Source organism: Astyanax mexicanus, chromosome 20 (assembly GCF_023375975.1).
Source record: "Astyanax mexicanus isolate ESR-SI-001 chromosome 20, AstMex3_surface, whole genome shotgun sequence".
Taxonomy (NCBI): Eukaryota; Metazoa; Chordata; class Actinopteri; order Characiformes; family Acestrorhamphidae; genus Astyanax; species Astyanax mexicanus.
This window is the reverse complement of record NC_064427.1, coordinates 9,470,951-9,615,129: the sequence shown is the minus strand read 5'-3', so window position 1 is coordinate 9,615,129 and position 144,179 is coordinate 9,470,951. Positions and strand designations below refer to the sequence as shown.

At 37.7% G+C, this 144,179-nt stretch overlaps 3 protein-coding genes across 5 annotated transcripts; 1 reads left to right on the top strand and 2 right to left on the bottom strand.

The window, feature by feature from the left end:
- Nucleotides 1-41,923: 41,923 nt before the first annotated feature.
- Nucleotides 41,924-51,041, top strand: tlx3b (T cell leukemia homeobox 3b). The gene is made up of 3 exons (XM_007231168.4): nucleotides 41,924-42,594; nucleotides 45,689-45,926; nucleotides 48,442-51,041. Exons 1-3 carry the CDS (start codon nucleotides 42,153-42,155, stop codon nucleotides 48,650-48,652), a joined length of 891 nt encoding a protein of 296 aa, XP_007231230.3. The 5' UTR covers nucleotides 41,924-42,152; the 3' UTR covers nucleotides 48,653-51,041.
- Nucleotides 51,042-55,438: 4,397 nt separating this feature from the next.
- npm1a (nucleophosmin 1a) lies at nucleotides 55,439-64,618 on the bottom strand. Of its 2 annotated transcripts, none has more exons than XM_022681054.2 (11): nucleotides 64,469-64,618; nucleotides 61,555-61,634; nucleotides 60,991-61,110; nucleotides 60,803-60,896; nucleotides 59,298-59,398; nucleotides 58,612-58,673; nucleotides 58,443-58,506; nucleotides 58,227-58,307; nucleotides 57,451-57,579; nucleotides 56,938-57,012; nucleotides 55,439-56,131 (listed from the first exon to the last, which is right to left on the bottom strand). In XM_022681054.2, the coding sequence occupies exons 1-11, from the start codon at nucleotides 64,506-64,508 to the stop codon at nucleotides 56,081-56,083; spliced, it is 897 nt and encodes a 298-aa protein (XP_022536775.2). In that variant the 5' UTR covers nucleotides 64,509-64,618; the 3' UTR covers nucleotides 55,439-56,080. The 2 variants fall into 2 exon arrangements, with proteins under 2 accessions (XP_022536775.2, XP_022536776.2); XM_022681055.2 differs by lacking the exon at nucleotides 64,469-64,618 and adding an exon at nucleotides 64,179-64,215.
- Nucleotides 64,619-66,162: 1,544 nt separating this feature from the next.
- On the bottom strand, nucleotides 66,163-133,025 carry kcnip1b (Kv channel interacting protein 1 b). 2 transcript variants are annotated; one of them, XM_007231166.4, is made up of 8 exons: nucleotides 132,099-133,025; nucleotides 73,949-74,073; nucleotides 72,232-72,301; nucleotides 72,080-72,150; nucleotides 70,016-70,123; nucleotides 69,121-69,225; nucleotides 68,698-68,760; nucleotides 66,163-67,417 (listed from the first exon to the last, which is right to left on the bottom strand). In XM_007231166.4, exons 1-8 carry the CDS (start codon nucleotides 132,184-132,186, stop codon nucleotides 67,370-67,372), a joined length of 678 nt encoding a protein of 225 aa, XP_007231228.1. In that variant the 5' UTR covers nucleotides 132,187-133,025; the 3' UTR covers nucleotides 66,163-67,369. The 2 variants fall into 2 exon arrangements, with proteins under 2 accessions (XP_007231228.1, XP_007231229.1); XM_007231167.4 differs by lacking the exon at nucleotides 132,099-133,025 and adding an exon at nucleotides 91,085-91,442.
- Nucleotides 133,026-144,179: the final 11,154 nt, after the last annotated feature.

The following is a 144,179-nucleotide window of genomic DNA, read 5'->3' as shown; positions in this document are numbered from 1 at the left end:
TCCCAATCGACTAGCAATGATGGGAATAGCAATTAGGACGCTGGGCTGCCAAATGGCTATTTTAATTAGCTTTCCTTAAGAGAGACAAGGAGGTGGGAGGGCACAGACAGACTGAAAAAAAAGGGGGGCGGGGGATGGAGGAGGTGGGTTAGAGAGAAAGAAAGAAAGAGAGAGAGAGAGGAGGAGGAGGAGAGAGGGAGAGACTGATGTTCTTAATAAGTGTATGAGATTAGGAGGTCGTTAGACCTATGCTCCGATTGACGATTAGGAATTCCTGCAGGTCATAGAAACTTATTAACGCGGCCCACTCACCGTTAATAGAACTACCCTATTTGTGTTAAACACAAAGAAATTAAAACTAAGAAGCAATTACAGAACAGCGCCATCGTCCACCACCCTCTCCTGGTCAGCCATTACCGCCAGTAAAAAGCTCGATGGATGACAGGCCACCCAGTTATTCTAAAACCGGTGCTCATCCTTCTAAATTTAGACCAATATCAGCTTTAAAGTGTGCTTTTATCTCATTAACTATAAAGTATCATAATTAGATAAAAAAAAAAACATAGGTGTCACTGTACTAAGTAAAACACTGTAAAAGCATTACAATGCCAAAACAGCTCAAAAAACTACTACTACTGTGATAATACTGTGAATAATAACAGTAATATAACAAAAACTAGAACAATTATCATTACAAGAATTTCAATTACTAGAAAAACAGTGATCTACAAATTCTTTGTTTGCACTGTACATACAGAGAACACTGGTAAGAGTTTGTGTAACAGTTTGCAGTGTATTACAGGTCAGTGGTGTGTGGAATGTGTTTTGGGTCAGTGGTGTAATGGTGTGCAACTAAAATATTTTATGGATCAGCAATGTAACAGTTTGCAGTGTATTGTATGTAAGTGGTGTAACAATGTAGAATGTGCTATTTGTCAGTGGTGTAACTCAAATGTCAGCAGTATTTTACATGTCAGTGGTGTGTGGAATATGTTTTGGGTTAGTGGTATAATGGTGTAGATTGTGGTGTGTTTTACAGGTCAGTGGTGTGTGGAATGCGTTTTGGGTCAGTGGTGTAATGGTGAAGATTGTGGTGTGTTTTACAGGTCAGTGGTGTTGAATGTGTTTTGGGTCAGTGGTGTAATGGTGAAGATTGTGGAGTTTTTACCGGTCAGTGGTGTAATGGTGTAGATTGTGGTGTGTTTTATAGGTCAATGGTCTAATGATGTAGATTGTGGAGTTTTTTACAGGGCAGTGGTGTATGGAATGTGTTTTGGGTCAGTGTTGTAATGGTATAGCGTGTGGAGTATTTTACAGGTCGGTGTGTAATGGTGTAGATTGTGGTGTGTTTTACAGGTCAGTGGTGTATGGAATGTGTTTTGGGTCAGTGGTGTAATGGTGTAGATTGTGGTGTGTTTTACAGGTCAGTGGTGTATGGAATGTGTTTTGGGTCAGTGGTGTAATGATGTAGATTGTGGTGTGTTTTACAGGTCAGTGGTGTGTGAAATGTGTTTTGGGTCAGTGGTGTAATGTTGTAGATTGTGGTGTGTTTTACAGGTTGGTGGTGTAATGGTGTGGATTGTGGAGGTTTTTTACAGGTCAGTGGTGTATGGAATGTGTTTTAAGTCAGTGGTGTAATGTTGTAGATTGTGGTGTGTTTTACAGGTTGGTGGTGTAATGATGTAGATTGTGGAGTTTTTTACAGGTCAGTGGTGTAATGATGTAGATGTTGAGTAGTTTTACAGGTCAGTGGTGTAACAATGTAGAGTGTGTTATGGGTCATTGGTGTAAAAGTGTTGAATAATTCACATGGGTCATTACTACAGCTTTGAATATCAGACATTTTGTAGTTTGGCATTATAGCACCACATTGCCGTGTATACTTAAATAACCACATCCCTGTTTCTCATACTGTTCTACTCTCCCACCCCCTTTATCTCTCTCTCTCTCTCTCTCTCTCTCTCTCTCTCTCTCTCTCTCTCTCTCTCTCTCTCTATCTTTCTCCTTCCTCTTTGTCATGAAGTGTCCCGGGGTTATGATTGTTATGATTTATATGAGTCTGCTCTGAGATTTCTCTCTCTCCCTCTCTCTCTCTCTCTTCCTCCCTCCCTCTTCTGTCTTCATCTCACTTCATCTCTCTCATTCTTTCTCTCTCCTCTCTGTCTTATTCTCTAATCATTTATACTTGCATCCCCTTAGGCCGATTCCGAGAGTAATAATGAAAGAGATTTAACCCTTTAATGGTCCATCACTCTGACCCCAAACACTCTTTCACTCTCTCTCTCTCTCTCTCTCTCTCTCTCTCTCTTTCTCTCTCTTTCTTCAAACACATACACACACGTACACACAACTGAGTACTGAGTAACCCAAATATCACTTGCTTTAGACGGAGTCCACCATCACACACCACTGACACACAGCCAAGTCTGAAATCTCCATATCTCCATAGTTACCGTATAAAGCTTCTGTGTGTAAATACATAGTTACACACTTTTTGTTATTAAGGTAATTAGCAAAAATACCTCAACATATAAATTTGACTTCTTATTTTATTGATTATGCGATGTTGTGGTGAGTACAAGATAAACAAATCAGACAAATAAGACAAAACTATTAAATCTGGTCATATATTTATTAAGGAAAATGAGTGCCAATATTATGTTAGTCTTTAGCACATTCTGTAACACATTGTTATAGTGCTGATATGAAAGAAATTTCTGCACCACTAACCTACACTAGCCCCCACACTATCACACTGCTGACCTATCACACCACTGACCTTGCAACACCATACAAAATTACACCTCAGACCTGTAAAAAATTCCACTCTGTCACAATACTGACCAGTAACACAAACCACTGACCTACACTGCTGTCACACCGCTGACCTGTAACACTATTCACACTGATACACCACTGAACTATCACATTAATGTTCTGTAACATACTCCACATTGTTACACCACTGACCTGTAACAAATCCCACATTGTCACACTGCTGACCTGTAACACAATTCCCACTGATATACAAATGACTCCTGGTAGTATTCTCCATATGTCAGCTAAGGTTACACACATACACACACGCACACACACACGCACAGCATCAATTTGTTGTGAAATATTTGGTTGGGTGTAACTGCGTTAAGTATCTGCAGCACTGGCCCTAAGGGCCCCGTCTGGCCTCTTTTTGTTTCTGATTAATAAAAACATCGCTGACCCATAACATAATTCACGCTAATACACCACTAATCTTTCACACCACTGACCCACAACTCACTCAACTGTTACACCAGTGACCCGTAACTCACTTCACACTGTTACACTGCTAACCTGTAACACAATCTATACAGTTACACCGCTAACCTGTAAAAAAATTCACACTGATACACCACTGACCTTTCATACTACTGATCCACAACTCACTCCACACTGTTACACCACTGACCTGTAACAAACTCCACACTGACATACTGCTAACCTGTAACACAATCTTTACAGTTACATCGCTGACCTGTAACAAAATTCAAACTGATCCACCATTGACCTATCACACCAGTGACCCGTGACTTACCACACACTGTTACACCAGTGACCTGTGACACAATCTACATGGTTACACCTCGACCTGTAACAAAATTCACACTGATTCACCATCGACCTATCACACCAGTGACCCGTGACTTACCCCACACTGTTACACCAGTGACCAGTGACAAATTCTACAATGTCACTCCACTGACCTGTAACATACTATAACTCTGACCATAAAAAATATATATATTCTTTCTTTTGAGGGCCTCAGAACTGTCCAGAACAAAGTAGTACAATAACAAAGTACAACAAAGTAAGGAGACAACACCACTCACACACACACACACACACTTTGCATTAACAGCGGCAATCTGTGGTGAATTTTGGGTTGGGTGTAAGTGTGTAAAGTGTCTGCAGCACTGGCCATAATTGTAACAAGCCCTGAAAGGCTGAGGGCCCGGTTCGGCCTCATCGGGTTTCTGATTGAATAAACCTCTCCAAGCTCTTCCAACACAGTTTGAAGGCACGATAGCTATACCACAAGTCCCTCACACCCACCCACCCACCCATCCACCCACCACACTCCACCGTACCCACAGTTCCACTGTCTGCAGGCCCGTTCCTTCCATCCGTCCTAACTCAGGCTCGGGCTGCGGAACTGCGGCTAATTAGGCTCTGTTAATTACAAATTTAGACTAATGCGCCTAATTAGGCGAACATGGCTCACGTGCGGATACGGGACGCCTTTCCCCTGATTTGGAAAATGATCTCTTTAACAAACAATATGACTTAATTGCAGACATTTGCATAAACAAATGAGCTAATTAATTACAATCAAGCGCTTGCTGATGAGTCGGACGACAATGAGGCTGCGGATGGGCTCCCTGGAGAGGGAGCGAGAAAGCGAGTGAACGAAAGTGTGTGTGTGTGTGTGTGTGTACATATTAGCATGTTCCTAAGCTCATAAAGTTTCATATAAACACATACACACATTACACACACACACAAACGCACACACAGCAGGCATGCAAACATGCGTACAGGCCAGAGTCTGGATGTCTGGGTGTGCCTGTAGGTGTATGTGTGTGTATGGATATGTGTGTGTGTGTGTGTGTGTGTGTGTGTGTTAAATTAAACTTTATGAGCTCATGAACATGCTAATATGTTGCTCTCAGCGTGAGAAATTATTGAACACACGTGTGTGTGTGTGTGTGTGTGTGTGTGAGAATGTGTCCACACGAATAACCTTCTGCCATTTGCTTATTGGCCACAATGACTCCACATACACATACATACATAGATTACACACACACACACACACACACACACACACACATACAAACAGATTTCTGCATAACATCAGCATCACACACACTTTTAAAGGCTGCTTACTGCCTATTCCCTCCTCACATCCATCTCTCTTCACTCTCTCTCTCTCTCTTTCTCTCTCTCTTTTCTCTCTTTCTGGAGGCTTTTGCAGATGGAAGGACCTCTCCCCTCCTCTTCTGTGTTGGAATTTAATATGCAACTTTTTATTGGAAAACAATCGTGCGTGCCTGCGTGAATCCTGACCGCAATATATCTGTTAGCGCGTCTAATCCGATCAGGCCAGGGAGGGCTATTTATCACCGCAAATCCAGGGCATTTCAGCCTTCTTTTTATTATTTTAATATATTTCTCCACTATTAAATCACCAAAATGATGAATTAGAACTGTCTGGCTTGCTTTCAGAGGCGTGACAGAAAATGATGCACTGCCCAATTTGAGTGGTCATTTGGACTTTTTAAAGACAAAAAATGATGCGAGGGAAAAAGTCCAATATTTTTCCCGTTCGCCGTTTTTTTCCGCAGCCCCTCCGAGAGCATGTTTTTAATAAACACTGTAAGTGGGCTTTATTGCTGTGTTAGAGAGGGCAGCATCACAACTATCTTTAATATACGGCCAATTACCAAACACACACACAGACATACTCACATATACACAGTGGAACATGCACATACATGATTATCCCATACACCGACGACACACTCTCACACACACAAATGCACATGAATACACATGAATATATACACAAATACTCACAGATACATGAGGCATCTACAGTATTTGTCCTTCTCTTATTGTTTGTATTTTTTTTTTTATTTATCACTCTCACCTTTTTTTCAGCTTGAAAAAAATGTAAAATGCAAAAAAAAAAAAAACATCAACCTACAGCATTTAAATGATTAATTTATATATTAAGAAATGAACAGTAAATGCCCAGTAACCATTTACCAATTAGGATGAATTAAGACACACAAGAAATGTAAAATACAAAAAAAAAAAACCTTCAAACTACAGCATTTAAATGGTTAATTCATATATTAATGAATGAACAATAACTGCCCAGTAACTGTTTACCAATTAGAATGAATTAAGACACATAGACATGCTCAGGCATAATATTAGACTGTATTCTATTTAAATAAAAAATTGTCAGGTTATATTGAACAGGTGTCAGAGGTTAAAGTTGGGTATGACACAACACACTAGTCCTAGACCTCTTTCTAGTTGAACATTTAAATTATTGTTCAAATATTGCTAAGACATCTCCAACGAACATTTAGCCAATGACTGCTGGTCTAACAATCATCTACTGATGTTTTTCCCCCATACGGAAATGCAACATATATACGAATCTTACCTAGAAGGTGATATATTATTGTCACATACATACTGTATATCATCTGGATAAATGTAAGTATGAGTGTATATATAACATATATGAAATACACATAAAAAATGTAGTGTATACAGTCATATGAAAAAGTTTGGGCACCCCTATTAATCTTAATCATTTTTAGTTCTAAATATGTGGGTGTTTGCAACAGCCATTTCAGTTTAATATATCTAATAACTGATGAACACAGTAATATTTCAGGATTGAAATGAGGTTTATTGTACTAACAGAAAATGTGCAATATGCATTAAACCAAAATTTGACCGGTGCAAAAGTATGGGCAACCTCATCATTGTATTGATTTGAATACTCCTAACTACTTTTTACTGACTTACTGAAGCACAAAATTGGTTTGGTAACCTCATTGAGCTTTGAACTTCATAGCCAGGTGTATCCAATCATGAGAAAAGGTATTTAAGGTGGCCAATTGCAAGTTGTTCTCCTATTTGAATCTCCTCTGGAGAGTGGCATCATGGGCTCATCAAAACAACTCTCAAATGATCTAAAGACAAAGATTTTTCAACATAGTTGTTCAGGGGAAGGATACAAAAAGTTGTCTCAGAGATTTAACCTGTCAGTTTCCACTGTGAGGAACATAGTAAGGAAGTGGAAGACCACAGGGACAGTTCTTGTTAAGCCCAGAAGTGGCAGGCCAAGAAAAATATCAGAAAGGCAGAGAAGAAGAATGATGAGAACAGTCAATGACAATCCACAGACCACCTCCAAAGAGCTGCAGCATCATCTTGCTGCAGATGGTGTCACCTGAGGTGTGCTTTTGTTTTTGCATACCTCAGGGGACTCTGTTTGTGGCGTGCTTGCAGAAATGGCTTCTTTCGCATCACTCTCCCATACAGCTTCTCCTTTTGCAAAGTGTGCTGTATTGTTGACCGATGCACAGTGAGAAATTCTGTGTTTTTGATTGTATTGTTTAGTTTATTTTGTACATTTACGAAATACTATCATTCCACAGGTAAAAAATAAAAACTCTGTTGGTTACATAAAAAAACATCTTTCTAATAGACGTGTAAATGTGAAGAATATTTTAAAGGTCAACTTTTTTTTTTTATTTTTATTTATTTTTTTTTTTACCAAATTAAAGGTTCTTCTGACTCTACACATACCTCTATTGATCTTTTTAAGGAGCCAAACACGGTTCTTGTCTGGCATTCTGGACAAACTATTTGAAGCACCTGTATTTTTAGTATGCACAAAACACACAAACAGTATATATGATTAATGATTATCAAGCACACAAATACACACAGAAAATACACATACACATCCTAGACTGCCACACACACACACAGTCAAACACACACCACATGCTCCTGATCCTAACACACATTAGAAGTAGTTCAGGCTGTGTGCACCCACGCGTTGGATGATAAATGATGCTACGCCGTGCTGTGACCTCATCCAAACACCTGTTTACTCCCAGAGCTGCGCAGCTACATTCTTGATGTTTTCATATTTCATACAGTATCACTCTTTACCTTCATTTCCACAGCATCTGCAATTCATCCTCTCCCTATTCGCTGCTGGTTTTAAATGCTGTGCATGTATTTACAAATTCCACCTGCATCAAAATTCCTCTTCATCACCCGTACACTCATTTATCCTCATCACTGGATTTTGGATTGGACTAAGAACGCCTAGATGTGCTCACATCAGCTCTTAAATCTAAACACTTTCATCTTGTTCTGTAATAATTTGCCGTTTATTAAATGCTGTTCGTGTTGAAATGTATGATGCATTTCAGCAGAATTTAAATGGAATGAAATCTTAGGTAGCAGCCAAATGTTTGGCCTTCCTTTGTTATTTTATTGTAATGTGTAAACGATCATCTGCAAATTAGCTTAGACACAATTTTGGGCAGTAGTTTTGACAAAGATCTTCCCAAAATCATATTAGCAACAATAAACCTAACCATTATGGTAACAAACATAGTTTGGACCATCAACTATCTGCATGATTCACAAAAAAAAACATAATTTTTCATTTTAATCACTTTTATCAAGTTGTGTAGGTTGAACTACAAATGTAGGATTCAAAGATTCAAGGATTTAAAGAGACTTTCTTTATCAATCGCATTACATATGGTACATGAGTTGGAACAAAAATGTGATCTCACGGTCCAATTCCACCTGAGCAAATGGTATGTAAGATAATAAAATACAATAAAAAAAAATAAAATATATGAACGAATATATAAAATAAAGAATAAAATAGATAACAAAGATAATTATACATAATATACATGATATTAACAGGAGAGTAGAGAAATAGCAGCAGCATAAAAACCAGAGTAAAAAGTGCATAAGTCCCTTTTTCTTTAGCAATATGAATAAGTGTGAATCAAGAGCAGTAATATGATAAACAGTCTCAGCATGGGTAAAGTGTCAGTGTTGTTTTAAATATGCAACTGTCCTTTTATTTATATCAATCGTGCTATATGAACCAGTATTTTGTCAAGTGCTTTTAAAATGTGCCTACTAACGTACAACCCCAAATAAAAAAATGTTGGGACATCTTACATTTACTTACATGTATTGTGTGAAACTTGTGGTTATATATTCACTCAAAAAATTATGTGCAAGTTTTACTTAATAATATAGTGCACGATTTTTTGCAAGCTTGATTATAGGTATGACCCACAAAGCTTTTTTCGTCATTTTTGCTAAAATGCTTTTGCTAATTACTTATTAAGCTGCAAAAAATGTTGCACTATATTTTATACGTGCATTTGTTTATTTTGACCAAATAAACTTGAATACGACTTATTTTACTAATTAATAACATGCTGAATTTGGCACAACACCGGCTTTTCACATCACATAATTGTGTTAATCTTCAGAAGTGAAGTGAGCACGACAGATAACAGAGTGTGTGGATGATCCTTTCCAGTGTGACTTTTTAAAGTTTACAGATTTTGTTCACTTTTTGGATATTTTGGGACCTTTAGGCTATTTGTGCAAATTTCAGTTCATCTGGTTCAACTTCTTGGGTTGTTTTCCACCATCTACGTCATGACATGCATGACGTGTGTAAAGTGTGACTCCAAAGACAAATAAAAGTCTTTTAACTGTATTCCTCGAATTTGTGGGAGGAAATGTTTTCTAACCATCAATTTAGGCTCAGTTTAGGCTGTATTTATATGTTTGACAATTCATATTAGCTGGTGCTTAGCCTTTAAGTATAATGCTTCCTTCAAGCCCTCCTTGGAAATTCCTACTTACGAGGTTGGAGGTCATAATTACGACATGCGACATGAGTGTTTTTGGTTTGGGTGAAAATGGACGCCATTAGGAAACTCCTTTTGTTTATACTTTTGGTCTATTAAAACAATATGTTTTATACTAATACGAATTTGACATACTACAGTAACTGCTCCATCAAATGAATAGAATAAGCATAAAGTGCAGAACATTGGAATTTAAACTGTGTGAAGATGACACCAATAAATTCAAGAATTCCAGCTATTTACTTACTTAGAAGTATTTTTTTTCTCAGTAGCATAGTCCCTGTGAAGTGTGGAGAAAAGTTTTACGATATATTAATTATCGCTGAAGCGCAGTTTTGAGATCAGTTATCATTAATTTTACCACGTCTTAAAGGTGCTGGAAAAAACTTAAAAAATGGGCCTTGAAAATGCTTTAAAAAGTGCTTGAATTTTACCTTGTATGAAGGTGTATGAACCCTGCAGAAGGTTTATTTTGCTCTACTCCAAGAGAATGAAGCGAATAAGACATGCATTAGTTGCGTGGTGTTTTTATCTTATTACAACCATTAATCATACTAGACTTTTGGGTAAATAAAAAAACCTGTACAGTTTAAAACTAATGCTAATAAACTCAAAGTTTTAACCATTTACTGTTGGAGCAGGATCCATACTGGCAGCTCCCTGGACCTTTTGTTACTGACACGCCCCCGACTGGGAAACTCAGGGCTTATCTAAAAATCCGAGTTTCCCATCCTGGTAAATACAAGTTTGTGGTGGTGTTCATGTGCTCTCATCTCATAAACATGATATTTCCGACACAACTTGAAGGCAAATTAAGCTGTTTTTATTGTCAGATGAATAAGAGTTAGAATTTACATTACTACTGCAACTGACATAACTATGTTGTATTAGCGTCACAAGCGACCTAGCTTGTAGCATAGCACTAGCGTCATTAGCGACCCCCGGCAACCAGGCTTAGGCAGAACAATCAGCTTCCAAGTTCCTGCTAGCTAACGGCCAGCTGCTGACTTTATCAGGTAACTAGCCAGTGAGCTATCACAGACAAATGAACCATTTGACCTTGTGAAAGCCTGCAGTTTTAGCTAGTTAGCTAGTTGTCTGATTAATTCAGCAACATGTGTTGTGTATTACCTAGCTAGTTAGCTATAGAATGTGGGCAATGACGTAATGGTACATTGCATGCTGGGTAACGCCCGCCATGTTTTAGGACACACAATAAAAACAAATGGACCGTGCCATAAACTAAACAAAAAGGCAGAGGAGCTTTACATTAAGAAAATTGCAGGAATTAATGGGCTTGAGCTTGGTCTTTTGCTTAGTGTGGCGTATTATAAGTTATAACTAGCCAACCTAGCTTTAATTTATAAGTTATAAATAACTAGCAAACCTAGCTTTAATTTATAAGTTATAAATAACTAGCAAACCTAGCTTTAATTTATAAGTTATAACTAGCTAAACTAGCTTTAATTCATAAGTTAGAATTAGCTAAACTAGCTTTAATGTATACGTTATAAATAACTAGCTAACCTAGCTTTAATATCTAAGTTATAACTAGCTAACCTAGCTTTAATTCATAAGTTATAAATAACTAGCAAACCTAGCTTTAATTTATAAGTTAGAATTAGATAAACTAGCTTTAATTCATAAGTTAGAATTAGCTAAACTAGCTTTAATGTATACGTTATAAATAACTAGCTAACCTAGCTTTAATATCTAAGTTATAACTAGCTAACCTAGCTTTAATTCATAAGTTATAAATAACTAGCAAACCTAGCTTTAATTTATAAGTTATAACTAGCTAACCTGGCTTTAATTTATAAGTTATAAATAACTAGCAAACCTAGCTTTAATTTATAAGTTAGAATTAGATAAACTTAGCTTTAATTTATAAGTTAGAATTAGCTAAACTAGCTTTAATGTATATGTTATAAATAACTAGCAAACCTAGCCTTAATTAAACATAATTAACTGCAGCTCTGTGTCTATAAAACCAACTTTAACTACACAAATGCCTCACACACTTATAATACACACTTAAACACACTTAAAATAAACAGTCATAGTACTCCTACAATGTAATCCTTCTTGCATCATGGCTTTCAGAATTTTCAGTGAATTCTAAGACTTGAGATGTGCTCAATTCTGTCATGTTGACTTTATTAAAATTTTATATGCAATGTTACTACATTTTTTTAATTAAAGGAACACAGAATATTGAGCTGGACTTTCTGTTTTAATTAAGCAAAGTTTAAAAGGTATTTTTTAGGGAAAATCTTATTTTAATGAGAAGATTTTACTGGGAAAAATTGTGGGGAAATACACAGGTACCTAAAAAGGCAGCTTGTGTTCATAAATGTCTGTAGTTTGGTGTATTAATGCTGCATCACAGAAGTGTACTGACATACCCTCATACCATGACAGTTTTTTTGTATTTGTCACTGATAACAGTCTGTATCGTCTTTTTCATCTTTTGGATGGAATACACAATGTGTCAGTTTCTATCCTAAAAACAAATAAAAATATGGGAATACTGATTCCTCTTGAAAAACCTTTTGAATAATTTAATAATGCACTGTAAACAGTGAAATATGTAAATTCCTTTCAAAACATTTTTTTTAATATTTCAATATGTTTTTCACACATTTATTAGAGATTATCTGCTTATATTTGCTCCTTTGCTTCTTTCATGGATTCTGCAGCAGATTACAGACATGTGTAACATCGCCTTAAACTCAAATCAAATTTGTAGCAGGCCTGCATTTTAAAAATGGATTAACAATTTCATTATTCTGTAGGTACCTTGCAGGTAGAAATATATGTACAATTTATACTTAGAATAGTAACTAAATGACTCTCTTCTTTCTTACATAACTTCAACTTTTCTGTGATTCTATTTTGTTGTGCTTACTTTATTAATATTTCTAAAGTCAATTACATAGAATATCTGTTTTAGTAGAATATATAACTTAAAATAGAATGAGCACCACATGTTGGCTGGATTTTCTCAGTCAGCTTTATGAGGTAGACTCACCTGAGAACTACTCAACTAAGAAAAAAAAAAAAAACTTTGAAAGTATCCTCAAGTGCAGTCACAAAGAACATCAAACGTTATGATGAAACTGGCTCTCATCAGGACATGCCTAGGAAAGGAACACATCAGAGTTACCAGCCTTAGAAACTGCAAGTTAACAGCTCCCCAGATAAGAGCACCTAAATTCTTCACAGAGTATTTTGGTTTGTTTAACACTTTTAATGTACTACATGATTCCTTATGTGTTCCTTCATAGTCGGAATGACCTTGATATTAATTTACAATTTAGACAAAAAACAGAAAAAACAAAACATTAAATTACTATTTTTTTTTTTTCAAACTGTTCATTAGTATTGTAGTTTTATATATTCCAATGTTCTGGTCAACTCTGTTAATGTTGATATAAAACTTCATACAATCCGAACACAGGTATAATAAAAACAGTATAATTCCTCTGGGGGGGCATATGGAATGCAGTGACACTTCTAATCTCATTATTGTGTATATTGTTTATGAATGTTTAGGGACATGCTAACAGTATACTAATTATTGGTCAAATCTTTTTTTGTAATATTGAGTGAATCCACTATTTAATTTTTTATAAAAAATAAAAAATCAATAAAATTCTGTGAGAAATCTAGATTTAGTTTATCATAAATTGGTGGAAAAAAAGTCACTTCTGTTACTGTCACTTGTTAAATCCATACAAATTTTATTATATTTGAACATGTCATTTAATAACATATTCAAAGTATAAAACCATTCCATTATGAGCATTTAAAAGGTTAAAACTGCACTATGGGGCAGTACACTGCTGTCCAGTAGGGGGCGTTAAAAGCTCCCTACCCTGCTGCAGGTGGGTGGTGGGGGCCACGCTGCTCCGGGACAGCTGGTTTGACCCCTTGTTCCCCACGAGTCCTCACACCAATCAGCTCAGCACAGCCAGAATCAATTAGCACCAGGAGGGGGGGTGGAGAGAGGGAGCGAGGGAGAGAGGGAGTGGGGGCTGGACGACTGGGGGCCACACCTGGCCTCAACCTCTCCATCCTCCAGCTTTTCTTCTAGCGTTCCTCATATCCGCTCTGCCTGCGTGTCTAGCCGTCCATCCGTCTTCTATTGTCTTCTCTCGGCACTGTGACTAAAACGCCCCTCAGCGGAATTTATTATCTGCTTTATATGCTTATGTGTGTCTCTCTCTCTCTCTCTCTCTCTCTCTCTCTCTCTTTCTCTCTCACTCTTTCAATCTATCTATCTATCTATCTATCTATCTATCTATCTATCTATCTATCTATCTATCGGTCTGACATTTGGTCTGTTTGTCTATATCTATCTATCTGTCCATACAGAAGTGGCGTTTAACGCATGTATAACACAACATGTTATGACAACTTGGCATGTAGAGGTTGTAGAGGTTCCTAATGGTGTCCTGTGATGTTCCATCCTATGCAGCTCCTGCAGATTTTGCGCTAGAGGTTCAGTGTTGATAGCGCGTCCAAAATCACCCCACACATTTTCAATCATGGATAACTTTGGCAATACGACTGGCCATGGTATGGCATCTGAGTCTTCAGGGCAAGCTCTTGCAATAGCAACATTATGTGCATGGTTGCAGGACCTATGAACGTATTGTTGGGCTGTTAAAGTGCCTGCAATGAAGGCTAATAGTGATCTCTATAGCTCTCTATCTATCTATCTATCTATCTATCTATCTATCTATCTATCTATCTATCTATCTATCTATCTATCTATCTATCTATCTATCTATCTATCTATCTCATTCTCAGTATCTGTTATTCTCATACTCTCTCTTGCACACTCTATCTCTTGCTCTCTGTCTCTCTCTCTCTGTTTTAAAGATGTGTGTTAATAACTTTTAAATAGTCTGGCAGTATAGGGCCAGAGGGGCAGTCGCATCTCTTATTGCTCTCTCTCTCTCTCTCTCTCTCTCTCTCTCTCTCTCTCTCTCTCTCTCTCTCTCTCTCTCTTCACTCTCTCTCTTACACACACACACACATACACACACAGTCGCTCGTCCTCTTTCCCTAGCTACACTTTTTCTCACTCCCTCTTCATGTACTCTGTCCATCTCTCTCTCTTTCTCTCTCTCTCTCTCTGTGCGACAGCAATACTGAGAGGATGAATAATTTACTCTCCAAAAGCAGTGAGAATACAGGACCCACTCTTTCCTTTCCTTCATTTGATCTCTTTTCTGTCCTCACTCTATTTCTCCTTTCACCCTTCTCATCCTTCCTCGCCTTTCCTTTCTCATGCTTTTGTCTTTATGTGCTCCTGAACGATATCTGAGCATATTCATATTCATAAAGAAGTGTGAGAAACAGCTCGTCTTTATGGCGCCTCGCTGAGCGCGTGTTTAACTCAAAGAGAAACGTCGCATTAAAACAAATCGCCCTTCTTGTAAAACACACACACGGCGATGAATATTTATTGAGCTCTGAGCCACGACGCCATATATTGCTTTGCTGGTGCGAGGGACGGTGTGTGTGATTAAGAAGCTGCTGTGAGAGCGTAACCTCGCTGAGCCCGCTACACACACACACACATACACGCAGTGTTTTGGTTAAATGTGGTTTTCTTTCAGTTGCTTTAAATGAAGCAGAATTCAAATTTTCCAAAACACGCACAATTTATCTCCTCGTGCAGAGCAACCCATCTCGGGTATTACACTTTTCAGCAAACCTAAAAGTGTTCATTTTGTTCTGGTTCCAAAGCCCCAATCAGATTCACTCCTGCTTGCAGGACAATTTGTGCCACAGAAACAACTTTCATATAATACATTTCAGTTGAGAACTGTGACTATATTACAGCTGGGCCAGCATTTTAGAGACTAGGCTATAAATGTGAAAACTTTCACATTTCAACAGAAAGCGCAAAAGCACCTCTATGGAGTTTCTTATACTAACTTAATGCCAATACAAATTATAACACATGTATGTAGATCCTGTAAGCTCATATAAACTCATATAGGTTGCCAAAGCCATTGCCCCAGCTGGTCTTACAAACATACATACAAATATACAGTATTGGTACAGGCAACTGGACAGGCTGAGGTTGCGAGTGTTGCAGTATAGCAGAGACATATCTGGGAAACTCTTGCTTTGAGTGGGCAAGCATTTTCCTACTGAAATATGGAAGTTGAATTGGAAGGCTTCCATGACATAAAACCCATGTGGCAGCAGGATGTGCAACACATATTGCTGATAGTGTTCCTCAAATCATTACTAGCAGTGAATAACTGTTGCTGTTGAACCATGTGATGGTTCCCTAGATCATGGCACCAGCAGTTGGAGCAGTGTGTTGTTTCACAGCAAAGGCAGGATTGAAGCTCTCACCATTACAGCTCCACACTCAAACCCAACTGTCGTCGGATCCCAAACAGAAGCAACCATCCAGCTTCTTTTAAATGATGCGATTCTTCTCAAAGTCTGTCAGCTGTGCAGAATGTCTTCTAGTGCATTGGACAGGCATGTGTAGCAGTCAACAATCTCAAAGTGATTCTCAAAGTGATCTCAAAGTGGTACGCTACCCTAACCTCAAAGTAGCCTCTAAAAACCCTTTTATAGAGCAGCTTTTATGCCCTCTTCTCTGAAGAACCAGTGTCTATTTGCCTGAGACATAACTGCATGTTGGTTTTGCAGTTGTGTTTTTTTTTCTCTGATGAGTTTAGGAATATTTGAGGCTTGTATCAAACCTTAGCACCCAGAACTACATGTGAGCTTGTCTGTACTAGTTTTACAGTAAAAACTACTTTAGTGTAGTGTTTCGACACAGAGCTGCTCCCACTCACAGCCAGTAACCAATATAGAACTTCCAGAAGGTCTAGGGTAGTGTTCATATTTGTGAAATGTGCTCTACCTATTGAAAACCAGAACACAAATAATTGATTCTTCCCTTTCTGATTGTGCTGGAGGTTGATTTTATATGTGGGATCTTCAGTCCAGCTCCTGATGACTTGACCAATAGTTGAATCTTGTTTTAATGAATCTTTCTAGATGCCACAGAGATGATGAATGGACAATTTGCAGAAGTGTGTAATGCATGTATAACACAACATGTCAGATGAGTAGTAGAGGTTCCTAATGGTGTCCTGCGATAATCCCCCTTTTAGATTGTTTGGATAGTATACTTATAGCCTCCTATAGATTTTTTTTAATATATATATAGCCCTCTATAAATCATTTAGATACAGCACTCCGGTTACTCTTTGGCCCATTTTCTGCGCTACAACTGAGCACTCTCTCCGCTTTTAGACTCTTTGGCCTGTTTTTCTGCGCTACAACTTCACTCTCGCCACTTTTAGACTCTTTGGCCGGTTTCTGACACCTAGCGTTCAAACTTTAAATCTCACATTATAAAAACTTGCTTAACAGCGGGACAACTTTTATTCTATTTCTAAAATACCTCACGGGCCGCTCCAAAAAAGGAGGGGCAGTAGTTTGGACAGCCCTGCTATAGCCCCCACAGATGATTTGGATCATGTTTTTCTGACCCTATAGCTCACAGGGTAGTACAACGTAGCCCATATAGCAGGGGTCGACAATAGGCGACCTGCTTTGGGATCAACTGTTCTGCAATTGGGTTCAACATACCTCTGGGTTGGAGAGCTACCAGTCTGTAGCACTCCATCCCATTACACTTAATTTTACAAAACAGAATTTTTTGTTTGTGGCCTGCTACATAATGGCTTGAAAAATATCTGGCCCGCGGCCAAATTTAATTGCTGGCCCCTTCCATCTAGATTACAGGATAGTAGATGTTTAAATGTTTAAACTATCTGGTGATTTCCAACAGAATATGGGTTAGGACCAGGATTTAGGTTTTGGACCCGGGTAAGGATTTGGTTTACGTTGTGTATTGTATGTATAGTGTAGTAGAAGAATAGAATAAAGAATAAAGATAAATGAATAGATATTAAGATTGGACAATTGAATGGACATTCAAGTAAAGATAAAACAATTATCAATCAAGCACATCAACCCACAATTAAGTGTTACTAAAAAACATTAATCCTTTTATTTCCAACCAAAACTTAAGAGTAAAAAAGATTAATACCCTACCACTTGCAGAGTTTAAATGCGAGCATCATTATATGGAATAAAAATGAACAAAAAAATGCAGACTTGTTTCTCATTCCCAGAAATCATTAAGCCTTCTCTGAAAGCCCATTAGCCCTGAGGATTCCCCACTGATAAACTCAATATGTGCGTTTACCACACGCTCTAATTTTGTGGTGCTGGTGTAACAGTTTCAGGGCTTTAAAGCAGAATATCTCAGTTTAGCTGGACAAAAAGGCAAGAGTAAAAAATAGCCAATAGAAATGCCACTTAAATTATAGTGCAATTACATTACAAGGTGCATGATTTTGGATTTAAAGTCAAGATTATTGCAAAATTAAATTTACACATTTCCCCCTGTACCCCAAATGTACCCTAGTGAAAAAAAGTAGATAAAAGTATACTAAGCATTATTATGTTATAGTGCACTTAAGTGTTCTTGTAGCCACATTATTAATCAGTATATATATATATATATATATATATATATATATATATATATATATATATATATATATAACATATCAGTATACAGTGGTAAAATTGAACAACGTTTTTGTACTGATTATACTTTAATTACCATATAAAAATAGTACAAAAGTCTTACATAAATTATGTATTTAAAAAGTGTATTTTACTGTTCTAAAATGGAACTGTTTTAAATATACTTAAGTAACATTTTAATTAACTACTTCATGTATGTAACCCCATATTTTAAATATGTTTACAGTAAAATGTTAGTACATTTAATGAGTATTACAACTGTATCACTATTATACATTAGAAATTGTATATTAAAAATGTACTAAGAGTTGATGTTAAATATATTTACATTGGAGTACAAATATTCTTTTTGTTCCTGTCTTTTTGTAAGTAGCACACTTTTAGTATAAGTTGTTGGTGTCAGGTCTTAGCCCTGTTTCATGTCTCTGTGTGTGTCCCACGTGACCTGTGCTCCCCTGTGTCTCCCGTCTCAGTACTTTTCCATGTGTGTCTCATTTGTAGCTCCGCCCCTTCCCCAGGTGTTTCCAATTCTAGTGTGTTTTATGTACTATAAATAGCCCTCGTCTACCACTTTGTCTCCATCGGTCTTTGCACTAACCTCTGTTGTTTTGTCTCTCTGTGTTTCTCCGCGTTTCCTAGCACTAGTCCTTGCTCTGTGTTTTTCTCTGTTTATTTCTTGTTTGTTTTTTTTTTCTAGTTTCTTGTTTAGCTCCGTGTTCCCTAGCTCCCTGTATATACCCTGCTTTGTTTTTGTTTCTAGTATATTCCTTGTATATATATATATCCCTGCCCTGTTTAGTTTTGGTTATTTCTTGGTTATTTTTGGTAGTTTCTAGTTTCTTGTTTATTCCTTGTTTATGTTCTTAGCTTTGTTTGTTTCTTTGTTTATTTACTCCCTGTTTATATATATATATTTAGTACTTCTTGTTTGTTGAGTTTATGTTCACTAGTTCCTCTCGTTTGTTTTGGTTTACTTTATTATTACGTGTTCTTTGTGATTTGATTATCTTTGTTACGTGTTTACTTGTTTCTTTGTGTTTCTTTGTTATTTATTTAATAAATTATTTATTTATATCGCTCCTACCTGCACCTGTGTCCGCCTCCTCGTCTCCCTGCCTGAGTCATCCGTGACAGTTGGGTATAAAAATATATTTTAATATACTGTTCTACAATTGTTACAAATGTAATTTTTTAATGTAGTAATTTAATTTACTTTAAAAAAACATGATACATGATACATTGTAGTTGTGGTTGTTTTTAACACTGTTTTTTTTAAAGCATATTTGGAAATAAGTATTTTGGAAGTATACTGAATTACATTAAACTAAAAGTGTTCTTCATAGTACTCTTCTTAAAAAGTATGATCAAAGTTTAATTTCAAACATTTGATAAAAGCATAATATTAATGTACTTTTGATATATTTTAAGTGAGTACATAAATCTGTTAGTATATTTACAGCATACTTAGACATTTCTCAGTGTGTTTTAAGTACAATTAAGTGTATTATTTTTTCACATTAAGTATTTATATATTTTTTAATTTATGCAATGAATTAAAAAGTGGCAAAATTAATGAAAACCAGCTAAAACCCCATATTCTTTAATCATATTTGGAATGCTGCCTTCAGTCCTTGGACATTTTTTTATTTTTATTTTGTTCCATTTCAGTGCTTTCCTGATTAAATCAGTAATTTAATATGAAACAAGACAAATTTCCTCTTTACACCAAATGTAGACAATGAGCCAAGAAACATTTGGTGTCTGAAGTGAGTTTCTTTCATTTTCCCAGCTTTAAACTGGGTTTAATACTGTCTGAAATACAGAAACTGGGTTAAAACAGTGTGAGATTATCTAACCATGCTAGTTGTTGGGCCATGTTAATCAATTACAACATAGGCTTTTTTGACGTGTCTGCAAAATTAGCATTGTAGCATCACTGTAAATCTACGGAAGCACGGAACATGTCTTGACTAATCAGCTACAATTGTGGAAAGAGAAAAAACTGCCAAGAATAAAAAATAGCCAATAGAAATGCCTCTTAAATTATAGTGCAAATATATTACAAGGTGCATAACTTTCGGATTTAAAGTCAAGATTATTGCATAATTAAATTTACACATTTCCCCCTGTACCCCAAATGTACCCTAGTGAAAAAAAGTAGATTAAAGTATACTAAACATTATTATGCTATAGTGAACTAAGTGAGTTTCTTTCATTTTCCCAGCTTTAAACTGGGTTAAAACTGTCTGAAATACAGAACGTGGGTTAACACAGTGTGATATTACATAGCCATGCTAATTGTTGGGCTATGTTCATTCATTTCAATTACAACCTAGGCTTTTTTGACTTGTCTGCAAAATTAGCATTTTAGCATCACTGTAAATCTATGGAAGCACGGAACATGTCTTGAATAATCAGCAACAATTTTTGGAAAGGGAAAAAACTGGCTATATATACTGTATATACTGTAACTACTATATGGCATTCCTAGAAAGACTGCTCAAAGTTAAGACTGCTTAAAGTTAATGCTAAGAGCAGTGCTCTTTATTGCAGACGGCCAGCAGATGTCAGTATGTGTTTCAACCAGCTGCTCCAGTCTGGAAAGATGTTTCTTCTTAAGGTTCCGAGGACTAGTGCTTTCTGTCCACATGAAAAAAAAAGGGGAAAGGAGATGGAGGAAACCAGAAGTTCAAAAACCAGTAGCAGCGAGAGTGTAAGGAGGAGTGGAGGGATGAAGGAAGAGAGAGAGAGGGAGATAGAGAGAGGGAGAAAGAGATAAAGAGAGGGAGGGAGAGGAGCGGAGAAGAGGGAGTTGGAGATAGCCCTCTCCCACTCTCCGACACTAATTGCGTTTTCCCTGAGCAGAATTGAGTTCCGGAGAAAGAGAGAAAGGCCAGAGGCTTTTCATAATTGTATCGACAGGAAAATGAATATGATGAATGGCGTTCATTCAGCACGTCCTGGATTTATTGTCTTTTCCTCAGGGCGTTAATCGCCGTGAAAAGAAGGAAAAGGGAGGGGAAGAGAGAGAGATACAGATAGCGAGAGAGAGAGAATCATATTCTTCAAGCCAGTCCTGTCAGTGCCCTCCTAACTTACAGTGCGACAACGCCACGGCTTTGTGTCCATTACAAACTTTTCCAGCAGCGTTTTTAAAGTGATACATCCCTCAACCGAGTGTGTGATTGCCTCTCTGATGAGTTTTAGGCCCCAGAGCGAGACAATGATTGGCATTTTACTGACACAGAGTTAAACCCTGTAAATACAGTTAGCGTGACAGCGGGGTGGGGGGATATTAACTTTAAACGTAAGCTTATTGTACTTTAGATTTTATTTTTTGCGGCAGAAAAATAGACCTTTGCTGCGGTTCGGCCTGCAACCTTTATATATCAGACTGTACAGCGGGGCTCCTTTCACACCCTCAAATCTTTTCCCCTCTCTCTCTTCCACACACACACATAGTTTTCTCTGTTAAATGTGGTTGTGGATGCTGGGGATCCAGATGAATGCGATGCTCATAAAGTGTGTGTTTGAAAGCCATCCATCATGGAGATGTCTGAGGGAGAGGAGCACAAAGCACAAACTCTCTCACTATGTGTGTGTGTGTGTAAAGGGGGTGGGGGGGGCTTTGAATGTATGTGCATGTGTTTGTGTGGGAAAGAGTCATTGGTGTGGGTGAAACTGTACCATATATACCACTATATATAGTAAAGAATAAGATATAGCTTTTATTCTGACAGCAGTGATGGGTAAGGATGGGTATGATTTGGTATGTATGGGAATGGGAATAGATGGGTATGGATGGTCTGGGAATGGGTTGGTATAAATGTTATTGGTATGGATGGGTATAGATGAGTATGGGTATAGATTAATAGGGTGTGGTATGGTGTATATGGATATGAGCATAGATGAGTATGGGCGGTTTGGATGGGTATGGTATATCATATGGATGGGTATTCATACAGCCTCATACAGTCTTTTTAGGTTTAAAGCTACAAGATTCGCACATCTGCATTTGGGTATTTTATTGCCATTCATCTCTATAGATCCTTTTATCTCATGTCAGGATAAATGTGGACCTTCAGTGGATAGCTTGTTTTTTGTAGGGCTCTGGCTGGGCCACTCAAAGACATTTACAGAGTTGTCACTCCGGTATTGTTTTGAACGTATTGCTATGAACGTAGGGTCATTGTCTTGTTGGAAGGTGAACCTTTGGCTCAGTCTGAGGTTCAGGTTTACATTAAGAATATCTGCAAAACGTCTACTGACTAATGCTGAGATCCCACACGAAAGCTGCACATAGGTAAATGGATTCAAACCTTACTGGACATTATATCTATGGAACTATCAACGGCTCAGAAGATGGCGTGATGCCTTTGAGCTGCTTCTTTTGCTTAAGTGAACTCTCAGGATGGTTGTGAGTGTTTGTAGAAATGATCTTTCAGATATGACTGTATTTTGCTACATCTGGGTGGTGTTTGTTCACAAAAAAAGAATGTCTCTGTGCTGTGCTTTACTTCAGTTGTGTCCTAGGTGCTGAAAAACACACCTACAGCTTGATACTGCAAGGTGACAAGCAGTGTCTGTCTGGTTTTGGTTTTCTCCTGACATTAAATAGAGGCCAAAAAGTTAAATCTTGGGTTTATCAGACTAGAGAATCTTGTTTCTTACAGGCTGAGAATTCCTTTATCCCTTATCTGTTTTTTTTTTTTTTGCAAACCTTTACAAACTTAAATGTGTCTTTTACTTTTACTCGTATCTGCCTGGCTATAAAGCAGAGTGACACTTTCTGAATGCATTGTAGATTAACATGGTTGTGTATAGTTTGGAAGGTTATGGGTAAATGGTTTAAATGAGTATGGTGGGTATGACTAAGTATTGGTATGGACTGGTATGCAAACCACCAATACAGAAAAATGCACATGTGCCATGGTACGGATGACTATGAATATGGATTGGTATGGTATCTATTTGAATGGATTGGTATCAGTGGGTATTGGTCTGGGTTGTTATGGTATGGTTATGTATAGATTGGTATAGATAGGCAGGAATGGATATAACTTATATAGCAGGGGTTGGCAATTAAGTTTGGCTGTGGGGCAGATTTTTTTTAAGCCATTACGTGGTGGACCACAAAAAAAAAATCTGTTTTGGACTAGTCGCTCTCCAGCCCAGAGGGTTGTTGAACCTAATTGCAGAACAGTTAAATTCAAAGCAGGTAAACCCAAGATAAAAGAAAAATAAACTAAAAAAAATTAAAATAAACATTGTGTGGGATCGAACCCGTGTCGTCAGGGTCGCGGTCCTATACACTACTGCTGCCCCGACTAGTGAATTGGGACAGAAATAGGGAGCCCAAGAACGGGTGGAAAAACGAGAAGGGGTAAAAAAAACTAAAGTCACGCCAAGTGCGACACAGAGACAGGGGAGGGGTGTAAACAAAGGCTCACCAGAGAAGCATTTTATTTATTTATTTTTTTAATTATCATTCATTACAATTCAAATAACCTCACAGACCAGATGTTTCATGCTTGGCCGGCCTATTGCCACCCCTGTCATATGGGTAAGGTTGCTGAAGGGTGTACATGGATATGAAACCAAATTGGTATAGATAGCTATGGTTAACATAGGATTGGGATTGGTGTAGATAAATATAGGTATAGATTGGCATTATCTGGATAGTATGGTTGGATAAGTATAGTTGGTATGGGTTTGAGTTGGTTTGGTTTGAATAGTCATGAATTCATATGGATAAATATGGATATTAATTTGGAAACTCAAGTCTGAAACTCAAGATTTTAACACTGGTTGCAGTATCAAAGAAGAATACATGGTACTCGGTTGTCTCTACTTTAAATATATATCTAATTTCACAAAGACAACTAAAACACTAAAATAAAGTTTTCAGGAAAATCATATTATCCTTGTATATTGCTAATTCTCTAAACTGTGCTTATTTATCAACTGTGTGAAAAAACACAAATCAAAAATAACAGTAGAAATTACACTTATTCAGGCATCCATGGTTAAGTGACTTTTTGTTGCATATGTAAGTGAAAAAAAAACATACTTTACATTACATTTTATTAAAGTGGCAGTCTGTTTTATTTTGTTTTCTAAACTGAAAGCAGAAGCATCATTTCTGTGGAGAAGAGATAAAATATTGTGTTTAAATGGTACAAGTTTGCTGGAACGACCATCCCTGCTAAGCCTAATATATTCATTCTAAAAACTGGGGTGTCGGGTCGCTTTTTGCTGGAGTCCTTCCAGCCACTTCATGCTCCTTTACATACTTACATCACATGTACAGCCTCTAAAATACGAGCGGCTGGTGGAGCATTGGAGACTTCAGAAGGGGGAACTTATAGTAACTTATTCACAAAATGTGTAGTTGAACTGAGGTTTCTGACTGAGCGTTCTCTCTCTCTCTCTCTCTCTCTCTCTCTCTCTGTCTCTCTTTGACTGAACATAACCTGGAATCGGATTCATCCGCTCTGAAAGGAGACTGCATCACACCCTAATTTGCTCAGTGCAATTACCCATTCTCACCAGAGAGGGCCCTAAATCTCAAAACTTACAGAAAACAACTGTAAGAAAATCAACAGAAAATCTTTTGACTATTACTGTGACTTTATAATAGCAAACATAATTTTAATCCCAAAGTTAATTGTATAATTAAATTAATCTTATTTAAATAATCCATCATTTGCAGCAGAGTAATAATGTTGTACTTTTTACATATAAAGTGCGTAACACGCTTCACTGCTGCTGGTATTAACAGAAACACCCACTCATGCTTTGTGTGAAATGTGTGTTTAATTGATTAGGACTGAATTGGGCGTCCATGATGTAATCTAACCCGATTGCCTCTGACTCTTTTAAAGCCCTCTGGCTGTGGTGCCCTCTGACCGCCAGTCAAAAAGTGAGCTCCACCAATGTTCTGTAACTAGTAACTCTATTAAAAGGGGCAGGCGCTTATCTCCATTACAAAAGAGCCTTTAGAAATGATCTGGCTTCTGAAGGGGAGCACAGCAAGCGGCGCACACAAAAGAAATGAAAAAGTGTGCTTTAGCGGGTGGATGCATGTAGAGGGACAAGAGAGGGAAGAGATAGATGGTGGAGAGAGAGAGATGCCCCAGGCTATACTGAGAGACAGAGATCAGGGGGAGCGTAAACAGGGGGTAAAAGCAGGTGGGACAGTGTGAGGGAGGCTGCTGGTACTTAGACTGAAAGGGTACATAAATAAGGTCAATATCATTAATCAGTCAGTGGGTTCCATATGCAGGTTTTGAATGAATATAGACACTATATAATAATATAACCCTATAGTAATAACACAGTTAAACAGTATGTGTGTTTTTTCTACAGTACATAACATCAACAACAAATTCTGAGAATATGGAGAAATCCCTGTGTGCAAGTTAGATGCTGGTGATCTTCTGGCCCTCAGGTAGCACTGCACTGTAACAGGCTGAACTGATTCTGTACTGAAAATAACTGCATGGGCTCAGGAACACTTCCACAATTTCAGAAGTCTGTTTTTGTGCAATCTATGATCGAAAGTTAAAGATGTATCATGCAAAGCCATTTATTATGCAAAAGCCATTTATCAGCACCATACAGAAATGGCATTAACTAATTTGAACTAAGACTCATTTTAAATGGACTAAGGCAAAATGGAAAAATGCTCTGTGGTCAGATGAATCAAAAATGTCACTTCTTTTTGGAAACCATGGATGCCTGTGTCCTGCACAGAAGGTCCATCCAGCTTGTAATCAACACATAGTATAAGAGCCTGCATCTGCATAGTATAAAGATTGCGTTAATGCCTACACACTAAGAAAAGTAAGTACAGATTTGTACTTAAAAGAGTACAAAGCTTGTCGCTGGGGCTGTACCTTATATTGAGGTACAAAAAAGTACCTTTCAGTGAAAAACCTTTTTTTGTACCCATGGTTTTTGTGCTAGTAAAGATTATAAAAATTATAAACATTATCATCAACTAAATATGGTTCAAAAACTTGATGATCCAAAATTGTCTGGCTTTCAAATAAAAAATGCGCAATTTAAATATATATTGTTTATTAGTACAGTGATGCAGAATACTGAATGTACCTTTTGGCTGGTGAAATGGTACAAATTTGTACTTATTACTGTTAGAAATGACTTTGTATTTCAGAGGGAACAAATCTGACCCTGTAAAGACCAATATTGTACCACTGAGTGTACAATTATGAAGAGCGTACCTTTGAGTACAAAAAAGTACTCATATCGTACCTCTGTTTTTTAGAGTGTATGGTGTGGAAGTTTACACGTGTGAAAATGCATTATCAGTACTGAGTTGTATATATAGGTTTTAGAACACAATATTCTCCCATACAGACAATGTCACTTTCAGGGAATGCCTTCATCACAACAGCATGGCTTTCCAGAAGAAGAATCTGGGTACTGAAGTGGCCTGCCTGCAGTACAGATCTTTGACCATAGAAAAAAATTTGATGCACCACAGAATAACGGGTGGGTGGACAACCCCACCCATCCCTCAGACAGACTTTTTGCTCTGATGCCTCTTGCAAAAGATACCGGAGCATCGGAGCCTCCACTACCAGACTCTGCAACAGCTTTTTCCACCAGGCAGTCAGACTCCTCTAAAGATGGTTATTAGTGTAAATATGTCTTTATTTTAAAACATTTCTAACTGTTGTCTGTCTAACTGCCTCGCAGTGCTGTTAGCCAATCAAAGGTGATATGTTTGCATGTATGAATATTCATGAGCAAAAGCCAAAATCTTATTGTAAAAAAAAATAACTTTGAAATTAAGGTGTGTCCTTTTATATACTCTATATATAGCTCTGAAAAAAATTAAGGGACCACTTTAGTTTCTGAATAAGTTTCTCTGATTTCTTTATTTATAGGTAGATGTTTGAGTAAAATTAATATTATTGTTTTATTCTATAAACTACAGACAAAATTTCTCCCAAATTCTGAAAAAAAATTGCAATTTAAAGAATTTATTTGCAGAAAATGAGAAATGGCTGAAATAACAAAAAAGACGCAGAGCTTTCAGTCCTCAAGTAATGCAAAGAAAACAAGTTCATATTCATAAAGTTTTAAGAGTTCAGAAATCAATATTTGGTGGAATAACCCTGGTTTTTAATTACAGTTTTCATGCATCTTGGCATGTTCTCCTCCACCAGTCTTACACACTGCTTTTGGATTACTTTATGCCTTTACTCCTTGTGCAAAAATTCAAGCAGTTCAGTTTGGTTTGATGGCTTGTGATCATCCATCTTCCTCTTGATTATATTCCAGAGGTTTTCAATTTGGTAAAATCAAAGAAACTCATCATTTTAAGTGGTCTCTTATATTTTTTCCAGAGCTGTAAATATAGGTAGGAGTCTGTGTCTGCTTGTCTGTGTGAGTGTGATTGTGTGTGTGTGGTGTGTGTGTAAGGGCAGGTGGGACAGCGGTGGGGGGGGGGCTGGTGGATCAACAGCTTGCTCCACCCTGAGGGCCCGCAGAAGCCTCTGCCAAGGAGCGAAGGGCAGGACGGCTGGTGGCAGCTGGTGCAAACGCCCTGAACCCCCATCTCTCTCTCTCTTTCTCTCCCTCTCACACTCACTCTTGCACACTCGCAGCAGGCAGGGTGAGAAGGTCAAAAGCCCGTCGTTAGGAAGACAAAGAGCGGCATGGCCACACGCCGGATAATCGGCTTTTATTGAGTGCCTCCGACAAGACCAGCAGAGAGACTGACACTGATACTGAGAGAGTGTGTGAACACACACACTGACACACACACACACAGACACACATGCATGCATAAAAAGAAGAGGGTAGCTGAAACACATTATTAAAACAGATCATTCAGAAAAGCATGAATAACATGATAAATTACACACCGGCTCTGTTCTACAATAGACGCTTAAACAAGTACAAAGCAGAAATTCACAAACAAACAAATACAAACTGTGTGATTTATTCTATTAAATAAATGTCATTTTTATATATGACATAATATATGAATAATAGGTTATATCAAGGGTTCTTTAATAAAGAGAAAGGTTGTCAGAATTGCTTAATAAGTGCAGGTTTGGTGAATGTAACATTGTAAAGCTGCTTATCCGGGATGTACATTGCCATGCCTGCCACTAATTCCATTGGTCATTTACAGTTTGGGACTTCAAAGAGTTTTTTGATGATTTTGATGAGTAAAACATTTCCCATTGGCTCCTGGCATCGTCCATTGGCATATTAGTCATTTTATCCGCCTTAACCACCACCAGTGTGTAGTCATTACCTAAGACTACCTCGGTTCAGCACAATCAGGGACATTTCAAGGCATTTTGAGGTTGGACAAAATATTGACAGTTTATTAACCCTTGTGTGGTGTTCATATTTTTGTTACTCGTTTACTTTGTTACTTGTATTTAATTCAGCAAAATTAAGCAATTTTACATTAAAATGCTTTACACATGCTTGCTTCACCTAAATTGCAAGCAATATAAACAGCTTACATGGTTAATATTTGCCCTTTACCTTTCTTATGTTACATTTCTTTCAAAAAGTGCTACTCTTTTTTTTATTAGTTTTTTAATAAAATGTAAAAGAAAATGAATTAAACTCAAGATATGAGTAGAAAATTTGTTTAGTCTCAAATTTACAAATGAAGCAATGTTTATTATCCCTTGGCCAAACATACTGTATGTAATATAAATGTGTAGGGGGGGGGGGGGTGGTTTACAGTGTGTGTTTATCGAAAATGTGTTTTGATATATGTTTTTCACAAAAAATGAGCCAATGCCAATGAGTTTGAGTTAGAAAAAATATTTTTTTAGTATCATTTGATGAAAAATGAAAACGGGTCCCACAGACCCGAACACCACACAAGGGTTAACTGTAACAGTAAAGCATTACTAAGCAGCAGTAGAGGTCAGATCGAGCCCAAAAAATCCAGCCCAAGCCTGTGCACGTTCTTCCAGACCCAAACCGCTCCGTAAACTATTTTTTTGTGAGTCTGAGTACAATTTAAACAAAAAAAAAATTCTTAATAAGTATATTACAAATACATTTGTCTACTCTAATATAATTAAGACTACTTTTTTATCAAATACAGTACCAGTCATGTATCATGTTTGATAAAATCTGACAAAATTTAAGAAAGCATTTCAAGAGCAGTCACAAAGACCATTGAAAATGTTATGATGAAACTGGTTCTCATCAGCAACCACCGCAGGACAGGAAGACCAAGGAATACCTTTGTTGCACATTATAAGTTTGTCATCATTATCAGCCTAAAAAAATTACAACCAAAGTTAACAGCACCCCAGATAAAAGCACTTAAATGCTCTGCAAAGTAGTAGTAGTTGTTTAACAATATTAAGTAATTACGTTGTTATGTTCATTCATAATCTGGATTACTTTAGTATTCATTTATAATTTAGGAAACAAATAAAAACACTGAATGAGATGAATGAGAGGTTGTGTCCAAACTTTTGACTGGTACTGTATATAGCCTTTCTTACCAGTTAATTTGCAGTTCATTTTCACTAAGTCACTAAGCTGGAACTATGAAGCTTTGTGGGTTTTTGTTTGGTTTTACTCAGAGGTCCAAGCTCCGTGGAACCAGCAGAACCAAGTCGACTAAGGACACAAGTTTTTTGGATGTGGCCATGTGATAGTTTGGTATTATTATGTTATTAAATCCACTAGTTATGATGATATAATTACATTTATAAACAGGTAATTATTATCTTTAATACATATTTAAAGTAACCTTCCCAACTGTCTTATGAATTAACGTGTGTATTGTGAACAGTCTGTACTGTGAAAATTTTCCTTGATTTACAGACATTGATTTCCAAATTATACTGTATATATGTGTGTATATATGTGTGTGTGTGTGTGTGTGTGTGCGCACCCCTGCAGTGTGTGCAGCTCTTGCGGCGGCCCACCGGCTGCTCTTTCATTATAGAAAAGAGCAGTCACGCATTCAACCATCAGACGGCCAGCCCTGCACTAAACACACACACACACACACACACACACAGAAGGGCTGTGTATATACTGTGTATGTATACGTGTCATATACACTCAACATACAATATATGGTAAAAAAATATTGGGACACCTGTTGAATTAATAATGGATTAATTTGGAATCAGTAATGCGTTATTATTTTTTTTTAGCGCAAGTAAATTACGCAACAAAGTTTGATCCCAACTTGCCGTGATATCTGCCCCTCCCAACGCATTGATTTTTTTTTCTGGAGCAGTTCGCTTGTGGTCAGAACTTGATCTGGTCTCAATCCAACCCAGCTATCAAATATACGTCTTTTTTAATTGAGCCAAACTGCTGATAAGGTGCAGTTTAATCTGATATATTAGCCAGATAATATAATACTGCTATGAACGAACTCTGTCTCTGCTGCTACTTCATTCTGTTTACACACTAAGAGCGCGGCATGTGCAGTGTTCACTGCTCACATCTGAACTGCATGCCCATTGAAAACACTGTGTTTGAAAGTGCAATGGCAATTTTGTTTAGCATTCTGTGTTAAAGCAGCTTCATACTGCACAGATATATGCGCTGGAACACAGAATCTTCTTGCTAAAATTACTTTCTTGCTCCTGCACCAGACAGCTCTGACCAATCAGAGGAGACAGTGTGCTTGCGGGGTTTATTGGTGCGCATATTTGTGCATTTAGGTTTGTGCCTGTGTGAAACCAAACCAAACAGAACAGAAATAAACAAACATCAACTAATCAGTCTCTGACCAGAGAAACAAACTACAGGTGTGAAAACGCTCTTTTATACAGCTCTTTTTATACAACAAATTAACTTCTAATTCAGAAATCCAATAAAGTTTTTATAGTAAAGTAAAAAACAAGAATGATAACATTACAAAGTGGGAAATGCTTTAACATGCCAACGTTTTTAAAATGTGTAGCAGGGCTGAAATAAAGGAATGGGTGTATAGTACCAAATGTCAAATGTTTAGACACACCTTAAATTCAGTTATTTTTCTTTCATTATTTGAAAAAAAATTTCTACATTGTACATTAATATTTAAGTCATCCAAACTATGAAGAAAAACATATGAAATTAGTTAGTAGACAAACGTTTTTTTTTCTTGGCTGGATTTTCTCAGTCAGCTTTATGAGGTTGAGTCACCTGGAATGTTCAGCTTTCAGTTAACAGCTGTGCTGAACTCGTCAAGAGTTAAATATTTGAATTTCTCTTAATGTGTTTGAGAGCATCAGTTGTAAAGTTGTGAAGAGATAGAGTTGGTGGTAAACAGTGAATAGCTCTATTTGAGTAATGTTCTAATCCATATTATGGCAAGAACTACTCAACCAAAATAAAGAAAATACAAATACTTTAAGAAATTAAAGTCAGTCAATCTGAACCATTTCAAGAACCATTTAAAGACCATCAAAAATGCTATGATGAAACTGGCTCTCATCAGAACCACTCTTGGAATGGAAGAGCAAGAGTTACCTCTGTTGTACAGGAACAGGATAAGTTTATCAGAGTTACCAGCCTCAGATTCATTATATGTTCTATCATAATCTGGGCGACTTCTGTATTAATCTACAGTGTAGGAAAAAATAAAATAATTAAATTATTGAATAAAATTAAATAAAAGTCAAAGAAAATGTAAGAATCACTGTGTTTTCCATTGTGTTTATTTGTCTAATACTTTTACAGCTGATGTTGTCACAAAAATACTATATATACTGTATATATATGTATAACAAAAATGAGTACACCCGTGATATATGACTTAATTAAATGAATGTATACAGATGTATACACATATTCACACTCCCTCTTTTATCCGGAACAGAGATGTCCAAATTGGTCAGATCTGATTTCAGCTCTAACGTGGAATTAACGTTTAAACGCTCTGTCCGATCACATGCACTTCCTGACCACTCTCATTATTAAACAGGACAGAACGCAGAGAGAACCCACCCGTCTGCAAAACCACACACTCAACATCAAACACCAGCACAATCACTCATCTCCCAACTCCAACCACTCACACACACACACTTCCGAGTGCAGCGGCGTGGAGAGTTAAACTGTCTCTCTGTCTCTCTGGTCAATGGAGCATGGGCCAGTGCTGGACTCGTAATGAGAGGCAGAGACCGGGGGACTCTGTGATTTTTGGGGCCCTGGGCAAAATACAGGAACGAGGCCTCCTGGAGACACTTAACCACGTGTACACAGAATTCACTGAGACCATCTCTTATAGCTTCTGACATTACCCTGATTCTTAAATACTTCCTTTTACATTTACAGAGCAACAGGCCCAGTGTGGACGTCAGCATTAACTACGAGCTGACCCTGAAACCCTCAGCGTTAACGAGTCTTATCAAGCAGCTCTTGGGTCATTATCAGAATACTGCTCTTTTAAATGGCTCATAGCTTTTTAAAAAGGTCGTTTATCACGATTACAAGACTTCATACTACAGAGAAGTCATATTGTTTCAGTTTAATTACTTTATATTTTCATTTTCATATTTTTTAATTCCTGTCAAGCTGCATGACAGGCTGGACAATTCAACCAAAATTTGCATTTGATAAAAAAAAAAGGAGGACCTTGTCCTGTTTCAAAGATACAATTTTATAGATTTTCTAAAACTACTGTGCTATTTTACTATGGCAGGGTGGACAGAGTAAGCTCTACCTCAGTTTAGTATGAAGACAATATGAGACATATTAATTTAAGTGAAATTAATATTAGTGTCTTCAGCAGAGGTGTCAAGTAAAAAAGTACAAGTACTCTGTTACCTTACTTAGGTAGAAATGTTGCTTATCTATAGAGTAGATTATTTTATTTTAGCTTAATTGTTACTTCTACTTCTTACATCTTCACGCAATTAAAAATAGCCTTGTTACAACTATTTTTGTCCTTTATTTCATTCTGGCTTCTCATTATAAAAAAAAAAATAAAAAAAAAACTCAAGAGAACTTGAGTGAAATGTCCCATATAGGCTTCCTTAGTATATTTGCATTGTACTAAAATGCATTCATTTTCAATGGGCATATATGCAGCTGAAACAGTAGGCCTAGTGCATCACAAATGTATCAACATTTTTTTAATATAACATTATAATATATAGTCATTGTGGCTTATAGAAAATGTTTTTTTGGGGGGGGGGGTGTAGGCTCCTGTGGTGCCACTTTTGATCTAATGGCATTTTTTCCCCTTACGTAGTTTTGAAACATATAACTTTACGCTTTTACTTGAGTAAAAATCTTGAGTTGATACTTTAACTTCTACTTCTACCTAATGATAAATAGTTTAATAATTTAATAAATGAAAATACTTTTTACACTTTTCTTCTTCAGTCCCTTGGAAATAAAACAGTGTGAACTTGTGATGTCACTTATGTCAAAGGAGTGTTTATCCATAGATGACAGTGTCTACATGTAATTCTCAGGCATGAATAAATAGCTTAATAATTTAATGAAAATAGCTAAATTAATAATTAAAATGTTTAAACATATGAAATTTAAATTTTTACCACCTAGGATTATTCAGCGTAACCAGGCAGCAATGACAGAAAAATGCCCCCCATCAAAGAAAACTAGATACATTGTACAGTTGTATATATTAAATCTTCAAAATCTATTGTCATATATGTTTCTATTCAATTTAAACAAATATCCAAAATAGAAAGCATTTTATATTTATATTGACCTCTGTCTGTTTCATTGGTTTCATTAAAATCATATTTAATATTATCAGGAGAGTCAGGTCATAGACTTGGGCCATAATTAAGAACATCAGGATCATCTGTGTTGTAGGAAGTTATAAGGAGGTGTTTGACTCTCTGAGCTGTCTACACTAATATTAATTATCAGCATTACTGACCCTTACAAGAAACCACTTAAGACAGCATTACTCAAAATAAACACTTTCACACACCCTAAAATAGAACCTTCATATGGGAAAAGAAGTACATTTGTTATTGTAGCTTCCTACTATTGTTATAATTGGAAAAAACTATTGCAAAAACGCATTCCATATGAAACTAGAAATGTAATTATACATAAGTAAACTAGTTTCAAATATAAAATGTATGAGAAGTTTTAATGCCCCATGTTTCATTTGGACTGGCTATAGAAACTTTTGCCTGGGATTCCTGCAATCTTGTTTTCAATCAATTGAGTGTAATGTTGTCATGTGACCACTAGAATGTTATGGGATGTGTCTCTATATGAGGCCAAAAGGTCAACACTTAAAAACATTAAAATGATAAAAAGATCTATTTCAGTGGTCCATCGGTCTAAAGCGCTGCCACTATGATCCGAAGATTTCGCTGGTTCGAATCCTAGTCATGCAGCTTACCATCAGCTGCCGGAGCCCTGAGAGAGAACAATTAGCCTCGCTCTCTCTGAGTAGATGGCGCTCTCTCCCATCATCAGCACAAGGCGTCTGTATACTGATGTATCAGAACCGAGTTGCTGCACTTTCCTCTGAATGCACTTTGATGCTACTCGGCAATGCTGCATCATCAGCAGCAGTTTAAATAGAGGCGGAGTCTGAATTTACATGTGTCGGAGGAGCTAGTCTACACCCTCCTTGTGTTGTGGCATCACTAGTGATGGGGGATATACAGCTAACTGGCAGCTGAATGAATGCGACAATTGGCCTTTATATAAAATTAAATGGGCATTAAAAGTGCCTATAGTTATGACTAAAGTTGATCTGGCATTGAACAAAATTGCAATCCACATATTAACACCAGGCCTTTTGGAGATGTGATGCTTGAAAACAAACCATTATAAAATATAAATAAATACAGAAAAATCGGTACTTGCTACTGATAATGACCTACTGTCATGCTGCTTTTGCTTGCGTTAAAGACACGGATGCGATGCCTTGGCCAGCCGCATCGCCAGGTCTGTCCCCAGTCATATTGTATTTAAAATATATGGAATGCTCCTGGATGCAACACTCCACCCCTACTGCAACATTTGCAGAAAGTGCATAAAAATATTTTATTTGAATGAGGTGGATTAATGCAGGACACCATTAGGAACCTCTACCACTTCATGTTGCGTTAAACATACAACAAACTCTACTTTAACATGAGTAGCTCAATTTATATATTTTTTATATCAGTCTATATTTTTAATCACTTATTGTTGCTCATAAGATTTATAAATTTACGTTTGAATAGCATTGCTAGCCAACTCTTCTTTCTGGGTGCAACATTTTTTTTTATATTTAATGAGTGCTTATGTAGGATATACATGGGATTTATCTTTGTACTTCTTGTATTCTCCAGACACTGTTTACAGTGTGTGAGCATTTCATGATGAATGGGCCAATAGAAATGCTCCAAAATGGCTCATAATAAAATCTTTTTTCATTGACTTCCATTGAAACATAATAATGATTTTACTTCTCCCATAAAATACAAGGGGCATACAAATGGGTTCACGTCCTGACATTATATATATATATAACTGTGTGTGTGTATGTGTGTGTGTGTGTGTGTGTGTGTGTGTGCGTGCGTGTGCAGACAGCAGTCTGAGAGCTCTGCTTTTAAATGTACTCTCTGCTGATTAAGGGACTTGGAAAGAAAGGAAACTGGGAGAAACACTTCCAGCAGCAGATAATGGAGCGATGGACAGCTGTTTAAGACAATAGGCCAGTAACCTGCTCACTGGGAGTATTAAAGTAACAAAGAGCTGAAGAGAATCAGCCTGAGGGAAGGAATGGATACTATCCACACACAAACACACACACACTCAACTGTTTCTCACCAGGACGCAAGTCTCTAAAAGCACTGCAGAAAATGATTTGCTGTGGTCAGGAACCTGTTTTACCAAAACATCAACCTAAACCCTGAAAAAGCTTCTAGCGAAGTTTATTAAAACTTGGGAATTAAATAGGAACTGATAAAAGAGGGTATATTAAAAGGAAATGAGAGGAAACACGGCTTGTTTTTAAACACATTTTAACAAAACATAAAATCTGTAAAATGCAAATAGTTGGGCATTTATGGAAAATGAAAACTTTGTATAATATGCAAATAGTATTCAAATGGTAATGTTAGACTATTTCTATTGGTTCATTTTTTCATTCCATGGAAAACAAGGAGTTACAAGATTTATAGATGAAAGCAAATACATACCTATATATGATACAAATATTATTTAATGCAATGACTAATCTCTAACAACTAATTCTCCTGACCTTACATTGATTGTAGTGTTAATTTATTTACATTATATAAAATCTTAATGAAATGAATTGATCTATAGAAATGTTGTTCAAATTCTCACCCCCCGCCAAAACAAATTGATAATATCCTATTGTCTATATAATCAGCATAATTATTTAATCTTAAACTTTAGTATTTATAATATGCATATATTGTATGTGTATGTATGTATATGTGCTCATAAATAATATGCATTATGATTGTGTATACATACATACATGAAACATATAGGTTGTTCTTCTTATTGTAAATGGATAATATAAATTACTTATTACTTATAATTATTACTACATAATAGTAATGTATATACAAAATCTATGTAATTTTTGCTCAATATAGATAATAATCTATAATGCGTATGAGCTCTGTAACTACTACATGTTTAATTGTTGTAATTTTTGCAATGCAGTTTTTTTTTTATAATACATCCATATAGTATGCTTATATTTTTACATTGTTATAGTGATGCTACATTGTTGGAGAGAGTAATTACTCTCTGATTTTGTATCGTCTGTCATTGTATTTATCTTTTTAAATTAATAATGAAAAAAATATATAACAAAAAGTATATTTTCCCCTATTTCTGATATAATATCCACTGCATCACTATCAGTAATACTGACATTATCATGTAATACACACATTTTTAAATTCAGTTAATATAATGGTAGAATAACAGCATGTTTAAGTACGAATTACTGAGATATTGGTATTGATGTCTGAGGCCACGTTCTCTACACACTACAGAAGTGTCAGGCAGCATTAACCCATTTGTCCTACAGCCCCGAACACACACTCAGCCAGAGACGGGTCCGTGGGGGCTGTCTTTAGTGTCACTGCTCTCATGTTCAGCCATATGGTGTTTGTCAGTGGGTGGAGGGCTGTGGGTGTGTTAGGAGTGTGTGATATTGGATCGTTTAGCGTGACAGTGTTGTCCATTAGAAAAGATACAACACTATTTGCTTTACAGACTGAATGAGCTGGGAAACACACACTGATCAGTGCGCACGTGTGTGTGTGTGTGTGTGTGGTTGTGTGTGTGTGTGTGAATAGGGGCAGTTCATAGCAGATCTTTATGGCCCTCGCTGGCAGACATGCTGTAATTAACAACACACTGTAATTATTTGTATAAACATGTTTGTTATATCACTTGCTAATTGCCTGCTATGCCTCACATTTCATCACTTATCAAATAGTGAAAATAACACAACTGTGTTAAAATAGTGTCAACAGGAATAATTTTTTATATACAGCTCTGGAAAAAAAAAGAAACCCATAAACGATGATGTTTTTCCTTGATTTTGCTGAAATCATATAGTCCAAACTAAAAACCTCTGGAATATAATGAAGAGGAAGATGGATGATCACAAGCCATCACACCAAGCTGAACTGCTTGAACTGGATGATTTTTTTCACCAGGAGTGGCATAAAGTTATCCAAAAGCAGTGTGTAAGACTGGTGGAGGAGAACGTGCCAAAATACATGACAACTGTGATTATAAACCAGGATCATTCCACCAAATATTGATTTCTGGAAACTTAAAACTTTATGATTTTTTTTTTACATTATTTAAGGTCTGAAAGCTCTGCATCTTTTTTGTTATTTCAGCCATTTTCTATTTTCTGCAAATAAATCCTCTAAATGACAATATTTTTATTTGAAATTTGGGAGAAATGTTGTCCGTACACTACAGAATAAAACAACAATGTTTATTTTACTCAAACACATACCTATAAATAGCAAAAAACAACCCAGAGCTGTATATGCATAGATCAGCACTTTTTGACACCATCATTGTTCAATATGTGAGTTGAACAAGCTCAAGTTCATAAGCTAACATGTCTAATTTTGTAGAAAGCTGAGCTTCTTTTAAAATCTATAGGATTATTAGGGATTTTGATTTTATCCACTTTGCTGCGGCAACAGCCGATGTTTACTAGATGTTGGAACATTGCTGTGATAATGTGACTGAATTCTGCCACATCAGAGCATCAGTAACATTGAGATCCATTAGCTTACAGATTGCAGCTCAATTCAGAAGGAATAAAAAAAACCCTCACAATATTAAATAACAAAACAGGCAAGGACTATACTAGGTAATAACATCATAAATAATTAAAACAATATGTATCAATAGTAATAAATAAATATAGGTCATGCTATTTAAAATATATTACAGATACCTACATAAATGTAAGTAAAACATATATCTCACATTACATAAAATATATTTACAATGGAAATATAAATATATGTGATATATATATATATATATACATACACACACGCCCACCAAATGAAAAGCCCTATTGCAACTCCTACAATAATCAGCTGGAAAAATAGGAGAAAGAGAGGAGCTTTGGGCTCAGAGCTGTAGAAGCCTTTAGTTAATATTTCATAGGCAGAGATAGAGAGAGCCTCTAAACTTTCATTAAGCAGCAGCCGTTTGGCTGGGAGGGAATCTCACTTTTATTGCAGTAATGCTGATGGCTCTCTCTCTTTCTCTCTCTGTCTCTCTTTCTATCTCTCTCTCTATCCCTCTCTTCCTCCTCCTCTTCCCCCATCTTCCTCTTGCCTCTCTCTCCGTCTATCCCGCTTTAAAATTTCGTAATAAAATCGTACTCGATCCTTTTTTAAATGCACTATTACTTATCGTGGCCTTTTCATATTGCAGCATGGAGGAAGTTGAGCGCGTGCTCTAAAAGCGCCTCATTCATTATTCACCAGCAGCAGCAGCTCGAGCTTTATTTCCCATTATATATATATCTTTAGATTTTGCATATGCTCTTAAGGGCAGGGATTGATACCCCAGCAGCGCGCGAGATCAGCTTAATTACTGCAGGGGTGTTTTTTAGCTGCTGCTGGATGGAGAGATGTTTGGATCATACTATACTGTTATAATATTTATTAATTTTACTGATATCTGAACATGTTTCCCCCTTATTGTTTAGTTATCGACTGAAAGATATACGGGTTTTTTTTATGAATAATGCTCGAAATTGGCTTAGGTTACAGAAATGTAAAGCCCATCCGAAACGAGCTGTGGAGCAGTAGAATCTTGAATCTTGCTCTCTTGAAGGATGGTGCTCCATTCCATGCAATACTTCTGAGATGAGGTGAGGATGATGCAGAGTGGTGATAGTCCTAAATCCTGACCTCACTAACACTACTGTCGCTGAATGCAATCAAATTTTACAGCAATGCTTCAAGATCTAGTAAAAAAGTTACAGTTACTCCTGTGTGCAGAAACAACACACACACTGTGGAAACTATCCGGCCAGTTAAAAGCATCATAGGCTATGTTGCTGCTGGGACACTCACACTGGGGTGCAGTCTTCAGCCACATGTCCCAGGGGGGACCGAGGGGCTTTTTAGCATCAGCACACTTGCTAATGGTCTATTAAACTCTCCGCTGCTGCAGAGAAAAACGGATTTGCTGCTTGAAGCCCTCAAAGCTAATCAAACAAGGCGGCTATGGCCAGGAGAGCGCGCTTTTACACGGCCGGATTACCAACCAGCCACTTTAGATCAGTTAGTTTCTCTAGCACTGCTGATTTAATAAGCGCGTGACATCGCGTCTTCACCCCCGCGCAACTTACGCTGTGACGTGTTCTCCACAGAAGTTCTTCTGGAACTTCTAAGTTTCTGTTTTTAGTCCGCACAACACGGTTGGCTCAATGTTTGTTGTTGTTTACAGCGCAGTTTGCGTATAGGACATTTTTGGAGTTTCTAAATCTTTTAAAATTTAAGTTTATAAGCACCTGCTGAATTATTAGGTTATTATTAATCATGTTCATATATTACAAGACATTGATAGGAAATTGATAGGAAATAATAACACAGATGCGGCGTTTTAAAACAAAATTCATACAATAAATTGAATATTTTAAAATAGATAAACAATACGTTTTATTGTTAATAAACTAAATAACATTTTAAAATTCTAATGTTTACCACCTACCAACCTACCCACATATTGTTAATATTTGTTATTATTATTATTATTGTTATTGTTATTATTATTATTATTATTATTATTATTATTATTATTATTATTGTTATTATTATTATTATTATTATTATTATTATTCGCAGCACACGTGCTATCAGCGATCATTAATTAGAGCTGTGTTATTAAGGGGGCGTTTGAGCAGCAGGACTGCCCTGAGCCAGCAGCGATCAATAAACTCAGCATTAATCTAGATTCCTTTCAGCCCAATAAAGCGGAGTGCGGAGTGAGCGGCACAGGGGCAAGAGCACCAATTTCCTGCCGCTTCAGGCCACAGCAGACCCGGATGACGGAGCTGCTTTTAATCCGCAGCTCGAGTTTCTCACCCAGGATCGATGACCAAAATATGAAACTCATCAAATTAGAGTCTCCTCAAAGAGGCTCGCGCTCATCTGATTAGTCTAAACGGTGGGAGAACACCAGTGCATACACACGCGCGCACACACACACACGCGCGCAAACACACTCGTACATAAAACTATAATCTATATTTTTATAGTCAGTTAACACGCAGCAAATGTGTGTCATGTTAGTGTTATGTGAAAGTGTAAAAAAAAGAAGCTATAAAACACCTTTTAAAAGACGTTTCATGTACTTTATGTTTAAATAATAATATCAGAAAGCTCATATTTTATCCATTGTTAAAGAAAATTAAAACGCCACTTAAAAATAACTTATTACAATAATTATCTAATAACATATTAATTTATTGACACAGTGGAAGTCAGTGCTAAAGTAATTTTGGAGCATTTTTAATTCATCATGACACATTTCGACACAGTGTAAAATATATCAAAAAGACATAAGAATGTATGATGGGCCAAACCTCAATCGAGCATTTGCCAAAATATTGAAAATCACGGGTTGGCGATTAGCTTAGTTGATTAAATTGTAAAGCTAATAACATTATTGTGGGTTCAATCCCTATACTGGCTAGTGTTCTTTGTACTTCTTATGCAATTTTCTTCGGGATCAATAAAATTCAATCTAACTAGCCTATACACACACCGATTCAGCTTGCTCCGTTTAGCTCCGCCCATTCAATCAGAACATAACTAATTTACATATAGAAGTTTTATAAGCACAGTATCTAAAACGCTTTGTTACATCTTATAAGCGAATGGTCCCACATCTCTAAAGCATCACCTTTAACCAGGAAGGGGTCGTCTAGGACCAGGGCTGGGAATCACTGCTATAAAAGATAAAGAAATATAAAGAAAAATGATTTTTGATTCATTAGCTCACACAAATATCCCACGTTGACCAGAGAAGAGGCAATAAATGGGCTTTTTAAGAATATATATAAAAAACACCAGACAGCTACTTTATCTAAGAGGTTCTCTTAATGGACACTATCTGGGAAACTATAGAAGAGATTAGAAGAGCATCAGAAGAACAGAAGAACCGGGAGCTGCAGGGACTGGGGGTTGACGTCATCGGGTCTTTGAGCCAATGCGAAGATAGCAGAACAGCAAATGGCCAATAGAAAGAGAAGACCGAAACAGAAGCTTGTGCAGGGGGTTTTGCGCGCAAAACTTTCCCATCCACAGACAAGCGCATCCAATTCAGACAACAAGAAGATCAGTGAAGATCAGCTAAGCGGGATACTTCAGTTTTCACAACGCAGCATCTGTTGCCTTTCTGTTTGCTTCAGACGCTCAGTTTTCTTCTTTTTGGTGGAATAAGCCTTCAAAGGCGCCCAAGATCTTTGGATTTTTTCTCAGATAAAACCGGTTTAAAGTCGCTGTTTAAGAAATACAAACGAATTGAATTAAACCGAATCGCAAAAAGCGTCCAATGGAGCAATCCTCCAGCTCCAGCCCAAGCGGCACCGGCCACACGCCCCATCCCACCCAGCACGAGCCCATCAGCTTCGGAATCGACCAGATTCTTAGCGGAACCGACCAGGAAACTCAGCAGAACTCCTCGAAGCCTACCTCGGACACGGAACGGATCAGCGAAGGCGGGGGCTACCACCTGGGTAGCCCGACTGTTGCCAGCGCCACCCCGTACCCGGCAGTGACCGGCGCTTTCCATGGTATTGCAGCTCCGTATGAGGATGCCAGACCTTACGGGGTCAACCTAACCCTTACTCCAGGTGGGGTCATAAGGGTACCGGCCCACCGGCCACTGGCTGCTGCCGTGCCACCGCCTTTGGCCAGCGCAGCACCCGGACTGGGGGGCATCAGCTTCCCCTGGATGGAGAGTAGTCAACGCTTCGCCAAAGACAGATTTGCAGGTAATTACGACGCTTAAAAAAGTATTTAGATATTTTTGTTTGAATAAATAACTAATAAAACAACCGTTTTTTATTTATGTTTAAGGATGCAATGGGAATATATATATATATATATATATATATATATATATATATATATATATATTATGAACTATAATGAAAAGCGTCCTCATTCCGTACTCTCCCCCATAGAAGCATTCCATGGATCATTATCTTTAGCTGTGGTACAAAGAACTCGTGAAGTTTTGCAAATCTGCAAAAATCTAGGTTTTCTTCCAGTGGCAGTCAACGTAAAACTATGTTATTCCCAGTAATACTGTAGCATTTATATTTTTCCGTTCATTATGATAACATAATAAATTATCTGCCGTAATCAAATTATGTCAAGATGAGGTCTTTTATGAAAGCAAGTTTTTCCTTTACTAAGGCCTTTTGGATTCCTCTGTGTTGTTTTCTTCTGTTGTTAAACCAAGAGTCTCTTTACTGAACTGTTAAAATGAAATAAACAACTGCCAGATTCCAAAGTGAAAAAAATGTCACTGCGTTAGCGATACACTGGTTACAATAGTGACAGCTGAAGGAAAATTCACTTTTTGAGATCAATAATGTTGTTTTTAGTCAAGTAATCAAATCCGACTCTCTTAATAAAATAAAGGTGCAACCAAAGAAAAGCACACCTATAGGCTTGCCCAAAAAATATTTGGGAACAAATAATGAAGTGATTTGTGTTTTGTTTTTCTTACACATCTTCACGAACTTTAAGGGACCAAAAGTAACATCGTTTGCTTGAAGAACTCTTGCAGTGTTTAACTATTGAAGGGCACTTGTAACTGAAAGGTGTTTTTTTTTTTAACCATTTTATATGTTGTTCACACCTACTGCAGTAAACGGTGCTTTTGGGTATTTTATGAACGCTATAATAATAATAATAATAATAATAATAATAATAATAATAATAATAATAATAATAATAATAATAATACGTATTATTATAGTGCTATTTTTAGATGTATTATCAACATTATTGTTCGTAGGCTTCAATGTTCTGGTAACAGATCATTTTTACAACGGTCCTATGAATGGGGTTCCATTGTAAAAAATTACAATTCAGTCAGATAGGAAAACATTTCGACCATCCCACTGTTTTTGAGTTCTCCAGTGCCTTTACTAAAACAATCATATAAACATTAATATTCATTCATAAACAACATATTCAGAAAGATGAACCTAGATATGTTTTAAACATTAACACAAGATTTAAACCCAGGTAACAGTATGACATTTGCTCTAAAGCACGTGAGCTGAAAGAGTTGAGAACTGAGGAGAATCCAGGAGTAAAGTGATTGTTTTGGTCAACAGCTTAAAAGAGCTAATAGTAATAATGATAAGAACTTAAGCGTAAAATCACTATTGACCTCGCCAGACTCAATAAAACCCTTAATGCCTTTGTTTTGTACTCAATCTAAAATTAAGAATAAAAAGGTCATCATTTTGGTTGATGCTCCCTGGAACACGTGAACATCTTAATGCTCCATCATGAAAGCTAATGTCAGGCTGTAGCTCTCGGTTTTATTAAAGTCTGTAAAAACGGTCTGATTGATAAAGAATTCAAACGCTGTCTTCTTTAGAAAGGCCAATCTCAGCTCTGGCTTTTATAAAGAGATATCAATATTTCAGCAGGGTTATTTATGGATGCCTATAGGCGCTCTCTGGGCCTTCCATACTTTAAGAGAGAGAGGCCTAGGCGACCTAATACATACCAGAGAAATGTCCAAAATGACTTAAAGCACAGCTCTGACAATAGAGATGTGTGTAGTACGTAATAGAGGCTCATAATTTGAAAGGATATACTTACATTTAGGTCTTACATGAAAAGCAGAAAATAATTATACATATTTTTTTCTAAAATACCCATGACCGTGTACCTAAATATCTCACGTTTCATTTTCAGTTACAGTTCTGACTGACGGCAAGATAAATAAATTATCAAGAAAATAAATGCAATAAATGCAGTGTATGAAAAAATGGACCCGTACGAAAATATTATATACGAGTTATTAACATGTTATTGAAAAAAGAAATTATTAGCAAGTACACACACACACAAACAAACTCACACACACACACACACACACACACACACACACACACACATTTACACAGTTGTTATGCCCTCCTGCCCTCTATTCTTTAAAGCTGCAATTTAAATATGATTTTCCATACATTTATATTTAAATTGTTAAGTACAGAGTGAGTGTATATATATATATATATATATATATATATATATATATATATATATATATATATATATATATATATACATATATATGTAAAAGTTACAAATATAGAAATAGATCGTCATCAGGATGGAGTTTTATTTTTATTTTATTTATTTGTGTCACAGAACAAATTCATATATTAACAACTGGAATATGATACCGGTACTGCGACAGATTAGCTGTTAATTTGTATCCATTACGATAAAAAGTATTTTTTTACGCTTTAGATAAAAATACCTTATCCAAGCAAAATATTTGTTTTTTAATATGGTAAGAAATCGGACGGTGTTACTACCCTTATTACTTTTAACATCTAAGACACAATTTATAGAGCAGTGTACATCATTATCACGATCCCTTGGTCTAAAGTTGTGATGTTAAGTTTTAGTTTAACTTCTAAACGTCATCAATAAATATTAAATGTCAAACTAATGTACCATCTTACTTCCTTGCATTATATCACCATGTATACAAAATACAAAGAATAGGTAGGGTAATGAAATGTTTAATATTGTTTAAAAACAATTTGTAAATAGACTAATGTGTATATTCCTATTTCTAAGTGATTAGACTTTCTAAACATTGTCCACCCAGTTTGCCAATAACAAGGGCAATGGATGCAAGGGCTAACCCTTTCTCTCCCCCTCAAAATATTAAATACTGGGACAGAAAAACAGGATAAAACTGACTTATTACTTATATGATTTTAAATTAACGTTTTCACCGAAGCCCCCAAACACCATCAAAGATAAAAAAAAATAAAAAAAACAACAACACTGATTTATTATCTCCCCTCCTGGTTTCTCCTCCAGCGGCCCTGGCGCCCTTCACCGTGGCCAGACGCATTGGTCACCCCTACCAGAACCGCACTCCCCCCAAGAGGAAGAAGCCCCGCACTTCATTTTCCCGCGTGCAGATCTGCGAGCTGGAGAAACGCTTTCACCGGCAGAAGTACCTGGCCAGCGCAGAGCGAGCAGCTCTTGCCAAAACTCTGAAGATGACGGACGCGCAGGTTAAAACCTGGTTCCAGAACCGCAGAACCAAATGGAGGTGAGAGATTAAAATTTAATGGGGACTAACAGCAACTAGCAAACTCCTCCGAATGCTAAACCACATTTTACAGCCAGCTGATCCAGACCTTTTAGTATTTCTGAAAATCAGGAATCAGAGACGGAGCTAAAAAGCTCAAAAAAGGGAGTTGATCTCGAAAAATAAGGTGTAGCGTAAAAATCAATCTTTAAAATGTTAACTTTACTGGAGGGAATACCTTAAATTTAAATTAAAGTCAAAGTAAAAAAAAAATCATTTAGAAGCATGGATACTTTAGCTTACAAAAGGTTTGTTTTATTGCAGGGAAAAACATATTGCTGAGCTCTAGTTGGGAAACCACATAATCATTTGTTTCGTTATTTTCATATAATAAATACAATTAATTCAACCATTTCTCCCATCAAATGGCTGTGTATTCTGCGTTGTTACAGGCGTTCTGTACACATTTTAACAGAAAATATCTATAAAAAGTCAAACAGCGAATCAATACTTGTTCTTTACCAACGTACAAGAAAAAAACGAAAAAGCGAATCTTTAAATCTGGTGATTATTACCTGATTCGCCGGGTAATAATATCATGGATATTACAGCTCTTATAGATTAAAAAAAACATCAAAATGCTCAATTTCAGTATTTCGGCAATAATGAAAAATATATATTAAACAATGAGAATTTACGAATTTTTGGTTTCTGAAGGACTGGGTGAGAACATCTCATCGGCCATAAATTTGAACCCAGACAACAAGTTTAAACATTGCGTACAATTAATTTATATAATTTTTTATTACTTATATAGAGCTCTAACAACAGGTTACAGGCATGAATATTAGTACTGACATGTAGTGTATACTGCAACTGGTCTACAGTTCTTAAACCACACTATGGAAAAATACTTGTCAGCAACGAGGCAAGGTGAAGTTAGCTGTACAAAAGAATGTATTTTTAGGACAAATTTTTCATAGAGGTAAACATAAATATATGTTGAATTATTGGTAATTTGGCCTTATTTTATTGCATGAAGGATTTTTTACATTGAGCCCTGGCTGTGAAAAAATAAGATCAAGATATTTAGCATTGCAAAAATATGTTTGACTATTTACTTCCATCAACAAAGTCTAAAACTGCCCCAATTACCCCTAATTTATTCTATTTTTACTGCAAAAGCTCTGAACATTTTGCAGGGGTTCTGCATTACAGGAAGCTTTCTGTTAAAAAAAACAAATGTGCACATGAAGACTAGCATTAAAACCTAGACTGTATGCAATAACAAATTTGAATAGAATCTAAACAGGGAATCTTGACAGTTGTTAAATATTATAACTAATTTGTTATCATATTCTCACAGGTCTCACATTGTAAACCATGACAACATAACATGGCAACTGTTAAATAAAATAGCTTTCCTTATACTTAATAGTGTGTATATATACAGCCATACACATGAAGTGTACATTTAAATTCAGTAAAAAAGAACATGACAAATTGGATGAATTTAAATAAAGAGTAATAAACACTGTAATTTTATTAGAGCATCATAAGGAGGCGAGTTACAATCCAGTAGTCAAGTAATCAAAATCAGCTTAATATATTATTTATTTTAATTTGTCAAACGAAATAAAAACAAAATTCAGAGAAAATACTGGAAAATACTAAAAAAGGAGGTCCTAACCACCAAAGAGAAATTAAATTAAAGTAAATTTGGTCTAAAAAGAATATGCATGTAAAAATTTCAGAACGTATTTGTAAAAGTAAAATTATGTTTTTTATTTTATTTTACTCTTTTAACAGAACAGAACATAACAGAAGCCATCCTGAAACTGAAATCACCCCTGGTTACCTCTATACAGTTAAGGGGACATAGGCTACTTGTCAATAGTACAGAGTACTGCTAATTCGTTGACGTACACCCAACAGCCATTTCATTGAAACCACTGCCAGTTGAAGCGAATAACACAGATAATCACAGATAATAACTCCTGATAATCAGGAGTGGATATATTAGGCAGTAAGCGAACAGTCAGTTCTAGACGTTGATGTGTTGGAAGCAGGAAAATGGTCAGACATATCTTGCGGGGTGATGCCAGTAGTGGTCAGTACTTAACAAAAGCGTTGACAAGAAGGTCAACTAGGGTCATGGGTGGCCAAGACTCAGTACTTGTGATACAAAAAAAAAAAACATAAGACCTACCTCAAAACTTACAGGATCTTAAAGGATCTGCTGCTAACATCTTTGTGCCAGTTAACACAGAGTAACTTTAGAGGATTTGTGGATTCATTGTTAGCATGATAGGGCATCAATTTTTTAAATGATGATAGGACATAAATTTTTTTGGTTTTAAAGTTATGGCTGATTGGTACATTTGGCAGAAAATATGTATTATTTCTTATTACTTAAATAAAGAAGATACATGACTGCAGAATACTAAAATTAGTTAAAATCAGTTAAATCTACATAAGAAAAAGTCAAATCTCCAGCCCAAATTTTTAACGGTCTTCCCTCATTCTTCCCTGCCAGGCGACAGACGGCAGAAGAGCGGGAGGCTGAGCGCCAGCAGGCCAGCCGGCTGATGCTCCAGCTCCAGCACGATGCCCTGCAGAAGTCCCTGAGCGACTCAGTCCCTGCTGACCCCCTCTGCATCCACAACTCCTCACTGTTCGCCCTGCAGAACCTGCAGCCATGGACTTGTGGGGAGGAGGGCACCAAACTGGGGGCTGCTCTCGTATGAGTGGCTGGACTGAAGCAGCGGGCAGAAATCTTCTATATGGAGGAGATCTATTGACTGTTCTGCAGGTTTTACCTCCACCTCCACCTCCAAACCCGGCTTAAAAAATAAAGGTGCTTAGAAGGGTTCTTTGATGCAGTATTACAGAACACATGTCACCTTTCAGAAGATTTTAAAGAAGTTTTTTTAAAAGCCATGGTTGGTGATTAAATGGTTCTTTTAGATTTTCGAGTTTATGCAGATCTTTTGTAAAAGAGATTTGCAGGAACGTTTTCCCCTAGAATATGGTATGTTTAAGTCAAGAACCATTTAAGAACCTGTATTTTTTTTTTTAAGAAACTGATTCAGCTAATCAAGGAGTCAAAAGACTTTTGAGGACAATCATTAGCTGGATCAGGTTTGGTAGGTTTGGAGATGAAACTCTCTGCAAGTCAAGTAGATCTGATGAATAAGGGTTGGTGGCATGGACTGGAAGGATGTACTGCCATCTTGATGGCCACATTGCCGGTTGATTCAAAGTCCAAAGGCAAGAACTGTTTTTCTTAACTGCAACTGATCCCGGCCAGCACTCAGCAGGGCCCTGTAAAGAACTGGACGATCTCTGTATGGAAGCCGACATAGGGATTATCCATTCTGCTCCAGTTGAAAATGACATATAATAAAAGACCTGCAGAGTGCAGTAGGTCAGCCTGCAGTCGTCCAGCCCTCCACTCCATACCAACATATTGACAGACCGATGCATCACATATCTGCTACTGTGCGCCTCCCTGGTTCCATATGTCTCTCTTTTTTTACCTCCATCTCATCAGTCCATCACGTCGAGAGAATGCAGGACTAATGACGGAGGGAAGCATAATGAGGGATAAATTATTCACAACGTCAGTTTGTCTGACCTCGTACGCCCCTCTTTTGCTCAATTTGACCATTGGTGGGAAAGCTAACAAGCATGTAAACGCACACATAGACATACATAAGATGCATAATCCATTCAGGACACCATAGCAATAGAGGGGCTGATAAATCATACATCATTCAAGTGAATACTGCAATGCTTACAATTGTTGTAAGGGTCAAGGGCTATTCTGCTATTAAACATTAATTTTTACTTTAACGAAATGTAACAAAAAATACTAAATAATAACACCAGTTCTTTTATTTAATGGGAAAATTCCATCACCATCTGTCATTACAGTATGTTTAGCGCAGAATTATCATTGTACAGAAATTTACCACACATACAGATTACAGTGGTGGTGACTAGATCCAGGTGTACCGATGATATAATTTGTATTTAGTTTTATTTTGAATTTTGGTTATCATCCAAACCAATCAGTGAACCCACACATGTTTTCCAAGTTTTTATATGTAATTTTGGTGATCAATCTAAGGTAACCCTAAAGACAAATGGTTTTCTATGGGGACTACAAATTTATTTATTTATAATTTATAATATATTTATAGTATATTTCTCAGCCCCAACTTAAAGCCAAAAACATAATATAAAAAATACACATTCCCTGTAACATTCCCGTTAAAGACATGAACATCTTCCAACCTCTGAATCTATTCACATCAACCCAACAATATACAATTTTGACTTTCAGTAAGGAACATTTCACACCAAACCCCTCTAAATCTATGTTTTCCCTCCTGTTATGTTGAAATTAGGGACAGCAATATTGTTACCAGGTCAAATTGCCCCATGTTTAACAATGTTCTACAATGCAAAAGTAGATAAAGTAAACCATTTCTCTTTAAACATTATCTTTAGATTAATTATTTAGTGCAACTTTTTCACCAATTACTGATCATGTTTCACCAGTGAGAATTCATAATAATTCACAAAGCACAATAAGAATAATAAGAATGAGCTTAGCTTTGGTTTATATTTTCATAATTTAAAGGCCAAACTGATCAAAACAATATGTGTGAAATGTGTGTAAACCATATATACCAACCTACATAATACAATACATTAAATTAGTCACTTCCATTTACATGTTCAATAACAATTAATTAATAATTAAGCCCAGCTATGTTAATGGTTAATGCTAAAGGTTTTTTTTGTTTGTTTTAGCATTTTACCACCAACAACATAACAGGAGGGATACAGATTTGGAGTTACCATTTTGTTATATGGCCACAAAGATTAAGTCAGCACAAATCAGTATGTGAGAACAGTTAAAATAGAAATGTTTGTAAAGTGGCAGAGCAGTTTGCGATGTGATAAAAGGGAAAATTGTAAATGGTGGTGAAAAATAAAGTGTGTGTAAAATGTTTGTAAAATGCTCTTAAGGGAAAGGAGCGCAGTTGCATCTAAATGAGTGTATAATACATTGTAATTGATATGTAAATAGCTAAAGTGTAATTAAACACCCCTTTTTGACTTTAACTTCACGTCTATCTGTTTTTCTGGTTCTTTCTGTGTGGTTCCCTGAGGCCTCTGAGTGAGCGATGGATCCCATGCACACTTTAGTGGTTCACAAACACATCGGCACACTATCGCTGCCTGGCCGAAGATGATTATGCCTGCCACAGCAAAGAAGCACTTAGGTGCCTGAGATAAATGCAGGATCCTATGGGATCATAAACATGCCTTTATGCCCTCTGCCACACCCCCAACCCCCCCCCCCCCACCATCCACTGTCCAAGTGCTGACTCTCAAGAATTGACCCACAAATGGAGCAGCGTCCATTATAAAGTGATTTAACATAGACCTAAGGCCGCCCGCCCCCACCAACACCACCACCACATTAAAATACTTGGTAGGTAAGTCTGGAGTCACGCCATACAGCTCTTTGGATTGGGCTGTATGGATGTTCAACACTGGCACGTGCCTGCTGCTCCTCAGTGCCTGGGAGGAGGGGAGGTGCTCTTTGATAAGGAGCTGTCTGGGACAGTGGTCATTAATAAACACTCACTGACCTGACTAATCCACACAGGAAGTCCTATGACCTACTGGACCCCTTCCAGGTCCACAGGGAGGATGAGATCATTCAGCCAGAAGAGCAAGATGGAGTCAGCAGAAGATGCAGTAGTTCAGCTCCCTCTGCTGGATAAATTCAAAATGCATCCATCAGTTATCACATACCAACCAGCATGACATCATGATGATAACATATCTTGGTCAATATCCAGATAACACGCCTTCTGTACGCAGTTCTGCAGCATACTTGTTTTTATGTCAGACAAACACTATGTAGCAATACATTTTTTTAAGATTTTACATTTTACAAATATAGAGCAATATTACCTTTCACTTTAAAATACTTTTTTTTACACTTAGCAAATACTGTATTTGCTGTATGTCCACAGTGCTGCATGATTAAGTTGAATGATCATTTAAGTGTTATAACAACACATTTTATTTGTATTAATGTTCTAAAGATGTTTTGTAAAAGACTATTTTCATTTATAAAATATAATATCAAGCTGTTTAAAGAATGTACAGCACCCCCAGGCATCTTAAGATATCTCTCTCCTTTAAAAAAGTAACCTCTGATATCAAAACCTTTATTTTACACTGCAAAAACTAAATCTGAAAACGTGAAATTATATAATTTCAAGGTAATATTTTTTTACTCTTAGAATGTTTGTCTTACTAAGCATTGTATGCATATGATTATTCTGATTATATCTGAATATTTTACTTCAAATGTTCACATCATCTTTAGTAAGTTGAACTCAAAATAGGCATGAAAAGTAATCAATCAAGTTATTCTCCTTCTTGTGTCAAAATTATTTAAGTAATATTACTAAGCAAAATTAGCTTACCCCATTGCCATTTTTTTACTTAATATAAGCATATAGGTTTTAAATTTACATTTTTTTTTACTGAGGACACATGCTGAATGTTCAACAAACAATAATATTAATTTCAATTAAAATGTATTATATTCAGCTAATGTAAAAACTTAAGCTGTCCATCCTGTAGTGGTCATATATTGAGAAAAATTTTACTTATACATATAGTGATTAAATTGGGAAAATATGATTTCTATAAAAATGATTTTTAAAATATGATTTTAAAATATGATTTTTATAGACAGAAGTTTTAAAAAATATTCTTTTTTTTCCAGAAAATACAAAAAACATTTAACTTTTGAAATATCACTGTTCTTCTACTATATGATATACAATAAATGATTTGATAAAGAAAATATTTATATCAAATAAATAATTTGATAAAGTATACCACTGTACTCTCTGTCCAATATAATCTGGAAAGATGAGTTTGGTTACTCTGTGAGTTAGTTAGCATTGTTAGCATAGTTAGCTGTAGCTGACTATCAGCTAGCAAGCTATATAATGTACATTTCTCTGAGAAGTGTAACTCAAGGGCTTTACTTTACACTAGTTATCTAACTGATAAATAATTATCCACCCCGTTTAATATAAAAAACGCAATTACTTAAAAAGTTCCGAACATTTGCTACATGGATTTACAACATTTGAATAGGTTAGCCAAATCACTACAAGCTAGCTAGCTTAGCTACTTTTGTGTCCCACATGATTCCCTACATGTGCAGTAATTATTTGCTTAGCTTTGAAAATGAAAAAATAAAAACAACTTCCATTGTTAATTTCTGTTTAACATTTTAGCTAAGAACAAGCTTTCAAAACTCTACAACTTGCAGTACTCTTGCAGAATTTTAGTATTGTTTATTTCTTATATTTAAATTTTGATGATTTTTTTTTTACTGAGGACACATGCTGAATGTTCAACAAACAATAATATTAATTTCAATTAAAATTTATTATATTTAGCTAATGTAAAAACTTAAGCTGTCCATCCTGTAAAGGTCATATATTGAGAAAATTTTACTTAAAAAAAATAAATACGACTTCCATTGTTAATTTCTGTTTAACATTTTAGCCAAGAACAAGCTTTTAAAAACTCTACAACTTGCAGTACTCTTGAACACTTTTAGTATTGTGGAGGCTCTGGGTTGTGTGTGTGGCTGCCTGTAGGCATGGTTCTGTTCTCCTGTGTGCGAGGATGACAGGGGTGGGGCATCTCCCTTGGGAGGGGTTATGCAGAGAGGGTGGGCACCACTCTGGATCTGCCATCTGGGAGACACACAGCTGGGTTGGTGGCCTTTGGGCTAGTTGAGCTCTGTGGGTTAATGGTTTAGCTCTCTTAGTCTTGTTAAAGACTGTGAGTGAGTGGCAAGCCAGTTCAATAAAAGGAGCTGTTGAGCATTCAGCATGAGTCTCACGGGTCTTCCTTCCTTTTCCACACCACAGTATTGTTTATTTCTTATATTTAATTTTTGAAAATCTGAATTCTGTCTTAAATGTCCTGTTTGAAATTGTCCAGTATTCTGTCTTAAACTCTTTGTAGAGCACTTCCAATTGCCTCTGTGTGTAAAAAGGTGCTAAACCAATAAACTTGCCTTGCCTTGTCAACCTTTTCTGCAGCACAGTGTGTTTTTTTCATCGGATAAATGGAGTGCTGTTGTCTTATAAAGACTGACTGGAGATCAGTGTTTATTTTTCTAGCTAACTTATACAGTGCTAATGCCACTGCTTAAAAGAATAATTTATTTTTACTTTATTTTTTTATTAAGTTTTATTCAGTAAGAAAGGAGAGAAAACAGTAATGCTGCTGGAAGCTTTGAACAGTAGGAACAGATGCAATAGAATTGGTCCACAATACACTTGCTATATATACACATACACTTTTATAACTGGCCACCTGGGACCTATATGAGACATGAAAGCATCTCTAAGTCATTAACATTTTTCAGGGAGCTTCATCTCCCTTCATTTATTTTCTATGGGATTAATGTGCTTTGTGTTTGAGCCACTCCTTTTTTACCTGGGGCTGTATGTTTTGGGTTATTGTCATGTTGGAAGACTCAGCTACGACCTATTTTTAATGTACTAGTGAAAGGAAGAAGGTTGTCACTCAGGATTTTAGGGTACATAGCTCCATCCTTTCTCCCATCGATGCAGTGAAGTAGTCCTGTGCCCTTAGCAGAGAAACACCCCAAAACATAACGTTCCCACCCCAATGCTTGACTGTGGGGATGATGTTCTCGGGGTCATAGTCAGCATTTCTATAAAACAGCTGTCTTTAATGCAGGTAGCGATTTGATTAGGAGCGTCTAACTGGTCTGTAGGAGCCAGAACTCTTAATGGTTTGTAGGCGATCAAATAGGTATTGCTCTCTGCAAAATGCAAAACAACTTATGTAATTTAAACAATTAGATTTTATTAGATTTCACTGTTAAAATTAACATAACCTTAAAATTACAGACTGTTTGTCTGTCATTAGGCAAACTTACAAAATCAGCAAGGTATCAAAGTTATTTTCTTCACTGTATCTGTATTCAAAACACTTTAAATTCAAACTGATTTAAGGCTGTTTGACCAAGATACTCATGCTTAACAGTCAACAAATGCCTGTTTGTACTGCTTGACCAGTTCATACTCAAAAGACAAACAAAAACACTTTGAGCAATTTTAAGATAAGTTAAAAAGTTAACATTTAAAAAATAGCCTGCTCTGTTAAAACATAAATGCCTTTTAATCCATTTCTTTTATAGAATTAAATCATTTAGAGGAAAATTATGTTGAACTACTGACCGTAGCAGTAAAAGCAGTGGCTATTGCAAAACTGGAACATGGTCTTAATTTTGACCGGTTTAGTTTATTCCATTGCTTATTTTTTATATTCAAACACACAACAGTAACAATTGCTCTAATGGAGTTCATGATAGTTTAAATCCCATTATAAACAACAACCAACTGGATACACTCAAACATGCAATAAATAAACAAGTATTTTTTTTTTCCAAAAATGTTTATTTGTTGTACAGTAAAACTGTAATTAACTTCATTGCAAAAGTACAGAACAGGTTCCTACTCTTCAGTATGTAGAGACATGGACAGAACTGCTTCTCCACAATTGAAGTCAAAACCAGCAATAAGCCACCGTATATACTCTAATTATTTTACAGTTTCTTTGCAAGTGTGGCCATGCGTAGATTGCATCAGACCTGAAGATGCACACAACCCTGAAACATTCAGAAACCACTTAATTTAGCTGCACTTTTAATTAGAACATGTGCACACAGAGAACAGGACCAATTCTCTGCTTATGCTGGGACAGGCCAGAATTCGCATACAGTACCCTTCTGGAACAAAAGGTTTAAAAAAATTAAGTGGAAAAAAGAAAAGAAAGAAAAAAGTATACTATGGTGTATGACCCAAAGCACAGAGTCATATCTTCCGACAACCCTGCTACTGGCTGAACATAAGCAGGAGAAGAAAAAAAAAAAAAAAAGTGGAAACAGTTATTCTGAATGTATACATCAGAGCACAGTCTGAAGAAAGTCACTTTTATAGGAATGGCACGGATTCAACAAACTCAGAAGGGTTTATAAAAATTAAACGAGAGAAAATAATTTAACTAAGTAAAATCAATCAGTTCTTCTCCTTCACTGTTTGTCTCCACTTCCACAGCTCTTCAACCACCTGTGGGAATACAATGGGAGGTTAGGTAGGTTGTGTACAGAGCTGAAATACTCCCAATATTACTTAATCCCTGATCAAATGTTTTTATTAAAAAAATTAATAAATAAATGGAAATTAGTTGAAATTTAAGAAAAGGAAACAAGGCACTTTAGATTACTTCCTTTACAGTAATACACAAATCCAGAACTTTCACCGTACTCAACCAAAAATCCTTTGCAATGTTGGAGTTTATCTTTCAGAAAACATGTACACATGCTAGTGTTAGCTGACAAACAGCTGACTCTGAGCTGTCCTCTATTCGATTTACTACTAAACATCCATGGCAATGTAAATGAGCAGTGATGGTAAAAGAACTTGAAATGGACCCAGTTGGTTTTTGCAGGTAAAGAGAAAAAACCCACAGGACACGGTTGGTTATATATTTTTGGTTAGTGAACTACTCAGTGCAGCAAAAACACCAAAGTGTTTAAAAACTACAGCAGCACTGATGTCTGAGATTGACCCACCACACCAAAAATACCCGTAATGGGATGGCCTGGTGAAGTCCTGATCATTGACGAACAGGGTAACAGGAGGATAAAGTATACAGAGAAATGGAGGCAGGACTACAGACTAAAGTTACAAAACAAAAAAATAAACATGTTTAGTGGAGCTGACCACATTGCTCATGGTTGGTGGTGGTGTTAAAGTTAACTGAACAGCCTGTGTGTGTATAATTTGAGCAGGCGTGAACATATTTGCATAAAACTACATAAATCTGTAATGGAAGAAAACCAAAATATCAGAAGCCATAAAACAAAAAATACCTTTGGATCAGACACTTTGTAACCGTTCTTCACAAGGTTCTCGAACTTGGGTTGGAGTTTCGGCAGAGACACTCCCTACAAAGTGAAGAGTGTTTTAAAAGCATGCTTCAAAATATATAAAAAAAAAAAAAGATAGTTAAAAAAAAAAAAAAAAAAAATCTAAATTGAAATTACAACTCTCCACAAGCAGCGGCACTAAAATACAAATTTCCATGAGCTTACCAGCTTGTTTCACCCCCATGTGCACAGTGCAACACAGGACTGCTGACTCCATTAATTACTACAGCAATTAGATTAATTTGAGGCCATAATCTCAAACCAGGTAAACAGAACTAATCATAGCCGTACACTTAATTCATATAAAGTGAGGACAGAATAAAATGCTTTATCTGAAAGAAACGTTTCCTGTATTTGTAACTGAACACACATGCAATATCTTTCCTAAACTTTTTTTACATTAGATGTGTTAGTCACATAAGTTACATCATTGTATAGTAATAAAAAAATAAAAACCTTCTCAACAGAGGCCAAAATTTTGGCTTTGATCTCTGGGATGGACAGAGGAGCTTGTGGAGTTTTCGGGGTTTTGGGTGTCTGTGGTTTGTTGTTATTCTTCTTTCCAGCATCAGGTGTCTTTTGGTCCTGCCAAAAGAGAAGGGAACAAACTTAGAACAACTTGGAACCAATCACTTCCTGCCTGGTTTATGCATTTTTTTTTCAACAGAGTTACATTTTTGGATTTTTTTTATTAACAGGCAAAGTCTAACTTGCACGTTAAAGCATGGGTAAAGCTGTGAAACATGCATATAGCTTATCATACTGAGAAATTTATATCATATTAACAGTACAGTTTAAGAAGCAAATTAAGGCACTACTTTTGTGTGTTTTTAAGAATCTGCCCCAACTGATTTATTTGGTTTGTGAAACTGTGATAACGTGCATCTTGAAATAGTCTTAAAATACTGGAATAATTGTAACTAAATTGCCCAGCCTCGTCAGTGTGTCAGATTGATATTGGTATTGTAAATCCTAATTTAAAAAAAATCTAAATATAGTGTGCATTTTGAGTGTATTGTCTAGCCCTTAACCATAGTATTTTTAACCATGATCTGCTGCAACACAAAGATACAGTCAGACTCAAACTGTTTGTGGTTATGGGAAACAGTTAGAGGTAATGAGAAAAGAAAAACACAAAACACTGTACTTAACAATACAAACGTGTGCAAATTTAATCTGAAACATTCTGGTGTCTGGCATGTCAATGTGATCAGAATGGCAGCGAGAGGCACCTTTTTGGCAGCTGGCGTGTTGGGCTTGGGTCCTTTGCCGTTCTGTGCGGGAGTCTGGGGTTTAGCTGCGGGCTTCTTTGGCTACAAAGATAAACAACAAGGGATATAGTTTAAACAATTGAATGGTAAATGTAGTCATCACGGCTAAGAAAGAGGGAGAGGGGGGGGAGGAAGGAAAAAAAAAAAATAAAATAAAAAATAAATAAAACACCACACCTGTACTTTCACAGGTGTCTCTTCCTCCTCTTCCTCATCATCCTCCTCGTCATCATCCTCCTCCCTGGAAGACAAATACATTCAGTTCAGGTCTCGGTTAGTTTAAGAAAGTTTACTTTAACTGGAATAAGCTGAATTGGTTCATATAGGATGCACTCCAACAACTCACATATCGTCATCATCGTCGTCCTCGTCATCATCGTCCTCCTCTTCATCCATCTTCATCTTTTTCTTTGGGGAAGAAAAAGTTATTAGACTTAAAACCCTGAGGCAGGTTCAACACTTTAATCCTCAAGATATGGATTTTATAATATAGCTGTTATGCAGGATAAAAGAATAAAAGAATTTTACATAGAAATCCAGGATAGCTTTTCTATAAACAAGAATTATTTGACCTTAGCGAGGCATTAAAGCAGGATTGTTGACATTTTCCCCTCATAATACAACCATTATCTAACCTTCTACTGGTATAAATAGTATTAGCTAAATATCCAGGTTGCCATTAAATTTGGAATGCAAGACATGTTATTGTTCATCCACTAATGTAAGAGTTATTTCTACAAAAAAAAAAGACAAAATACATTGTTTGACAGTTTTATAATTTAGAATTGGAATTAATAATCAAGAGAGAGAACAAACCCTTTTTCCTCTTTAACAGTTAATCTCATAACATTTGTAAGTAAGATACTACAGAGAAAAACCAGATCTAGAAACACTCATCCTGTAATATCTGAATTAACTGTATCCATTCTGAAAATGTTCTGAAAAACACCACATACATGCAAACGATTTTGCAGTGTACCTCAATGTTTCATTTAAAATTATATTTCAAGAAATTAATCAACAAAGACTTACTGAGGATTTTGCATTTGCTGGACCTGCCCTCTTCAAAGCCATCCTCAGCTCTTCCTCATCTTCCTCCTCCTCTTCATCAAAAGACTGATCACCTCCTGTTACTGTTAATAAACAAAACAAAATTGGTCCAACCTTTACTAAAATGGACAGAACCAGCTTCTAAATATATGTAGAAGGGTGTAACAAGGACAATAACCATTACATGAAAATTAAACATTGTTTAATCTTTACTTCACAGTACAAGTCAAGTTCTTTTTATTCATTGTTAACCCTTGCATTTCCCATTGCTAACTAAAAAAATAAGCATACATTAAACCCCAAACATGTCTCAGCTAGTCTTTCAAATGGTTTTGCAACTATTTATTAACTATGTCTATTAACAGATTTGGCCAAATTATATTTAACATGTAGCAAATTAGTTTTAAACTTGTGGTGCACTGATGCAGATGTTAGCACTGGAAATTTGTAGTACAAAAATACCATGAAGAATTTACTGACATGCCTCTGTGTCCCTAGATGATGCTTGACTGAAGCCAGCAGCATATTAGTGGTGTAGAATTATTATGCTTACACACTTGCCCGTTACTGCATTGTGGCTCTTTAGTGGGCAATGACTCAACCAGTAAATGCTGTTCTTTTAAGCTCATCATATATTATTAGAGATACAGAAGACTGCCTTTACCAAATAAACATATTCGTAACCCATCCAAAAATGGTGTAATCATCACAGTGCAATTAACTGCTGTATCAGAATTCTTAGGCACTTATTGAGAAGTTAAAGTAGAATTAGCATCAGTAAAGGTAGTAGGCATCAGCAGATTCTAAAAAAAATCTAAAAATCATATTAGAAGAACGGAAGTGATCTGTTTATCCCAATTTAACCCATAAGAGCTCAGAGCAGACTCTAAATATCGATAACATTTTTTTAATTAAATCTGGTAAATGAATTAAACAGCTCATTTAAGTTTGTTGTATTGTAAAATAAATTATTTCTGTTGTAACATGATACAAGTTTATAATCTATTTTTAAAAGTATTTTAAAAAGTTGTTCTAGATAACCTGCCAGAATTTGTTTTATGGAACGCAAAATTAGAGCATTTAAATTTTTTTAACAGTATCTTACAATGGTTAGAACAGACCTGTAGAAGCAAAACACTGTTAAAATGAGCTAGTTTTATCTCCCCCACTAATCCAGCAAACCCACATTGTGTAAATGAGGTCAGAAGAACACACACACAGCTGTACTGTTTTTGGGATGTGCAGGCTGTATCACTTGGTTGCTGCATGAGTTAAAGTGACATGTAATCGTGGGACCTTTTGAGTTGATGCACACTGGCTAAATCTTCAAAAGACACACCATCAGCTCTGAGAACAGTTTTATGACCACTACTTTCGACTTGGCTTGTTCACCAAGGGCATGAACCCAAAAATCTGTAAAGCATCTTTGTGACAACGGCTGCTGTTATAAAAATGAAAGCATGACGCAAATAAATGTAGCTACTTACTGACGAGGTGCTGCCCGCTGATGTGGATTGGACCGGCACCAGACCGCAGCCTGAAAACAACAGGAGGAGCGATCTCAAAGCCCCCTAAACAGACCTGAAAGAGAAATGCATTCGTTCATTCTCTATTCTCACTTTACGCACACAAATCCGGTTAATATGGGCTTTAACAAAAGCCACTAAACACTTACGCTGGGCAGAGTGGACGGCTTGAGCGTGGCCAGCACAGCTTTGACCTTCTGACCCTCAGAGTCCTGTCCTTCAACCTCCACGATGTTCAGCTCATCTTTGGTTGCTGGGTCAACACAGACCTGCAGAGATACAATTCAGATCAGAGCTTATTTAAAAACCTTTAAAACAAACTAATTGCTATGCAAGTACATGACTAACTTATAAAATGTATGTGACTAGTGTTTCTAGGACAAATAATAAAAGACTCCAATTTGTTTTTCTTCTATGATTTGCACTGTGGCTGAACATTTCCCTCATTCCACAACACATTTTACAGTAAAACATTTCATTAAAAATTGTTAATAAAAATAAATTTATGCAGTATTGAACAAGACTAAGGCTAATGCTTCATTATAAAAGTCCAGTTTCTTAATTGCACCTGGCCAAAATTTAACAGAAAGTTTATGTACTCTACTTTTACACTACAGACGTGCTGGCTAATGTGACAACAGGTTGACCACACAAATCTGACTTATCTTGAAGTGTGAAGAAGCATATTAAACATAAGATTTTCTATACTGTACCATGCGGATGGATAACTGATGCTCAAAGTCGTCATCTTCCGGGTTGAAGGTGACTTCTTTTCCCTGTTTCAGCTCACAGCCTGTAAAAGTCAAATCAATAAATCCAAATCAGATCCAAAACATACGTTACCAGTGTTCAGCTGCACAAATTACCAATTTTACAGCCAATTAAAACCCAAAAATCCTACAAATTATATAAGTTGGTACTTTTGTGTGTGGGCAGTGTGCAAAGACCTGCTGGAAAACAAAATTTGCATTTTCACTAAAAGCATGAAGTGCTTTGCCCAAGCTGCTTGAGGTCTAGTGTGAGGTTTCCACAATCAGTGATGGTTTGGAGAGCCATGTCATCTGGGTTATATCAAGTCCAAAATATTACAGCACTTCATGCTCCTCTTTGCTGACAACTTAACTTACGAAGATGCAGATTTAATTTTCCAGCAGGACTTGGCACACTGCCCACAATGCCAAAAGTACCAATTGGTCTTATATAATATTCTAATTTCCTAAAATACTGACTTTTGGGTTTTCATTGGCTGTAAGTCATAAACAACAATAAAAGAAATAAAGCTTAAAATAGATTACTGTGTGCAACAAATCTATATAATATAGAAGACTCACATTTTTAACTGAATTACTGATAACTTCAAGGATATTCCTTTTTTTTTTTTTTTTTTTAGATCAGGCACTAATCAAGGCATTTCACTGCTAGTTATTCATGTGTGAAACTTTAATTATTAGGGGGCGGTTTATTCCAAATTTAGAGCCATATTATATTTACAAATAATATTTCATATTTTAAATTAGCCAAGAACTCCCATGGGCTGCGGAAGGCAGCAGGGTCCTGTTAACCAGGCACTGTGAGGAGAAGACCATGTGGACGTGGCCCACGTGGTTCAAAGCTGAAAGGGCGGAGAGGGGGCGCTCACCGGGACAGCACGTGGTGACGACCAGTGTACCATCACATACTACACCCCTACAAATATCTGCACCCTTAGGACCCTTTCTGCCTCAAGCGAACCAGTGTTGCCAGTCTTTACCACAATTTATTTGTATAAAAATAATGTACTTAAACGAGTATTCCCCATAATTTTAAACTCGAGCACAATATCGTAGACAATTCACTAGGTAGATTGCGTTACCTAGCCAAAAACGAAAAGGCCACGCTTATTCGGTTAACGTTAGCTAGCTACCGTAGGGCGAGCTAAGCTAGTCTGTTAGCTAACAAGCTACATTTTTATATCTTCAATATTTACATGAATATATTTATTCATATTTGGGCACAAACCTAAGCCACAAGCTGGCTAACCAAGCTAACCTAACATTTAAACCTCCACCAAGAAAGTGGCTAAGACGGGTATCAGAACCCTACAAACTAAAGCTGGTTTATAAAAGAGCCTTTTCACTTTATAACAAAAGTAAATGAACTAGAGGACTGATGAGCGAATGAAGCTAAACGGCTAAATAATCAAATTTAAAAATAGTGTTCAACTACTTGTCCTGGTTATTCCTTTGATTTTAGAAGGTACATTTAATATAAAACGTATTTAACATATTCATCAAACGATTTTGTGGCAACATATTCGTTAGCATTACTGATAATGAGAGCTGATGCTGAAGTAACAATAGCCACCGGCTTATAACTGGAGCTTAATAGCTTTAAAACCACTGAAACACTAAACATATTTTATGTAAGTTAGAGAACAGAGAGAATTTTTGTTGTGATTAAACATAGATAAACCGATTTTGCTCAATTGCTCCATATCAGCCCATTCATTTTGAACTCCCTTTGGAGCGCCCCCTGGTGTTCAGCCAAACGCAGAACACATTCTCAAGTGGGAACTCTTCTCTCTATTAGAGATTCTCTGGCCAAGCACATTGAACTGGGAAACAAAAGGGTGCAGAATGTGGCAGGAAACCGATGTTGGTGCAGCACTGAAGAGAAATATGGCTTCGAACATAAAACCAGAAAAGAGTCGCCCTGTTAAACACGTGTTTTATAATACACTTTTCCATTTCACTGTATTTAATGCAAATAACTAATGTTAACTGGTGACATAATGACAGATATGACATCAACTACGCTGTTGAGCTAAATAATCTAACTAGCTAACTTAGCTAGTTAGCTAACCGTAAAGCATTGGCCCTCATGTGCTGCCCACACATGCGCACGTGTGTGAGAAGGCAGACATGTGCTAACTGATCTCCAGCTATACAGTTACCGCGACATTACATTTAACTTATATGTAATATAAAGCGAATTAGCTAGTTAGACGACCTTTCATCACGAGCCCTGGGCTTTAATTTGACTTTTCTGACCAACCTTTAATAGTTTGCGGTTATCTAAAGATTTTTTTTTTATGGTGGAACGAGCTTGAGCTTGGTGGAACTAACGGCAGCTTGAACCTGGCTAACTAACCCAAAACAACGTTTTCTAATCATAACACGTAAAAAAACGTATAAACTAACAGTCAGATGTAAATTCAAGCATTAAAGCTAGCTACACAAACTAAAGCAACTTTTTACAACTTAAAACAAACTGTAGGCTAGCTTATTAGCTGGAATGCTAGCTAGGTTAGCTGAGTAACTTAACCTGTAAACGCAGCAAAACCCGGAGCTAACGTTACCTGCACTTGATGAAACATTCATGTTTCTGACTTCAGAGTTAGCATAAATATCACAAAGCTAACTCAGTCAACACTACAGGGAATTAACACACGTGTCTCCTGTTTAATTTAACTGATAAACCTCTAGAAGTAACAAAACTGTGACGCTAACTGAAACTCAGAGAGCATCACTAGCTATATGGTTAGCTAACCTAGCTAAGCTCACTCCCCTCATTGGCCCTCGTCACAGAGAGAGGCTAATAAAGCTAATTTCTGCCGCCGGGTAGAAAAGTGAAGGAGGTCACATGTACCGTAAAGGAAAGTCTGAGGACCCATCTGTTCCACGTCCATCTTTGAGCTGGAGGTTCTCTGCAGTGAGGCCGAGAACTGTGTTCCACTCTATACACGCCCACAGCTCAGGGGAGGAGCGAGGGATTGACCAATGAGAAGTGAGGACCACCAATAGAATAGTGATGTTTGATATGTTGCATAGATCTGTTTAAATTTGTAAATAGATATTACCTAATTAATAATTTAAAAAATCAAGTAGATGTATTGATAGATATAATGTTACGGACAGACAGACAGATAGACAGAGAGACAGACAGAGAGATAGAAAGACATAGGTTGCAGGATAGCCAAAAATATACACAGATTTAGGTTAGATTGCCAGACAGGCAGACAGACAGAAAGACAGGTTGGTTGGTAGGTAGGTAGATAGATCAATAGATGTATTGACAGACAGGTAGGTAGGTAGAGAGACAGACAGGTAGGTAGACAGAGACAGACAGACAGACAGACAGAGATAGATAGATAGATAGATAGATAGATAGATAGATAGATAGATAGATAGATAGATAAACAAAGTCCAAATTGCTTTTAAATGTGACATGCAGGTATGCCTCCGGTAGATATGTAAATTATTACAGGTGTGGTCTGATTTGTGGTCTGATTTTGGGTAGTGTACCTCTTGGTGAGAGATTGCTGACTGCTAGTCATACCTCTACAAGGCATTCTAAAGACATTTTGCACGCTGACAGACTTTGGGAAGAAGTGCATCTTTGGTCCAGGAGAATCAGGATGGTTGTGTTAATTTACTGCCCATCATCTAGGTGGTCCCTCAGTCACCCTCATTGGCAGTTGTTTCATGAGTGAGAAACCCAGACTTTTATGAAAAGAAACTGTGGTGTCTTTATTGATGAAGCAAGGTTCTGTTCAGGATTCGATGACAAATGACAGTATATGAAGACCTTGTTGTAAGCGCTTTAATCCTGCGACACACTGCCCCAGCTGTTTGTATGATGGTCTGGGGAGTTATTGCAAAAAAAAAGACATGCAACTGCATGTCTATTAAATGCAAATTAACTGAAATGTTAAAGTAAATGATTCTCTATTGAAAGTTACCATACATCCAACTCTAACCCAAACTCTAATCTTAACTGTTTAGGGTTAGATTTAAAGTTTAGGATAAGGCTAGGGTTAGTTGTAGGTTTAGGTGTAGGGTTTGGTTCTAATTCAGATAATTTGCATTTAATATGGGGTTAAGTTGCATTTATTAAACATTCAGTTGAATGTTAGTTGAATGTCAGTTGAGCATCAATGGGGCCATAAAAAATGGACCCTCCAAGTAAAGTGTTACCTTTTTCAACAGTTTATTGCTCACCCACACAAAGCAAGGGTTTCCTAGGGATGTCTCTGCCAGCTTGCAACAGTTCCTTGTCCTGCCTGGTTGCCAAATTTATCACCAATCGTGCATTTATGGGACTGGCTGGGATGCCAGCTTCAGCCAACTAGGAGTGTGTGTAGGATCTACAGGCCCAGCTGCAACTGCAAATGTATTGCAGGATCCCAAATGAAACCTGTATGCCTCATGAATGCCTAAACTGTATATCATCCTGCATCCAGGCTTGAGGCTTCCCAACAGGTTACTAGCACTACATTTCAGTTGTCCAGTTTCCCACAAAACACATTGCTCCCCCATTTTGAAATTCACAAATTCACACAATTTTTAAGTTCTTCACAAAGTTTTATTCTAAATTGCCATTGATTTAGATTAGCATTTTACAGCATTCAAAGGATTTTAAACCCGTCTTTGCCCATCTGACTCAGTAGAGAGGTCCTAATGTGCCACTGCACTCAATTGCGTTTATGCTCAATTTCTTTTCCTCTGTGTTTAATGGATAATAAATTAAACTTAAATGACCTATAATGACAAATATGTTCCTCGCAGAGAAATAAAAGTTCTCGAGAAACATTGAGACAGATGGGGGTTGGATTGTCACTTGATGAAATTAAGCAGAGCAATTAATATACAACCACTTTCTGAGTTCTGCTGAATACACACGCATTCATTCTCTCACACAAAATTATGCTTAATGGTTTCCTAGTCCAGGGACAGACAGACAGACAGACATATAAACGGGACGTATTGAGGACAGAAAGAATTTATAATAAGCAATATTGTAAACAGCCTACAACACAAGACAAGACAACAGCAATCATCCAAGAAGTCATCCCTGCATACCATGACTGTAATAAATAACTCCTTAAACCATGTAATGCTAAAATGACATAATTAGGCTTTCATATTATACTATATTATATTATAGGCCAACATTCAAGTAAATAAAAGGGAGCATATCTCCTGGGAAAACATGCAAACTCTTGGCAATTACAGAATAACCCAAAGCAGAAGTCAAAACCTCCTAGATGCAGTTCAACTTTATCACAGGTAGAGGGAGTCCTTGTCTTGTAGCTCCAAAATAATGGCCTGAAACTCAAATTGCAGTTCAAAAGATCTCCAACATTTCCAATTTGTCCAATTCCAAAGTTTCACAGTTGGTGCCCTCTTTCTTTAGCAAAAAGCAGAGGGTCAAGGTAGCAGACACAAGGGTTCATCGTGGATGCTTACAAATGTCCAAATCATCAGTTCTGTTTTCCTTCATAGCAAGAGAGAGTTTTCCTCAGATTTCCTCAGCATTCAAGGACCACACCTCTCCATTCAGGTAAGTCAATATGTTTATTATACAGTTCTTTAGCTTCATAAAGTTCTCATCTAGATTCTTGCCTAGATGCAGTCAGTGTCTGGTGCAGGTTTCAGGAGAGAGAAAGTGAGAGTTTTGTGTTTTGCCATCTCTCACTCTCTCCCTCACGCTCTCCTATAAACCGCTCAGTCTAATCCCTTGCTTTCACACTCGCTCTGCTTGTCGGCTTTACATCACATTTTCAAACAGCTGCATGGACCTCATCATGGTTTCATCCTAAAGACAAAAAGAAAAAAGAGATTAGTCAACTAAACATGCACATCATCACAACCATCTTTTTTAACATTGTTCTCCAACAAACACCATAATCTATTTTTGATAAACATGAACATTTCCCTCCAACAAGCAACATTCTGCACCAAACCCCTTCTCACCATCATTATCCAAAAAACACCAACATTTTTACCAAATATGATCCTAATTCTCCACCAAGCACCATCAATCTCCACCAAACACCCCTATTCTTCACAAAACACCATCATTCTCCATTAAATGCTATCATTCACCAAACCTTTCCCCAGCAAACACCACTACTCTTCAATACATAATTCTCTATCAAACACCTCCATTCACACCATCATTCTCCACCAAACACCATCATTCTCCACCAAACACCATCATTCTTCACCAAACCAAACATAGCTCTTCACCAAATACATCACAAACACCACTTTTCTCCACTAAACATTATTCTTCACAAAACACCATTATAATCTTCTAAACATCATCATTCTTCAGCAATTACAAAACTTCTGCACCACACACCATCATTCTCCATCCAGCATAATTTTTACAAAACACCACCTGTCTCAATGTAACACCATTATACTCAACCAATTATCATCATTCTCCAGTAAACCAAACACAAATCTTTTCCAAATACTGTACCATCATTCTCCACCAAACCACAATTACCTATCAAAAACCATAATTCTCCACTAAACATCACCATTCTCCACTGAACATCATTCTCCACCAAAAAACACCATTCTCCACCCAAACACCATCGTCCTCAATCCAACATAATTTTTACCAAACACTACTTCTCTTAATCAAACATCATTATACTCAACCAATTACCATCATTCTTCAACACCACTATTCTCCACCATACATGATTCTTCACCAAATATTTCACCATTATTTCTCACGAAACACCATTATTTTTCGCCAAACACTATCATTCTTCAGCAAATGCAAAGATTCTGCACCAAACACCATCATTGTTCAGTAAACACCCCCATTCACTGAGCACTATCATTCTCCATTAAAAACACCACCATTATCACAAAAAAAACATTATAGTTCACCATGCATCACACTGGACAAACATCTTTCTTCACAAAATTGTGTTTACTTATTCTTTACCATGTACTATAATTTACCACCAAGCATAATTACTACACTAAATGTAGTAATTATTTGCTAAAAAACATCATTCTCCACCAAACATCATTCTGTTTATCAATGTGTTATCAGTGTGAATTAATACGTACTTCCTGGCATGCCAGGACAAACTCCTCCAGTGTCACAACTCCATCTTTGTTCTTGTCCATTTTCTGTGTAAAGAAAAGAAAAATAACATTTCAGTATCACCTTCTGATGACATTTGAGAGGAAAGTACCTTTACTTTCCTTTTCAAATGATCCTGCATTTTCTTTTACTCAGGTACATTTGTGAGGAACGCTTTTTTCCTCTGTTTTTAGCAGATCTGCTGTTCTGTTGTTTAACATCTCTTACTCTGGCGCTCCAGTTGATAGATGCTGGATGCTCCAATGCAGTTATTTTTTGTGTGAAACTATTGTATATTGTATATTGTCTTCAGAGTCTCCAAGTATATGAAGGACCATTTATCTGTTTTTAAGGAGTAAGCCTGGATTTATGCTGCTTTAGCTATTTGGGGAATACTGAATACTGACCTGGAAGAAAGCGTCAACATGTTGTTTGGGAACGTCTCCTTTCAGTGCAGGGTAAGTGTACTTTCCCATCATATCGTAGATGGCCCTCACAATGTCCGTCATTTCCTGGAGTTAAAGCATAGAAATGAGTGTCACAAAAAGCCTTTCACTATAATATCTTTTTTAGTATTTTGGTAGCATGGAATAAATGATTCATAGTAAATATACTGTGAATAAAAGTATAAAAAATTACTTTATTGGGCATCGTTGAGTTAACCAATGGGGAACCCCAAGGCCTTAACCTGCTTGATTATATTACTAGTTCTGTTCTATGTTTTTCAAGTTTTGTTGGCAACAAAAGGGTTAAATATGTGAAATTTTAAATGGAATTTGTTTTCCCATTGCTATGTTTGCAGATACAAGTAACCAGTCTCTTCCACTTGGAAGGACTGGTAAGGCACAAGTAGAACTAAAGCCTGTCAGATTGACCACCAACATAAAGTTTCATTCAGTTAGAAATAAAAACAATGGCAGCAGCTTTGTTTGGAAAGAGTAGCTGAAAAGCGGTTTTACTGTAACAGACTGGCTCAAATATGTTACTGTGATTAGTCAAGTACTGTCGTTAACGTAGCACTAACATATCCATAGTATGGCTAGTGGAAATTGGCATTTTAAACAGGTGGAAGTTTTGATATTAAAGGCCAAGGCTAATTGCCACAGTCCTCCACTGACATAAACAGCTGTTTAATGTTCGCCCAAGGTTTATAAAGTAATGCTAGGTCATCTTTGAAATCCTGCAGACATTTGTCCTTAGGTTTGTATAAGTTTGATTAGTTAACATTTCAATTCAGTGGTATAATTATCCACAATCTCTGCTGTATATTTAGTCAGAAACTTGTGCCTCGGAATCACACACCTCTTTGCTGATGAACCCGTCTCTGTTGATGTCGTACAGATGGAATGTCCATTCCAGCTTATCTCTGACTGTTCCTCGCAGGAGAGTGGACAGCCCCATCACAAACTCCTAAACACAACACACAGAAAGTTTTAACTGAGACCAAGCATTTATACACTATCATACAAAAACATCAAGTCTCTGAAATGATAACAGGTAAAAGATAGTACTCAACAGTCAACCAAGACCATTTGAATCTCCTACCATTACTATTTGATAATGTCAGCCACTCTTTACACTGTGTAAAGATTTTTAATTATAAATTAATGGACCAACAAAAATAATCCAACATTATGCAAAGACATCATTAAATTGACTATGGTTGGAGTGAACAATGCTCAAATACTGTTTAACAAGCCTATTTACAACCCTGCCATTTTTTAAATCTGGGAATAAAACACGCTGATTCCTTTTTATGGATGGCAAGCAGAAAAAACTCTAAGTTTGCTTTTAGTTGACTAGTTTATGTCATTTTAAAAAGGTTCCATAAACGTTGACCTAGCAACACAAACTTTTCTCCTATAATGTTTGCAGCTAGACGAATTCTAACATTATGAAAATGATAAAAGTCAGAGTCCTAAAACAAAAAAAAATTAAACACTGACTCAAGAGGCAGTACGAAAAAAAATGTTAAATAGAAATGTTAAACTAAACATTACTCTAACCCAAAACTAGCTTTGAATACAAAAAAATATAAAACAGGTTGTTCATCTTTTATTAAACCAAATATAAAACTTAAGACGCTGTAACTCGAAATTAATCTGGTGTCACTCCTGGCAGTGAAAGCGCACCTGTCTCTCCCACACTCAGCTCCACCTGTGATCTCCAGTCTCCAAACTACACTACCCAGAATGCACCACACACTGACATCACTCCCTTACACAACCACATTACACTGCAGAGGACACTACCCAGAAGCCAAATCACCCATTTATTGATTACACCTGTCCCATACAGTATAAATACACCTCCAATTCACTCACTGTTTGCTGAGTTTTGTGTGGCTAACCCCCACTTTACGACGTGTTTCTGATTATCATGTTTTTATCTCTTGTGTACTGACCTCGTTTACCCTGATTTTTTGCCTCTCTGATATCGCCTTGCTGTGTATGATCCCTAGACGGTCCTTCTACTCTGGTATGGTTAACCCTTGCTGCTTCTATCTGCTGGTATTGACCCTGTTTGTCCTGACCTCACTGCTTTGCTTGGGTTTATTTAACTCTTATTTTAGCTCCATAAACACAGTTAAATTGCTTGTTAACACAAGAAGTGTGATTTTAGAGTAAATTGACAAACTGCTTTTTACAAAGCTCTGGTGTTTTAACAAAAACACATTAAAAATATATATGTTTTATTTATTTGGGATTCTCAATATATCCTATCTCAACATATAGGATCCAAACAGGAGGGACCACCATAGAGCAGGTGTTATTGGGGTGTGGGGTCATTCTTATCATAGCAGTGACACAGACTCACATTGTGGTAGACTGACATAGTTAGTGTGTGTTGTGCTTGAATATGTGGATCAGACACAGCAGTGCTGCTGGAGTTTTTAAACCCCTCATTGTCACTGCTGAACTGAGAATAGGACACCAACTAGAAACATCCATCCAGCAGAATCCTGGAGTGAACACATTGTTTAAAAACCCCAGCAGCACTGCTGCGTCTGATCCACTTGTACCAGCACAACAGACACTAACCCCTCATACACCACCACCATGCTAATCAGTGCTAATCACTGCAGTGCAGAGAATAATGATCCACCACCCAAATAATAGCAGCTCTGTGGTGGTCTATCCTGTAATGTCCTCTCCAGAAGAACAGGGTAAAAGGAGGATAATAATAAAGTATTTAGGCAATAAAAACAGATACAGGACTACAAGCGGTAATTATAGAACTACAAAGTGTCTTATATGATCAGTAGAGAAACAAGGAGGTGGTCTCTATGAAAATAGTTTAATTACTTTAGCTCAATTTTTTTCTAGCACAATATATTGTTAAAAAAATGGTGACAAGCCAACATACCTCAAACTTTATAGATCCGTTATTTGTAGTGTCAAAAGCTCTAAACAGATAGTGTGCATATGTGCTGGCGTCTGAAAGGCAAGTGTGAGAAAAACATTAGGCTGGTGATTCACAGTAATTTCAATAATGCATTCTAAAGCAGGAGAACGTACCGCCATGAGGAAAAAACTGAGCGTAGATGTGTTTAAACGTCTCCTCGTTCACCACTCCACTGGGACACTCCTAAAGGTTAAAATAAGATACAATTAAAGCACAGAAATGATTTATCTTGCTTGTTTTGGCAAATATACATGAGCTCTTGTGTGTGGGGGTATTGGCAGGCTTATGCGTGTGTGCAATATTGCGTGAAATTGTTGCCGTTACAACATATGGCACGCTGAGAGTCTTGCTGCAGGCCAGTGCAGACAGATTAACAACATGAGCAAAGAGGATCCCTGCCAAAATCAGTGTTTAAACATCAAAGACAGATATGATATTATACACACACATGCTCACACTTTATTAGACACACCTACAGTACCTTGTGCTTCCACTCACTGGCCCCTTTATTAGAAACCCTCTTACCTTGTATTGGCAACTTAATGAGTTCCATCCACCTTTTTATTTCCACAACTTCACAATTCACAACTTCTGACCTAAATCCTATTGAGCTTTTTAAAATTAAGCAAGCTAATGCTGCAGGCAGATAATCAGACACTGGTTAAACTGGAGTTAGATAGAGGCTAGTTGTGCTGCTGTTGATCAGTTTGTGTGTTTATATTAAAGGCACTAGATGCACTAGGTGCTAGACTAGTACCGTCTGTATGTGTATCAGCTAATTAATGCTATCTATACTGGGGTTTGAGTAGCTTTCAGCTCTTAGCTACTTAAACTAGACTAGATGATGGAGAATGCTGCTGTGGGAGCTATTTTTGATAAAAAATATGTAAAAAAAAAAAAAAAAAAGTGCACCAGTTTTATCTTCTTATTTGCTAAAAATATGTTTAAAATGAAAGTGACACATGTCCCCTGTATATCATAGTTTGTGTTTCTGATTTGAATCTTAATTATTGTATTTTATTCTACTTCTTATACAGTTGCAAGAAAAAGTATGTGAACCATTTGGGATTACTTAGATTTCTTTATAAACAGGACAACGACCCTAAACATAGAAGTAAATCAACAACCAAATTTTTTTAACAGAAGAAAATACGCCTTCTGGGGTGGCCCAGTCAGAGTCCTGACCTCAATCCAATGCAAGATGCTGTGGCATGACCTCAAGAGAGCGATTCACACCATCCCAAGAATATTGCTGAACTTAAACAGTTTTTTGAAGAGGATTGGTCCAAAATTCCTCCTGACTGTTGTGCAGGTCTGATCTGCAGCTACAGGAAACGTTTGGTTGAGGTTCTTGCTGTCAAAGGAGGGTCAAGCAGTTATTAAATGCAATGGTTCACATACTTTTTCCACCCTCAATGTGAATGTTAACATGTTGTGTTTAATAAAATCATGCAAAAATATATATTTTTGGTGTGTTGTATTAGTTGTATTAGTTTAAGCAGACTGTGTTTGTCTATTGTTGTGACTTAGATGAAGATCAAAACACATTTAATGTCCAATTTATGTAGAAATCCAAATAATCCCAAAGGGTTCACATACTTTTTCTTGCAACTGTATGACACATTTACCCCATCTGGGAATACCACTCAATTTCACTTACTGTTTTTTTTTGTTTTTGTTTTTAGGGACGGTTTTGGGTGATGCGTGCTCAGTACCCCTTAAACCTCAGATCCTAAATCGTCTCTGTTACGTAGTAAACTAAAAATCTAAAAATGGAGAATCTTGTTTTTCATTGGAAAGCAATGATATGAAACATGGTAATGTATTTACATTTTTGAAGCCACGGTAAAGGACTTGAAGTTCTTGTTTGGAGAAATTGGTTTGAGCCTCGAGCTGCTCCAGGCCTTCTGGGCGATGGCACACCATGGTCATCTCCAACTCATCGTCCACCTTGTCTGCAGAGAGTTAAAATGAGAGGGAGAAAGAGACAGGGAGGGAGAGAAGGAGGGAGGGAGAGAAAGATAATTGAATGGTTGAATCTTAGTTGATAGTTCTGTCATTAATTGCAATCACCGTTGCCGACAGAGCTGGATGAACTGATGCACTGATTACAGCTCATTACCACTCAGAGCTATGAGTGTAAGGTGAAGGTGTGGAGAGAAAAAAAAGAGCAGAAAGCTGCAGAGACCCCTTCAGAGCTGAGAATTTGTTCCGATAGAAGCTGGAAAATTTCCATTAGATACAGTCCAGGAGAAGCTGATGGCTCCTTAGTGGCAGCCTGGAGCGAGCCAACAGCTTTTCATCAGAAAAACAGCATATTCCGCTCAGGGCCAAGCTGAACTACCGCAGAATTCATAGAGCCACAGCGGCAAAAGAACCTTGAATGACTTCAACATACACTCACACACACTCAAACCGTGCCCTGCAGGTCTGACTCTAGCTGCGTCAGCTGCGCCAAGATGATGGGTTAGCGAAGAGGAAGGTAGGAGCGAATATGGAGTGAAACATTTCTTCAGTATAAGATAAATAAAAAAAAAACAGACTGGAGGAACCTTCAGATTTCTAAAAATGTATGGTTTAAACGCAGTTTAACCTCGTTTTAGCTACACTATATGATCAACAGTAGTAGGGCACCTGTTTATGTATGGTTTCTTCACAAATTAAAGGGATTAAAACAAGATTTAATCCTGTTTTTATTGATCTACTGTGGGATCAAGGCTACCAGTTTCTACCAGATTTTAATAGACAGCATGCTGGATGATCACTACCACAACACATCCCAAAATTACTGTCTGGAGCTCCATCATTCCAGAGAACACTGAGCCACAGCTGCACGGTTCAATGCTGGGGGGCTTTATACCCCTCTAGCCCACACCTGGCATTAAACATAGTACCAGTATTTTTCTTATGTTCATCTGGTATAAGGAGTCCTATTCTATTGGCATCACTTTTCTACAAGTACTAGAGGAGCTGTAGGTGTATATCGTCATTGTCCAATAAAAAAGAAGTACCTTCATTTTGGACACATTTTTGTCAGTATCTTCTGCTGAGACACACAAAGCGTCGCACTGTTAAGATACGAATGCGTTACAGGCCACTGGCTTAACTAAGCTGTAACTGAACTGACATCATTCAGTGTGGCCACATCTAATTAGCACTCGTTCAATACGACACGTCTCCTGAGGCCTGCAGTGATCAGTAAACATTAGTCACTCTCTTTTTTCCCCCCCTGTTTCTCCAGTCAAAAAATACGATTCTGCCTTAAACTCAGACACACTCATGAGCCCTATTAGGACGAAATAAGTTTCTCAGGGGAACGTCTGTGAAAAATATTTTACACTTCTACTCAGTGTTATGACTCTTGTGTCTGGACTGAAATGGAAAAAACAGGAGAACCAGTAAGTTTTAAGGCTTTCTGGGTCACATGACATAGTGTTCAGTAGCTCCTCCATTTCCACTCGCTGTTGTGTTTACGCGGGTCTCCGTGGAAACGTGCACCAAAAGTGTAATTACGGTGCCAGGCAGTGGATAAATAGCTATTTTATTAAACGCAAGGTGACGAAGATGTGAAATGTGAGTCCGGACGAGACTAAAATTACCGGAGGACCATGGAGTTCAGCGAAAAACAGTAGATGATTCAGCCTGTCATTTTCTCAGAGGACGTCTGAGAAAAACACACACATGACAATCCAGATGGGAATTAAATCACAGAGGATCCCCCATAAAAGGGAAAATAAACCTATAACCCCCTGAGAAACTAATAACATCTGGACAGGGCTATATTGAACATGTGGCAACACTGTCGACCCCTCATAGATGATTAACATTGGAATTGCATTGAACCAAATATTAAACCGTTAGCATCACCTACATTGATCATTCCTGTATGTGTTCAATCATGATCTCTGGACTGCTATTTTGAAGATTGGAGGCTGCCAGACAAAATAAGCTTCTTAGCATATTTAGATACTGTACCCAGGTTGATTATGGATAGTCTGGATAACCAGAAACCACTTGGAATCAGTGTTTTTGTAACCACACATTTGGAGGTGGTTTGAAATGCATTACAATACAATTTGTAGACATGCATCTCAGTCTGGATTCTTAGTGATAAAGCCATTTTTCCACCTCATCCTAGTGTGTTTTGTGATACAGTTTTTTTTTTTTGTTTAAAATTGCGCAAAAAACAGGATGGGTGGAAAACCCTCTAATGAGTGCTTGCTCATTATCACTTCTTATTAACACTTTTTTAATTTGAGTCTTGGATATTCCAAGTAATTCCTCCTTATGCTCTTAAGAAGCTTAAGCTTTCTTGTATTCTCACAAATCTTGTATATTTTTCAGTTTTGGCTCTGCTCTGTGTTTTTAATTTATTTACTTTGAAAGATTTGGAACAAACCTGGAGTTGTGGTTTATAACCTATTACTGAGTTACTTATTTTGTACAGTAATGTACTTATATTTGTTCTATTTACTGTACTAAAGATGTTATGTTTCAATACTGTGTATCTTACATTTAATTTACTTACACTTATATTAAACCTTAATTTGCATTGCTGCTCCTAGTGTATACATTGAACATTTCTCTAATAACTCTAAGGTGTATATATGTCATTTATATATGTATATACAGTACAAGTCCAATAATTTTTATTATTCTAAAATGTTCTGCATTGTAGATTAATACTAAAGTCATCCAAACTAAGAAGAAAAACAAATGTATTTTTTGTTTAAACAAATAAAGTGTTAAACCAGAATATATTTCATATTTTAGAAAGTAGCACTTCTTGTTTAGATGACAGCTTTACACATCTTGGCTGGATTTTCTCAGTCAGTTTTATGAGGTAGAGTCACCTGGAATTCAGGTTTTCAGTTAACAGCTGTGCTGAACTCGTCAGTAGTTATTTACTTGAGTTACTCATCTCTTAATGTGTTTGAGAGCATCAGTTGTAAAGTTGTGAAGAGGTAGAGTTACAGATACACAGTGAATAGCTTTATTTGAGTAATGATCTAATCCATATTATGGCAAGAACTACTCAACTAGTAAAGAAAAAATACTTTAAGAAATGAAGATCAGTCAGTCTGAAAAATCTCATAAAAATGTCAGAACCGCCCCAGAAAAGGAAGACCAAGAGTTCCCTCTGTTGCACAGAATGAGTTCATCAGAGTTACCAGCCTCAGAAAGCGCAAGTTAACAGCTCCCCATATAAGAGCTCAACTAAATGCTTCACAGAGAGGACAAACTGTTGGTGCACGTCTTGCTGGCACATCTGTGACCAAGACAGCAAGTCTTTGTGATTTATCAAGAGTCACGTTATCCAGGGTAATGTCAGCATACCACCAAGAAGGACCAACCACATCCAACAGGATTAACTGTGGACACTGTAAGAGGAAGCTGTCTGAAAGGGATGTTCGGGTGCTAACCCGGATTGTATCCAAAAAACATAAAACCACGGCTGATAAAATCACGGCAGAATTCAATGTGCACCTCAACTCTCCTGTTTCCACCAGAACTGTCCGTCGGGACAATAAATTATTGTGGTCTAAAACCAAGTGTTTCAGTTTCATTGTCCAACCCCTGTATATATTTCTTACTACTCACTGCAACACCTGTCATGAATACGGTAAATGTTACTCTATACTGCATTTCTGGTTAAATACTAAATCTGAAAAGTTAAATCTAATCTAATAATAACTGTTGTGTAAATGCGAATTACAGTAATGTGTTAATAAAGAGGGTGGCCTTTGCTCTCAAAAGGAAAAGTCCATGAAGTTTCCTGGCATGGACAAACAGCATTTTGAAATTTAGTCAAATGATAAAATGGTTCTGCACAGAATCAGACAGCTGAAGGAAGCAGTATTAAGTGTCTGGCTGTAATGATCTTGTTCTCCTCTCCTGAAGGCTCTGGACTGTAACGTGGCCCATGGCTTATTAATGTAGGAAGAAGTGGCACACTAATGGTGCTGGCAGTGCAAACGCCAAGCAGACCGTGACTAATGCTAATACTTCTCGAGTTGTCGGGTTTACATGAATCTGGATTAAGAAAGTAAAGCACTACACTGTTCTGCACGAGTGATTTCCAACAGAAAATATTCAGTGTGTGTTAAATAGAGTTTATAAGGCTTTCCTCATACAGACGCTAAAAGCAAAGTCTCATCTGTTCCTCACTGGTACAAAATCCAAAACTGTCCTGTCCATCTTTGACTTTGCTTTCATTCCTCTCTTGTTGTGTTTGCCTTTGTTCGTAACCCCTGTGTTCACATCGCTCCCTTCTCAGCTTCTGTCTCCATGGAGATGTTTTATCCGCCCACGAGATACACAGTTGGACGGGAGGGCGAAGTAAATAATCACACAAACAGCTGGAAACGAAACACATGCATGAGTCACTAACAAGAAACGGCACCGCAGGCGATTGCCTAAATCCCACATCAGTATCAGTCTGGTGATGCTCCTCACTGATCTGTGTCCATTAGTAGTCATCATCAGAACATAGTGCTTTTTGGACCTTAGATATTTTTTCTTTCTTCTTTTGTATATTTATATATCTTTGCATATTTATAACCCTCAAACTAAACAGAAATTACATATTTTCCAACTTAATAACTTGCTTTATTTTACTTTTTTCTTTTTATTTCCTGTCATGCATTTGTAATGACACTATGGACAATTTTAATGCATATTGGCATTTCATAAAATCATGGTTGACCTAGGGTTGCATAGATGAATTGCTTAATATTTCATGACCTTAACCAGTTTTTAAGATGCATTTTGATTTTATAAAATGTTAAGTAATTTTTGTAAAAGTTAAGTTATCTTTTTTCACTCAACAAAGGCATATTGTTGCAAATCCAGATAAACAATGACATTAAAGTTAAGTTGAATTAACATAAACTCTTAACAGGATGCAGTAAACAAAACAAGCTTACATTACTAGCCTTTTTTTTAAATCATTTATTTATATAAATTAGCTGTAGAGTTAACAGTATTGAGAGCACAGTCAAAATGATGCTTGTTCTTACAACCTACAACACAGAGGCCAGGCAGTTAATCATAATATATGATCTACAGGGTTATCCATAAGGTAGCCCAGGGGGAATCACTACACACTGATGGTGAGTGTCAGAAAATGTGGGACACTTTCAGTATGCAAATAGATTTTGCCAGAAGCCAATGGAAAAGAAGCTGCAAATGGCAACAGACTATACTCAGATATTTTAAGTTGGTTCTACTCAAAGATCTCTGTTTGAATGTATACATGCTTACAAATGTTAGCTTAACTCAAAATAGTTGAGTATTGTTTAGAAATATCTAATTTTATGTAAAACAGACTTTATTCATTTGAGTTAAAAAAAAAAAAACATATGGGTTTACAGTGTACCAGCTAAACCTATAAGATCAGACACAGTTCCATTTTTATTCTTATTTTTATGACTTCTAGATCTTCTACCCTCTCAAAGTCTGTATCTGTGTGTAACACAGTTGCACAGCTGAGGGAACTGTGAGGCGTGGTAAGTTTAAAAATGGAACAGAATAAGTCTCTCAAACATCAGAAAACACTGTCGGGAAAGACTGTCTCTATGGAATAGCCTCTCGCTACAGGATTTTGATGAAAAATTTAAATGAATCTTAGGATATGACACAGCCCGAAGTCTACAGTTTTCTACACTACCTCCATCAAATTATATCCAGCGAATAAGAAGCTGCTAATAAAACCTTACCTCAATTCCTCTGAGATTCAGAATGACCTTGAACATGTAGGCAGGGATTTCCTCAATGATAGGCGTGAAGAGGATATCAAAGAATTCCATTATTTTAAAAATTGCTAAGCAGGGATAGATTCTTGGGCAATGAGTCTTCAGCAACATGGCCACCATCACCTTCACCACTACTACTATTAGCAGTCACTGTGTATTTTTAACTCGATTAATGTCAACTGATAATTGTCTTGTAGATTTGCAGATATCCAGAAATTAAATTTGTCACTTTTTACCAGTAAATAATTTTCATTGTCTCGTTTTTATTTCTAATTTTCTCCCTGCAGCATTGCCGAGTAGCATCACCGTGCGTTTGGAGGAAAGAGCAGTGACTCGGTTCCGATACATCAGCTCACAGACGCCTTGTGCTGATCAACATCACCCTTGGGAGTGATAAGGGGAAAGAGATCCATCTAACCACTCAGAGAGAGCAAGGCCAATTGTGCTCTCTCAGCTGATGGCAAGTGACATGACTGGGATTCAAACCCACAATCTCCCAATCGTAGTGGCAGCATTTAGCCTGCTGTACCACTCGGCGCCCCACACTTTCTTATATCCCAGCAGACACAACAAAGCACAACAAGGCACACTACATTTACTTGATTAGCACTATTATGACCTTGAATTTATTTCTACAGTGCTATTCTAGTGACACATTGAGCTCAGTAGTGCCATTGTAATCATTAATTTACCTCAACTGTGCCATTTTAGTCACACATTTATAGCTACTAGCTAACTACCTCAGTAGTGCTATTCTAATCATAAATGTACAACAGCAGTGCTAATAAAGTTATGTGTAGCAGACTAGCTCACTGTAGATTTACACAAAATAAAGCCAAGACTCTTTTAGTAAACTAAACACATGCTAAAGCCACATTTTATTGCTCTTAACTTTTGCCTGGAAAACAACCAGTTAGTTGAAAGTTATTACTGTATTTTTTGCACTATAAGGCGCAGAGGATTATAAGGCGCACTATCAGTGAATGTCTATTTTCTGGTCTATTTTCATACACAAGGGACACTGGATTATAAGGCGCATTATGCAACACTAGTAATGAACAGGGGTGTTACCATGTTTTCCTTCTAATTCAGCTACGCTAAAGCTAAGCTAAGTAAACAAAACTGTAATTTTTCAAACACAGATTTCTCTCCTGAAATCTGTTTATTTGCTTTTGTTTATTTACAGTAAGCTTAGATTTGCAGATTTCCACTAAGGCTAGGCACAGTTAGCGGCTAATGCCACCTGACAGCACTATACTGAGGAACCCTGACTGTTCCAGTAAGCAAGGGCGATATTACCTAGCGGTTTGTTACACGTAGCTTGGTTTAACACAGTAAATGTGCAGACTACAGTCCAATATACTCGCCTCTGGACAACAAAAGAGCTAGCGTGGTTAGCGGGTAATGCTAATGCTGCTCCAGCAGCGCTAGCCGGGGTTAGCAGCAGGCTTCAGGCAGATAATACTCACCTCTGAATGGAAAAAAAGCTAGCGTTTAGCGCTGTGGTTAGCGGCTAATGTTAATACTGCTCCAGTCTCGAGTCTTGGTGCTGGAGAACTATAAACTGAAACTCCTGTATAACACTGTACTTGAGTGGAGTGGACTAAATTTACTGCTTCTTACAACTTGACCGGTAAAATTTATACATAAGGTGCACCAGACTATAAAGCACACTGGCGTTTTTTGGGGAAAATTAAAGGATTTTAAGTGCGCCTTATAGTAAGTGTGAAAAATACAATAAGCTCATAGCTGAGAGCTTAATTTCCTTTAATTTGAATAGTATACAAATGAACTAAACTTGCTGTATAAAGCAGGGCTGAGGAAAGTAAGAAAACAATGCAACAATAAATAAGTCATTGTTCAGTATAAATTATTCGCTTATTTAGTCAAACCATAAGGCGCATTTTTTTTTTTTTTTTTTCAGACAAATATTTTGGTTTGCACATATTTTCAGTTGCCAAACATTTCCAGTTCCAAAATATCTGGAGTACCCTTATCTTTTTGGTGATCTGCTTAAGCAATTATACTTCATGAAATACTATACCTAGTATGGAGAACCGCCTGGAAAACAAACCCTAGAGCTCTTGAAAGTGTCAAAGTCAAAGTTAAAGCTGTTAATGATCTCTTTTCTCCTCATCAACACTACTGGGGAACTGCGAGAGACAGACATAATGAGAAAGGGAGGAGGGGAAGAAAAGGTGAGGAAAGTGTTAAAAAATACTGATAACTCTGTGAAGGTGAGAGCAAGCTAGTGAGAATCCTAATTCAAGTGTTAGGAGGGTAGAGCAGCTTCTCCTTCAGTTTTGTTGGGGGGCTGGAGACCGGCTGACGTATGAAGACGGTGAAAAATGTAGCTTAAGTGGGGCCTTGTGCAAAACACTGCAGCAGGAGCCGAGGGGAACGCACACACTTCGCCCGGAGCTGAGCTTAAATATAGAGCGTCTTAAACAGCAACCCTGACAAACAGCCCTGAGCAACAACACAACATTAAGTGTAAAATTCCACTTTGCAATCAGTATCTTTCAGAGAAATCGAGCATCAGGGTGGACAATGTTTGCTATGGATCTACCAAAGCTTGGCTTACTCTCAGAATCACAAGCTTGGCTTTGTTTCAAGCCCTAAACTGGCATATTTGGCAGGCGTTGGATGCCTCTTATTTGCAAACAGATCGTTGTGTAAAGATATTGGCACAGGCAGGTTGCTCAAAAGATTATAATCAATAGAAGCTTCATTTCAGCTTAATTGCTTTGAGATTTGAGCACCTGCTTGGTTTCCAACAGCTAAAATGACAATCACAATAGTGACCACTGTGACTAACATAGCAACATCTTAGCAATCATCTCACAACCGCCTAGCAACATTATTACATAACCAACTCTAGCAAGAAACCATAGCAATCATTTATAACACCCCATCAAAAAGAAGCATTCACACTGCAACCCTAAATTATACCACAGCAACCACCTTACATCTACCTAGCAACACTATTACAAAACCAACTTAAAAAAAAAAAAACAAGCAAGCATCTAAAACATTGCACCCAAAAAGTAGCATTCACACTGCAACCCTAACATATACCACAGCAACCACCTCACAACTGTCTAGCAAAACTCTTTACTTATTCAACCAAGCAAAACTCAAGAAAACTCCAAAACCCTCTACCAACAAACTATAGCAATTATATAAAACACTGCACCAACAAACTAGCATTCACACTACAACCATAACATATACCACAGCAACCACCTCACAACTGTCTATCAACACTCTTATACTTTACATAACCAACCTAGCAAAACTCAAGCAACTATCCAAAACATTCTACCAAGAAACTACTGCAAGCATCTAAAACACTACACCAACAAACTAGCCTTCACACTGCAACCCTAACATATACCACAGCAACCACCTCATAACTGTCTAGCAAAGCTAAAAAAGCACTACACCAACAAATTAACATCCACAGTGTCAAAACCCAAACAACCACAGCAACAAGCAAACAACCACCCTACAACTGCCTTGCAACACTAGAGCAACCACCTAAAACACAACTACCAATACATTCCAAACCTCAGATATACCATAGCAACAGCCTATTAACCACCTAATAGCTGCCAAGCCTAGTACTGGGTAGTACCTCTTAGTGAGAGATCATTGGCCGCTATACTTGCCTCTACAACCCACTCAAAGTCATTTGGCCAACTTTACAGACTTTGACAGGGGGAACATCATTGGACTGATAGAAGCAGGATAGTTACTTTGACGAACTGCCCGCCATCTGGGCCTTCTGTCAGCCAGTCACTGTTGCCTCATGAAGGTTTGCTATGGTCTCATGAAGGAATGTGTTCCTCTTTTGCTGTGTAATGTAGAACAGTTGGTCACCCCTAGTAGCAAGATGTATTGTTTATTAGATTAATTATATTTTCTCTCTAATACTGTAATACTAACACTTACATCAAGGCATTCAAGCAAATCTATTATGTCTAGTAAGTTAGAGGTAGAGCTGCCCCAATGTCCAGTAGTTGGTGCTACAGTATGCTGGGGCACATTCCTACCATGACCGTCTTTACACATTTCTACCCTTGTGTCACAGTAGCCTTTCTGTTGGTTCAACCCAGAAGAGATACCCTTAATCTCCTTTGCACCTCAATAAGCCTTGGAAGCTTGACACCCTGGATAGATGGTAGATACTTCAACTCAGTAACCCAGTTATCAGACCATCATTAGATAGATAGCCTTCATCTCTCTCATGTATCGATTAGCCTTGGATGCCTGACACCCTGTCTTTGGTTTATTTGGTTTATGGTTTGTCTCTCCTTGGGCAACTGTCAATAGGTATTCATCATTGCTGATCAGGACCTCCTGCAAGCCTTGAAGTTGTTTGTTAGATGCTTTGACCCAGTTAACAAGTTATTAACTCATCATCTGATGGAGTTTGAGTTAGTCAGGTATTTATCCTGCACATTCTTTTACATCCAATCTTTTGCTCCATTGGTCTGACATAATTAACAAGGGTATTTAAACAGAGTTTATCCTGTTTTTGTTCAAGTAAATGTCTCTGCTGTTTAGGAAAGGCCTTCTTCTAGATTCTGGAGTACTGCTGTGAGGATTTGAATTGAATTTTGGGCAATACTTTGCCCAAAATAAGGATATCACGATACTGTGATTCTGTGATACTCGATACATTGCAAGACAGTTCTTTACGATACTTCATGGCATTTGTGTTACCGAAGAGGATAAAATACTCAAATAAGCAAAATAAACAAATACCCAAATTTTGTATTTATTGGTGTCAGTTTCATAGAACTTAAATAGATGAAAACAAAAATACATTAATGTGAGTAAGATCAAATATCAGGATTTGACGCCACATATCAATAGAGTTTAACAAACCAAAACGATAAAATATATATTACTGTATCAATATATTGGATGATCCCACCCCACCTCATCGTCCCCAACTCCCTAATTGTTCCGATAAGCACAGTTTGGAGCACCATCATTCCAGAGAACCCAGTTCCACTGCTCCACAGCTTAATGCTGGAGCCAAGAGGTTAATGTTTGTTTGCTCCAGACCATCCTAATCTGTTGGGAACTGTAGTGACTAGACAAACTGAGCATGGAAGAATTTTATTAAAAGTAGTAGCTGAATGCATTTTTTTACAAGGAGTGTCCATAAACATTTGGATACCACTGGTACCTAGTGTATCTTAGGCCCAATCCCATTTCTCTATTGTACCCCTACCACTTGTTTTTGAGTGTACCCCTTTCCCTTGGGACAGAGTTACAAGGGGAAGTGATGAAATCATCCACATAAGAATTAGGACAACCCTTCAAGCACCTAATACAAATATAAAGCAGTAGAGCGTTTAAGTTCAGCAACCTAGCTGCTGGTTAACTAGTTAAAGGAGAACTCTGGTGTGAAATTGACTTTTGGGGTAGTAAAACATGATAAAGAGTGCTTACCTTTGTTGAATAGTCCACCTAAATTCTCCCGCAGCTTTCTGAAATCCAGCAATTGTGTGCAGTTTTTCCAAACAGACTATAATGGGGGATATGGGGCATATTTTTCCCCTGCAGATAAATCAATTTTTTTGAAGCTTTACACCTCATTGGTAGAATCCAGAGAGCTCTGACATTTAAAATGAGTTATTAGGTAACTTTAAAAGTGCATAAGAAGCATATTAAAAAACAATGTTTATAAACCGTAGCATAACCCAATCTCTGGGCGCTGCCATCTTAAAGTAAAGTTATGATCAGTACAGAGATGAGCAATACATGCTCTATGTGTGCTGTGCTCGGACTGCATCTTATGCCGGCATAACAGAGGAGAAGGCGAGGAGAAAAGAAGACAAAATGGTTCGCAGTTGTGCCTTTATAGGCTGCAACATTATGTGCTTGTCACTCTACTGATCATAACTTTACTTTAAGATGGCAGTGCCCGGTTCTTAATGCCTCGTTTTCAATGTCAGGGCTCTCCGGATTCTACCACTGAAGAGTGGAGTTACTTTGAGCCTTGATAATGGTACAAAAAGTGATTTATCTGCAGGGGCAAAATATGCCTTGTATGCCATTCTAGCCTGTTTGAACAAACTGCACAAAATTGCTGGGTATTCAACAAAAGTTAGTACTCTTTATAATGTTTTACAACACCCAAAGTCAATTTAACACCGGAGTTCTGCTTTAACTTTAGAGTATTTATCGCATGTCCCTTAGAAAGGGATCAGGTGGTGCAGCAATGAATTATTATTGTTCATTTTTTTATTCCTCTGTGATAGGGAGCTTCTGAGATGCTAGCTACTGAGATTAACTACTAGCATTTTATTAAATTTGTTATGAAAAGAATGGTGCTAAAGCATTGAAACTACACATTAAACTATGGTGCATAGTGGTTCTCATCATTTTTAACAAGAAAAATACTTAACTCACTTCTGCCGTCATCTTGCCAGTGGTTTTTGATTGTGTCTGTGAAAAGGGTCATGTAACCCTAACACTTGCCCCCCTACCCCTTACCCTGCGCTCACACTGGAAAGCAACAACGTGACAAGTGACCATTCATTTCCTATGGCAGGGTGCGATTTGTTGCCGTGACACGTGAGAGGCGACAAGCGACAAAGCGTCAGAGCGACACAGAGATGAAATTTTCTCAACTCTATGCAAATGATATATGACACGGTGAAGTGACATTGTAACCCGATTGGTTAGATCTGTGGAACGTCTGTGTTTCCAGTGCTCAGCTTCCAGTGCAAGCTCTGTATTATAGCTGTAGAATAAAGTGGCCAAGTGATTCATCATATTTATACCATATTTTCCCCCCAAAGTGTATATTTTTCAAGTGGAAATAAAATTGACTGGATATATATAAATATACCATCCAGTCAATTTTATTAAGTCTTATTCAAATCTATTTATTTTTAACCATTTTAGTTAATTTCAGTTAACAAATACATTTTTATTTTTATAATTTTATTTCTAATTTTTCCCATACTCTCCCCAATTTACACGGCCAATTACCCAACCCACTCATTAGGACTCCCCCTATCACTAGTAATGCCCCAACCAGGAGGGTGAAGACTAACACATGCTTCCTCCGATACATGTGAAGTCAGCCACCGCTTCTTTTCGAGCTGCTGCTGATGCAGCAGTGCTGAGCAGCCAGCGCGCCACTCGGTTCTGATACATCAGCTCACAGACGCCCTGTGCTGCAGACATCTCGTTAGGAGTGATGTAGGGAGAGAGCGCCATCTACCCACCCGGAGAGAGCAGGGCCAATTGTGCTCCCTCTGAGCGCCGGCAGCTTGATGGCAAAGCTGCATGAGCGTGGGTTCGAACCTGCGACCTCCCGCTCATCGTGGCAGCGCATTAGAACGCTGGACCACTAAGCGCCCAAGAAATACATATTTATTACAAACACATTTAATAAATATTTTTTCCGTTCTCTTGAAACAATACAATTTTTTGTGCCTTTTTTTCTTGTCGGAGACTGGACCATTATAAACACGCGCACTGAGTTTGACACGCCCACAAGCGACGAAAGTGGGGTGACACAAGCGACTTGTCGAGTTCCAGTGTGAACGCAGGGTTAGCCTAACAAGAATCTTCACACCATAACCCTAGACGTGCACATGGAAAACAGAGAGGTAGGGCTAAGTGGCAGTGACAAGGGGTGAAATGGGATTGGACCTTAGTGTTACATTCATCTCTGTCAAAGTGAAATCTAGCTTATACATGTTCATATGTTCACAGCAGGGCATTGAACCATCCACATCATGACACACAGCTTTAGCTGAAATCTAAATCTACTCCCTGAAATGCTAAAAGGCACAGAAATGGTGGTTTATAATGGTTAGAATTGTAATCAGTGTCTACGAGCTCAATGTCTTTCAGATACAATCAGCTACAATCAGAGATAAGGGGAAATTTGTGTGCATATAATGTTAGCCAAACTATTCCTGCAAAGGTCATCACATCACCGGGGAGCTGCTGAGCTCAACGGAAGAAGTTCAAGCTCCCAGAGAATCATGCATATTCATGAGCAGCTGTTAGACAGGGAATGTTATTGGCTGGTCGTTGATTGCTGCTCGAGACCAAAGTGACTCCTTCCTGCATTTAACAGCAAAACCTCATAACAACTCTCCGCTTGATTGAAACTTCTGTCTTGTCCTTCGACTCACTGGCCACTTTAAGGATTCCGCCTGTCTGATGGCGCCACTGTAGACTATAGGTGTACAGTTACAGGCTGTGGCTCCATCTGTTGCTGGACATGTATTCATAGCTGAATTAATGTTGAATTATGTTTTGATTTTGAAAGATGAATTCAACATTAATATTGTGATTTTATGTCTATGTGTCTTGCTTGCATTCTCTAAACATACATTTCTTTAAGGGTTTAATAAAGACAGTGGTTATATATAGAACCATTAACACTCAACAAAATCTGCTCAAAGATTGTTTACAAGCTTTATTTTCTACTTTGTTAAAAAAAAAACATAAATGTAAATATTTAAAGTGATCTAAAATGCTCATGAATTAAATATTAATCATTATTTCAATATTTTTCAACAGTGACAACTACAACTGATGACTATATATCTATATAATTCCTTCAGGATTCTTGAGTAAAAGTAATAAATAATAGTTATGTATAGAACTATTTATTTAATAATTTACCCCCATGAGCTAAATTTCATTTAAAAATCTACGTTCAATTTCACTCCAAATTACTCCAAAAGTGCATGGCCATATCATCCAGGAGGTCACAAAAGAACCCAGAACATCATTAAAAAAACTACAGGTCTCACTTGCTTAACTTAAGTTAAGGTCATTGTAAGTTATTTAATAATAAGAAAGAGACTGGGCAAAAATAGTAACCAAGGCAATAATCACTACAAATTAAAAAGAACACAAAGACCCATCACACATTTTTCAATAAAGATCTTGATGATCTCCAGCGATCCACAAATAGAATGTCATCAGTTTGTGATATTAAGCCCAGGCATACTTGGGTTCTGCTGCAGGACAATGATCCAAAGCACACCAGCAAGTCCACCTCGGAATGGCTAAAAAAACAATATGAAGGCTTAGTCAAAGTCTAAATGAGATGCTGTGGCATGACCTTAAAAAGGCTGTTCATGTTCGAAAACCCTCCAATGTGGGATTTAAACAAATCTGTACAGAAAAGTGGACCTAAATTCATACACAGTGACTTATTTATCGCAAATGCTTGATTGCTAAGGGTGGCACAACCAAGTTATTAGGTTTGGGGATTTTAAAATGGGTTTGTTAATCTGAAAAATGTAAGCATGAAAAAAACAAAACAAAAGAAATTTGTAGGGGGATAATACTTTATCCCAACACTGTAAATGTTTTATACTTATTTTTTTGTCAACCTTTGAACCTTTGGAAGAAGAATATTTCTTCTAGAACATATAGGACTGAATCATTTCCTGAACAATTATGTCTTAATTAATTAAATCCTTGTAAATGCAGAGGTTACAACAGTAATTTAATCCTTATGCTACTGCCCTTAAAACTTGTGTTTACTAATGTTTACCACCCAAAGAATTATTTTTGCTGAGAGTGTATACTATTAAAAGGGCTTGTTGTCATATGTGGATCAACGGGGGTTGCCAAAAACTGAAACGTGAGATTTACAGGTGAAAAGAAGAGTTTTTCCTCTAGCCTTTTGACTTTGAAGGTTATTTTTTGCAAAAGCTGTTCTCCAAAGAATCATTTAGAAGAATTTTTACATAAACTAATCAAGGTAATGAGCAAAGACCATTTTTGAGCACTTTTTTTAATAGTCAAGTCATTATCAACCGCTTCATCCAGTAAGGGTCGCGGGGGGGTGCTGGAGCCTATCCCAGCCGGCATTGGGCGGAAGGCAGGATACACCCTGGACAGGCCGCCAATCCATCGCAGGGCAGACAGACACAGACAGACAAACAGACACATTCACTCACACACTCACACCTAAGGGGCAATTTCAACCAAGTTCCAATTAGCCTGAACGTGCCGTCTTTGGCCTGTGGGAGGAAACCGGAGAACCCGGAGGAAACCCACGCAGACACGGGGAGAACGTGCAAACTCCACACAGAAAGACCCGGGTCGCCCCAGCCGGGAATCGAACCCAGGCCGTCTTGCTGTGAGGCGGAAGTGCTTTTTTAATAGGAGTATAGTAAGTGTTTTAAGAGTAAATTGAATCGAATGGTTGTGAAATGTGAAATCCACTGAATTGGTTCTCAAATAAAATAATTAATTTGATAAAATAATCCTATAGAATCTAATAAAATGACCTATTTACAACTCATGTAAAATTCATGTCTGAGTCTGTATTACTTTATACTACACCATTAAAATTCTTTTATTTTGTAAAGAAAATGATCGTAAATAGAGCCACAACAAATGAAAGAAATACTTAAATGGTTATTCGCTTAGATTATTGATTATTCACTTATGGGATTATCTTTTTAAAGAACCGATATAAAACAATTTTACATTGCACCAAAATAGGATCCATGGTTGTTAAAAAACACAGCACTATCTAAACCCTCCAGTACTTAAAGCTTATTGATTTATATGTCAGTTTATCAATAAATAAACCCTTCTAGTCAGGGTCTTATTGGTGGTCCTTATCAGCTGCAGATGTTTGTGTGTGTGTGTGTGTAGTGTGTATATATATATAAGAGGGTGTGAGTGTGTCAGGGGTCTTTAATGCAGCAGTAGAGTGTGTAGCACACTCCCTCCACACTCCACATGAACACAGCCCTCCTCACAAACCTGTCTCCATGACAACCGTACCACTAAGCATGTGGACTGGAAGAGAAATGATATGTGAGCAGAGTGTTAAACCTTCAAATCACGTACACGCAGACACACACACACAGTGACACACACACACACACACACCCAAATGTGTGATACAGCCCACTGCGTCCCCCCATCATCAAAACATCATCAGGCATCCCTGTAACTAATCTATCCAGCTCTTATCTCCTCATCAGTCGCTGTTGTGGTCATCAGGTGGCCAGTGCTGTGCGGAGGTGGTGGGTTTCCGCTGTTGTTTTGAGTTCAGGGACCACCCCCTTTGTCTCGCTGCCACTCTGTTCTACTTGGTAACTGTATGTATGTGTGTATATATGTGTGTGTGTGTGTGTGTGTGTGTGTGTGTGTCATGCAGCCATGTTTATCGAAACCCCCCGATTTGACGTACCTCTGGATGGCTGTCTCTGTTTGGTCTGCATGGTCAGGGTGCCCACAACTGCGCCCATGTTGACAGTGTCCACAAACTGTCCACTGTGCTGCTCTTCACTTCTATCTCTCTCTCTCTCTCTCTCTCTTTTTCTCTCTCTCTCTTTTTCTCTCTCTCTCTCTTTGTTGCTCTCCTCGCTGAGTAATTCTCACACTTACTGACTCAAACAAGCATCTCTCTCTCTTTCTCTCTCTCTATCTTTCTATGTCTCTCTTTCACTGCTCTGAGTTATGAATGAGAAGCAGTGTGAATTTGATCCTGTAGAAACACATCCTTTCTTCACGCTCCTCCCACAACTCTCTCTCTCACTTCTAGCCCTTCCTCTCTCTCTCTCTCTCTCTCTCTCTCTTTTGCTCCCCTGCTATCACTCTTCTGCCTCTTCCCTGCTCACACCCTCTCTGCTCTCTGTATGTTTACCTTTCTCCCTCTCTTTTGTTCTCCCAGTATTCCTTTACATTTTCTGTTTCTCACTGACTTTCTCCCTCTCTCTCTTTTTTCTCTCTTTTAATCTCTGTTACTCTTACACTTTCTCTCTACCTCCTTCTCTCTCTCTCTCATTTGATTCTTCCTTTCTCTCTCTTTCTGTCTCTTTCTACTTTTTCTCTCTCTGCCTCTTCTCGCTCTGTCTCTATTTCATGCTCTCTCTGTTTATCTCTTTCTCCCTGTCTTTTGCTCTCCCAATATCCCTCTGCCTCTACTGTTTCTCACTGACTCTCCCTCTCTTTTTTCTCTCTTTCAATCTCTATTACTCTTACACTTTCTCTCTCTCTCTTTTGATTCTTCATTTCTCTCATTCTGTCTATCTCTACCTCCTTCTCTTTCTCTCTTTTGCTTCTTCCTTTCTCTCTCTTTTTCTGTCTCTCTCTCTACCTCCTATCTCTCTACATCCTTCTTGCTCTCTTTTGCTTCTTCCTTTCTCTCTCTCTTTCTGTCTCTCTTTCTACATCCTTCTTGCTCTCTTTTGCTTCCTCCTTCTTCTCTCTCTCTTTCTGTCTCTCTCTACCTCCTCTCATCTTTTATAATAATAATAATATTTGGCTTCTTCCCTTATATCTCTCTCTTTTCCTTTTTCACTCTTTGTTTCTCTCACTCACCGTCTTTCAATCTCTATTCTCTCTCTCTTTCTATCTATTTCTACCTGTTCTCTCTGTCTTTTGCCCCCCCTGCAATCCCTCTCTTGTGTCTTCCTCTCATATGCCCTCTGTCTCACACATTTTCTTCACTGCTATCACTCTTTTGCTCCTCTCCATCACTCTTTCATTCTCTATTGCTTTTCCCTTCTCTCTCTTTCTCTCTCTCTTTTACTGTTCTGATATCACTCCTTTTCTTATTTCATTATTTTGCTTCTTCCTCTCTATCTCTCTCTATTTCTTGTTTACTCTCTCTGTTTCTCTCACCCACCCTCTCTCTCTTTCTCTCAATCTCTATTACTCTTACACTCTCTACATCCTTCTCTCTCTCTTTTGCTTCTTCCTTTCTCTCTCTTATAATACTATTATTTTGCGGCTTCTTCCTTTTTATCCCTCTCTTTTCCTTTTTCACTCTTTTTTTTTCCTCAACCATCCTCTCTCACTCACTGCTTTTCAATCTCTATTGTCTCTCTCTTTCTGTCTCTCTCTACCTCTTCTCTCTCTCTTCCCCCCCTGCAATCCCTCTCTTGCATCTTCCTCTTACACTCTAAGAAATATAAGTACAGATTTGTACTTAAAAGAGTACAAAGCTTGTCGCTGGGGCTGTACCTTATATTGAGGTACAAAAAAGTACCTTTCAGTGAAAGTCCTTTTTTGTACCCATGTTTTTTGTGCCAGTAAAGATTATAAAGATTATAAACATTATCATCAACTAAATATGGCTCAAAAACTTGATGATGCAAAATTGTCTGGCTTTCAAATAGAAAATGTGCAATTAAAATATATATTGTTTATTAGTGCAGTGATACAGAATACTGAATGTACCTTTTGTCTAGTCAAATGGTACAAATTTGTACTTATTGCTGTTAAAAATTACTTTGTACTTCAGAGGGAACAAACCTGACCCATTAAAGACCAATATTGTACCTTGGAGGGTACAATTATGAAGAGTGTACCTTTGAGTACAAAAAAGTACTCATATCGTACCTCTGTTTTTTAGAGTGTATATGCCCTCTGTCTCATACATTTTCTTCTCTGCTATCACTCTTCTGCTCCTCTCTCTCTCTCTCTCTCTCTTTTACTGTCCTGATATCACTCACTGTCTCTCAATCTCTATTACTTCTATTACTCTACTCTCTCTACCTTCTATCTTTTTTGCTCCTCTCCTATCACACTCCTGTCTCTATTCTTTTCTCTCTCCTGTCTTCCAGCTCTCAATCTCATTCATTACCTCTCTTTCTACCCCCCTCTCTTCCTCTCTCTCTCTCTCTCTTGCTCCTCTGCAATTATTCTCTCTCTCTTACCCCCGCTCTCTCTAGCTCACCCTCCCTCTCTCTCTCTCTCATGCCCTTGCTGTCTCTATTCTTTTCTCTCTCCTCTCCTCCATCTCTCAATCTCATTCATTACCTCTCTATCTATTCCCTCTCTTCCTCTATCTCTCTCTATCCCTTCATCTCTCTCTCTCTAACTGTTGCTGTGCTGGCGGTCTCAGAGCAGAGTGTAGTGAGGCAGAAAGGTGCAGCGTGTGTGAAGATGAATCGCTCCCTCACACACACACACACACACACACACACCACAGTTCTTCATCTCATCTTTTCTCGGCTCTGCTTCTTTGCTGCCCCACTGCACCCTTTTACTTATGCTCTTTTTCATGCACCATTTTTCCACATGTTAGTGGGGTGGCACTAAAGTGCCCTCAAGAGTGGCAAATACATGACAAACTGCCCTCCTGGCTGCCTCACACATGGAACTGAGAATGACTGAGTGCCATCTAGGCTGCCCTTTCTTGCAATTTATCACAATGGTTTTCCCTATAGAGCAATTCAATGTTTCTTAATGTTTGCAATTATATGTTTCCCATAAATGCTCCAGTAGAAAAAGGTGCATTATTAAGTTTTTTTGTACGCACCTTTCTAATAGAAATCTAGTAAAGTACCCTCTTAGGGCTCACCTTATATCTTAAGACTAGAGCTTAAATCGATTAGAGATTAAATCAGATTACTATTAAGCACAACTTTATATTTTATACAGTACCAATCAAAAGTTTGGACACAGATTCTCATTCGTTTATTTTCTACATTGTAGATTATTAAGGCACATAAGACACATTAAGACACATATGTCTATATTATGTAGTACACACACAGAGATTTGTGATAAGCTGGAGTTTCATAGCATGAAGAAAAAACAGCAACTATTCTTTAGCACCTCCAGGAACTCCTTCAAGACACTGAAAGAAAACTATTCCACGTGACTCTCCCTCATGAAGACACTGAGATTAAAATACAGAGAGTGTACAGATCTGTCCTCAAAGACGAGTATGTGGTACTTTAGCCCTAACCGGACAGGATTAGTTTCTCAGGGGGTCCTGGTGTAATTTTCTCTTTTATAGGGGCCTTCTGTGATTTTATTTCCGGAATCCGGAATGATCATATATGTGTTTTTCTCAGACGTTCTCTGAGAAAATTACAGGCTGAGTAAGCTACTGTTTTACGCTGAACTCTCTGGTCCTTCTGTAATTTTAGTCCCGTCCGGACGCACATCTCTGAGTTTCATCACCTCATGTTTAATAAAATAGCTATTTGTCCACTGCCACACACCGTAATTACACTTTGGGTACTCGTTTCCACGGAGATCCACATAAACACAACAGCAAGTGGAAATGGAGGAGCTACTGAACGCGATGTCACGTGAACGAGAAAGCCAAAAAACTCACTGGTCCTCCTGTTTTTTTAATTACAGTCCGAATGCAGGAGTTTTATCACTGAGTAGAAGAGTGAAATATTTTTCACAGACGTCCCCCTGAGAAACTAATCCTGTCTGGATAAAGCTTTAGAAGAATTTAAAGTATAAAAACATGATTTTAAACATGGGTTTATACCTTTCTTGTTTGTATATTGCACTGTTCTATGTTCTAAATCTAGAAAGCATTAACGTTTATAAAAAGGCACATTCACATTTTAACCGTAAATGTGCATGTATCAATGTTCAATGCGTCTGTGTCAATGTGTCTGCAGTCCAAACTTACTTATATTGCATTGTGTTTTCTGCATGCAAGTTAAGTGTGTGCACAATACAGTATGTTGATGCATCATATTATCTTGACCTCCTAAACATACAAGCAAACCATTCCCAGTGTGCATGCTCCTCTATCTACTATCCCATTTTTACCCTCATTACTAAGGTTGTTCCACAAACGTTTCCCATTACAGAGTGAGCAGAAGGAATACATAGAAGCTAATGATGGGACAGATAATAGATACTGCATGAGCATCAAATCCTTATGTAGAGTCTTTTCAGCAGTGGCTGCATAACCTCATAAATAATAGAAAATAAAGATTCACACATCACAGGCCTGTTGAGTGTAAAGATGGTAATGAGCACTTATGTAACACTCCTGCTCTGCATTCCGCAAGCCCAGCAGAACTGACCCTTAATCCGTGCCAAGACATCCCCAGGAAACCCCACACTGCCAATCCCCAATCCACTGATTTCTATCAGAGCCAGCCCCACTTACAGTAACTCTGATATACCTCACATTCAGTTGAGCAACAGTGCCCTCTACCAGCTACAGTCTACACTCAGAGATGAGTCTTTCTACTTTTTGGCAGCTACTTTGAGGAATCGTCCTAGTTCTTTTTGAGCACATTCCTACACATGTGATTCTGAATCTTCTTAACCACCCCCTTAGATAACAATGCTATACCTCCACAGTAGCTTCAAACAAGAGGTGGGCGATACTGGGAATTTTGGTATCGATCTGATACCAAGTAAAGTGCAGGGCCAGTACTGCCGATATCGACACCGATACTTTTTAATATTTAAGCTTCATAGATCCAAAGGATTCAAAAGATCTAGGATAAAATTTCGCCAAACATTGTATGTGAAAACAAAATTCTTTATCATAATCAACATTTTTGCTAAGAAACAATAGAACAGTAATAAAACAAAGTTTAGAAAAACAAACATTAGAAAAAATTATATTTTTTAAGGTAGAAAAGGGGCAGCCACTATACAAAAATAAAACTAAAAAATTCTACCCACACTAGACACCTATTCTAGTTCTTGGTTTCTTTTTTCAAATAGAATTATTCTTAAGAAAAATAATTTAAAAATAAGGAATTTTCTTCTCTTCAGTGCAATTATATTTGTTCTTAAATAAACAGAGTGTAAAAAAATATATAAATAAAAACTCAGGTCATGTCTCGCCATACCTGTTGGCTGTTTGGCTCCACTGAGCCACGTGACGCACGTGCAACAACAAAAGACCAGAGAAGGGGGGAACGGTGGTTTGGGGGCGCAGCGTCAAAAAGCTTGACTATCAATCTTTTTACGCGAGTAATGCTCAATACCAATACCAGCGCTGGAATTGATATAATCGATATTTGGATCGATCCGCCCACCTCTACTTCAAACCACTGGTCTACAGTTAGAGACTGCTGCCCTTGAGGACTGCAGCTGTCTAACACAGTCTTGCCCTACATCAGTATATGGGGGTGGATGTCCAATTGTGCATGACAACGAATGGTCTACAGTCTGTCAGATCCAGTTCAGAGACAACCATCCTCTTCCCTGGGGCCCTAAGCAATATTCTGATAAAAGGCCCTCCTACCTGAACTCTGTCAAAATGTAAGCTTTTTTTTAATGGTTGCATCTCACTGCCCACTAGTATTCTCCCAACTTACTTGGCCTACAAATACACAGATGAATGCAGGACAAAAAAAAGAATTAAGCCCTCTCAGGATGGGATTGTTTCTCAGGGTGTCCTGGGTGTCCTAATTTTATCTCTTATAGTGGGTCCTCTGTGATTTCATTCCCATCTGGAACGACCATGTATGTGTTTTTCTTAGACGTCCTCTGAGAAAATGACAGGCTGAATTATCTACTGTTTTTCACTGAACTCTGTGGTCATCCAGTAATTTTAGTCCTGTCCAGACGCACATCTCTGAGCTTCGTCACCTTGCTTTTAATAAAATAGCTATTTGTCCACTGCCACACACCGTAATTACACTTTGGGCGCGAGTTTCCATGGGGATCCACATAAAAACAACAGTGAATGAAAATGGAGGAGCTACTGAATGCGATGTCATGTGACTGAGAAACCCTAAAAACTCACTTGTCCTCCTGTTTTTTCAATTGTGGTCCGGATGCAAGAGTATTATCACTGACTAGAAGCGGACTAAACCTGTCCGGATAGAGCTTTAAACAATATTTATTTGACAACCAATATATAAGTGTTTTAAAATGAAATCGATCACATTCACATTCATATTCTCTAGACTGCTTCTCAGCAGTCACAGCATTTATAACAACTTATTCATAGATTTAAGGTGGAAAAACGACACCAGTAATGGAATATTTAGTGTATTGAGTTTAAAAGAACATTAGACAGTATAAAACAATCAGTATGTCTTTATTTACTGTATTTTTCATCCTGGCTAAAAAAAAAATCCAAAAATGTTCTGAATGTTGTAGGTCTTTGGAGCTGGTCTGTGGGTCGACTATGATTGTTCTCACCATCCTTTGCCTTTGCTTATTTGATTTTTTTTTTCTCTAACAAACCACTGAGGCCTTAACAGAAAAGATGTATTTATATTGAGACTAAATTACAAACAGCTGGACTCTGAAGGCAATTGATTGCAATGGGTCATATTTTTATTATATTATATTTGTATTTATTTTATGTGAGTAAGGGTGGCTGAATGCGTCTGCATGTCACACTTTTCAGATTTGTTTGATTAAATGTGACAAAATGGGAAAAAAAGGTTAAAAGTTTATGATTTTTTTTTTCAAGCCACTTTATTTACTGCATGAATTTGTTTTCGCTGCTAAATTTAACATAGCATCATGTAGCGTCAAATCTGGTGTCTAATAATACGCTGACTAAAGTAGGATTGTTACATCAGGAGAAGCCCCTGACCGTGCACCGCCGTGGTCCTACAGGACGGGCGTCTGCCACCCCTGCTATAGATTCCGCACCTCTCCACGGGCCAGTTTGAGCACTGTTGCATAAGAGGGCCAGAGAAAGAGATCGCTACGCTTATGTACAGGATGTGTCTCCTCCAGTCAGGCACACACGGGGAGGAACTCCTGGGGATTTTAGCGAAGACTTCAAACGCTCTTTCTGTCTTGATGCCCGGAACTCCTAATCCTCTTGGCTCTATACACGTTTCAGGTCTCTTCCTCCCGTTTCCTCTCTCTCTTTCTCTTACTCTCTCTATCTTTCTACTCTCTGTGGGAGTAAGTGCATGCACAAACATGTGAGCACAGTCTGGTATGCCTGTTTGCCTACTTTTGTACTAGTCAGCAGTGGGAGTAGCACCTCTGAGCGGCGAGAAAGAAGCTTGTCGAGAGCAGCCCGTAACAAGCGCTGCTGCTCAGTCATGGCAAGTTTGCATGCAGCAGGAGCATTTAATTAAACATCAAGGCACAGGCAAGCATCCCAAACTACCGCCTCCTCTTTCTCTTTCTTTCTTTTTTCTCTCCCTCTCCTTTTTTTCCCTCTATCTTTGCATCTTATCTCTCACTCGCAGCCTCACATCCCCCCCTTTCCCCTCCTACTCGTTCCTATCGCCCACTCGTAGATACCACACGATCTCCTCTCTCTTCATTAAAAAAGAACAGCTTGGGGGTGATTGGGAGGCATGCAATACTTTCGGAGGATGCTGCCATGAGGCACTTTTGTAACCCACACACATGCACGTACACACACACGTGCTTAAACACACTTATACACACATATACACACACATATTAATTAACTTCAAAACTTGTGCAGGCTCAAAAAAGGGAGTAATAAACTGGAAACTAATAAATTCAATTTATGGTCAAATTAACTAAATGGACTATAACTCAACAGAGCAAGAAACACATTTAAGACTAAAGGAAACTGCCTGACTGACAGGGTTTTTTTTTTTTTTTTTTTTACAATTTTCAACAACTTTCAATAGCTGTTATCCACAACGCTATCCATACCTCTCCTGTAGATCACTTGCTTGGTCTGCATTGAAAAGGTCCCCAGCACCATACCCATCCTGATCGCTGTCCGTCTTTGGGTTCAACCTCAAGACTCGATCCTCCTTCTTGCTCTGGTTGGGTGGTTCCCTCGCACTGACCACTTATTACACTATTTTCAGGTCGTTCTCCTTACTGTTGCACTGTTCTTCTTGCTTCTGACTATCCTGTACTTTCTTCCACTAACTTATTTCTGTCTCTCTTTGAAGGAAAAACCCCTCCTCTTCGTTTCTCTGCACCCTGATCAAAACACTCTAACTCTATACTCTTTCTCAGAGTATCGCTCACTATGTCTCACTGTGCCCCTCTGCTCTCTCTTTTATCAATTACGTCTACCTCTCTTCTCTCTCTCTCTCTTTTTCTAGTTGATCTTTCGTTGTCCTCTCTCTCTGTCTCTATCATATGGATTGTGGAGGTGGTTCCTGTCTTCCAGAGCTTTATGAAGGACTTGTGAGTGAGGGAGTGAAGGGGTGGAAGGAGATAGAGGGGGTGGATGGAGTGAAATGATTGGCAGAAGGAAAATAGTGGAGGTAGAGCAGCCAATGGGTTGTGAAATAAGGACGAAGGAGGAATGCCTGTCTAACATCTTCATCAAAGATGGTTTGACTTCTTTGACTCTCCAGTGTTTTGGAGTTAACGTGATGCGCTCAATTCATCATCAGTCAGATTCTGACCTCTGATTCTGATTATTTTTCTGGTGGACCAGAAAAGCTATTAGCTACTACTAACTACTGACATGTAAGTGTATCTGACCTATGGTATAGTGTATAAGTGTATTAGGGTAAGTCACCAATTGTCCACCACCCAATCACATGCAGACGAGCAGTTTTTTCTGCTCTTAGAAACTGACCACTGATGAAGAACTAGAGGATGGCTAATAAACTGTGCATAGCTGTAGTCCATAAAATCTCTTTGTCTCTTAAAACCCCAGAACATTACTGGGATATTTTTAAAGAGCCACTAAACTCTAAACCATATTTTTCTTATTAATAGCTAAAATGTGTTCCTTTGAAGTAATGGAACATACCAGTATTGCTTAAAAGGTTTAGAAACCTTTCCTAGCCTTTAAAAAAACTTTTAAAGGTTGTATAGCTCCCTTGTATAGCAAAGAATTAGAGTTTCACTGCTGTACATTTGCCTTTGTTTTAGATAGAATTAATGCAATAAAGAAAATAATTCTTGCAAAATGTGTATTTGTTGAACTTTTTTTGTATTAAAAATAACACTGCACAATACAATGCACAAGACAAAGTAGTGCAAAATAAAATAACTTTAAATATAATGACTTAGTGCTACCTGTGTTAAATACTGTACATATTAAAGTAAGAAACATATAAGGCATATTAACTGCTAAATGTGTTCTTTTTTTAATCGTTTTTAAACAGTCACAAGAAATAAGTTCTTGCCTCTTCCCGTAGCTCTTTTCGTATTGGCTGTTGGCATTGTTCACGTCACTATTTGTGAGAGCAGAGTCTCAAGACTTGCGATAATATTAAACACGATTGATTTTATCGGAGCGCCAGGACGCGAACCCGACTGACTAAAACTTTCAGTCCTAACTCACACTGAATGAACAACAGCTGCAGCTCGACTCTCGCAAGACTCTCGTGATATTATCCCGATTTGTCTGTTTATTTGTCTGCAACTGTGAAATCGTTTGAAAATCATTAGGTGTAAGGCCGGCATAAAGGAATCAAATGCAGGATGGGATCATTGTTTAATTGGCATTATTGCAGCTAGATGTACTACCCATTTACTTAGGTGTAAGGTCGGCAATAGCCTGTGAGCAAAAAGTCTGTGACCAGTCTTTACACTGTGTGCACAATTATTTGGCAAGTGAGTATTTTGACCATATTATAATTCTTAGGCATAATTCTTAACTCCAAGTTGGATAAGCATGAATGCTTAATGGATTTAAGCAGAGCAGGTTATGTTTGTCTGTGTAATGAGGGAGGGTGTGGCCTAAGGAGGTCAACACCCTACATCAAGGTGTGGACAATTATTAGGCAGTTTTTTTCTTTAGGCAAAATGGGCCAAAAAGTAATTTAACTGACTCTGAAAAAAGTCAAAAATGAACAAAAACTCTCAGAGGGATGCAACACTCTTGAAATTGCTAAGATATCGGGGCGTGATCACAGATCCATCAACGTTTTGATGCAAATAGTCAACAGGGTCCCAAGAAACGTGTTGAGAAAAAAAGACGCAAATTAACTGCCAAGGATTTCCAGTTCTGTCATATACCAGAACTGCGTCCTACCTTGAGTACTAAGAAGTACAAGATGTTTAGTGCTCAGAGACATGGCCATGGTAAGGAAGGCTGAAGCACGACCACCACTGAACAAGACCCATAAGCTGAAGGGTCTAGAAATATATGAAGACACATTTTTCAAAGGTTTTATGGACTGATGATATGAGAGTGACTCTTGATGGACCAGATAGATGGGCTTGGGGCTGGATCAGTAACAGGCACAGAGCTCCACTTCGAATCAGACACCAGCACAGTGGTGGGGGGTACTGGTATAGGCTGGTATTATTAAAGATGAGCTGGTTGGACCTTTTCAGGTTGAATGGCATCAAAATCAACTATTAAGCCTACTGCTAGACACTTTCTTTAAACAGTGGTACAGGAAGAAGTCTGCATCTATTAAAATGACAATATTTTTATGCAGGACAATGCTCCATCACATGCATCCAAGTACTCCACTGCATGGCTGGCCAGTAAAGGCATTAAAGATGAAAAACTTATGATATGGCTCCCTTCCTCACCTGACTTGAACCCAATTGAGAACTTGTGGGCAATTCTTAATCAGAAAATTTACAGTGCCGGAAAACATTACACCCCTCTGAACAGTGTTTGGGAGGCTGTGGTTGCTGCTGCACAAAAAGTTGATCGTCAACAGATCAAGAAACTGACAGACTCCATGAATGGAAGGCTTATCACTGTTATTGAAAAGAAGGGTGGCTATATCGGTCACTGAAATTTTTTTCATACATTAGAAATGTTCATTGGACAATTTTGAGTCGTTTGTTTATAATTCTCACTTGAACAGTTGAAAATAAAAAGTGAGATGGAAAAAAAAATGTTATTCATTTAGCTGCGTAATAATTCTGCACAATAATAGTTGCATAATAATTGTGCACATATAGATATTCTCCTAAGAAAGCCAACACCTTACTTTTACTTTCTTAAACAATTATTTTTGACGTTTATTAACATTTTGCTTTAACAGAGAACACTGTAGTTGGGATTATTTAAGGAAATTAAAAAGGAAATAAATTTACCTGCATTTTTTTCCTTTACCAACTTTAAAGATTTTGCGTAATGTTTTTTTTTACTGATCATTTTATGTTTATTCATGTCATAGCGTCGTTTTTATGTAATTGTTCAATGTAAAGAATGGGTACCTTTTTGTTGTGTAGTGAAAACTTGAAAATAATGCCTTTTGTTTACAAAAAAAATAAATCTCAGGGAGAGTAGAATTTACTTATAAATAAAACTACATGTGTTAAGATGTAGGCCGAAATTGAGCTTCCCCTCCTTGAAAGACCAGCATCCGCCACTGTTGTGCACACAGTCAGGGCCGCCGCTCTGCATACGCAGACAACGCAGCCAGCGTTAGGCCTCAACCATTTTGCAGTTGCAGGGAGCCAAATTGACTGAGAATGAAATGTGTTGAAATTATGACATTATTAAATTTAAAACCCAATGTGAATTATTTATGATACGCTCATCTTTTTTGTCTTTAAACATTGCATGGGGCACCTACTCTACTACTTAAAAGCGGCACGTTATTATTTTTGTGCATAATATAATGCCCCCACCCCTATTGCCTGAAATGGCACGGCTCGGTTTGCTCTGTTGGTTGTTGCCAGATGTGACATTTTCCAGTCAAATAAATAATCAAAAAATGCATGGAGGCGCTAAATCTTGCGCATGTTTAACCATTTTTAAAGTGTATGTGGCCATTCTATACAAAAACTTGTCCAGTGCAATATTTGTGTAAGTTAAAAACTTAAAATAAAATAAACAAATAGGATGAAAAATCGTAACTTATCTGGCAACCTTAGTCCTAACTAAAGTAGCAACGCTACTTGAGTTTGGCAGGAGACAAGTTCACCGCGCGAAGTTGCTACTAAATGGTAATTCAACTATGAAGCTCCCTGACCAGTTATGCTTAGGGCCTCCAAAACCTTAGCAGCGGCCCTGCACACAGTGTAGATGTGAGAGGGTGTCAGACTTTAGTCTGTTAAAAGTCTTTTCAGAGTCTTTTCAAAGTAGTCGTGTAGTGTATGGACAGCTTTAGCTGATTTCAGTTTGTATTGTGTTCATGCCTCAAACGAACCATTTCTGCAGGATCATGGCCAACTAGGAACTCTGCACGTGGTATTATAGAACTTATAATAATTAAAGTTAAACTAATAAAGCTCTCAAACTCCTCTCAAGCACACGTCTTCTGGGGTGGCCTACATGAGGTCCAGACAGCAGCGAACTGCAGATTCAGCATAAGAGTATCAGCATTTATATACTTTTTAAATGGGATTTGAAATCAGTCTTCAGTGGGACACACTCTTATCTCAATTCAATTTCAGTTGAACAGTTTCATTTCAAGTGTTTTATTGGCATGACATGTAGTAGTAAAATTGTGAAATTTATACTTGCCTTGGGTTATTACTTTTTATATACAGTAGTCGTCAGAATTTGGACACACTTCCGTATTTCTTTTTTCCAACATTGCAAATAAAAACTGAAGCGATCCAGACTGTGAAGAATCAGGAATCATGTAGTAATTTTAAAGTGTTAAACAAAGCAAAATACTCTGTGAAGCTTTTAGGTAGGTGCTCTTATCAAGGGTGCTGTTAACTTGCATTTGTTTTTGAGTCTTGTATCTCTGATGAATTTACCCAATCCCGGCACGGTCCTGATTAGAGCCAGTTTCATCATTATGTTTTTTGATGGTCATTGCGACTGCACTTGAGAATACTTTCAAAGTTCTTGAAATTTGTTTGGATTGACTGACCTTCAACTTTTCTTAGTTGAGTAGATCTTATTATAATATGGATTACTATGCATAATACAATCTCTTCACAACACAACACAACTGCTGCCTTTAAGCACATTAAGAGTCAAGACATTTAAGTAATTCATTCTTGATGAGTTCAGCACAGCTGTTAACTGAAAGCAGTTTTAGGTGACTCTACCTCGTAAAGCTGACTGAGAAAATCCAGCCAAGATGTGCAAAGAATCTAAAATATAAAACATATTATGAAATAATCCATTAGTTTTGCTTCATAGATGACTTTAGTATTAATCTACAATGCACAAAATGTTTAAATAATGAAAGAAAAACACAGAATTTAAGGTGTGTCCTGACTTTGGTACTATATTAACGCTGCAGAGTCACTGAAACACAGATTTAATTCTGCTTCAGTTCAGTTTCTCAGCTAAAACTCTAGCCAGCATGTTTGAGCAGATTCACCAGAGTGCAGGAGATTTAGTGAGCCAAGAACCAGCTGTAATTGGATAAACATGATGTGATTGGAGCAGAATGGTGCAAGCTGAATGAGTAGAACAAAAAGGAATAGAGAAACCGAGCTGATTGGAAGTGAAATTGACCGAGCTAGAAGTCTACCAACTCAACTTTTCTTCATTGAATTGAGATAAATTTAATTCCAGTCAAATTAAACTGAGCTAAGCTCTACTTAGCTCAGTTTTGCACCATTTAGCTCAGTTCAGGTCAATTCAACCCAGTTAAGTTACTCAGCAAAGCTCTACTCAATTCAGCTCAGTTCAGCCCCACTCAACTCTGGTCAGTTTAGCTATACTTAGCTCAGTTCAGGTCAACTCAACCCAGGTGAGTTACTCAGCAAAGCTCTACTCAAGTTAGCTTAGCTAAGTTACACTCCTTCTATCCATCTATCCATCCATTGTCAATTATTACACTTAAATCTGCTTATTTCAGCTCTACACAATTCAGCACTGCAGTCCTCTGTTCAGGTCAACTTAGCTTAACTCGTTTTACCTTTGAGTTCAATTTAGCTCTACTAAACTCATCTCAATGTAGCCCTCCTCAGCTTAAATTAGCTTTACTCAGGTCAGCTCAGGTCACCTCAACCCAGTTGAGTCTGCAAACCTCTACTCATCTCAGTTCAGATCAACTCAACTCCTCTCAGATCAGATCAGCTCAACTCAAGTCAACTCTGCTCCTTTAAACTCAAATTCACTCAGTTGAGCTCTGCTCAGTTTAGCTTGGTTCACCTTTGAGCTCAGTTCAGCTCTACTCAACTCAACTCAACTCAATTTAGCTCTACTCAGCTCAGTTCAGGTCACCTTAACCCAGGTGAGTTACTCTGCAAAACTCTACTAATCTCAGTTTAGCTCAACTCAAATCTAAGCTTGGTTTATATCTGCTCCTGCTAAACTCAACTCACCTCTACACAGCTCAGTTCAACTCTGCTCATGTCAGCTCAGTTTATCTCTGCTTACATCAGCTCAATTCAGTGCTACTCAACTTAGTTCATTTATACTGAACTCTAAAAACTGTCTAAACTGTCTTTAAAAAAATAGCAGTGGATTTGTGACATTAAAACTAATAAATCATGATTTACAGATGCAATATCTGGTGCCTGAAAAATTAATTCAATTAATTAATTATAAAATGATTTTATATATTTATTTTTTACTGTACACCTTCTCTCCTACCCCTCTCTGTTGCATTTCAGTATGATAAAAAAAAAAAAAAACATATTATACTCATTAATGGTCAGAAAAACACCGAAGAAGGAAGCTGCAGAAAATATCCTGAACACACACACACACACACACACACACACACAGTCCAATGCCTAGAAATCTGATTTATGATTGGAGAATCTATTTTAACTTGCTTTTTAAAGATATTTTTCTAATAGTCAGTAGTCAACAAATGCTGATTCAGTTCATTTAGAGATACACAAAAGTGAAAGTGATCTGACATTTTAAAATTGATTACTGTATTAGAATGTGCATGTTCTCGCTGTCCAACAAAAACACGTATGTTATAGATAAATTATAAATGTAATAAATGTAACAAATATTTTATTTTAAGCCATTTTGGAGAATTTCATTTTTCAGGACACAGTGTAATTGACAGTTTGTACAAATAATGTATTGAACTCAAAATAGACAAAAAATGGAGATACTTGTTTTTCATTGGACAGCAACTGTAGACTGTTTATTTCTCAGTAGAAGTGTGAGAGAGCTGTGCTGCCCTCTGCTGGTTAAATAAATGTACAAACACATTTTTGCTGGCATCCATGAGTGTTAGAAAATTACAACAGTGGTTCACTTTAAAAACAAATGATAACTTGCAAGGATAATATTGCAGCAGCGAAAATAAATGTGCATAATAAGCCTTTAGTTTACTATTGTTGGAGTAGGATGGTTATATGAAATGGATGTCCTTTATGTCCATAAACTTACTTCAAATGCATTTTAAATCATAATTTAATAGAATATACATTTTATACATTTTGTATGAAATTGCAATTTACATGGCTTACATTTTCCAACTTTGTCACGCCTTTCAATTTAACCTTAACACAATTGATAGAACAGTTCCTGTCACATCATCATTAGAGAAATGACATTAAATTATTATCTCAAAGTCAGCCGCAATATCTCAACTCGGTTCTATAGAAAACAATTGTTTAGGGAAACAAAACAAAAATGCTGCAGAAAAGTTCAAATTTTATAATGTGGTACATAAAATGTGGTACTGCTGTTTTAGTTAAATTATTCATCCCTGACACACTGAGAAGACCCAGAGTCTCCAGTGCTTGGATCCAGGAATCATGCTTGTAAATGCTTGTTGAACTGCATGTACAATATACAGAACATTGAAAAAAAAAGCCTAATAATGTTTTAATGTTAATGCATAATTTTGAAAAATTTGAAATGTGGATTGTACTGAATTGTTTTTTCGAATCGATTTTATACAGCTCTGGAAAAAAAAAAAAAGAAACCACATAAAAGTATGTTTTTCTTTGATTTTACCAAATTAAAAACCTCTGGAATATAATCAAGACGAAGATGGATGATCACAAGCCATCAAACCAAACTGAACTGCTTGATTTTTTGCACCAGAAGTGGCATAAAGTTATCCAAATGCAGTGTGTAAGACTGGTAGAGGAGAACATGATGCCAAGATGCATGAAAAAACTGTGATTAAAAACCAGGATTATTCCACCAAATACTGATTTCTGAACTCTTAAATTTTTGTTATTTCAGCCATTTCTCATTTTCTGCAAATAAATGCTCTAAATGAACACATTTTTATTTGAATTTAGAAGTAAAGTTGTCCATAATTTATAGAATAAAACAACAATGTTAATTTTACTCAAACATATACCTATAAATAACAAAATAACAGAAACTGATTCAGATACTACAGTGGTCTCTTATTTTTTCCAGAGCTGTATTTTGTTTGCTTTATTGCATGTATAATTTATAGGACATTCAAAAATATATATATAAAAATATATAAATAAAAAAACATATATAAATATGAAGGGGAAAACCCCAAAATGTTCCAGATGTTCCAAATGCTGCTTGACAGTCACATTGTAAGTATTTTTAAATACAAAATTTCAGGAATTCTAGGAATAAATGGTCTTAAACTCATTACTTCATATTATTAAAGTTTTATACGAATTTTCTTAATTATCTTTTTAAAACATTATCATCCAGTGGCCAACTTAAAACAACATTTAGTGAGAAATGAGAAACAAATGCCTAATAATGATAAGGAATAAGGATTTAATACCTGAGGTAGAATGTTTTTCTCAAAGGCTTATCTAATTTTAGATATTCTTTTCGTACAATATATTAAATATATTTATATATCCCAAAACAAATGTTTTTCTTTTTTTTTTCTGTCTCAGTTTTTAATCTGGGCTGCAGGCAACAATACCACTCATTTGGGCATAATGGTTAGGGCTTATTTTAGGAAAAGCACTTTGCCCTAACCCTACCCAACACCCCAAGATAGTTTTCTCGTGGTAAACTCAGAAATTCACGAGAGAAAGAGTCAGATTTTGTCTGCTGCCAGCAGGGGGCAGTATTTGCCTCTTTATCTCTTTTAACCACAGCTCCAGCTCTTCTTCCTGCTGCAGTTCTCATCATAATCTTTATGGCTGCGTCCAGAAACCCCAAAAGTGTCTCTTTTTCCTACCGATCCTCCTCCTCTCCTCCGTGACCCGGAAACTGATTTCGTGAGGCCATCTTGCCGCCTGTCCGAATACCGTAGGAGACGAAAGAAGCCGCTTAAAATCCACCTGTAGTAGGCTTCCAACGGAGGTTACATCAGTGTATCCTACTTCGGAAGACTTTTAAGGATTTTCCAATGACATCACTGCATCCACGCCCACAGAGCACGCGAAAATGGGGAAGGCAACGCCCAAATATACGTCATAAACATATTAATTAACTAGGTTCTAGGAGGAGAGGAGAGGAGGAGGAGGAATGGAGGGAAGGAGCTGTAATTGGGGAAATGGGACAGCTGATCCCTTTTAGATAGGATGTTGACTACCGATTAACTGAGCCAATCACAACGCTCACTTTTAGCACATGCCGGATACTGCCCAGCCAATCACAGCTTCTGAATAAAGCTCCTCATACAAAAATAAAAACGAGAGATCAATAAACACAATTCCAAATTCTAGAGATCAAGCTTCAAAGTGCAGCCTGATTAGCCATTGATGAAGGTTGCATATGCAAATATTAAATTATTTTAATAGTAAAATATGATTTCATTGAATGTAATAAAACAAATAACAAATCTTAATAAATAATAAATATAATAATACATATTATATTTTGCATACATGTCGAAGTGAAAAAATATTAGATGAAACAGCATCAATGGAACATTACTGTCACACAGCTAAATATTCAGATATTCCAATAAAATCCTGCTTACTCCCAGGCATTTTGGCCGCATCTCTGGCCAGTGAGATATATATATATATATATATATATATATATATATATATATATATATATATATATATATATATATATATCATGTTACAAATATGGGAACATTAATAAAGTTTTACTGAGCATACAGCTTATCTAAACAAAAACATATATTAGTGCTTTACTGGCTGTATAATTAGATAAGGAACCTAGTTAATTAATATGTTTATGACGTATATTTGGGCGTTGCCTGCTCCTCGCACTGCTTTTCGCGTGCTCTGTGGGCGTGGATGCAGTGATGTCATTGGAAAATCCTTAAAAGTCTTCCGGAGTAGGATACACTGATGTAACCTCCAATGGAAGCCTACTACAGGAGAATTTTAAGCGGCTTCTTTCGTCTCCTACGGTATTCGGACAGGCGGCAAGATGGCGTCACAAAATCAGTTTCCGGGTCACGGAGGGAAGGAGGAGGATCGGTAGGAAAAAGGAGACACTTTTGGGGTTTCTGGACGCAGCCTATGACTCTGAAACCTGTAGAAGTCATGTGCTGAGTTTTACAGCTAGAATACAACCCCATGTTCTTAACACTGGCATAACCTCACAAATATAACACCTCATACAACATAATAAAGTTTGGGCATTCCTGTTCATTTTCATAAATCAATCCACTATCAATTGTTGCTTGTTCTGATCAGCAATTTCAGTTAAATATATCACGAACAGAGTGATATTTGAGAAGTGAAATTACTCACTTCTCTGGCACGCAACCAACCTTCAATGTTGAAATGTGGTTCAAAAAAGGTTGAAGTAACGTCTGTTTTTGTTTCAACATTGAAACAACGTTAAAACAACATTTAACGTTAAATAGGTGTGCAAACGTTAAAATGTTAATGTTGAAACATAACGTCCTCAACCTTCTGCCTTTTGAATTAGCATTTTACATTTCATCACCAACAGTGGCGAGCACAGACATTTATTATAACATATAACATTATAAAAAAAAATTACAAAAAAAGTCCTTCAATTAACTTCTGTTTACCTTCCACTGTCTTTAAAGCAGCATCCTCAGAGGGCAAACGGTAGGATTTTACTTGATGTGTATATTACCTGGCTGGTGGGACACGGGGGAGAAGAAGCCTATCTGTTGCGGTGCTGCTGTGCTGAAGACTCGCTGAACTGAACTGCTGCTGCAGCGCATCTAGTGTGCCTTGCGCGCGACCCTGCGGGGTCACGTGACAGAGGAAGAGAGAGGTCGGGTGTGTGTGAGCTGATTTCAGGGCATTCTGTTTTCACTCGTTTTTAATCGCTCAGGTTTTCAAAAGATCATTTCAAACTGGCCTCAGTAAAATCTTAATAATAATAATAATAATAATAAAACAAAAAAACGAAGTTTCAAAAGGGCACTTTGGTTGATAAAGGGCAGAGTTGGTGGTGCTTTAGCATCAGCATGATGTCTATGTCTGCACGCCTCTGATCACCAAACGAAAGAAATGGATGAATGGATGAAAAAATTATTTTACTTTCTTTTGCACTAATTGCTTTTTAATTTGGCACCAATTCTTCACCATACCTGGGGGAATGTTCATGTTCTTTTTGTTTTCGTGTTGTGTTTTTAAAATCAGATGTTGAATCAGATTTAGTAGTGGTGGGTAACTTGTAGTAACTTATAGTAACTATACCTTAAACATGGCGTTTTGTTTGTATGCATAGTACTACATCTGTGTTATTTTGTGTTTTCTGACACTGCATAACTGTAATCTATGAACATGACCAAAAGCACAGGCAATATTCCAGATCCTAAATGGCTTCTACAATTTAACTTTAGGCTATAGTATGCTTAAGTCCAAGTTTAGAGCTATTAGTAAGTCATTTATAAGTCATCAATAATTAAATATAGTGAAGTCTACAAGAGATCACTGAAAACTAGTGCATGGTTTAAGTGCTCTCCCGAGAGGGGGTGCTTTTCCTGCCGGGGGTGCTGAATTCTGCACAACACTGGCATTAAATTAAAGAAACAATGTGGACCCAACAACATTAGAACTGCAAAAACGTATTTTAGGAAGGTAGAAAAAAATAAAAATAAATTAAAAGCAAATTTAAATAATGTTATCAATGTTTATGAACAAGTGAACGCTGTTTAAACTCACCTCAACATTCTTTCTGCAGTAATAGAGTAATAGAGAAGTCAATGTTTAAACTATGCAGCGAACAGAGCTGTCATTATGTACCTCTAATCATTATACTCTAGTCCTAGAAAAAGAGTGGTTCAGTGGAAACCCATCACTGATAGGTATATTAAACACATAGATCAGAATTTAAATCCCTCTCTCATGGCTCACTGCTCATAGAGAGATTCATCATGATGTTCTCAGTGTCTCACACTTGCTCTGACTTACTTAATTGTTCCCAAAATGTGAATTAGTGAGCCTGATATTAGTGTCCTGATTTTCTATGTGAGAATCCTGGACCTCACGTAAGAGTAATGAATGATCTTAGTGAGTGCTGCCCTATAAAAAGATTTTCTTAGAGACTACTTTTACAGTAGGTAGTGTACCTCTTAGTGAGAGATTGCTTTACTAAAAGTTGGGCTTTATATATAAATGTACGCTTAAACTGATCTTTAAACTTTCATTTTTAACACATATATACAGAGGTTGGACAATGAAACTGATTGGTGTGGGAGGATTCATGGCTAAATTGAACCAGCCTTGTGGCCAATCTTCCTTAATGGCAGTAAGAGCAGAGTGTGAAGGTTCAATTAGCAGGGTAAGAGCACAGTTTTGCTCAAAATATTGCAATGCACACAAGATTATGGGTGACATACCAAAAGAGGACAAATTGTTGGTGCATGTCTTGCTGGTGCATCTGTATCAAGAGCCATGGTATCCAGGGTAATGTCAGCATACCACCAAGAAGGACGAACCACATACAACAGGATTAACTGTGGATGCAACAAGAAGCTGTCTGAAAGGAATGTTTGGGTGCTAACCCGGCTTGGATACATTAGCTAATGCCACAGATGCATGTGCTGACCAACATCACCTTGAGACTGAAGTGGGGAGAGAGTGCCATCTAACCACCTGAAGAGCGGGTACTGTGTTCTCTTGGATTCCGGTGTTGTGCAAAATTCAGCTCCCCGCCAGGAAAAGCACCCCCTCTCGGGAGCGCACACCTATGTCTTCTTGGCTTTAACTTAGAAAATGGAAATACCCAAGGTACTGTTCTAAGCTACGCTGACTCGTAAGAAATAATGAAAAATAATCATGCCACCTGCAGCCTCTCCTGAGAGGGGGTGCTTTTCCTGGTGGGGTGCTGAATTCAACACCATAGTAGTCCCGAAATCTGCACCCCCGCCATGTAAAGCACTCCCCCTCGGCAGAGCGTACGCACTGTACACATCTTATTAACCCTTAGACCCCTACGGACGGATTTTCCATCCAAAATCGCACCTTGTGTTCTCAGCTTAATTACTCAGGAAACCTTTTACACATAAACATAATCCATATGTGGTTAGAAAGGGCAGAACTTACTCTTTCTAAAAATAGCAATGATCGCAGTGCTGTAAAGCATCTACAAGAAACCCATTGAGAAAAACACCTAAAAAAGTGATAGATCTCCTTCCCCCAACCAATATTATTTACCTTTAGTGCATATACAAACGTATTTAAAACACAAATTTATATGATGTTTCAAACCAAATAATATCAGTAAATGACTCAAAAGTGTCCACAGAAAAAGTGTGAAACTACCTGCTTTACTCAAACTAAAGCTAGGTATAGTTATTTTTCTTAAGTAGTTATTTTGCACTTAAACATTTTTATTTATTTAGACTAAAAAGTTTACATTTTTGTATATAGCTTTCTTTGTATGTGTCCTGATCAAAATACTGAAAGGCATAGGCTGCTCTGAGTGTCAGGTTTTTAGTATCTACATGTATCCTAGAGGTGTGATTATCAAGAAAAATAAGTCCGCCTGATGCTGTTCATGCATTTTGTCAAAGTAATAACTAATAAGCCATGTGATAAACTATAATCAATATTTTATGGTTTCAACTCATATACACTCTAGTCTATTTTTGAAAAGTGTGAATTTATTTAAAGACCAAAACATGGCCAGTTCCAGGAAAATCCAACAATTCTTCTTCCTTTTATGGCTTCTGGAGAAAAAGAGCTCACGGCATGTGGCTGTCTGATGGAAGGAGGAACTGAAAAAACGAAGAAAAAACACACCAAAACAGCCTAGGGTTCAAAGAGTTAATAAAAGAGGAGATAATTGCTTTAACTTCACTTAGAAATACGCTCCAGAAAAAGGGGTGCTTTTCCTGGCGGGGGTGCTGAATTTGGCACAACACTGGAATCTGTTAATGGCAAGCACTATGACCCTGGATTCGAATCTGCAATCCTTGGATGATAATGTCTGTCAGGTGCGGGGTGCAGGGAGGACGCGGGCTTGGAGCAGGGAAGACGAGGAGGCGGACGCAAATGCAAACATAAACGGGATTTATTACAAAAATGAACACAATACAAAACTTGGAATACACTTACTGGGAATAACTGAAAACTGGACTGAGGAAACTGGGGAAACACATGGACCACTAACAGACGTAAAAACGTACGACAAACGTAAAAAGGATCGACACCGGGGAAATGGAAACACGGACCTTAAATAGAGGTGCACACACACAGGAAACATGAAACACCTGGGACGAAGGGGCGGAGTTACAAAAGAACACAGGTGAGTGGAAAAACACAGGCAGAACACAGGGGCACGGGTCACGTGGGACAACACAGGCACGAGGACAGACAGGAAACAGGGCCAGGACCTTACAATGTCAGCACCTTTGTCCACTATACCCTTCTGAGGCCCCCCTATTCCCTTATTTCCTGAAATAATTATCAGCACAGTATATTGTGCAGTTATCTTTAAATTTAACTCACCGAAAATATGTAGTGAAGTAAAAGTGGAAGTGGAAGGATAAGCAATACTCCAGTAGATACAAATACAGCATTTTAGTTCTTAAGTACAGTAGTGAAGTAGTTCTACATTGTTACTATACATCTCTGCTTTACATACATGAGGAGGAATAAAGCTACTTTAAAAAGGCTTAAACTGAGCATGATATTTTCTTGAATAAATAAAGATACAGCCTTCCTTAATGATAATATGCATGGCGGCATATACAAGCAGTTAAAAAAAAAAAAAAAAAGATTTATAATCACAATAATCACTGTCCTACTGCTTAGGGCGCTTAGCAGTATGTGGACAAGCATTGTCCTGTTGGAATTGCGCACCAGAGTGTGCATTCATAATTTTTTTTTTTTTTTTTTGTGGCTGTAATATTTTTCAGAATGAGAGAGAGAATGTAACATAGAAAACAGAAGTGGTGGTCAGTAAAAGCGAAGGAGGAAAAGAGAGGCAGAACAGTGAGGCGAGAGGGGCAAGCAATGGCGAAAATGTGGGTAGAGATGCAGGAGATAAAAATAACCTGGTAGAGGAAGGAGATTACGTAAAAAGGCAAGAGAAGTGATTTAAAAATTAAAAGTGGGGATGTGCACTGTCAGCTCAGATATGTTGCCATTACACAGAGAGAGAGAGAGAGAGAGAGAGAGAGAGAGAGAGACAGAAGACATTAGGTTAGAATAGAGTATGAAGTGAGTATTCAGACATGCGGCAGTGTGAGAGAGAGAATTGCTTCCAGCCAGTCAGTGTGTGATCCAGCATCTTCACTGCAGCGGCTGCTGCACTGTAGGCAACATCTGGCCTTTAATGCTCTACTGCGAACATGCTCCAAATTAACTGTATAACAGTAGTTCACAAATTAAATTAATGTTTCTAAGTTTTGATCCTTAGAAGTTTAATTGCAGCAGAGATGGCCCTAAGGGCGTTTTCACACCTGTAGTTTGTTTTTCTGGTCCGAATCAGTTGATGAGTTTGTTTACTTGGAGCGTTTTCTCCCTCTGTTTGGTCCGGTTTCACACAGACATAAATGTAAACGCACCAAAATGTGCACCAATAAACCACATGAGCAGGCTATGTGCTCTGATTGGTCAGAGCTGTCTGGTGTATGAGTAAATATACATATACAAAAAAAAGTAAATATAGCAAGAAGATTCTGTGTTTCAGCACGTACAGGGGTTGGACAATGAAACTGAAACACCTCATTTTAGTGTGGGAGGTTTCATGGCTAAATTGGAGCAGCCTGGTGGCCAATCTTCATTAATTGCACATTGCAGCAGTAAGAGCACAAAAGAGTGTGAAGGTTCAGAGCACAGGTTTGCTCAAAATATTGCGATGCACACAACATTATGGGTGACATACCGGAGTTCAAAAGAGGACAAATTGTTGGTGCACGTCTTGCTGGCGCATCTGTGTCCAAGACAGCAAGTCTTTGTGATGTATCAAGAGCCACGGTATCCAGGGTAATGTCAGCGTACCACCAAGAAGGACCAACCATATCCAACAGGATTAACTGTGGACGCTGTAAGAGGAAGCTGTCTGAAAGGGATGTTCGGGTGCTAACCCGGATTGTATCCAAAAAACATAAAACCATGGCTGCCCAATTCATTTGGGACCGGGCCGAGACCACCTCCTTCTAGGTGGTCTTGGTCCGGTTCGTTTGATCCGTATCCGAGTGTGATTACTGTTTTCACACCTGCTCAATCGAATCACGCTAAAGTTACAAACAGACCAGAGTTCGTTTTAACCTGACCAAACAGTGCTGGTGTGAAAACACCCTATAACAGAAATGATCCCCAGTGTGTCAGACTGTTCATAGCACTGTGCTATATGTTCTACCATTACTCTTCTTTTCCCTGCACCTATTTTTCCTAAAAAAAGAAATCCACCATAGCATTCTTTATGTGGCCTTATTTCAGTAAGTAAGGTTGCTTCACAAGTTAGCTTAGCTCAGCTCAGCTCACAGCCGTGTTGTAAATTTGACGTATGTTAGTAAATAGTAAACAGCTTTATTAGCGCAGTGGCTTGGTGGCTAGGATCCTCTCAGGCCCAACCTCTGGCACTGGGTTCCTGGGTTCAAGTCCCCATCTGTGGGAAATCATGACACAGGTGAACTGTGATCTCCCCGTCTAAGTTTAGGCTTTCTCTGAAGACCATGTGCTTTTGATCAATACAGGAAGATTAGTTCTATAACGCTTGAGAAATGGAGCGTTAAAGGAAAGGGGGATTGATTCGCGCAATGGCAAGGAGGCATTGGCACTCGCCTCAAGTCAGAAGTTATGCAAAGTTTAAGGGTTTAAGTTTAACTTTATCTAGCGCTCAGTGCTATATCTTTATAGCTAGGGCTGTATCTCTGAAAACATTTTGTCCTTTGGGTTTTAGTGAGGTAAGGCAGGTAGAGCCAAAACCTGTCTTTCTTCAGAGACCTCTAATTCAGTGATCTAAAGCAGGGCTAAATAGAACACCTGAGCACTATTTTTCACAAAAAAACGTCTCACATGGCATTCATTAATACTAGAGACCACAACTAGACATTTAATGAAAAAATGAAAAAAAAAATGATGGAATGACACCTGTAAGGACATGCACTCCCACCCTGTTTTTACTTGTGTACTACTTTTGTACTACTACCATAGCAGTCTAGCCCTACCCATTTGTACTGAAGCTATAGAGTATATCAGCCTGCACTGCTGCTTTATGAACCAGACACAATTCATGGCACCCAATAAGAATGGGTCATTACAGGTGTTGTTAATAATCCAGAGCAAGGCAGGAATACCCCCTGGGCAGGCTTCCACACCCATTTGCCCGCATTTGCCCGCTCATTCACACATAGGGGCAGACTAGTATAGCCGATTTCCCTATGATGTGTGTCTTTAGGACTCCGTACGAAACAGAAGTACCCAAAGGTAAGCTGTGTAGGTTTACAGGTAAAAAGGTCAAGGTAAGTAACAAAAACTCTAGCTGTTTGGTTGGAAAATACACATGTATGTACAAAAAAGCATCCTGAATTGACCTCTGTATAGTATGTATCAGGCAGATATGTCCATACCTATAGGCATGGTATTGTGTTCTTGCAACATGTAAAGCATGTAGAGTATGTAAAAGTGCTTCCCCTGATGCCCTGTACAATGACTCTCTTGAGTCAAATTTTGGGTAGTGTACCTGCCTTCAATTAGTGAGCCACCATGCACCTAACACCTGGACTGCTAGGAACTGGAATGATCTGATAAGTCATCACATACAATAGGTAGTCACCTGTTTTCCATGAATAGCATGGTCTATCGAGCCTTGTGTTTCCACCCACACATTACAACTTTTGTGGTTTAAATTGCAGAGCAACGCAGAATCAAGAAAAGCCGTAAAGATTTTGTCATAGGTTGCCAGGTCTGTATAGAACTCTCAATGGTGATGGCCATTTTAATAAATAACCCTCACCGGGGGGATTATGACTATGGTTCTAAAGTCAGAAGAGACTCATGTGAGGTCATACAGGAGAGACATTTATGCAGTTTATGGTAAAAAACAGCTGCAGTACTTGCATTTTGTTCTGGTCTTTCACTGCATATGATAAATGATACATAATTAATAATCAGAACAAAAATTATGACACCCATTATAAGATGCTTACTTACAAATGATTAAAAAAAATGTGTGTCTTGTTAAACTCCTACTGTATATGCAATTATCTTAATATTGTAATCACCTACATATATTGTTATAACTTTTACATTTATAAAGTTTTATTCCATTCCAACAACTCATTCTTGGTGCATTGTTTTTTTTGTCAGTAAGTGTACATGTGTTGAAATGAATCCTGACAGTTTTAGAAATAAAAACTCATAATACATCATAAATAAAGAAGTGTACAATATGGTAATTTTTAAATTAGTGTTAATAAACACATTATGACAATTTATACATATCATTATTTTAAGGATAAACTGCAAGTGAGGGTGCAAGTATTGAGACTTTTCAGTTCACTCTGTTCTTACTGCAGTCTGAGGAGGGGGGCTGCGTGTGTGTGTGTGTGTGTGTGTGTGTTTGTGAGCATGCATGTGTGTAAATGTTCACGTTGCAGGGTATGGTGCATTATGGCAAAGGTGACAGAGGAGAATTGCTGGATCTGAGAGGGAGGGGCGAAGTGAGGTGTGTGTGTGTGTGTGTATGTGTGTTTGTGTATTTGTGTGCGTGTCAGGATGCATCTCTCTAGTGAGTGCCGAGTCCAGGTGTTTCTGAACAATGCGCACTCAAGTGTGTTTCAATGTGCGTGAGTGACCCTTCAGAGCACAGTCAGCCTCTTTGAGAGTGTGTGTGTATGTGTGTGTGTGTGTGTGTGTGTGTGTGTGTTGGCCAGCCTCACACCTGAGTCACTGACCTAAGCCAACGGCCCTCTGGGAGCAGGACAGAAACAGACAGCAGCAGTGAGCTCTTACAGCATCCCTCTCTTTTCCCCCTCATTAACTCACTGTTAAAAAAGGCAATTAGCGATTTGCTGTTAATGATGGTATCCACAGTAACCATGGATACGTGTGCTTGCAAAGCTCTGCTGGGAGAAACTCAGAGCCTTCACATAAAAAAAACACTAACAACTCTTCACACAGTAGAAAACAGAAATGAATGCACACACTATGGACAAAAATAATTAAACACACCTGCTAACTCATTTTTATACCGAAATATTGATGTTGTTTCGCAATTTTACTCATTTAAGTTTCCCCTGTGCTTTTACAAATGAAAGAACTTTATAAATATGTCATAGATGTACATGGGCCCTATTTACACCCTGCTCAAGGCACGTCACAATGCTCATAGCAATCTTACACCCCCCCAACAGTCTATTTTCACGCCATTTATCTGCATCACTTAAATACCTACAAAAATATCTATGCTGATGGGTGTGGTTGTCTGTAAATGAGGTGTGTTCAGGTACATTTCTGGCATTTTGCTATTTTGGCAAAGGAAAACACAGGTGCCTAGACAACAGTCAACTGCCAGATGTTCATTGCTATCTTGGTATCTTGGCAACACCGGAAACATATAAATAAATATACATTCCCACTTGTTACACATACACAACATTAACATCCACAATAAACAAAATAAAATAACATTGCTGTTCCAGTAAATTACCTGCCTGCAAATGAGAAAGTCAATGTCCTCTGCTGACAAGTGCAGAAACCCTGCACTGTTAAAATAGCAATCCACCAAAATCAAAGGGCTCTTAAAGGTAATGGCAAGTGACACACTGATTGGTTTATTTCATGGTACGCCCAAAACACACCCATGATTATTTAAGAGAATTACTACATGACTTTTCCGCATTTTGAGACACGCAAGGCATACTTTTTTCCGCTGTTACGATAGCAAAGACACACTGACACACCCTAACTCAAGCTGCATGGTGCACTTTTGACAGCTTGCCTATAGATTACTAAAATAGGGTCCCATATGTTATCATTCTAAATGACTATTTTCCAACATGGCTTTATCTCTTAGAATGAAACACAAAAACATGCAATTGCAAGAATCTATCTATCTATCTATCTATCTATCTATCTATCTATCTATCTATCTATCTATCTATCTATCTCTTTCTCTGTCTCTCTCTCTCCCTTTCTCTATCTCTCTTTCCATGTTTCTCTTTGCATCTATCTATCTCTCTTTCCCTTTCCCTCTATTACTCTCTCTCTCTCCATCTATCTCTCTCCCTCTCTCTTTGTTTATCTCACTCTGTGTCTCTCCCTCTCTCTCTCTCCATTTCTATCTCCCTCACTCACTAGCTATCTCTTTCTCTCTCCCTCTATGTCTCTCTCTCTCTGTTTCTCTTGGCGAGGTCACTCACATGATGCCCTTTGTAAGAAAGAGAAAGCGAGAATGATGGAGGAGTGTATGTGTGTGTGGGTTTGAATATATTGGGGTTGGTGTGAGCATGCAGATTTTAATGTGACATTTACATAAGAGGGTGTTAAAATAAATTTGGCAACAGCTCAGTCCTCCAGTGCCAAAAAAGGCATAATAATGCTTGGGGTTCTGAGAAACAACTGTATCTACAGTGAGGAATAATGGAGAGAGAGAGAGAGAGAGAGAGAAAGAGAGAGATAGAGGTGATGTTTATGTTTTGTAAAGCTCTGCAGTGTGAAAAGATTGGGTCTCTTGGGAACAGCATGTGAAGCAGCAGTACTGAACACAAGCTAATGCTGAAGGAAGAGATTGGATGGACTTACTTCAAATAATGCTGGTCAGCCAAGACATTTTTAGGGTTTCGCAAGAACTAGAGGAGGCTTAAGTAGCTGATAGAAACACAGGAAAGCATGCTTACTTCAGTTAGCCTGGTGACAGCTTAGGGTTGCATCCAAGTCCAGGTTTCACCTGAATTGTCTTTTTTTTTTTAACAGTCAGTCCCGGAAAAAAAAATCTCTAAATCTCTAAGTTCCAGTTTTCTGTAGGTAAGTTAATTGTCTTTAGTGTGTTCGTTATATATATATTGACTGTTTAGATTTACTCTGTACTCTTTGGTGTCTTTTTCACACTGACATACACCACCACTCAGGGTCTCTCACTGGCAGACCTGTTGCAACAAGGCACGCTAACCAATCAATCAATTGCATGGGGCCAGGATCTGACTGGTTATGATTTAAATGCAATGACAAACTGTGTGAATGACCCTTCAAACTAAATGAAGGTCAATACAAGAAAGTACAACTAGACTGTTATCAGAATCCCCCTCAAAGTGTGCCTCACACTAGTTATGGACAGTAGCCAACCAGCCAGGTTTGCAGAGTTATCCATCGGGAAGCCAGAAAAGAAATAAGAGAAAGGAAGAGGGGGAAAAGGAAAATGTAAACCTTACTATTTGTGCATTGATATAAAGTGTGGGTGAACTCCAACAGTGTGTCTATGCTGTGGTTCCTGTAGGGTTTGGTCCATTTTGCTTGGGGCCCCAAAATGCCTTGAAATAGCCCTGTTCTTTGTTACTGTGGAGTCATTTGACCATCAGCCCTGGCAGCTCCTACAAGCAGAACTAGAATCAGGAAGTGAATCGGTAACTGTGGCTATGCTATGCTTGCATTATTTGAGGAGCAGTACAACCACTGATATGGGTGTCGAAACCTCTTGACATGTTCCCTACTTTACCAAGCTTTCTCTGTGATCAACAATGAAGCAGTAACTTTAGTATGTCAAATTGGAGGGTAGGATTTGGAGCCTTAGGGAGTTTAGTGTTCCTGTGTTTCAAAAAAAAAATATTGGTATCTGATGCCACATATGGATAATGTATTGCAAACTAAAACAATACAGCTCTGAAAAAAAAGAAAGACCACTTAAAAATGATGAGTTTCTTTGATTTTACCAAATTGAAAACCTCTGGAATATACTCAAGAGGAAGATGGATGATCACAAGCCATTAAACCAAACTGAACTGCTTCAATTTTTGCACCAGGAGTAAAGGCATAAAGTTATCCAAAAGCAGTGTGTAAGACTGGTGGAGGAGAACATGCCAAGATGCATGAAAACTGTTTTTAAAAACCAGGGTTATTACACTGGAATATTGATTTCTGAACTATTAAAACTTTATGCATATGAACTTGTTTTCTTTATAATATTTGAGGTCTGAAAGCTCTGCATCTTTTTTTGTTATTACAGCCATTTCTCATTGTCTGCTAATAAATGCTCTAAATTACAATGTTTTTATTTGGAATGTAGGAGAAATGTTGTCCGTACTTTATAGAATAAACAACAATGTTTTTTTACTTAAACATATACCTATAAATAGCAAAATCAGAGAAACGGATTCAGAAACTGAACTTTTCCAGAGCTGTTTTTTTAGAATATTAATATTTTTCTCACCCCTATTCACCACCCAGTGGAAAAGAACCATACATCTAGTCTGGTCTAACCATTGACCCCATCTGGACTGATTTCAGCTCTAAATCTTTTTCAAATAATAAGATTTATCATTTTTATTCCGGCCTGAGAAGTAAATTTAGAACCCATGTTTGCAGCTGGGAATACTTTATTCAGTTCAACCACTTATCATAAGAAATCTACTTTCGCTAAACCACACAAACAGAGAACCCCACTACTCAACCAATTAGATTATCTATATCTTAGCTGGGGAGAGTCATTCTTACACAACAGCACAACCTTTCACAATTTTTCACACTCCTTTTGTGGAAGGGGCAGGCCAATATGGAGTCAAACTATGACATATGCCTGTTAAACTCAGAGTCAAACACAACAGAGTCAAACACAACAAAGAGAGAACCAATCAGAATCCTTGTTTTGAGGAGAACGCGACTCCCAAGCAGGAAACTTGAGAACTGAAGCAGTGCATTAATCCGGTTAATGTTTTTACTGCAGTGTCCAAACTCATATTAATACACTTGCGTGTAGTTTTTCAAGTCACAGAATTAGTTGTCTCTTTAAAATTAGATAATAATGTATTTTTCACAAAGGGCGCATACATCTGTTAAAGCAGGGGTGTCCAAACTACGGCCCGCGGGCCATTTGAGGCCCGTTTCCTTTTGTGGAGCGGCCCGCAAGGTATTTTAGAAATAGAATGAAAGTTGGCCCGCTGTTAAGCAGGATTTTATAATGTGCGATTCAAAGTTTGGATGCTAGGTGTCAGAAACGGGCCAAAGAGTCTAAAAGCGGCGAGAGTGAAGTTGTAGCGCAAAAAACAGGCCAAAGAGTCTACAAGCAGAGAGTATGCGCATTTCTAGTGCAAAAAAACGGGCCAAAGAGTCTAAAAGCGGAGAGAGTGCGCATTTCTAGCGAAAAAAAACAGAGTCTTGCAGAGTTTAGGAATATATCTGCACTGATGGGCATGGTGGTCTGGAAATTAGGTATGTTTCTATACGTTTCTTGGCGGTAAGAAATACAGGTGCGCCACTGACCGATTTGAACCCTGACAACAGTCAACAGTCAGCCGCCCAGTCCTAACTTAGTCTCTGCGTGCCTACACTCCTGCACCTTACACACAAACGATGTGTAAAAAGATGCACTGCAGCATGAATCCAAATCCAGCTTTTACATCATCAATACACAGAATAAAGAATAAAATAACATTGCTGTTCCTGTAAATTATCTGCTGGTGTACCTTCACAGCATTATCGCACAGGTCAGTTTCCTCTACTGAGACGTGCGCAAAGCACTGTGCTGTTAAGATCTCAATGCGCCAAAGTCAGAGCACACCTGGATCTTAAAGAGCAACTGGCACACAGATTGGTTTTAATTTTACAATATGCCCAAAACACACCCATGATTAAAGGTGCATTATGTAGGACCTGAGAGCGAATGTGTGAAATGGTTACAGCAGTCCAATTTCAAAACACCACAGAGAGTAGTCTGCTCCGCCCACCCCTCCCTCCCCAGCCACAAAACTTATTTGGGTTACCAAATTCAGCAGGACTGCGCGAGCCCCGCGGTGTGTCTCTGTGGTGTATCAAAACACCAGAGAGAGTAGTCTGCTCCGCCCACCCCTCCCCAGCCACGAAACTTATTTGGGTTGCCAAATTCAGCAGGACCGTGCGAGCCCCGCGGTGTGTCACGGAGCCGCGGTCAGACACATCGCGGAGTCGCGGTCCGACATACAGCGTAGCTTACCTGTTCAGGAGAAAAGTAGCAGCTCTGTGTCGGTCTTGTGTCTTTTTGAGCTCTAAGTCTCCAACTTTCAAACTCACTGCCAATATTCACTCTTGTTATATTCCTGCTTTGGTCACTGAGCTTTTTTGAGACATGCTGAGGCTTTTTAAGCTGTGTAGCAGCTGAGGTTTAACTGAACCAGCTCTGCTAGCTAGCTCCTTTGCTGAAGCGCAGATCGCTGTAGTGTAGTGTTACGGCTGGCAACCTCAGTGGGCGGAGTTAGTGTTGGGGAACGAGCAGCAGGAGGAGTCAGAGGACAAAACAAACACAAAACCCCGGGCAGCCTGCACATTTAAAATAGGAACGTACTGCTGAAGCCGTGCTGACAAGAGCTGCCAGTACTTTCACTAAACATGTTTCCTTAATATCTGATGATACATCCTGATCATTTTATCATTTACCACTTAAAATTAGTTACACAGTGGTCCTTTAAATAAGAGAATAAGTACATAAATGCCTTTTGCTGTTTCGATCCGTGCAAGGTCTATTTTTTTGCGACTTCACAATACCAAAGACTGCACAATTGATCAGTGTGACTATAGATTGATAAAATAGGGCTCTTAATGTCGGAGTACAGCCCTGTCAAATCTTTATGTAAACTAATAATTAAAATCGATACTGTGTTTTTAAACATTGATACAGTATTAAAAGACACAATATTTTCTTACACCTCTGTAGCAAATTAAATACAGGTTTCCAAAAAAACAAACCCCAAATAATATTACAATTCTCCATAGTGACCCAACTTTTTCTGAGTTGGAATTTTGAAAAAATGGTAATTTATGCACACTCATTCAGGCATGCACCCTGGCATACTCACACACACTTACTGAGTAAGCTGAAGGGTAAAAATGCTCCAATTTCATACCTAGCTAACCCCCCAGAGAGACAGGGAAGTGGATTAGCACCCAGTGCTGAGCCGGCACCATCGATCCACCTTCTGTTTTTTAAAATGTCAAGTGCTTTTTCTTCATCTGCCTCCAGAGGGTTTAACTATCACTGCTGCAAATCCATGAGTCAAATAAAACAGTGAGCTTACTCTCACACCCTGCAGCACACGCACACACACGCACACACTCGCACACACACACACTGAATACACCAGCTCTAACTCAATATACAAAAGCTCAGCTCAGGTGTTGATGGACAGGCTGACTGTGGACCTGGTGTGAGGAAACATATTAGTTTTCCAGAGTTTTCTTTTCAGAGACAACACACCACACTATTGTTACTGTCTGACTGTGAACAACCACACATACTGTAGATTCATACTGGATTAAAACCACTCTACGTACAATTACTGTCTGATTATTATAAACTAAACATCATTTAGATTTATACTGGATTAAAACTAACCTACAATTACAGTCTTATTAATAAAAACTGCACATACTGTACATTTATACTGGATTAAAACCATTCTCTGTCTCATTATTAAAAAAAACTACACATGATATATATTCATACTGGATAAAAAACACACCATGATTCTATTTTATTATAAATAACTACACATACTGTAGATTCATACTGGAATAAAATCACTTCACCTATATTACAGTATAATTATAAGAACTCATTATACTGTAGATTCATACTGGAATAAAATCACCCCATAATTACAGTATGATTGCTAACAGTAACACATACTGGAGATTCATACTGGATTAAAACCACTCCACAATTACAGTATGATTATAAAAACTGCACATACTATAGATTCATACTGGATTAAAACCACTACATGATTACTATTTGATTATAAATAACTACACATCATACAGATTCATACTGGATTAAAACCACTCCACAATTACAGTATGATTATAAGAACTGCACATACTATAGACTCACACTGGATTAAAAACAATCTACAATTACTGTCTGATTATTAAAAGCTACATATCCTGTAGATTCATACTGGATTAAAACGACTCCATAGTTACTGTCTAATTATTAAAAACTACACATCCTGTAGATTCATACTGGATTAAAACCAATCTACAATTACTGTCTGATTATTGAAAACTACACATCCTGTACATTCATACTGAAATAAAATAACCCCATGATTACAGTATGATTATAAAAATGGCACATTGTATAAATTCATACTGGATTAAAACCACTCCATGATTACTGTTTGATTATAAATAAATAAACATACTATAGATTCATACTGGAATAAAATTGCTCCCCCCAAATTACAGTATAATTATAAGAACTCATTGAACTGTAGATTCATACTGGATTTAAACCACTCACCATTATTGCATGACTGGGAACAACTACACCCACTGTTAACTCATACTGGATTTAAACCAATCCATGATTACGATTTGATTGTAAACAACAACGCATACTGTAGATTCATACACAGTTAACCCACTATGCTGCAAATCTATTTGGAATGGTAACTGCAGCCGTACTCACCAGCTCTGCACAGCAAGACACAAATACAGCTCAGAGTGTAGAGACAGGCTGTTCTTCTCTAGCACTGCTGGAGCTGCATTAGGTTTCGAAATGTAATTTAGAAGGAATTTACCTGCAGATTGTTATGGGATAAAACCCCTGCGCAAATTCCACAATTATATTCATACTGGACTGAATCCAATTCACAGTTATTACCATCAAACTATAGAAAATACACCCACTGCAGATTTATACTGGAGTGAAAGATGTCAAATTCATACTGTATTAGACTGTAAACCCCACCCCCCCTCATCCACATACCTTACAATTTCATAGTGGATCACGTCCACCCCAAAGTTACCATTTTACCAATAGATTGTAAAAACTATACACACTATTGATTCATGCTGGATTAAAGCCATTATTCCACAGTTATTACCATCATTATGAAGAACTTCTATACACTAAAAATTCATACTGCATTTCAGTTACTCCTGATTGGACAGTAAAATTAGACAGTAAACACACTGAAGATTCACACTGGATTTTAGCCACTCCACAGTTATTACTGCCAGTTTGTAGGCCCCATATATTCATACTGGATTACACTTATTCCATGATTATTGCCTTCAAACAGTGAAACTTAGACACCATGCTGATTCATAGTGGATTACAGCCACTACGCAGTTATTACCAGTACACTGTAAAAACTATACACTGCATATTTACACCATATTGGTATATCAGTATTGACACTGCATATTCATACTGGATCACAGCCACTCTACAGTTATTACTGACAGTGTATAACTACTAACACTATACCCTGCTGATTCATACTGGATTTAAACCAATCCACAATTATCACCATTTGTTTACAGAACTCCATCACACTGCACACTTACACTAGATCCCAGCCATGCACAATTACTACTGCCAGTACACAGAATCCCTACACACTGCTGATTCATAATGGATCACAGCTACTTTACAATTATTACTGCCGGTATATACTGTATACTTATACCCTTCTGATTCATACTGGATCACAGCCACTCCAAAAGTATTAACATCAATATATATACAGTAGAACCCCTACACACTGCCGATTCATCCTGGATCACAGCCACTCCATAATTATTACTGCCAAAATATAGAACCCCTACACACTGCCAATTCATACTGGATTACAGCCACTCAACAATTATTACTGCCAGTATATAGAACCCCTACACACTGCCAATTCATACTGGATTACAGCCACTCAAAAATTATTACTGCCAGTATATTGAACCCTAATACCCTACTGATTCTTACTGGATCCAAACCACTCCACAATTTATACTGGATTACAGCCACTCAACAATTATTACTTCCAGTATATAGAAACCATTCACACTAAAGATTCATACTGGATTAAGCCATTCCACAGTTGTTAATGTCAGTATACATAACCCTTCCAAACTGCTGATTCATACTGGATCCAAACCAATCCACAATTATTACCATCGCTAAATATATCCCCCATACACAGTGCAGACTCACATTGGATCCAATCCAGTCCACAATTATTACCATTGGTATATAAAACCCCTACACACTGCTGATTCATACTGGATCCAAACCAATCCACAATTATTACCATTGATATATAGCACTTCTACACACTGCTGATTCATACTGGATCCAAACCATTCCACAATTATTACAATTTATATATAGCACTTCTGCACATTGCTTATTCATAGTCAGTCTATAATTACTACCATCACTATCTACAACCCCAACATGCTGCTGATTCATACTCGATGACATACTCCATAATTATTACCATTAATATATAGCACTTCTACACACTGCTGATTCATACTGGATCCAAACCACCTCATACTTATTACCATCAGTATATAGAACTCCTACAAACTGTTAATTCATATTGGATCACAGTCTCTCCACAGTAGTTACAATAATTTGTAGAATCTCTACACACTGTAGATACATACTGGATTCAATCGTTCATTACCTTTATTTCACTAGAAAGTCCTTATAAGATCTGAAAATATATTTTATAAGAGAGATCTGGATCACAGCCACTGCAAAGTGATTCCCATGAGACTGAAAAACACTACACGCTTTTCCACTGCTACTGGTACTGAAATAAAACCACTCTACAATTATTAACCATATAACTGAGCACTAGCTTTCCACCTATTTATAGATATCGCCGCTACACTTAGCGTCTGGCTGTGCCTTTGGGAGGGAGCTTTACATTTGTGTCCCATCATGAACTCATGCTGGATAATACATAACATGAAAAATGCATCTACATGCCTTGCCATGATTCATACACACACACACACACACTTCTATGCATTCTTGCATCTGCAGTTTTGTGGCGCTCAGGCTAACAGCCAGTCAGAATCAATGCACCGAGCCGCTGCGCTTTCCTTCAAACGCGCTGGCTGCTCGGCAATGCTGCATCAGCAGCAGCTTGAAAAGATGCGGTGGCTGACTTTACATGTATCAGAGGAAGCATGTGTTAGTCTTCACCCTCCTGGTGTGTTGGGGCATTACTAGTGATAGGAAGTCCTAATTGGACTTGTAAATTGGGTAATTGGACGTGTAAATTGGGAAGAAAATGGGAAACAATTGAAATAAATTATATAAAAAAAAAGAGCAGAAAAATGTTGAAAAAAAAAATCAGGTAATTCTTCACAGGTAATGTCCTAACAACAACAAAAAAAATAATGCTACTGGGAATTTGGTCTTTGGTCCACCAATTCCTGGGATATGTGAGTGACTGTGAATCAACCATAACATTAATGACACAAATGAGTACCCTGAAACTTCCCAAAGTCCCATGCAGACATCAGCAATCACATGAAATATTGAGTGGCATTAGAGGTCTAGGGTTAAAATAAAAAATGGTCACAAGGGAAAAAAACACTCCACATCAGAGGATTACACACACACACACACACACACACACACACACACACACACACACACACACACACTCACATGCACATCATATGACAGAACAGTGTAGAAGTGTGTGTAACTCCTGCATGCTGAGTTCAGGGGAGCAGAACAAAGACCTAATGCATTATTTAAACTTGCTGCGGTTCAGATACCAATATTGGCCCATTCAGTGGCAACTACTCACCAACACTGTAAATATATATCAGTGCTGTAACCCGACCAGTCTTACTGCCAGTTCCAGTTTTCGTGACTGCACTGGTGGTCAGGACGCGATCGATTCGATTTGACTGGATTTTTAGCAGACGCTCCTCAACAGCCTTCAGATGAGAAATGTCTGCTGGCTGAGGTGAATGGAAAATTCGTACACTAGTGGATAAAGATAGTGGAACAAAGAGTGTATTGATCAGAACTAGAAACTCCAGCAGCACTGCAGTGCACACTGTCCCACAATCAGTAAGACTGTCTTCCAAAAAATCCACTGGAGGCAAAAGCAGAAAAAGCAGGGAAATTGAGGGTGGGAGTGCTGATTAAAATTCAAGATAGGAAAAAAAAAACTGAATTAATAATTTCAAATGAACATGAAAGAAATGAATGTGAAAGAAATGTCACACCCTGTTTGGCTTTAGCTTTTTGATTAATCAGTGCATTCAGGAATACATTTTAGACTGACGTTTAAATTACATATTTCTTTTTAGCTTTAGCTGTTTAAGACTGACACTGTGAAAAAAGTCATTCTATAATTTACTGATGTTAAATCAGTAAATACAGATTGATCAATGTCTAAATTTAAGTTAGTAGTGAGTCACTAGTGAAAGAAAGAGCTGGTTAAAATACTGAAAGATGCTGCAGTAAATGGAAATCAGATGTTGCACATTTAATATAATATATTCTTTAGTATTTTTATCTAAGTAAGTTAAGATCTGAATATTTTAAACAGATATTATAAAACAACATTTTATATAATTTATATTTTATTTGCAGTAATTAGTGAATAATTCATAGCAGTGATTAAAAAAAACTCTTACACTATAAACTGGGATAAGTTGAATTTACTTAAATCATTTGAGGTATTTCCTTGCATCAAATTGTTTATTGCGATCTTTACTGAAAAACTTGCTTTAACTTGAGTTAATTAGACTTTTAAAACTTCTTTAGGTTCTTTAGGTTATAATGCCCAAAGTAATAGTTGATTCAATTCATTGTTCTGTGGTACGTAGACTTGAAATACTCATAGAATTTTTGATGAAGAAATATGCTACAGACTGCACAGCACACAGCAAATACAGACTTAGCAGCTGTATCTCAGAAAATTATGCTTACTCTTACAGCCTACAACACAGAAACCAGGCAAATTAATGGTGCCAATTTAAAAAAAGCCAATAATGACAAATAGTCATTATACTCAGTTATAACAAGTTGATTCAACTAAAAGATCTCCATTTGAACTTATATGTGGCTGCAAATGTTTGGAAATATGTAATTTTATTTAAAACAGGCTATTTTCAGTTCAAACTAATCGTGGATTTACAGTTTAAATAAGTAACTAATATGAATCATGTGATCTACACTTTAATTTCATCACTCCTTATAGTAATTACTGAATGTTTCATAATGTATAGTGAATTGTGTATAGTGGTTATTAAATTATAAGTAGATGTTGATTAATCCACAGTAGTAAATGAATAATATATCGTTGTTGTCTCCATTTTTGATGATTTTAGGTTACTACATAATGTCAACAAACCAGCTGTCCCTTTACACTGTGTCAATTTTTTTGGATGAATTTCAACAATAGATTTTGTCTCCAAAATTACCTGAAATAAAATGTTATGGAAATAACTTTGATTTATATTGAAAGTTAAGAAGGTTTTTATCTCTCTGCTGTAAAGTTAGAGTTAAAGCTGTTTTGGATATACTTGTTTTTTTGTTGCACAGCGTCGATATAATAGTTGCAGAATAATTTATAGTGATATATACCACATGATTTGTTAAAGAAACTGTGTATTCTTTGTAACTTTTGATAGTTTTAATCATTTTATGAATAATGTTAGTAGATGCAGATTTATTTAGTGTAGTAACTGTATATTTTATAGAGGATACTGAATTATAAAGAGTTGAAAATGAATAAAACATAGCAGTTACAGAAATAAAAAAAAATGAATATGTACTAGTAGTTATTTATTTATAGTATAGTAGTAATAATAATTTGTAGTCGTTAAAAGATTTGTAGATTAGAAGTAATTTAAAGTATCTAAATAGTAGGGGTGGGCAATATTATATCGTATACAATATATCGTGACACAGAAATATCATGATATTAAAAATCCATATCGTGATAATAGGGATGTTCTGTCTTAAAAGTAGTCTATTATTTACTGTGAAGCTTTAGGTGTATTTATTGTATAATTGTTTTAGTTTGCAGTTTATATGCATGCACTAAATATTCTGCAATATTATTTGCTGCATTATATTATTTTATGCTGTATTATTTATTTTGCCACATTATGATTATACAGTTATACTATTATACTATTATACTATATTCCTGAAATGAATGAATTATTTTAGTTTTCCTATATCGTCAAGTATATCGTTATCGCAAAAATACCCTGAAATATCGTGATATTATTTTAGAGCCATATCGCCCACCCCTACTAAATATGCATTTCAACTTTCTTGCACCACTTGCTGTTTAAACTATGCATTCATAATAACTTCATAATAGCTACTAAATGTGTTGTATTATTTAGAAATTATTTAGAAATATTATTTATTGTGCCATAACTAAGTGACTGAATAAACACTGCAGGGGTTAAATGTTTAAGGGGTTAATTCCTTTGCCCATTTTATTATTATTTTTTTTTAAATCCAGGTGTCTTACCTTTTGTCAGTGTTCCTGAGACGAGTCTTTGGAAAGACTGGATGAGCTTCAGCACCCCCTGTCTGCAGCGGCTGGTGCAGCCAGCCATGGTGAGTCCGAGGGGGGTCGAGCTGCTTCCCCCTTTTCAGCCAAACCTACACACTGCAGAAGTTCCCACTGGATGGAGACCCTCGGCTGGGTGTGAGACTGAGGGACTTCCCATATGGCACAGGGTGCGAGTTCTGGAGCTTTTTCTCAGGCAGATTTCATTGGAGATACAGGATTTTTCTGCAGATGCTGTTGGGGTCAGAGGGTCCATTCATAAAGTCCAGATGTTAGACAGATAAAAGTCCTCTATCTGTCTTTCTGTCTGGCTTCTTTGATGATCTGTCAAGAGCAAACACACCCACTCTAAGCATACACACACTCACTCCACACACACACACACACACACACACACATACACACACACTCAACCAGCCGCCTCTTTCCCAGCCTGTGAATATCCTAGAATAAGGTTGTAGAAAAAGTAGAAAGTTCTTGTAAAAAAGGGAAAGTTGGTTTCCGCTGCAGGCGGCCGGAGCTGCTGAATTATTGAGCGGCTGGAGAGGACGTGTTCAAGCCCCACACACAGCACACACACACACCCCAACCCCTAACACTCACACACACATGGACACCTGGAGGTCTGGTCAGTCTGGTCTGCTGAAGGTTCAGATGGATCTTCTCTAATAGTGCTGCTGCTCTGGAGGATGCTCCTCACTCACATCACATCTGTCTCTATTAAACCCTTTACTGCTCTATAGACTGTAGAGTGAGTGATGCTGGAGAGCAGTGCTGGAGCTGCTCTCTGCTGCTCTATAGCTAAAGACTAGAAGCTGCTGCAGATCCGGCTGCTCCTTCCAATAGATCCTGCAGCACTGAAGAAGAGACACACTAACGTTCTCTCTCTCTCTCTCTCTCTCTCTCTCTCTCTATCTCTATCTCTCTCCCTCTCTCTCTCTCTCTCTCTCTGTCTGCCCCTCCCTCTCCTCACTCTCTCCTCTCTTGTTCTCTCACCATTCTCTCATTCTTTATCCATCTCCTCATTCTCCTCATTCTATCACCCTCCCTCTCATTGTTCTTACTTCTTTCTCTCTTTTTCTTCTCCCTTTCCCTCTTCTACTTTCTTGCTGTTTCTCACTTTACCTCTTTCCCCTCAATCTCATTTATTTTCTCCTTGTCTCCATCTCCCAATCTCTTGTCTATCGCCCTCTTCTCTCTCTATCCTTTATCTATCTTTTCTTCCTCCTCACTTCTTTCTCTTTCCCCTCAACCTCATTCACTTTCTCTTGCTCACTCTCATTGTATCTCTCTCCAATGTTTTCTCTCTCACCCTCTTCTCTCTCTCCCTTCTTATTCTTTCTTTCTCTCGTTTATGCACTTTCATTCTCTCAATTTCTTCCACTCTGGTTCTCTCTTCTAACATCCCAATTTCTCTTTCTCTCATTTATATCTCCACCCTTCCACTTTATCTTTCTACCCCCTTACTTTTTTCTTTCTTGATTCATCCCCCTCTTTCTCTTTCTTTAATTCTCTACACCCTCTACTTTCTTGCTTTCTCACCTTTTCTTCCTCCTCACTTCTTTCTCTTTCCCCTCAACCTCATTCACTTTCTCTTGCTCACATCTCTCATTGTATCCCTCTCCATTTTTTTGTCTCTCACCCTCTTCTCTCTCTCCCTTCTTATTCTTTCTTTCTCTCTTTTATGCGCTTTCACTCTCTCACTTTCTTCCACTCTGTTTCTCTCTTCTAACATCCCAATTTCTCTTTCTCTCATTTATATCTCCACCCTTCCACTTTATCTTTCTACCCCTTACTTTTTTTTTCTTGATTCATCCCCCTCTTTCTCTCTCTTTAATTCTCTACACCCTCTACTTTCTTGCTTTCTCACCTTTTCTTGCTCCTCGCTTCTTTCTCCTTAACCTCATTCACTTTCTCTTGCTTTTAGTCTCCCACTCTTTTTGTCTCCATCTCCCATTGTCTTGTCTGTTATCTTCTTCTCTTTTTCCCTCTTATTTATTCTCTCTCTCTTTTATAATCTTTCATTCTCTCACTTTCCTTCCCTTCTTTCTCTATTCTAACATCTCAAACTCTCTTTATCTCATTTATAGCTCCACCCTTCCAATTTATCTCTCCACCCCCTTACTTTTTTCTTTCTTGATTCATCCCCCTCTTTCTCTCTCTTTAATTCTGTACACCCTCTACTTTCTTGCTTTCCTCTCTCTTCCCCAAGTATTCTTTTTTCTCTCTTTTATATTCTTTCATTATCTCTCTTTGCTTCTTGCTTTCTCTCTCATTCTATCTCTGCCCCCTCTCCATTCTTATTTCTACCATTCTCACTCATGCTTTTTTCTGTTTCCTCCCTTCTTCCTCTTTTCTCTCACCCCATTCACTTTCTCTCTCTCTCTCTCTCTCTCTCTCTCTCTCTCAATGTCATTATTGCACTCTTTTTATCGTGGCCCCTCTCTCTTTATTTTTTTGCACCCTCTACTTTCTTGTTCCATTTTTTCTCCCATTCTCTCTTGTTCTTCCCCCTCACTTCTTCCTATTCCGCTTAACCTCATTTATTTTGCTCTTTCTCTCATTCTCTCACTCTATCTTTGTTCTTCTTTCCCATTTCCCTGTCGTACACCTGCTTTTCTCTATCCCCTCTCATTTGTTTCTCTTTTATTCTTTCATTCTCTGAATTCTCTTTGCTCTCTTTTTATGCCCCACCTACTCTCTTTTCTCACCCATTATTGCTCTCTCTATCTGTCTCAAATTCCATATTATCTCTATCTTTGTACCATTCTTTCACACTTTCTCTACATTATCTCCTTTTTACCCCTCTTTTGCATCATCTCTCCCCAGAATTATTTTTGTCTTTTTATTCTCTCTCTCTCTCTCTCTCTCTCTCTGTCAATCAGTTTTTTCTATCTTCTTCTATCTATCTTTCTCTCCCATTCTCTCTTTCAATCTCTAACCCCCTCTCCTCTTTCTCTCTATTTCTTTTTTCCCACCCTTTTCTCTCTTACCCACTTGTGTTATCATTCTCACCTTCCCTTTCTTTCTCTCTTGTTTTGCTTCTTTCTCTATTCTAAACATCCCAATTGATCTTTCTCTCATCCATTTTCATACCCTTTCAGTCTTTCTTTCAGTCTTTCTTTCAGTCTTTCTTTCACTACCACTATGTTTTCTTCTACCACTTCTTGTCTTCTATTATTCCCACCTCTTTCAGTTTATTTAAATGTAGTCAAAGCTATTCAGTCCAATCATTTTTCTATTCAACCCCAGCTGTGTACATAATACATAACAGTGCTAATATACAATATATGTATAAAGTACAAAATATTATATGACAAAGTTAAGATTTATTGTTAAATATATTCATGTAACAAAAGATAACACACTGAAACAAATACATACCAAATGATGTATATTCATACTGTATCATGCATATAGAAAAATGTTATTTATTTACTATTTATATATTTAAACTAAGCCATATTTAATAAGCATCTCTATGACACCAGCTCCTCCTTTCACTCACCAAAGCCCAAACAACCACAGACACACGAGTGTTTGTTGTTTACACTGAGCGGAACTGACAGCCGTGATGGACAGGACGATTGTGCCTGAGGAAACAGAAACACAAAAGAGTGTGAAAGTGTGTTTGGTGAGCCGAGAAACAGATAGATAAAGAACAGGGTATGTTATCTCAGTCTTTCTTTAACTACAGGTAATTACACTTACATGAGAAAAGTCATTGGACAGGAATTGGCTTCATGTAACCATGGACCTGTCATGGGATATATAGGGGTTGGACTATAAAACTGAAACACCTGGTTTTAGACCACAATAATTTATTGTCCCGACGGACAGTTCTGGTGGAAACAGAAGAGTTGAGGTGCACATTGAATTCTGCCGTGATTTGAGCCACCATGGTTTTATGAACATCCCTTTCAGACAGCTTCCTCTTACAGTGTCCACAGTTAATCCTGTTGGATGTGGTTCGTCCTTCTCGGTGGTATGCTGAAATTACCCTGGATACAGTGGCTTTTTATACATCAGAAAGACTTGCTGTCTTTGTCACAGATGCGCCAGCAAGACGTGCACCAAAAATCTGTCCTCTTTTGAACTCTTGTTTGTCACTCATAATGTTGTGTGCATTGCAATATTTTGAGTAAAACTGTGATCTTACCCTGCTAGTTGAACCTTCACACTCTGCTCTTACTGGTGCAATGTGCCCAAAGCTATCACCTAAAGTAACATCTAATAATCAGTGTTTTATAATGGTATGCCAGTCAATTAGTCAGTAAATGTAGTTCTCAGTTTAGGTGCCATGTAGTTCTCAGCCATTGGGTGCTCATCAGGATGTTTAAGGATCGAGTTTCACATATTTTTCTATACTTTTAGCAATAAGGATTCTTGATAGTACTTTAGCTTTTTTATATAAGCCAAGAATTATTGAAACATTATGGACTGTATGGTACTGGTGAGTTTGCTACAGAACGCTTGAAGAACCCTATGGCATACACACATTGATAAAACATATTGCACTCGGGTTGCAGTCTAGTTCCGTCTCAGGCAGATATGTAAACGATTACAGGCGTAGTCTGATTAGACACTAGGGGCCCTATTTTAGCAACAAATGGTCAAGCCATCAACTTTGCACTGCGTAATTACATAAAAATACACCTTGCATGCGTGTACCAATTCTCTTAATTAGTCATGGGTTTATTTTGGGTGTAACATGAAATTTAAAAGCCAGATGAGGTCTGACTTTGGCGGATTGTTATTTTAACGATGCAGCGCTTTTGCACTTCACAGCAGAGACAACAGACTTGCTCATTCATGCTATGAAGGTGTGTGAGCAGGTCATTTTACAGGAAAACCAATGTTATTTATTTTGTATTCTGTTTATTGTTGATGTAAAAGTTGAGTTTATGCACTGCTGTGTAGCTAAAATAGCAGTAAACATCTGGAGATAGACTACTGATGTCTAGATTTTTTTTCAGTCAGCGGCGCACCTGTGTTTTTTTTGTTGTCAAGATAGCAAAACACCAGAAATTGACCTCACTTTTAGACCATAGATATATTCATAAGCTTTGTCGATATTTAAATGTTACATGCGCAAGGTGTAAACATAGACTGTTTGTGTGGTATAAGATAGAGCCCTGAGTCTTTCCCCAAGAAGGCGTAAAAGTGATTTTCCTGCTGCCCTGTAAAATGGCTTTCTGATGCTACTTTAGGGTAGTGTACCTCTTGGTGAGAGATTGTTGAGTGGTAGATATGCCTTTACGACACACACACAAAGCTATTTTCAAGTCATGTATTTTGTTCATAAATCTGCCTGACACAGCATTGTTTGGTCAATAATTGTATAATAAGATCAAATGCTATCATGGTTCTATTCTAAACCCCTGTGTTTGCAGAAGAACCCACGAATAACTCCATTTCTAAAGACTGCAGTGTTTCAACTGAAGTTTCTTAAAAGTGCGATATTATATGATAGCACTGACTCTGGCCGTCTGAGGCTCGCTCAGCAACGCTCTCCTCCTGTTCCTCAGCAACATGTTATTCTATTAGAGCCTCTCAGAATAGCAGCAACAGCTTTTCTTATAACAGCTTTCTTTCTCTCCTCCACCTTGCGCACGTTAAGCTGATATATTTTTACACTGAGTGGGAGCCGGCACCGAACCAGCCCTGACAACAGAAGAGCAGGGATTTTAATTAAGTACAGGCTTAATCGTTTTCTGAGTGGAGAGTTATAGTGAGTGATTTGTGTTTTTATTGACTGCCGGATTAAAGCAGCTGTAATACTCAGCATGAATATGAACTATATTCAGTGTCTTAAGCTTCTGCGGTATGAATTCCCAGGCGAGCGCTGCTGTGCGCCAGTGAAAATTGAAGCAGCTATGTGTGGGGCTGTCATTAGCCCAGGTGAACCAGGAGCAAAGACCAAAATGAAGCTTTTATTAGATACTAAAGTCTGAGAAGAGTCAGGAGCTGCTGATAAACAGCTGCATTTAACTGTGAGCTTAATCACTCCTCACTGCCTTTCTTATATAACACCAAAAAATACTCTATAGAGAGAGAGAGAGAGAGAGGGGGGACAGGGAAAAAGAAAGAAAAAGAGTAAAAAAGTAAAGTAAAAGAGAGAGAAAGCAAGAGGAGAAAAATAGGGAGGTTGAAGCAAAACATAAGGGTGAGAAGAAGAGAGAATGGAAAAAAGAGAGACAGAAGGTAACAGAAAGAGAAGAACCTAATCACGTGAACCCACCTACATACCTACCTCCACACCCATGCCATCCACCCACCCACATGACCCATCAACTTTCCTCCATACCCATTAATCCATTTACCCACATCAACCACCTGTCCAACCTACACACCATAATTTCACCTACCCACCATTGCGCTCTAACTACACCACCCAATACCTGCCTACCTACCTACCCACCAATCCATGCCCACCAACCACCTACCTACCCTGTTATTCACCCATACCCTCTACCTTCACACATTTCCTATAAATTGCACACCTATCAAACTCAACCACCCAAAACTCACACACACGTTCCCAACTAACTGCCTATCCAATTTACCTGTCATACCACCAACCCACCATTTCATCCAACTACCTACCTATACCAATTAATTCACCAAAACAAACATTTACCCACACATTTACCTCCAACACACTTACCAAAACCCTGCACACCCACCAACTGACCTAGCTACTTACCTACCTACCTACCTCTCCAACCCACTCTCCAAAACTCTCACACACTTACCCATCCACTTACTATCTAACCCACTTACCAAACCTCTGCGTACCCACCAACTGGCCCATCTACTCCACTACCTTTTCAATCCATCCACCCACCTATTAAATCTACCTATTAAACCAACCTATCCACTTAAGTATGTTACTTATCACACAACTACCAACTCCTCCAACCCACTCACCAAGAAAAAACACAGACATACCCACCCACCTACATGTCCGACCCATATTACCCATCTGCCTACCTATCCAACCCACATTACCCACCCACTTATGTATATCACTTATCCACCAACCCACCTACCTACCAACCCACCATGTCACCCAACTACCTACCTATATCAATTCACTCACCAAAACAAACATTTACCCACCCACTACAACACACTTACCAAAACCCTGCACACCCATAAACTGATCTAGCTACCAACCTCCCTACCAACCAAACCAACCCATGTATTAATTCCACCTATTACTCACACACTTACCCATCCACCTACTATTCAACCTACTCTCCAAAACTCACACAATCAACCATGCACTTACTATTCAACCCACTTATCCAAACCTTGTGTACCCATCAATTGACCTAGCCACCAACCTCCCTTCCTACCAAACCCACCCACATATTAAATCCGCCTGTTTTTCATTACTCACAACCCACCATTTCACTTAACTACCAACCCCTCCAACCCACTCACCAAAAAAGCACATACTTATCCACCCACCTACCTGTCCATCCCACATTACCCACTTGTCTACTTGTCCAACCCACACAACAAATCTACATCCTACCTACCCAACCCACTCACGCACGTACCTATGAAATCCACCTTAAAAAAACTCATCCATATACCTATACCTAGCTCCCCAACCCGCATACCAATACCCAACAACTTACCCTTGCTATCCATGCCACCTACATACCCAAGCCCAAACCCATCTACCTACCAACTAACTAACCTACCCATACACTTCAACCACCAACTTGCTTACCCCTCTACCAACCCCCTCTTTGTTGGTACACATGAGCAATGTTGCAGTGCAGCACTGCATTCAGTTACATTAGAGAAAGCCTGTATCTTAATCACTGCAGACAGTGTTATTGTATTCTCCAAGTATGTCCGCATGCATGTGAGCATCCACGTCAGAAACATGCAGTTTTTTTAACGGAGTGTTCTGTTTAAATGTGAGCAGTGCCTCTTAAGATGACTTGTAAACAGTGCACAGAATGTTCTGGAAGGGGGCCGAGGGTCAGTTACGCTAATGTAAGCTGACTGCGCTCAGCGAATGTGCTTTAAATAAGCTTTAAATGTCCAGTCAAGGCCCAGAGGCGGAGAGAAGAGGTCAACACAGATGAAAACACTGCGTGAGATCCCTGTAGGGAACCGTGATCTCTGAGCTTTGAATTTTGCATGCATGTGTGTTGTTGTGTGTACGAGTGTGTGTATGTGTGTGGCTCTTGTTTATTTAGATTGCCAATTGTAAAAAATTGCATTTCTAGCGCAAGAAAATCAGGGCAAAAGAGTCTAAAAGCGGAGAGAGGGCACATTTGTAGCGCAGAAAAAACGGGCCAAAGAGTCTAAAAGTTGCCGTAATTAAGGAGTTTTATATTAAGAGACATCACGAAATTAAACATCAATTTGAAAAATCTTAGTTTACACAACACTGTCAAAGATAAAGATAGTAAGTCAAGTAAAATGGTGTGTAAATGAAATAATCAGGAAAAAAAGTATTATTTAAAGTGGTATATTTCATTATGTGTTTTATTACGGAGTGTGGCCCGTGACTTCAAATATATTTCTCCTTCTGGCCCCCAACAAAAAAAGTTTGGACACCCCTGCTCTAGAGCGCATAAACATGAACCTGCCTAATGGGCACCATTCCATAATGCCAGGTGTGGGCTGGAGGGCTACAAATACAGCTCCAGTCAACATCTGAGCTGGAAAACACTGGAACTGTGTTCCCTGGAATGATAGTGCTCCGTTCTTTTGGTACTTTTGGTCTGAGTTGGGGATGAGGGTTGGTTGTTTCAAGTTGATCATCCAACAACCTGAAACAATGTATCAAACTCTAGTTAAAAGACTTCCCTGAACAGTAGAGACTCCAACAAAAGCAGGGTTAACTCTTTTTTAATACCTATGATTTAAGAAAAAAACAATGAATAAGCATTTGTCCCAATACTTTTGTGTAGCTCCATTATAAAAAAAAAAAAATTGCCTGATGTTTAGTTATGGGAAAAATTGTGCACCATGCTTTGGTTCACCCATTCCTTAACCCTTGTGTGGTGTTCATATTTTTGTTACTCATTTACTTTGTTACTTGTATTTAATTCAGCAAAATTTACACATGCTTTACACATGCTTGCTTCACCTAAAATGCAAGCAGTATAAACAGCTTACATGGTTAATATTTGCCCTTTACCTTTCTTATGTTACATTTTTTTTTAAAAACGCTACTCTTTTTTTTATTAGTTTTTTTAATAAAATGTAAAAGAAAATGAATTAAACTCAAGATATGAGCAGAAAATTTGTTTAGTTTCAAATTTACAAATGAAGCAATGTTTATTAGCCCTTGGCCAAACATACTGTATGTAATATAAATGTGTGTGTGGGGTGGGGGGGGGGGGATGTGGGTGTACAGTGTGTGTTCATCGAAAATGTGTTTTGATATATGTTTTTCACAAAAAATGAGCCAATGCAAATGAGTTTGAGTTAGAAAAAAATATTTTTTTAGTTTTATTTGATGAAAAATGAAAATCACACCACACAAGGGTTAAAGGCACAATATGCAACATTAGGTTGGTTTTCTTACCAGGCTCCCCCTACAGGCCCGGAGTAAATGTTCTGTTTCCCCCCTCTAATCATGTGTGATTGTTTTGAGCTCAACAAACCAGTGAATGTAATGTAAATTACAATCAGAACAACAAGACTAGATCTTATGTCGGTTTCTGATTTATGCAGCTCGTAGTAAAACACATTTAAACCAAATCTGCACCAAATAACAGGCTATTTAGTAAAGTAAATACGCATACCTGTACCTCACTTTGCCAAATAGTAACATATGGAAATGCAGTTGACCCATTGAATCTTCTAAAACAGTTTAAAATGCATTCTTTAGCTAAAAAAAAATGCATAATGTACCTTTAAAGAAGCTCTCACTGTAGTGCTAGGCTAACAACAAATTCAAACTGCAATATTAGCATTATATCTATTATATCCTTTACTAACTTTTAGCATTTGATTTCATCCTCAGTTTAATTCAGTATTAGTTATAAATAAATTGTTTTGCAGGCAGCATTTCTCTAGCAAATTAGGCTCAACCTGTTGCCTTCATGCCAGCCAGATGTGTGTAACAGTGAATGTTGAGTGTGTGAGATTAGCTTTTCCGCAACATTAATGCTGAAGGCCACCTGCTTTAGTGCGACTGTCTGCAGGCTGCCGTGTTTCGAGCTGAACTGAATTTAAACAAGGTCATTTATTTGCAAGGGTGGGACCACACCTCCAAAAGTGGCAGGGCAAATGAATAATTTATTGATTCAAGTGGACTAGCAGCTAATTTGCTGGCATAAGACAACTGGGTCACTGACTGATTAGCTAAAACCTTCAGCTCTACACTGTATTGAATATACAGTGGTGTTTCATGTATGTCTCTCTTAAATGTTTCAGATCATCAAACTAATGTAAAGATTAGTCAAAGACTACACAACAAGTAAACACAAAATGCAAAGGCTTTTATTATTAACCCTTGTGTGGTGTTCGGGTCTGTGGGACCCGTTTTCATTTTTCATCAAATGATACTAAAAAAAAATATTTTTTCTAACTCAAACTCATTGGCATTGGCTCATTTTTTGTGAAAAACATATAACAAAACAAATTTTCGATAAACACACACTGTACACCCCCCCACACACCCACATTTATATTACATACAGTATGTTTGGCCAAGGGCTAATAAACATTGCTTCATTTGTACATTTAAAACTAAACTAATTTTCTGCTCATATCTTGAGTTTAATTCATTTTCTTTTACATTTTATTAAAAAACATAAAAAAAGGGAAGCACTTTTTGAAAGAAATGTAACATAAGAAAGGTAAAGGGTAAATATTAACCATGTAAGCTGTTTATATTGCTTGCAATTTAGGTGAAGCAAGCATGTGTAAAGCATTTTAATGTAAAATTGCTTAATTTTGCTGAACTAAATACAAGTAACAAAGTAAACGAGTAACAAAAATATGAACACCACACAAGGGTTAAGGGAGAAACAAAATCCAAACCTACATGGCCCTGTGAAAAAAACTATTTTACTCCTCCCAGTTAAAACATACATTTAAGTGTGGTTTATCACACCTGAGTTCAATTTCTCTAGCCACTCCCAGGCCTGATTACTGCCACACCTGTTCTCAATCAAGAAATCACTTAAATAGGACCTGCCTCACAAAGCAAATTAGAAGAAAAAATGCTCAAAACTAGACATCATGCCAAAATCCACAGAAATTTCTAAAGTCATTTCCACAGCCATTTCTAAAGTTTTGGGACTCCAGCGAACCACAGTGAGTGCCGTTATCCACAAATGCTGAAAACGTGAAAACAGGGGCGGGCGGGGCGGGCATGACATGTGCAGGTGTGATGTATCGTATATAAACCAATAGGGTGTATGAATGGTATATGTTTATACTTCTCACCCAACCATAATCAGATTTACTCTATCTGGATGGAGAGATTTATCTGGATAGAGTTTGTTTTAATGATGAGAAGCCAGAATGAAAACAAGCTGAAATAACATAGGAGTAACAAGGATTTTTTTTTATTTAAGGAGTAGAAGTAGAAAAGTCATCTGAAAAAGATTTAGAGAAAAATATATGATCCCATCTAACAGAAAACGTTTAGCAGCCTTTAAAAAGGTCCCAAAAAGATTAGCCTGTAAGGTTACACATATAATGCTCCAGGAATGTTCTGAAAACGGTTGACATAAGGAGCCGGTCTGCTTGTTTTTTGTTTTGCAGTAATTCAGTGTAATAATGGAACTATTGGGAACTGGTACGAGCGTAGAAAAATTATGGCCATTTAAATCCTAGTTTAACAGCTCTAAAGTGGCCTCATTTGCCTCGTCTGCATGAACTGGGGTCAGAAGTATTGCTCTGACTGCCGTAAACCAATTCAAAACAGCCAGCTCAGTAGAGCTAATTATACAGAAGAAATGAATTTGAGCAATATCTCTATTTAACCACCTTTTTTTTAAATCTATGACCTGCCAAGGGTAAAGAACTGTGTAGAATCATTCAGTTATG

Coding starts and splice junctions, on each gene's coding strand:
- npm1a (XM_022681054.2), bottom strand. CDS start 64,508: ATGGACGTGGAACAGATGGGTCCTCAGACTTTCCTTTACG. Junction 58,674..59,297: donor CAGCAAATGCAAAATCCTCA/GTAAGTCTTTGT, acceptor TCTTCCCCAAAG/AAAAAGATGAAGATGGATGA. Junction 58,308..58,442: donor AGACACCTGTGAAAGTACAG/GTGTGGTGTTTT, acceptor TTATCTTTGTAG/CCAAAGAAGCCCGCAGCTAA.
- tlx3b (XM_007231168.4), top strand. CDS start 42,153: ATGGAGCAATCCTCCAGCTCCAGCCCAAGCGGCACCGGCCACACGCCC. Junction 42,595..45,688: donor CGCCAAAGACAGATTTGCAG/GTAATTACGACG, acceptor TTTCTCCTCCAG/CGGCCCTGGCGCCCTTCACC. Junction 45,927..48,441: donor AACCGCAGAACCAAATGGAG/GTGAGAGATTAA, acceptor CTTCCCTGCCAG/GCGACAGACGGCAGAAGAGC.
- kcnip1b (XM_007231166.4), bottom strand. CDS start 132,186: ATGGCTGGCTGCACCAGCCGCTGCAGACAGGGGGTGCTGAAGCTCATC. Junction 69,226..70,015: donor ACGGGTTCATCAGCAAAGAG/GTGTGTGATTCC, acceptor CTTTAACTCCAG/GAAATGACGGACATTGTGAG. Junction 67,418..68,697: donor TTGTCCTGGCATGCCAGGAA/GTACGTATTAAT, acceptor TTTTGTCTTTAG/GATGAAACCATGATGAGGTC.